Genomic DNA, 144,179 nt, shown 5'->3' with positions numbered 1-144,179 from the left:
GGTCGCACGGTGGAGAAGGTGGTGGGACAGAGAGAGGGAGGGAAAGAGGAACTATGAAAAAGACAGAGATAGAAAAATCAAAAATCCAAATAATAATCGGTATGTACTAAGATGGTGGAGGACTGGTCTGCCATGCTGTTTTGTAGTGTGTGTGTGTGTGTGTGTGTGTGTGTGTGTGTGTGTGTGTGCGCGCGCAAACGGCAGGGTTTAGGGAGGGTGGAGCGCGCCACAATGCAGGATTCTAGATGATTCCAGGGTAAGGGATAGTTTAGACGCAAATATACTCAACCATCTTTTCCTATTTGGACAAGCTATCCTGTGCCTTTTTACCCAGGACAAATCAGAACCCCTCGTGTTTTCTGTGAATTCTCAATCACGTTGTAATCACAGCAGCTGTTTTTCTTCCAGAAAAGCAGTGAGGTCTCACCCAAAATGCTTATCAGGCTTTTGACTCCTTTCAAAAATAGCTGTAAGGGTCGTGCGATGTTTAGCCCCTCGGAGAGGCAGAGCCAGGGCAGGAAGAGGACAGTCTTACTGTACTGTACTGTAACTCTACTAACCCCGCTCTCTACACTGCCACGTGCTACACTACAGTATTATACTCAAGTAGCTCCCATTTTTCCATATCTACTTTTTGTCTTCTCAATGCTGCTTTCACGCTAGCTGCTGTGGCATGCTAAAGAGTTAATACTTTCTGTCTGTAAGCCATGGCTGGCTGTAGAATGTGATCCAGACAGACTGTTGCAGCTTGACGAGAGAGAGAGCTACAGAACTGTACTATACTGTACCAGATAAGGTTAATCATTTAACCTGCTCTCAGAACTGTTGCATATTTCAAATGTCCTTAGGCAGGGCAGTCCACTCTGAGTGTTTGTACGTTCTCTTTTTTTCGTTTCCTTATTTTTGATGCTCTTTTCTGTAGCTGATTGCCGGGGTGCAGAGAGTGCTAGTATGGCGTGAGTGTGTGCACTGCGTCTGCGCACTGCCGGAGGAGTGCATTTCTGTGTCATTCTTCCTCCTCTACCCCCTCCCACCCTCAACTGCTTTCCGCCCTCCCACTCTCCCCCGTCTCTCTCTCTCTCTCTCTCTCTCTCTTTCCCTCTTGGTCTCCGTCTCCCACCCTTCTCTCTCCCTCCTCCCTCTCTCAAGTGCATATACAGTTCCTTGCCGTGTTGGACGTGTGATGAAAAAGTGGCTGGCTCTCGTGCTCCGCCGCACCTCCTATTTCATCATCAGTCGAGCTTTTCTCTCCTTCACTCTGCGCTTGCTGCCTCGTCTCTTCTATCGCTCGCTCCCCTGTTCTCAGCTCCAGCCGCACGCAGGGGGGAGACTCGAGCTCTGTGGGGAGAAAAAAAGAACAAAGGTTTGCTGCTATTTCTACAGTCAGGGCCTCCCCACAGCCCGCCCTTCCATAGAGGAGATTTTTTTTTTTTTTTTTTTTTTTACTACTAGCTGGATTTTAACCCTCTGCCTCCAAATATCTACACAACGGCTCTGCAAAAACCTGGCAACAAGTAGCTTTTTTGGGGCCTTTCCGTAGTTTTGTGCGGCAATTTTTGCATCAGTTTGGATCTTGGTGTTATTTCTTCTCTTTGGGTGTTATTTTTTCATCTGCACTGATACCCAGAGTTTTATATTTTCCTTTGAAAGAGTTTGGCGGTGTGTATTTTCAAGGTCTTATTATTTTCTGTCGTCGTTTGGTCGTGTTTGTATCTCGCCACGTGACGAGCCTTCTTCCTCCTGGAGCTGTGTTCGTACGGGCGTCATTCCTACTGCCCTCTCTCTTTTTCACGCTCTTCCTTCTAGTGACTGTCTGTGGATGACAAGCAGGAGAACGTGTCCAGTCTCTGAGCGTGTGGTACGTCTGCGTGTTAAAGACGTGCCCTTCGTGAGCGCCATCAGTTCTCTCGCCTGGAAATACTGCACCTCCCTCTTCTTCCTCACTCTCGCTGTTTCTCTCCCTCTTGCTCCCTCTCTTTCCCTCCCTCGTTCTCTCGTTCTCTCTCTCTCTCTCTCTCTCTCTCTCTCTCTGTCTCTCTCTCACTGGCTCTTTTTCGTAACAGAGGAGTGAGTGCTGGGCTGGAGCTCTTTCTGGGACAGGAGCCAATTCCAAACAAAAGACAGGAAAAGGCAATGACAGAAAAATGCAGCGATTGAATTTGGAAAAATGTTGCAGCGAAAACATAAGAAGTGATTGTGCATGTCGTTTCGTGCCGCCGATGCATGCTTGTGTTAAGTGTTAAAAGTGATTTCAGGGGCTGGGACAGCTTGGGGAACGGAGGTCTGAATACACTTTCTCGGTAGCGAAGGCATTCGAGTTGGGAAGACGGAGAGAGGGAAGAGAGGAGAGGAGAGGAGGGGGGGGTCCTTTTTTCCAGACTGCTGAATTATTCATGTAGGCAGCCAAGGCTGTGACTGGACTGGTTGTGCTATTTGCATGCATCAGACATGCTGTTTGTCTGTTTGCTAACATTCCTCCTTCAAAGACTTGTTAACTAGCAGAGGGTTTTAGCTGGAGCCTTCCAGACAGCCTCATGGCCTCCTTTTGTTGCAGGGCCCGCCAGGCCTGGGCCCAGCCTACGGCAGCCAGGCGAGGTAGCAGCAGCCCAGGCTGGGGCTCTGGGCTGAGGCTGGGCTGGGCTACGAGGGGGACTGCCTGGGGAGTCACTGGGCCTGCGTGCCTCTCTGCCTGCCTGGCTAGCTTGCTGCTCTGCCAGAGCTGCATGGGACACAGAGGCTGATGGATTTCTGTTCTCCTCAACAGAGATGTGGATCCAGCGGGGAAAAAAGAGAGGAAGAGAGAAGCTGCTGAGAATTTCACCCCCGGATTCGGGAACGTTTTGGAATCGCCTCTACTGCAGAATATTTGTAAGTAATACCTGTTTCTTTATGTGTGTGTTTAAGTGTGTGTGTGTGTGTTTAAGTGTGTGTGTGTGTGTGTGTGTGTGTGTGTGTGTGTGTGTGTGTGTGTGTGTGTGTGTGTGTGTGTGTGTGTGTGTGTGTGTGTGTGTGTGTGTGTGTGTGTGTATTCATTGCGTACATGTGTTGAATTGTGTATAGTATCATCTTTGTTTATAACACTCATTGTACAAAATAATGGACTTCATACACTATAGTACATGTTTTATTTTGATGCAAGTGCTGAACCAAAAACCGCAATCGGAATCCATTGCATATAGTCGTGCATTGCACGAAGGTAGTACTTTATGTTGGTTATGAAAGCGTTTTTTTTCATGGCAAATCACCATGTATTAGTACTCAAACTCAAAACGTATAATACTGTGACCTCTACACAACACAGTTATTTAATAATATTGCAAATGTGTTTTTCTTAAAACCAGAGGTATCCGTTAATGGTCCATTGATTACTGCCAAATGAATGTGATTTCGTTGGTAATCGTGGGGTCACGTTTGTAGAGATATTTCATGTGAGTGATGCGGTTTTCGGTTAGGTGACAATGTGTGTGGAGTGATACATTGTGGTACCCAATTTGTTCAATAATTTTATCTTTCCCAATGACTCATCTGTCAATTAAGGCTGGGTTGGAATTATCATTTATTTACAGGTGTATTTGTTGTCCGTCGAAGTCTTGATTTATATTGATACGATTTTTTATTTTGCATGGGTTATTTTGAACAATAGGAGAAGGCGCATGTGTGTGTGTGTGTGTGTGTGTGTGTGTGTGTGTGTGTAGCTCCTGTTGCTCTATTATACCCCTTATATATACAGCAGCATAGTACAGCATTTTTTGTACATACCTACATTTTCAATATATGATTGCAATTATAATACAATTAGTAAAAAGTCAAGTCCCTGCAATGCACAGATATTTCCCTCTGATAAATTATACTCTGCTCATTTTTCTTAAAAAAAAACTCATATTGAAGCAAATAAGTAAATCAGACTTGTAATTTACACACACACACTTAAACAAATATATTCAGTGTGTTAGGGTCTTCTCATTGTAATATGGCTGCTACAAAATAAATTAGAATCTAGTTATCTAGCTATAATAATAATAATTCAGACTTGATATTATGTGTTGCTGGCACAACATTTTATTTCAGCAGATCACACTCAATCACCATGTTTTCTCCAATACCCTTAAATTGTATCACTATAATGCTATTGAATATTTCACTTAATTGTGAAATGCCTATCTGTGAGGTTTTGAGCAAAATAGTCACGGTTTTCATGAACACGGGGAATTTGGTTACATTGGATGTTGAACTTGCTCTATCATTTTGTGTGCTCGTCGATTGATAAACACATCTCGCAGTGCATTGCCAGTAACAACACATGCCTGCTTAAGACTGCATTCTAAAAAGCATAGGCCTAATTATTACCTACTTTACGCTTTTTCAAATGATGAGCGGGGAGACCTTTACTGAGAAGCTTTGTGTTAGTAGTTTGTATTCAGTCCATTACATACATGGAAATTCATGGTCACAAAGGTAGGCCTAATTTAGCCATGGATATACTGTATGTGCCCACTTGCTTACCTTCATAAGTACATGAATTCGACTGGCAGTTGAGTGCGCCACCTCACCCCTAAGGCCTTTTTGGCGGGGGTGGCTGTCTTCCAGGGGTAGTTAGCTCCGCTGCATGTGGAGGGGCAGATGGCACGGTCATAAGCAATTGCAGTATATTTTTTTTCTCTCTCTCTCTCTCTCTCTCTCTCTCTCTCTCTCTCTCTCTCTCTCTCTCTCTCTCTCTCTCTCTCTCTCTCTCTCTGTAACATTATACCTGCCCAAGCATAGCTCCTGGACAGCCCTTCACATACTGTGAATTGAAGTCCATTATACTGTACAGTAGGTACACACAGATACAGACAATTATTTGGGTGGACTCAGCATACGAATGTGCGCTTGTACACCACACACACACACACACACACACACAAACGCTCATGCACACACATATACACACACAGATCGTTAAAATGTGTAAAGCTGCAATCCTATGAGTGAAAATGTAAAAATGATTATTTTCTGTCCATTTCTAATAATGAATCATTGAATAAATGGTGGTAAACTACTATATCTTTCTTTATTTCATTACTGTGTGTGTGAGCTGTGAACTGTGTGTAAGCAGACCACTTATTGTGTTGCAAATAGGAAACTGCAGGTTTAAAATAGACACCTCTGTGAATTTGAATTTGAGCGTTTGAACTTGAATGTAAATTTGGACTTGAACTTGACCTTGCATTTACTCTGGGTTTCTGTTGCGACTGACATTTCCTGTCCATTGACGTTGGTCCTCTAGATGACATAGCATTTCAACATAATATCTGTATTGGCAGTGAAACCAAGCGTAGATGTAGTTTGTGTTTTTTGGGGGTCGTAACAGTCCGGAAAATCTGGTAATGGGATTCCATATGACAAATTATTTTCAAGGCCCCAACTTCGATAGTTGGTTTTGATTATTATCACACACAAAATAGGTCTACTGTGTTAGATTTTCTTTGCAAACAGTTATTTTGTCAAAATTGTATATAAATGGGATTACTGGTCGATTATTGATTGCAAGGTGCTTTGACGGGTAGCCATTTCCTTCTTTTTTTGAAAGAAGAGTTGCGTCTTATATACTGTCCTGTAAAGTTCAATTTGATGCTGCAACATGTTGTCTACCGTCATTCAAATACAGTGGCAATACAAAGGTAAATAGACACGTCCAATGCAGCATAAACGTATGCCGCTCGAATGCAAAGTGGTGCTCTCTGTACGGCGGTGCTAAATGTAATAACTAATGAACTATACAGACAATGGCGGTAGACGTGATCCTCATTGGAAATACGACATTTGTCAATTCGTGTATGTAATTGTATAATTACAAGGGCTGTCAGAGTTAATCAGTTAACTCAAGTTGACTTTTTGAAATTTTAGTGCACTATTTTCTTTATCACGAATAATTGCATTGTCTGTAAGCGTTCGAAATACACTGAACACAAAATACATGATCTATACAGCTAAAAACAACAATGCGATGTCAAAACAAGTTGACTTTGAGGTTAAAGGTGTGCTTTATCAATTGAACTGATTTTGCTTACTGTTACTTTGGACAAAATCAAAATGTCAATATTCTTGTAAATGATTTCTGAAGAAATTCTGAATTTGCGATTAATTGCACCAAATCCTGCATTAACTCGTTTAAAAAAAAAAAGTGGTTAACGACCTTAATAATGACACAATGCACACACATATTTTTTTATGAATGACTGTACTGAGTGCAATGACCGTCAAAGACTATTTGATCCCGTAAAACGTACAGTATATTCTTATCCTCTTTTGTTAATATATTGTGTGTATAATTTTTATACATTTGGAGGAATTAAATAGGTCAATTCTGTTTCACAGAATTGTGAGATATAAATTAGGTGTGTGTGTGTGCTTGCGTGTGTGTGCTTGCATGCGTGCGTGTGTGTGTGTGTGTATGTTTGTGTCATTCATTTAATTGTATTTATTTAACCAGGATAGTCCACTCAGTAACACGTGCCACTGTTTTCCAGGGAGTCCTAGGTTCCATAGAGTCAGTGTGTGTGTGTGTGTGTGTGTGTGTGTGTGTGTGTGTGTGTGTGTGTGTGTGTGTGTGTGCGTGTGATATTACTTTATTCATGGTTATTACAGTAATACATACCTTTTGATAATTACAGTATGTTAACAGTTTAGAGGCGTAGTTATACTATATTAGATCAACTCATGAGTTTGGACTGGACTGAAACTAATCTGGACAGAGTTTCTCTTCTGAGTAGTTAGAACGAGTGTGATCAGCCCAATTCACTTTGTACGGTAAATTCTAGACAAATATAATGTTCATACTTAATAGTTATCACAAGTCATCTTGTCTATCATCAAATGTGTATATTTCTCTGTTTAAAAAAGATTTCTAGCAGTAACTCAGGGTTTGGAAGGTAGCCTACTGCGTATTGGCTCTCACATTTCAGCTAATAATTGGTCCTTGTTGCCTATAGTCTGTAATTCATACTCAATTTAGTTGTCAGCATAAAACCATTCATTCTCAGTTCATTCAATAGATTTTAGTGGAGGAATGAGATTAGCATCTTGTTTGGCATTGCAAGCGTAGTGCAATGTGTACATTGGTACTTCATGTAATGAGTAGGCATACTGTACAATTGTGATCCATATGTCATACGACGAAGGGAAACCTAATTCATTTCAGCACATCACTTTTTGATTATTGAGAAATATGTATTATCGGAAAAGTAGGTTTGTCCTGAACAAATTGGATTGATGATCCATGGTTGACGAAAAGAAAAGTGAAAATAGATTTGATCATGTTCTTACAGTAGGCCTACATTTACTCCACAGTAACTAGGTTTCAGCATATGATGTGTATTTTTACCCAAATGGTCTTTTGAGGCTCTGTGTGGTTTGACTCATGTGGCACAATGTTCTATGTACTCTTACCACTACTCACACTGAAAATGAATCGCCCACCAGCACAACATAACCATGAACAACCAGTGCTTTGTTTCATTTGTTAAATGGAGAAATTGTCATGTAGAATAATTCGATTTCTATTCATTAGAGATGTAGTATTATTATCCAGTATCTTTCTGCTCTGATATTAAGCACAGATCTGAGGATGGTGGGTATCACAACCAAAATGCCCACCAGAAATTCAACATCTCCAGTTAGGATGCTAGAAATGATTTAACTGGTTCAACCAGCTGTTATTCCTATGACATTTAGTGCACGGTGTGTTTTTTATCATGTCTTCCTGCATCTGGTTGATCAGCGGACCAGTAGGCCTAAATACAGTGCAGGCTTGTGTCATTTTCAATCTTGCCTTGAATTATTTCTATCTTATCTTATGTAATCCGCTGTATCTATTAGATTAGCCCCAAAAGTGACATCACATTCTGAGTTATGTATATAAAACAATGTATTATATTGACCATGACATTTTTTTTTCTTTTAGTCGTTTAGCAGACGCTCTTATCTTATTTATCTTAGGATAGCTGGGGGGGGGCGACAACCACATGTCACAGTCATAGAAAGTACATTCTCCCTCAAAGTACATTCTTCCTATCAGCAAAGTCAGAGTTAGTCACATTTTTTAAAAAGTAAGATGCTGAGCTGGATAGAGCCCTATTTAGGTTTTGGCTAGCTGTTGTAAGCATTTTAAAACGTTGGCAAAGTCCTTTGCATCCATGTGACTAGTTGCTCAACTGAATATGAGATGCAGGTTTACAGTGCTTTACTTTGCAGGTTTTGTGACGATAGTTAGGCCTAGGTATTAAGACTGTATTTATCTTGAGAAGGGATAAAGATAAAGTCCTATACTGTACATACAAGCCTATATGCCCATCTGCATAGGAATATGGTGAGCTTGTAGTTTCAGCTAGCCAGATTCTATATTGCTGACAGATTTCAGAAGTCAACACTGCTCCAACAAGCCCTAACTAGCTAAATGGATTCCAGTTTTCAACTCTTAGTGTTATGACAGTGAGTTGGTAGAAGCAACAACCTTGGTACTTAGACCTGCATGTACTGACCCGTAAGTCACAAGGGAAGGACAGTATTTAGCTATATGTACAGTGCCTTCAGAAGGTATTCAAACCCACTGACTTTCTTTCCACATTGTGTTGTGTTACAGCCTGAATTTAAAATATATTCAATTGAGATTTTTTTTTGTCACTGGCCTAAACACAATACCCCATAATGTCAAAGTCGAAATATGTTCATACATTTTTTTTTTACTAATTAATTACAAATGAAAAGCGGAAATTTCCTGAGTCAATAAGTGTTCAACCCCTTTGTTATGTCAAGCCTAAATAAGTTCAGGAGTAAACATGATCTTAACAAGTCACATAATTAGTTGCATGGACTGTGTGCAATAATAGGGTTTCAAATAATTTTTGAAAGACTACCTCATTCATCGCTGTACTCCACACATACAATTATCTGTAAGGTAGTTGATTCAGTGAATTTCAAACACAGATTCAACCACAAAGACCAGGAATTGTTTTCCAATGGCTCACAAAGAAGGGCACCTATTGGTAGATGGGTAAAAAAAATCCAAAAAAAACAGACATTGAATATCCCTTTGAGCATGGTGAAGTTATTAATTACACTTTGGATGGTGTATCAATACACCCAGTCACTACAAAGATACAGGCGTACTTCCTAACTCAGTTGCCGGAGAGGAAGGAAACCGCTCAGGGATTTCACCATGAGGCCACAGTTGTAGTTACTCCACAATACTAACCTAATTGACAGAGTGAAAAGAAGGAAGCCTGTACAGAATGAAAAGATTCCAAAACATGTATCCTGTTTGCAACAAGGCACTAAAGTAATACTGCTAAAGATGTGGCAAAGAAATTAACTTTATGTCCTGAATACAAAGTGTTACGTTTGGGGCAAATCCAATACAACACATCACTGAGAACTACTCTCCCTATTTTCAAGCATAGTGGTGGCTGCATCATGTTATGTGTATGCTTGTAACCATTAAGGATAAAAAGAAACTGAATGGAGCGAAGCACAGGCAAAATCCCAGAGGTAAACCTGGTTCAGTCTGCTTTCCACCAGACACTGGGAATTCACCTTTCAGCAGGACAATAACCTTAAACACAAGGCCAAATCTTCACTGAAGTTACTTACCAAGAAGACAGTGAATGTTCCTGAGTGGCTGAGTTACAGTTTTGACTTAAATCTACTAGAAAATCTATGGAAAGACCTGAAAATGGTTGTTTAGCAATGATCAACATCCAATTTGACAGAGCTTGAAGAATTTTGAAAATAATAATTGGTAAATATTGCACAATCCAGGTGTGGAAAACTCATAGAGACTTGCCTAGAAAGACTCATAGCTGTAATCGCTGCCAAAGGTGCTTCCACAAAGTATTGACTCAGGTGTGTTTTCATTATTGGGTATTGTGTGTAGATGGGTAAAAAAAAAACGGTAGGTGGGGGGGCAGTACATCCTGTATAAACACAAACTCACTTCCTTGACCACCGCTCAGCACTGCTCAGCAAAGCGCAAGAAGTATGAATGCCCTGACTTCTGCTGAGGCCGTAAATGCTGCAGGAGTCTGATTGACCACGCGCCCACATGCACAATGCACTTCTCTCTCCAGAATGCGCTCTTTCCCAATGTGTGCACATTCATCGTTTCATAACTTAATTGTGTGAATTGTTTGAGTTTGATTGTTATTGTATATCAATTCCCCATTACATATAATCACCAGTAGTACATTTACTGTTAATTCCTATAATTTATTATCTACAATGTTTGTTATTTTGGTTACGGTCATTTCTTTTAATGCATTCAATATTGTTATTCCAGTCGTCCTGTTCTCATTGTCGGTGTGGACACATTGTTTGCAGAGTGCACAAGCTATGCTACACTTGTGAGAAACACGTTTTGGATTATTTAATTTCATTTACGAGTTTTGACAATTCAGTCTTTTGCTTGGAGCGCTCCTGTCAATGTTGAGTAAGGACGCGCACTCATAGAAGTATTCCTATAGGCTACCTGGGCTACGAGAAAATGTAGGGATATAAATGTGCCCATTTGGGGATCTGATAGTATTTCTGATTGGCTTAACGCACCACCGCTAATGAGCTGTGGAGCTTCTCAAAGTCATGTTTTCTTCACCTCAAACAGCAAGCAAACAAAGTCTGTTTTCACAACCATTGAGAATTACAATAGTTCCTCAATGTATTTGACAAATCTTTCCAGCTCTCTCCGTTTCGATAACCACTCAGTGAAAGGGAAAAATGTCATGCTCTGAAACGTCATAAAATAGGCTTCTTATCTGTGCTTGACTTGGACTGAAATAGGTTCCGGTTCTCATTTTGAGCTCTGGTACTGTTTATATTTAGGTGCAGGAGCTCCACAATACTTCTGAGCTAATATTCTATAAGGGGAACAGGAGCTCAAGCAGTAGATAATGTAAGGTGCCGCTACTCGGCTCCGGTGAGCTCCTGCCCAAGTCAAGCACTGCTTGTTATCCCAAGCGCAAGTAGCCTACAACTGTGAATGTCCCGACGCGGGAAACTCTGAGGGCCCAGAATATTTTATACAATGTTGCAAGTTCGCTGGCGCAAGCTTCAGGCCGGACCCATTTAGTTAATAGTTGACACAATGTTTCAAGTTCCTTGCAGACTGGCCATGTGTAGCCAATGTGATTCCTTGGATATTTATTTTGATCAGGATATTTTCTACCTGCAGGCTGCAATGTTTTTAATTGTTGGCTTTATTTAGGCTATTTTTACATAGGTGGCAATGGTAATAAAAGTTACTTTTTAGGTTTCGAATTTTGATTAACCACATGACAAGGATTTTGAGATATTATTGAAAAGGTTTTAAAATGAAAATTTGCATATGAAAACCATAACTGGCACACAGATCGGTAGAAATACTAAGATAAATTGGAATTCCACATGAGAAAGGTTTCTGACTCCTACTGTAGCCTATTACTGGCAACTTCAGGAGAGTAATGGCAGAGTATGGGAAAGCCAGCAGGAATGGGAGGAGAAAAGTTGGGTCAGGTTAAGTTTTTTTTTATTCTTCTGGTTATCTAGATCTCTGGCACCCTCTTCAGGCATCAAACCGTAAGTTTAAAGCATCAGACAAACTGGAAATAGTTGATTTTATTAAAACACATATTAAAACACATGTCTATATATGGAGAAATACACGTTAAAAAACAGACAACTTTCGGTCAACCAATATTATTTTTTTCTTCAGGGACAGCCCTTGAGCTCATAAATGTATGTGTAGATGTAAAAACAACTAATGTTCTTTGTTTGTTTGTTTGTTTATAGAACCCTTTATATTTTATTTGTCATACAATTCTAGAGTTAATTTATTCTCTCCCATGTAAATGAATTAAATCAACTTGAATTTGGCATGTTTAAGGCTGGCCTCAGTTATAGATTGTGTTGTCTAGCTTTCCAGGTTTACAGCACTGAGGCTGAAGAAGACTAGAGTGGGTAACAGTGGCCACTACAGGTCCTCTAGTCTCTGTGTAAAGCAGGATTATATGCAATACACTGGGGCCAGAGAAGGCAGAAGCAGAAATACTGTGTAGGTTTCCCCTCAGACCCCCTAGCCATGCCTTCCTCTCCTCTCCTCTCCTCACACATGGAAGCCATTAGCCCATTACGCCGCTGACCACTGAGGATTGGGGGCCATTTTATTCTCTCTGCGTTTATCGGGATGTCATCAGGCACGTCACATGAGATTTATCCATGAAACCACACGAGCTCCGCCGAGACGCTGAGCGTAGTAATAATGACATAATATTGGACTGGGGGAGAGTTTGGGGGATGATGTCGATTTTCCTCCTCTAACGCTATAAGTCCCCCATGTAGGCCCTTTTGTCTCAACTTTGACCTGCACTCAATCAGTTTACCTCAGCAGACCAAATGAGCGACTCAAATCACCAGCAAAATAAACTTGCATTTGGGCTAGTTCCAGGTACTAGTTAGTCATGTTTTAGATAGTTTGTAATGGGTAATGTACCACGTCCAAAGGGCCCCTTAGTACAGTATGCATCGTTTGGATGGATACTAGTTTTATGTACCTGCCAGGCTGAGTGATATTCCAGATAGCATTCGGGCTGAGAGCCTTCCAGTACTCATATATTCCTTCCCTTTTTTGGCCTCAGTCGTCGCCATGGCAATTTTGTCCTAGAAAAATTGCAGACTGCAGAAGTGTAAAGTTAGAGGTAGGCTACTGGAGCAGAGTGTCAGAAGGTTTTTTCCAGAAATCTCCCACTTGCTATTTTATCCACTCCAATCCCTCCTCTCCTCACCACCATTTTCTCAAACTAAAGACTGCCAGTAGGAGGAGATTGTAAAGCTTTTAGTGGTGTGTTAGATTTAGTACTTTTAGTCAGTGAATGTATCTGAAAATGTTATATCTTGATTACATGGCTGTAACCATTTCTAGGTCTTGTAATTTGTTGGATAGTGATATTGTTACATTTATGTAATTAATTGCAACAACAACAAAAAATGCCAAGTGAAGGTTATTGTGGAAATGCATGTAGTCATAGAACAAGTGAATACCCTCTCACACTGTCAAGGCAAAGAAAATGAATATGGACCTACACTATGCTCTTACTTGGAGTTTGGAGAATACAATTCAAGTAGTTTGTTGCTTGCTGTTAACAGTTGGGCGTCTTTGTAAAGCCTTTACAGCCTAAATGGTTGTGTTTTACTGTAACATCCTACAGTGTGTCTTGGTTCACCCACACATCACAGATGCTGTATGTCCCCTGCCCTCTGCAGTCTGCACCTTCTTCTTCAAGCCTTTTGACTTGTCAACACAGTACAGTTCCACTGCCTCTGCTCCGTCGTCACAGGAGTTGGGTTACTCACAGCAGGGCCATAAACATGCACTGGCATAGGGCCATCTTGCCCAACTGTAATTCAAACATTAGAAACAATATATAAAAGACCCCTGGTTGCCTCTGCAAGGCTACAAACTCCAACTGCAATTAATGTCCTTGTACAGAATTATCACCCTTCAGCAGCACGGCTAAGTGGAGGCTGGTAATTGGTGGTCCTCTCCCCTGGTCCAATAGGAACAGCCCTTTACTTCTCTCCATGCTACCGCTGGGATCTTCCTCTCCTTCTCTCTGTACTTTGTTGAGAGTTGAATAATGATGACTAACTAACTACCCGCGTCCTCCGTCCTTTTCACCTCCACACACTCGCCATCACATGGGAGATCTGTAGGCACACACACACACACACACACACACACACACACACACACACACACACACACACACACACACACACACACACACACACACACACACCGACACACACACAGACACACACACCGACACCGACACACACACACACACACACACACACACACACACACACACACACACACACACACACACACACACACACACAGGGCCCCCCGTCCATTAAGACACGTTAACAGTTTTTCCATAACATTCCATATACTCCCTTTAATATAGGTCAACTTGCGCTACAGAGAGAGATAGCAAATCCTCCTTATTCAAAGTTTAGCTGTTCCACAAGGTCTTAGACCAAGGGCTGGACGATATATTTTCATGCATCCTTGACTTGACAAAATTCACATGGCATGTTTTTGCATTCTTGACAAATTTCAGTATTTTTGCCTATCACGCACATCCGTGTACTTTTACGAGGAAAGATGCAGCACGATAATACAAAATGTACATACATGGTTTTGTCAGGTAATTTACCTTCATGGTAAGAACTGTCTCCATTACGGCGGTAAGCTTGTAAACTTTTGTATACCGTGAGGGTCCGAGTCCCACTTGCGACAAACAAAATAAAAAATCTTTCTACTGCTAGTCTTTGAGTCAAATAACGAATATGTGATGAAGTAGATGATAATAATAAAGTACATAAAACATTGTACATTTAAATGTACACGTCTATGTAATATGGAAGTTTATTAGCAGTGTGTCTAGGTAAAGAAAGAATCTTGAGTCTTTATTTAAACGATGTCGGCTGCCCTTCCCTTCTTAACACACTACCACAATAAATGGAATTTCTACATTTCAAAGAAAAAAATATAGAATCTGTGATTCCAACCCTTGCAGCCACCTTACACTCTGAGCTATTTCACAAGTCCTTATAAGGCATTTGATATAGGTCATTTGATGAGCAAAATGTTGTGTTGTTAGTGTTGGTGTTGTGGTTGCTAGGATTTTTGTTGGTGCTCATGCTGATGAATGTTTTGGTGTGTGTGTTCAGTGTTCAGTGGAGGGAGCAGAGAGATTGTGGTGTGGTACATCCTCCACTAATGAGTTTCCTTGCCCAAGTCAGACCATGGGGAGAATGTGGGGCGAGCTCATTAGTCAGCAGACTACAGAGACTGGAGGCCCTGGAACCAGACTGATCTCGAGCTCTCTCTCTCTTCTTCCTCACTCTCGCTGTTTCTCTCCCTCGTTCTCTCTCTCTCTCTCTCTCTCTCTCTCTCTCTCTCTCTCTCTCTCTGTCTATAGGCTGCATGACTGACTCAGACCTTGGCCGATGGCACGGGACTTTTGGCCAATCAGAGAACCCCATGGTCAGACAGACGGACAGCCCTAGCAGTAAGTAACTTATTGTAAGCTATTTTATAATACAATTTGTAATATATCATATTGTATAGATTTGGATTTGTTTAGTATTTATGACTGCCTCGTCTTCATTTGAAATAGCAATTAGCAAGTGCAGGTGGCTAAAACACACAAACACACACCACACCGTACCTAATCTTCAGAATCCATTGGGGCATAAAAAGTTCTGTGTCTAGCCAACCACCGCTATCTCTCTGCTGTGCCTGAAACCGTTACAAAATGGTGTCCGCTCTCTGCCTTCAGCTCCCTCCAGCCCCCTGCAGCTCTCCCATCCATTTTGTGTGTCTCTGCCAAAGTAGTCAGGTAGCAGGATGAGAGGAGAGAAAGAGAGAGGGAGAGAGAGAGAGAGAGTAAAAGTAAAGGGACGGGGTAGGCTAGATGTGGCATAGAGAAGAGGGCACTAGTCCAGAGGATATTGGGGGGAGAGAGGCATGTTAATGTACAGTGACAGGAAGGAATACAGAATCTGCTCTTCTTATTTGGAGGTTTAATTGTTGCCGACTGACTGACTGACTGACTGACTGCATACAAAAACAGCCTTGAAGACAGCGCCGCTGGACCCTTCCCAGCTCCTCTTCTCAAAGAGCTGACCTTGGGCGGACGCCATAAACTGTTATTTTCCATTGGCCCATAATGTGATGCTGGCAAGGCCTGCAGCTGCACAAAACCCCGCCCCCTACCCCGGCCCCCTCCGTGCCCCACCCTGGCTCGACTCCCCCAGCAAGTCTGTGCCTGGCCTGACCCGTAACACAACCTGCCTGGCCTGCTTACAGTGCAGAAGAGCCGGGGCCGCCCGAGCTCTATCCAATGCCCCTATCGTTTCCCCAGCCCCAGCCCTAGCTCCAACCTCAGCCCCAGTTCCAGCCCCATGCCCCATCCTCAGCCAAGTTCCCAGCCCCAGCCCCAGCCCCAGCTCCAACCCTGACCCCAACCTCAGACCCACGCTAAGCCCCAAGCCTCAAATCCTTACCCAGTACTGCCCGCGGCTCTGGAATTCTGCACATGCCAGGCATTCGATTAGACAGACAATAGTGTATAGATCCCATGCTGCCTAGCCATACTACCACGGCTATATGGATAAGGGACAAGGCTTCAAAGACCCATGGTCTTTAGCTATGCTAAGCTAACTGTGCATCATTCCTTTATTAGCAATGTTAGCAAACTCAGATATTGCCCCCTTTTTAGCAATGTGGGAATCTATAGCCTATAGGCTACCAGTAGACCCACATAGACTCAACAAAAGCCTATGTTAGGCTGTGGAACACTGTTCAGACAGTCAACACCCCCATAGCTCAGTTCTTTAGTCTGTTCTCTCTCTCTCTCTCTCTCTCTCTCTCTCTCTCTCTCTCTCTCTCTCTTTAATATCCTTCCTCTAATCTGCCCATGTGCTCCAGTATGGCACAGAACAGCCTACATATTGTATTTGTGGTAATGAATTATAAATGATATTGCATAACCGTTCCCGTTATAACCTTATCTGTGAATCATCTACCCAGAGACATGCAGCATAGATACATTTCCCCATGCTTGCAGTCTAGACCGGACCTTGTGGAAATGATACTGTGAAGTTGCCTGGCCTCTGGTGGGCCTGCGTTTGTTTATGGTTACACACAAAGCAGATGGCCGCGCAACATGGTCGCATATCTCACACTAACACTCACTGACACTGCCACTGCCACAAGCACACACACTCACCCACGCACACTCTCGCACACTCACACGCCTGAGGAACAATCGAGGTGGACTCGTGAGCTATTTATTTGATCTCTGATCTCTCTTTCTATTCTCCCGTTATCAATGGGTTTTATGGTTGTCCCATATGACTCATGAGGATACTTAACCTGAGTAGCTAGCTAGCATTGACAACAGTGGTTTACATGGCAGACCTGATCCTGCCAAGGGCTCAAACGGTAAAGTACAGCAGCTAACTGTAAGTAAGCTAACTGTATGTCGGCTATAGTTAACATTAGCTATTTGTAGCTAACAGTACAACAGATGACTGTACAGTAGTAGCTAGCTGTATCATAGCTAAATGTACAGTAGCTAACCATCCTAGCTGCTAACCTGTTCATCAAAGTTACTGTATATACTGTAGCCCCCTGTCCTCCCACTCTCTCAGCCAGTTCAGAGAGAGGAGAGGAGAGGTATGTGTCCCACCCTCTATTAATAGACCTACGACAGATGGAGCTCTGTGTAGGCAGGGCGCTCCGCGGCAGGCGCTAGTCTCATCAGATGGCCAGGGGCTGGGGCGCCGTCAGATCGAGGGGTGCAGGGGGGCAGCCAGAGTGGAGGGGTGGACGTGTCAGAACTGTTGACTTGTCTTAATGGACGGGGGGGCCCTCCGGGTCACCAGGAAGATGCGTGGCTCCATCAGTGCTTCTGTTAGCATGGTGGCTAGTGGGTATTAGTGGGACCATGACTGAGACGAAGGACAAAGGGGCGATAAGACTTGAGGAGTGACTAGAACAGGAGCCATAAAGCAGGTGGGCAGAAGAGTATTTTGGGTCATATTGCTGATCACACAGTCCCTGTATAGTAGTTAGCCTGGAGGCTACAGTTATGGCTGGCCTTTCTGGCTTATTTTTGAGAGAGGACACAATGCCATGTTTCTCTGTGCTGTAGAATTGGGAAAATCACATTTCTATCACGTTTGTGTTTGTGTATGTTTGTGTGTATGTATGTATGTATGTATGTATGTGTGTGTGTGTGTGTGTGTGTGTGTGTGTGTGTGTGTACATGTTTTACTATAAAATTCAGAGAAGTGGGGACATTTTGCCTGTCCTCACTTGTAAAAAAGCTATTTTAGGGTTTAGGTTTAGGGTTAGTGATTAGGTTTAGGGTTGGGATTAGGGTTCTGTCTGTCTGTCTGTCTGTCTGTCTGTCTGTCTGTCTGTCTGTCTGTCTGTCTGTCTGTCTGTCTGTCTGTCTGTCTGTCTGTCTGTCTGTCTGTCTGTCTGTCTGTCTGTCTGTCTGTCTGTCTGTGTGATGAGAAACAGCTGGTGGGTAAAGCTCCCTGCTCCGGGTGATCCCTGCTGCATGCCTTGTCACTGCGATGACTGAGGCCATTTCTCTTCTCTAAAGAGGAGGTTGGTGCTAGGTCAGCTAACTTTGGTTAATGCTGCTTCCATACAGCCCATGTTAACGAGGATTTGCTATGTGCTAGATTATCACTAGATATTTTCTAATCATACAGTCAACATGCACAGCTGAATATCACTCCATAGACAGACACACATGCACAGCATACACACCAGGATACCTCTCAAGGCCCATATCAGCACCAGAGGTTATAGGGAGGTCAGCTTGTCTGACTTTGACCAGAACCCCCCCCCCCCCCCCCCCCCCCCCCCCCAGCCCATGTGTAACTGGACCTGGTCTGCCAACCTGCTCCCTGCGCTATGCGTCTCCCTCTCTAAACCTGGTATGAATAGATGTCCATGCCAGCTCCCTCCGTTAACCCAGGGGCCTAAGTAGCCATGCTTCCCTTTTTAAACGCTCTGACGTGTCTGTCTGGATACCTCCTGTCTGCACCTGGCTACCTCTCTGGGCTACACACACACACACACACACACACACACACACACACACTGATAGACTCTCACACACGCACACCAGTCAACAGAAGCTCTGACAGGGGGAATGCAGAGAGGGGTGTACGTTTGAGGAGAGGGTGTGTGCGTGTGTGTCCATGTGTGCAGGAGTGTAGGGAGGTACTGTGTACAGTATGAAGAGCAGGAAGGTCTGTGAGCCTCTGTCTGTAGACAGCCACTGCTTAGGTTAAGTATAGCTATAAGAAATCTAAGATGTGTCAAATAAATGATATCCATCTCAGGCCTCCATCTATGCATTTGGTTTGCTAACTTACTAAGTGGTTAGATGTCGAGATCAAGCTTCTTGGTTACAGCAGAGACATTCAACCCCCTCCTGGATCAAGATCCCTGTTGCCTTAATAGTTTTGTGCAGGTTTTTTTTTTACGAAATAGCGCCCCTTGTTTGCACATTAGGTAGTACCTTATACCGCAGTATGGAACAGAAACGGTATGATGGTATGAACATCTGAACCCTAGTGCGGGCGTGCGTGTGTATGTGTGTGCTTGCGTCTCACTGGATGTTGTCAGCTGGTCCATGTTCAAAGGAATTCCTTTACCAGCATAGTGTCAACTATGGATCATAACTCTACAGCCATCTGCCATATTAGAAGATAATGTCCAATCAGCAAGCTAAGGTCAAGTGTTTTCACCTTGTGAACCCAGACCGCTCCTTTCCAGTAAACATGTATTAAAGTGTGTGTGTCCGTGTGTCTGCGTCCATGTTGTGTTTGTACCTAGAAGCCAAGCCTCCAGTGATCCACTTACCAGAACAGTAAGCAAAGCTATGTTTAATAATGCAGGCAACAAAATCCTCCTTACTACTGAGCAGACACAATGGGCCTCCCAAGACTCTCTGTACTGTCCTCTCCTGCTCCTAGGGGATATAGCAGCAGAGGAGCACTATCCAATGTGATTGAATGACTTGACAGCAGGCACTGTGAAGTGAATGAGAGACTGTATGTGCGTACTTGGATGCATATTTCTGCATCAACACACCAATTGCATTTTATGTTCATTTCACCAGGCAGTTGATTGAGGGATAAACTCATTTATAACAATTACCTTGTTCTTACATTTGGTTGCAAGAAGCCAAATATCAAGTTTAAGTTTTCCCCTTTCTACAGGTAATAGATTTTTCCTCTTGGGTCCTTTCAGATGCTGCTACCTGACAAGCTGCTTAGAGTCTGATGGAGAGAGGAGGAGGATGAGGGAGGAGGAGGGGAGGAGGGGGAGGAGGAGGAGGAGGAGAAGGGAGGGAGGAGGAGGAGGAGGATGAGGGAGGAGGGGGGGAGGAGGGGGAGGAGGAGGAGGAGGAGAAGGGAGGGAGGAGGAGGAGGATGAGGGAGGAGGGGGGAGGAGGGGGAGGAGGAGGAGGAGGAGGGAGGGAGGAGGAGGAGGATGAGGGAGGAGGGGGGAGGAGGGGGAGGAGGAGGAGGAGGAGGAGGGAGGGAGGAGGCGATAGGCCAGTGTTTTTCTCTCTCTCTCCCTCCCTCCCTCTCTCTCTCTCTCTCTCTCTCTCTCTCCCTCCCTTCCTCTCTCTCCCTCCCTCCCCCCTCCCTCCCTCCCTCCCTCCCTCCCTCTACTCCCTCTCTCTCTCTCTGCGTGTTAAGGAGCAGGTGAGAAGCATTAACAGCAGCAGCAGCTGCTCTGCACACATGTGGTTCAGGATATTCACCACACTGCCTATCTGTCTGTCCACCAGTGTGGACAGACAGTCCACCTGTACTCAATAGCTCTTTCAATGGAGGTTCTCTAGAAGGATGTTTTTTAGTCCTGGATTAGGCTTATTCTTTGTCTGGAAAGCTGTCCAATTGAGTAGCAGAGTTACACTTCAGACAATCCCAGGATCTCTGTGTCAGACTGCTTGGAGGTGAATGATTCTGTGATTGTGTGTTCATGCTTCAATCCTAACCGTTGTTCTGTGTCTTCTTCTGGTACAGGACCACACATGCCCCCTTGGTGACCGACTGTCTTTGCCCTGAACTACTTTCAGTAACCATCTCTGTCTGTCTGTCCATTTGTAATTACATCTGTCCTGTCAACAACAAAAAAAAAAAATAGAAATTACATAAGTGGATCCAAACTCTGATCTCCTTTTAAAAAATGTAAAACAAGTTGTCTTCCTGACCTGGTTGACTGGGAACAAGGTACTGGAGTACCAGTGTAGACCGTCGGGTCTATGATGGTCCTTTGGGGTGAGGTAGTAGGTTGTATAGTTTTAGGGTCATACCCTTCCTGTCAGATAACTATACAACTTACTGTCTTTCCTGAAGTGGCTGTAATATCATCCATCATCTCTGCAGCCCACTTGTCACCTGGACCTCGATGGGAATATGTACTATGAACCAACTCAAGTTGATAACATGTTTGTAATGTCATTTATATGGTATCTGTGCATCATTTGGTTCTGTTTTGGTATGGCTCTTTATTCATTTCAATACTTTTTGTTTGTATGATGTATTTACTATTTTGCCATGAACGTGATCTGCCTCTCTGATGTTCGCACGGGGTGAGGTAGTAGGTTGTGTGGTTTCAGGGTAGTGATTTTGCCCCATCAGGAGATAACTATACAACTTACTGCCTTCCCTGAAGGGCAGCAATACTACACCAGACAACTGCAGAGGGCGCTGTGGGCACCACATATAATCTAGCATTGGAACGAGGTCATCTAGCTTTTGATCAGCTACAGAGGTGACTGCAGCGTTTCAGGTAAAGTCTACTGACAATCTAGTATTACAATGTAGCTACCGTGTTATTTGATTACTTTGAAATTGTATTTATTCAAAAAGGTAATAAAAATGATTATTTTATAAATGTCAACTGTCTCTACTTGGTCTTTCTTTTTGCTGTGTTTGGATTTAAGAATCATATGAAACTCTTCAGCAGATGATAGACAGTACTCTAGCTCCCTAGTCCTAGGCAACAACGCAGAGAGATAGAGAGGAGATGGAGTGTGTTTGCCAGTCAGTATCGGGCCATTATGGGTTTCAGACGTGCCTTACTGTCTTAGGACTGCAGTCTGTCTGCTGTATCTCATAGCAAGGACAGATAGATGTATTTCCCTGGCTGGTCCAGACCTGGTTCACACTGGCACCTTAGTGCCTGGCCGGACCATGAGCAGCTCACAGGCAGATAGATGTATTGCCCTGGCTGGTCCAGACCTGGTTCACACTGGCACCTTAGTGCCTGGCCGGACCATGAGCAGCTCACAGGCAGATAGATGTATTGCCCTGGCTGTTCCAGACCTGGTTCACACTGGCACCTTAGTGCCTGGCCGGACCATGAGCAGCTCACAGGCAGATAGATGTAGCTCTTTCCTTGGTCTCATTGGTGGAATGTTATTCATCTATTTAATAATTAATAAAGATTATACATTTTTTAAACAACTCAAATCTGGTGTTTCTACGTCAAACAGTTTTGTTCCGTTTCAGTCTTGTGTGATATATGTAGGGATGCGTACTCAAAATGGAATATATTTCAACTCTATATCGGACATGGTTCAGGTGTCTTCTTTTATTAAGCTCATCACCATGTGTGTCTGGTGTTTCAAAGTAGATTTGTTTAAGACTACTAAGAGTCACTGTGACTCTGATTTAGCCCAGTGCAGTAAAAAGTTTGGAACTGGGTGCCCGCTTCAGCAAAGCTTATCACAGCTCCTTGATGCAGTATCTGATAAAAAAACATAAGAGTTAAGTATATAATTTACCTCAACAAACCGGACAATGGAACGGCACTCGATACAGATTTTAAAAAATCTTGTCACGCCAAGAATATCTGGCCCTAGGTACATGTACATCAGCCACATTTTCCATTTACATTGATATAAATACCAGTGTATACAGTACACCGTCTTCAACTGGTATGCGTGTGTACTTTCTCACTCCCTCAGCGCAGCTTATATTAGTATGGATCCTGCGCCTCTTGCCAGTCCTCTGACCGGCCACCATATTGAATTGATGTGAGTCTTGGCCCTGGTGACAAAGGAGAGTGAGCTGAATACTAAGACACATGACACAATGGCTCTGTTCACTCTGTCTCAGGGAGACACTCACCAGCCTGTTTCACCTAGCATCTAGACTACATTTTTCATTTCAAGTGGTGTCTGCCTGTGGGGTGAGGTCATATCAATCCTACAGTGACTGTGTCTTCATTAGCGACCTTTTTCAAGGCATTCACTTAAATGAGTGTCCTCTAGACACCTCCATCTGAAATGTTACCATCCCCTATTATGAACACACTCTTAGGTAGTCACATAATGTGCAGGATTTGGATGAGTTGTATTCCACCTTAATACTTGAAAGACAATTTACTGGTATGAAGAAGATCTACTTCACTTTAGTGAGATGACTGCTTCGAATTCATAAAGGGGATTAGATCGCCATCTAGTGCCTGCTTGTGCACAAGACCTGAGCCACTTAACAATCAAACAATAACATATCTACACTGCTGCTGTCCCTAGCTGCTAAGCGATGTTCTCAGAACTATCTATTTTGCAGTTAAATACGACAGGTTTGACACATTTCAGTCGATTGAATTTTGATGCACTGTGTGCATTGCAGCAGCAGGTGGGGGTAGAGGGCCATTTCACTCAGTGCAGCGCCTTTAAAAAAAACAACACTGGTGCAATTTTCACAGGTATGTGGTACATTTTGTTGTACAACTGTCAGTACAAAACTCTAAACAGATCAAAAAGGCAGTTGTTTTAAAACTCTAAGCACCTTTTCAATTGACTAAGTAGGACACAAAATCAGTCACTTTTTCTCCAAGCGTAATCAATGTTTCATTTAGAAATACATGTTTCACATTGCAATACATGTTCATATCAAGTCATTTCCTTTCACAATGCAATGCTCGCATTACTTTTTGTCATTTTATTTTCATTTGTTAAAATGCATTTTACTTAATCCTACAGCTCTTAATTTTTAATCACTTTACCGTTTGATAAACCTATAGATTTTTTACTGGTTTTTCTAGTACAGATTGAGAACTACATAATACAAATGTATGTTTGTAAAGTATAAACATATAAAGTATGGTATATACTGTACTATTAGGACTATTACGATTTTACTTCACAGTAGGTAAAAACAATATCTGATATTGACGTCAGAGACGTACGGTCCCTGCTAAAACAAAAACAGCATAGACCAGCATACATTTCAAGCTGGCCTATTCAGGTCAGTGCTGGTCAGATGCTGGTCAGATGGTGGTAAAACTGTCCTGACCAGCGTGGTCTAGCTCAGGGATGGGCAACTCCAGTCCTCAGGGGACGGAGTGGCGTCACAAGGCAGTACTTATTCAAATTAGTCAAGAGAATATCATGTTACCATTGGTGTATTAAAATTAGAGTTAGGGTGATGTCACCCTATCCCCTTAATAATCCCATCTCTTAAGCAAGTGTTTGACATGGGGAGGGGACCAGTAACTTTATGATAAAGCAGACGCAACAGCCATTTTTCACACTTTGGTCATCGTACTGTGATCTGGTTTCATCCAAATATCATCCAATTTCATGAGAAACAAGATTTTGACTGACAGTGCAGGTTCTAAATGTCACGTACTCATACAAAGACTGCAGAACTGACAGTGTTAAAAGAGGTATTTATCATTTGACAACATAACCATCAACCACTTAAACTAGGACAACACTTCCACTGATGGTTGGCACAAATACACATATATTAGACGATGTACCCAAATATGCTAATGAGCTCCACCAGTATATTGCCCCACCTACATTTCAAAGCCCAGTAATGATTGTACATCAACAAATTTACCATTATACTAGATTATCTGCACATGTGCCCAAAAAATAACTGACCAGTACCATGTGGGTCCTATGTGTACCTCTAAAGGTGCCTTATGTGTACCTTTGACCTTTTAATACCCCAAAAAATACAACACTGTACCTTAACGGTACCCTAATATTGAAAGTATGTGGATATATGCTCTTAGTAATAAAGATGTACCTGGTGGCACGTCTGAAACATTAATGCACTTCTGCCCAAAAGATTCAAATCCTCAAAGCATTTATGCACACTTTACATCAAGTGTGTCTGAGCACTGCTATTATTACATTGGTGTTGTCAGATAATCACACAATTATTGGCTTGATTCTGGGCAACATTTAGCAAAGTGCAGAACTGTATTCTTGCCATTAAATCTGTGGTCAATCTCTGCCATGCACCCAGACCTGGCAGCAGTGCAGGAAATTCAGGTCATTAGCAACCAAGAGGTTGTGAGTTCAAATCCCAGTTGAGGTATAGTCTCAAGTAATCAGCAGTATACTGTCCTTCTATAGCAATTACACCTTAACCCACCTGTGTTTACCTTACTTTCACTGCAACTAATACCCTGTAGTGTACTGTAAAATTATAGCAATCTTTTAAAGGGCTACTACAGAATTTTGTCAATGAACCCCCTTACTTCCTCCGGGTCAGATTAACTCGTGGATACCATTTTTAATAGTGTAGCATTTCATGGTATAAAATGAAAACATGGTGGCGAGAGAAAGAACCCATTGATCATGTGCTTCTAGTAAAAAGATAAAGGCATTGGCACACTGCTTCGAAGTAAACTGCTTAGCGATTTCGACGCATGCTTTGGAGCTCCGGCATCAAATGTAACATCACTAGCGAAAACACAACGAAGGCTGATCTATGCTGTTTTTTTCAGCAGGGGAATGTAATACATCCTCTATACAGTAAGCATGTATCCAACATGAAATTGCTGGGGTATTTTTGATGGGGGGTTTCACACTGCTTTCATACAATTGCATTGGTCAATACAGTATTGTAATATATGCCATTTATGTAGCAGGCGTTTTTATCCAAAGTTACCCCTTTGGCAATCGAGCCCACCACTCTAGTGTTATTAGTGCCATGTGTTTAGTAACTGAGCCACACAGGACAACTAAAGTACATAAATACAATACAATACTGTAAAATACAATACATGATTACAATACAGGTGGAAGGTGTATGATTGTCATCCCCTTGAGCATGCCAACCTCCTTCAGGCATTGATTTGCCATGCCAAAAGGTTTTTTCCCAGGTGCATGAACAATGAAGACATTTACTGTGTCGATGAGAACCTATGGCCAAATGCTCAAGACAGGCTTGATGCAAACTAGTGCCTCCTAAACGTTATTTCTTTCATTAATTTCTTTCATTTGATTACAATACACCTGGAATGCTTTTCCAACACTCTTCAAGGAGTTCCCACATATGCTGAGCACTTGTTGGCTGCTTTCCCTTCACTCTGCAGTCCAAGCCATCCCAAACCATCTTAACTGGGTTGAGGTCAGGTGATTGTGGAGGCCAGGTCATCTGATGCAGCACTCCATCACGCTCCTTCTTGATTAAATAGCCCTTACACAACCTGGAGGTGTGTTGGGTCATTATCCTGTTGAAAATCAAATGATAGTCCCACTAAGCACAAACCAGATGGGATGGCGTATTGCTGCAGAATGCTGTGGTAGCCATGCTGGTTAAGTGTGCCTTCAATTGTAAATGAATCACTAACAGTGTCACCAGCAAAGCCCCCCCACACCTCCTCAATGCTTCATGGTGGGAACAATACATGCAGAGCTCATCCGTTCCCCTACTCTGCATCTCACAAAGACACGACGGTTGGAACCAAAAATCTCAAATTTGGACTCATCAGACCAAAGGACAGATTTCCACCGGCCTAATTTCCATGGAAACCACTACTAAAGGACACCAATAAGAAGAGACTACAAGCAAGTCTCTTCTTATTATTGGTGTCCTTTATTAGTGGTTTCTTTGCATCAATTCAACCATGAAGGCCTGATTCAACCAGTCTCCTCTGAACAGTTGATGTTGAGATGTGTCTGTTACTTGAACTCTGTGAAGCATTTATGTGGGCTGCAAACTCAAATGAACTTATCCTCTGCAGCAGAGGTAACTCTAGGACTTCCTTTCCTGTGGCGGTACTCATGAGAGCCAGTTTCATCATAGCGCTTGATGGTTTTTGCAACTGCACTTGAAGAAACTTCAAAAGAAAGTTCTTGACATTTTCCAGATTGACTGACCTTCATGTAATGATGTACTGTCATTTCTCTTTGCTTATTTGAGCTGTTCTTGTCATATTATGGACTTGGTCTTTTACCAAATATGGCTATCTTCTGTATACCATCCCTATCTTGTCACAACACAACTGATTGGCTCAAATGCATTAAGAAGGAAAGAAATTCCACAAATGAACTTTTAACAAGGCACACCTGTTAATTGAAATGCATGCCAAGTGACTACCTCATGAAGCTGGTTGAGAGAATACCAAGAGTGTGCAAAGCTGTCATTAAGACAAAAGGTGGCTACTTTGAAGAATCTCAAATATAAAATATATTTTCATTTGTAAAACAATTTTCTGGTTACTACATGATTCCATGTGTGTTATTTCATAGTTTTGATGTTTTCACTATTATTCTGCAATGTAGAAAATAGTACAAATAAAGAAAAATCCTTGAATGAGTAGGTGTGTCCAAACTTTTGACTTGTGCTGTACATTGTAATTATATTTGAACAATATATTTTTCATCAATGATTGTGAAAGATGTTTTCAATCACACCTTTGATCACACATGGGATAGAAATAAAGTTTTTTTTTATGGGTACATTTTGATGGATAATGCAAGTATATATTGCCTAATGTCAAAATAGTGTAATGTACTGTAATTCGCAGTACTGTAGCATATTACATTCAAAGGGCAATTTTGAAACGTATTGTATCTTGCAATTTTTGCTATTTGGTTGTTAAAATTGAGAAGATATCATTATGTTGTGTTTTGATGATTAAATCAATTCAAATCATCATATCAAATTGTATTGGTCGTATAAACATATTTAGCAGATGTTATTACGGGTGTAGCGAAATGCTTGTACATTGCAAAGTTTCTTAGGAGCCATGAACCTGTGCGACCATGTCTACAGCGCATTCGGAAAGTATTCAGACCCCTTGACTTTTTCCACATTTTCTTACGTTACAGCCTTCTTCTAAAATGGATTAAATAAAAAATGTTCCTCATCAATCTAGATACAATACCCCATAATGACAAAGCAAAAACTGTTTTTTAGAAATGTTTGCAAATTTACAAAAACAGAAATACCTTATTTACATAAGTATTCAGACCCTTTGCTATGAGACGTGAAAATTAGCTCAGGTCCATCCTGCTTCCATTGATCATCCTTGAGACCGTTAACAACTTGATTGGAGTCCACCTGTGGTAAATTCAATTGATCAGACATGATTTAAAAAGGCACACCTGTCTATTTAAGGTCCCACAGTTGACAGTGCATGTCAGAGCAAAAACCTAGACATGAGGTTGAAGGAATTGTCCATAGAGAGCCGAGACAGGATTGTGTCGAGGCACAGATTTGGGGAAGGGTACCATAAAATGTCTGCGGCATTGAAGGTCCCCAAGAAAACAGTGGCCTCCGTCATTCTTAAATGGAAGAAGTTTGAAACCACCAAGACTCTTACTAGAGTCCTGGACTTCCTGACGGGCCACCCCCAGGTGATAAGGGTAGGCAACAACACGTCTGCCACGCTGATCCTCAATACTGGGGCCCCTCAGGGGTGTGTACTTAGTCCCCTCCTGTACTCCCTGTTCACCCACGACTGTGTGTCCAAACACGACTCCAACACCATCATTAAGTTTGCTGACAACACAACAGTGGTAGGCCTGATCACTGACAACGATGAGACACCCTATAGGGAGGAGGTCAGAGAACTGGCAGTGTGGTGCCATGACAACAACCTCTCCCTCAATGTGAGGAGGGAGACAAAGGAGCTGATTGTGGACTACAGGAAAAGGTGGACTGAACAGGCCCCCATTAACATCAACGGGGCTGTAGTGGAGCGGGTCGAGAGTTTCAAGTTCCTTGGTGTCCACATCACCAACGAACTATCATGGTCCAAACACACCAAGACAGTCGTGAATAGGGCATAACAAAACTTTTCCCCCTCAGGAAACAATTTAGCATGGGTCCCCAGATCCTCAAAAAGTTCTACAGCTGCACCATCGAGAGCATCCTGACCAGTTGCATCACCGCCTGGTATGGCAACTGCTGGGCATCTGACCGCAAGGCGCTACAGAGAGTAGTGCGTACGGCCCAGTACGTCACTGAGGCCAAGCTTCCTGCCATCCAGGACCTATATAAAAGGTGGTGTCAGAGGAAAGCCCATAAAATTGTCAGAGACTCCAGTCACCCAAGTCATAGACTGTTTTCTCTGCTACCGCACGGCAAGCAGTACAGGAGCACCAAGTCTAGGACCAAAAGGCTCCTTAACAGCTTCTACCCCAAAGCCATAAGACTGCTGAACAATTCATCAAATGGCCACCGGACTACTACATTGACCCCCTCCCCAATTTCTTTGTACACTGCTGCTACTCACTGTTTATTATCTATGCATTTTCACTTTACCCCTACCTACATGTACAAATTACCTCAACTAACCTGTACCTCCGCACACTGACTCGGTACCGATGCCCCCTGTACATAGACTCGTTACTGTTATGTAACGTTGTGTTACTTTTTTATTTTCTTATTTTTAATTTTTTTCTTTAGTTAATTTGGTGAATATTTTCTTAACTCTTCTTGAACTGCACTGTTGGTTAAGGACTTGTAAGTAGGCATTTCACGGTAAGGTCTACAAATAAAGTTCACGGTAAGGCGCATGTGACAAATAAAGTTTGATTTGATTTGATTTTCGAGCTGGCTGCCCGGCCAAACTGAGGAATCGGGTGAGAAGGTCCTTGGTCAGGGAGGTTACCAAGAACCCGATGGTCACTCTGACAGACCTCCAGAGTTCCTCTGTGGAGATTGGAGAGTGGCCAGACGGAAGCCACTCCTCAGTAAAAGGCACATGACAGCCCGCTTGTAGTTTGCCAAAAGGAACCTAAAGGACTCTCAGACCATAAGAAACAAGATTCTCTGGTTTTATGAAAGCAAGATTGAACTCTTTGGTCTGAATGCTAAGCTTCACGTCTGGAGGAAACCTGACACCATCTCTACTGGGAAGCAGGGTGGTGGCAGCATCATGCTGTGGGGATGTTTTTCAGCGGCAGGGACTGGGAAATAATTCAGGATCAAGGGAAAGATGAACGGAGCAAAGTACAGAGAGGTCCTTCATGAAAACCTGCTCCAGAGCGCTCAGGACCTCAGATTGCGTCAAAGGTTCGCCTTCCAACAGGACATCGACCCTAAGCACAGAGCCAAGACAATGCCGGAGTGGCTTCAGGACAAGTCTCTGAATGTCCTTGAGTGGCCCAGCCAGAGCCCGGACTTGAACCCGATCAAACATATCTGGAGAGACCTGAAAATAGCTGTGCAGCGACACTCCCCATCCAACCTGAGAGAGCTTGAGAGGATCTGCAGAGAAGAATGGGAGAAACTCCCCAAATACAGGTGTGCCAAGCTTGTAGTGTCATACCCAAGAAGACTTGAGGCTGTAATCGCTGCCAAAGGTGCTTCGACAAAGTACTGAGTAAAGGGTCTGAATGTTAATGTAAATGTGATATTTGAGTATTTTATTTCTATTAAAAATATTTTTTCTCAACGTTTTTTGTCGTTATGGGGCATTGTGTGTAGATTGATAAGGATTTCTAGGGGTCTGAATACTTTTCGAATTCACTGTAAAGGTGTCATTTGCTGCTCATGGCATTTCATAATATTTTGGATCAATGGTTGTGTGATGAAAGATGTTTCCAAACATGATATGCCACACCTTTCAGGTGGATTAATTATCTTGGCAAATGAGAAATGTTCACTAACAGGGATGTAAACTAATTTGTGCACAACATTTTAGTGAAATAAATTTTTTGTGCGTATGGAACATTTAAAAATATATATATTTCAGCTAATGAAACATGGGACCAACACTTTACATGTTGCGTTTATATTTTTGTTCAGTGTAGGTCAGTAGTTCAGACAATTATATTTTTCAGACAGTGAAAGTTTAAACCCTTTACAATGAAGATCTGTGAAGTTATATGAATTTTTACAAATTTTCTTTGAAAGATAGGGTCCTGAAAAGGGGACATTTCTTTTTTTACTGAGTTTATATTGTATATCTGTATGGTTATGCCATTTTGTCTCAAATGGGAGTCAATGGGTTGATCCTCAATGAAGGAGCTGTGGGGAAACATTCTGTGTCCATTCCCAGATTCAGATTGTGAAACCAAACAAAGAGGTGCAGACGGAGAGACTGTAAATCTGATGGCTGGACACTCTTTTTTTGACAACCCCTCTGAGACATGTTCAAAAAGTGTTGAAATGAGTCCTATCTTCTTAATGATCCTTTCTTCACAGGGAAAAACCTCCAGTGCCATGGCTGGGGCCTTGGAGCCGCTCCAGGGAATGCGGAGAGCTGCCGATTACCGCTTGCCACAGGGCTGTGTATGTGTGTGTATGTGCATGCGGGTGTGTGGAGCACAGTATTTGGAGCACAAGGGTCTGGAGGGTACAAACTGGCCCCAGGGTACGGGAAGAGGAGGAAGGTATCTGGGCCAGCAGCCAGGGTCTGATGGAGCAACACACAGCACTCTGCCAATGGCACAGTGTGATGGAGTCCAGACCGGGGACAGAACATGAAGAAACAGGCTGCAGGAGAAATGTAATCAGTGGATGGGTTGTTGCACACTCAGCACCTGGCCAGGCCTGTACAAACCAAAATGGTCCATTAATGTTGAACTTAATGCAACAATTATTGCAATATCCATATGTTATCACATTCTCCTCAAGATTTTAATGCATGTTCTGCTAAATCATATAAACTAACGTAATACTCCACTCTATGATGCGTTTGACATTCCTCACAATGATGTGGACTGGTTTTCGTATTTTTCACATTAGCGTGGCCGAAGAATTTAAGCTACATGAAAACAATTATTTAGAATGAAGTGTTTTTGACATTTTATACAAGCTTCTCTTTGACAAGGTCCTCCTGCCCTGGTATACCTGTTTTGTTTGGACAGTATTATATGATCTTTTCATCAGGCTATGGGCAAAAACTACCAAATTACAATACACAATAAAGATCTACGTATCAAAATAAACTAGAAAATAATTGTACTTTGAAATTGATTTAATTTAAATACGTATTTAGTATTTTTTAAATACAGAAGTACATTTTCAAGTAGACGACACGAACAGCAAAAACATTCTCAGTAACGGTTACAGAACCGTTTTATTTGCTATGGCTGTGATATGTGTTGTTTATCTACTTTAGTTGAATGCACTGACTGTAAGTCACTCTGGATGAGCATGTTTGCTAAATGACCAATATGTAAATGTTTATGTGAAAATGGACATACCAAAATGAACTGCAAAGCACACAGGGTATTACACTGGACAAAAATATAAATGCAACTTGTGGTGTTGGTCCCATGTTTCATGAGCTGAAATATAATATCGCAGAAATGTTCCATATGCACAAAAAGTTTATTTCTCTAAAAAGTTGTGCACAAATTTGTTTACATTCCTGTTAGTGAGCAGTTTTCATTTGCCAAGATACTCCATCCACCTGACAGGTGTGGCACATCAAGAAGCTGATTAAACCGCATGATCATTACACAGGTGCACCTTGTGCTGGGGACAATAAAAGGCCACTTTAAAATGTGCAGTTTTGTCACACAACACAATGCCACAGATGTCTCAAGTTTTGAGGGAACGTGCAATTGGCATGCTGACTGCAGGAATGTCCAACAGAGCTGTTGCCAGAGAATTTAATGTTCATTTATCATAAACCGTCTCCAAAGTAATTTTAGAAAATGTGTCAGTACGTCCAACCGACCTCACAAACGCAGACCACGTGTGTCTTGTGGGCAAGTGGTTTGCTGATGTCAACATTGTGAACATAGTGCCCCACTGTGGCGGTGGGGTTATGGTATGGGCAGGCATAAGCTACGGACAAGGAACACGATTGCATTTTATCAATGGCAATTTGACTGTACAGAGATACCATGACGAGATCCTGAGGCCCGTTGTCGTGAAATTCATCTTCCGCCATCACCACATGCTTCAGCCTGATAATGCACGGCCCCATGTCGCAAGGTTCTGTACACAATTCCTGGAAGCTGAAAATGTCCCAGTTCTTCCATGTCCTGCGTAATCACCAGATATGTCACCCATTGAGCAAGTTTGGAATGCTCTGGATCAACGTCTACAACAGCATGCTCCAGTTTCCGCCAATATCCAGCAACTTCGCACAACCATTGAAGAGGAGTTGGACAACATTCCACAGGCCACAATCAACAGCCTGGTAAACTTTATGTAAAGGAGTGTGTTGCTCTGTATGAGACAAATGGTGGTCACATCAGATACTGACTGGTTTTCTGATCAATGCCCTTACCTTTTTTAGGGTATCTGTGACCAACAGATGCATATCTGTATTCCTAGCCACGTGGAATCCATAGATAAGGGACTGATGAGTTGAATGATTTCCTTATATGAAATGTATCTCAGTAAAATGTTTGAAATTGTTGCGTGTTGCATTTACGTTTTTATTCAGCATGTTATTGGCCTTGTTTCGGGGTCATGGCTAGATGGGATACAACTTAACCTAATTGTCCTAACCTGCTACGTTAATTCTCCTGAACCTGCTATGAAACGTCAATTTTGACAAAATATGTATCCCTTCTAGACTAAACCTTGTTTTGGGCGGAGCTTATTGGAATAATACTCAGCATGCTTTGCAATTGTCCATTTTTACATGCACATTTATGTTTAGTTAATTTAGCAGATGCTCTTATCACACCATAGTGCCATCAGACTTCTGACACCAACGCAAGGTGAAAGGGGACCATAGTGAACGGCTATAAAAAAAAATGAATAGAAGTATTTTGTATTTTGAAAATACAAATTACAGCTCTCGGAAGTATCTTGTTACAAAATACATTGGACTGTAGTTCAGCCCAGTGTAATACAAATTACAAAATACTCAGAAGTATTGAAATACATACTTCGATGAGCCACTAGAACACAGTGAGGCTGACACTAATCTCCAATGAGGAACCTGCCAAGGATGGAGCCGTCAATCACCAGGGAACAGCAGGACCAGCAACAACAACCACCAGACCAGAAACCATGACCCGCCTGGAATTCAGCAGGGCAGTTCTCCAGAGAGGAATGGGCTTTGTACCGTCTGACGTGAACTGCCTCGTGAAACCCCCAGCGCCACAGGAATCATTTTAAGGCAGTTTTAGGACCCCCCAGTTACTAGAATACTTTTGGTCAAAATTCAGAAAGTGCTAAGATCCAGCCCCATTTAACTCCGAGCATTCCCCCTTTCCGACACAGAATCCAAGGTAGTTACAGTACAGTTCCACAATGAATGCATCCAGGACTACGACATACAAGTTTGGTTAAGCAGTTTCGCCACCCTCAAGTCAGCGGCTAGGAGGGTCCTGGACGAAAACAATGTCTGGACTTGGGCACGAAAAAGGCTAGTAACCAGACCCAACCAGAGTGGGCGGAGTCCAACACCTCCCCAGCACAATCATGCTGAGAAACAACAGAGGCTCTGTCTTATACAAGATGGCGTAGCAGTTCAGACGTCCTGTCGTGTCCCGTGTATATATATATATATATTTACATATTTTTTTCTTCACTTATCTTTTTACATTTTTTTATTCTAAATACTCAACCTCAAAGCACTCTCCTGCAACCCGCCTCATCAATTTAAAAAAAAAGAAAGTATTATTTACCTCATCTGAATTCCACGACAGAAGCTAGCCAGAGGTTAGCCATTTTCACTGGCTAACGTTGAAGTTCAGCTAGCTACGGTTAGCTGTCCTCAGCTATCCATTAGCTCGAAAAGCTATCGCCAGTTTTTGTACAGCGCGACTCAGACCAGAGCATATCGGACCTATTCTCTCTCCTTTCCTCGATTTCTACCGCAGGCTCTGGACATTTACACCTGGATCTTGCAGCTAACTAGCTGCTACCTGAGTGACTATTGGCAACGTCGGTCACGGAATTAACACACACTATTACGGAGCTAGCTAGCTAGCCAGCTGAAGAGTTCCGTCAGCCACTCGTGGGCTATTCCTGAGCTAGCCAGCTGAAGTGTCTCCTGGGCTACAACTCACCTATCCTGACCCGTTTTACTGCCGATGCGGAGCCCAATTGGGTCTTCACGACTGGATCACCGACGTTATCTGCCCGAGGGAGTTGTCCAACGGGCCCCTCCATCGCGACGTAACCTGATCGCCCATCTGCGGCCAGCTAATCGTTAGCTGTCTTTTCGGCTGCGATCTGAATAGGTCTCTCGGACACTTTTCTTGGGCCACTATAACTAACTATTTTGCCAACTTGGACAGGTCCCCCCTTCCACACGGAACGGAAACGCACGAGGCGGCTAAAAACAGACCTCCCTCCCATCTTCCACCAGCTTGCTACCTACGGCCCGGCTAGCTGTCTGAATCTCACTGGACCCTCTGATCACTCGGCTAAGCATGCCTCTCCTTAATGTCAATATGCCTTGTCCATTGCTGTTCTGGTTAGTGTTTATTGGCTTATTTCACTGTAGAGCCTCTAGCCCTGCTCATTATACCTTATCCAACCTCTCAGTTCCTCCACCCACACATGCTATGACATCTTCTGGTTTCAATGATGTTTCTAGAGACAATATCTCTCTCATCATCACTAAATGCCTAGGTTTACCTCCTCTGTACTCACATCCCACCATACCTTTGTCTGTACATTATACCTTGAAGCTATTTTATCGCCCCCAGATACTTGCTCCTTTTTCTCTCTATTCTGGACGTCACAGACGACCAATTCTTATAGCTTTTAGCCGTACCCTCATACTTATTCTTCTCTGCTCCGCTGGGGATGTAGAGGTGAATCCAGGCCCTGCAGTGCCTGGCTCCACACCTACTCCCCAGGCGCTCTCTTTTGATGACTTCTGTAACCGTAATAGCCTTGGTTTCATGCATGTTAACATTAGAAGCTTCCTCCCTAAGTTTGTTTTATTCACTGCTTTAGCACACTCTGCCAACCCGGATGTCCTAGCTGTGTCTGAATCTTGGCTTAGGAAGTCCACCAAAAACTGTGAAATCTTCATCCCTAACTACAACGTTTTCAGACAAGATAGAACGACCAAAGGGGGCGGTGTTGCAATCTACTGCAGAGATAGCTTGCAGAGTTCTGTCCTGCTATCCAGGTCTGTACCCAAACAATTTGAACTTCTACTTTTAAAAATCCACCTCTCCAAAAACAAGTCTCTCACCGTTGCCGCCTGCTATAGACCCCCCTCGGCCCCTAGCTGTGCTCTGGACACCATATGTGAACTGATTGCCCCCCATCTATCTTCAGAGCTCGTGCTACTAGGCGACCTAAACTGGGACATGCTTAACACCCCAGCCATTCTACAATCCAAGCTTGATGCCCTCAATCTCACACAAATGATTAATGAACCCACCAGGTACAACCCCAAAGCCGCAAACACTGGCACCCTCATAGATATCATCCTAACCAATGTGCCCTCTAATTACACCTCTGCTGTTTTCAACCAAGATCTCAGCGATCACTGCCTCATTGCCTGCACCCGTAATGGGTCAGTGGTCAAATGACCTCCACTCATCACTGTCAAACGCTCCCTGAAACATTTCAACGAGCAAGACTTTCTAATCGACCTGGCCCTGGTATCCTGGAAGGATATTGACCTCATCCCGTCAGTAGAGGATGCCTGGTTATTTTTTTTAAATGCCTTCCTCTCCATCTTAAATAAGCATGCCCCTTTCAAGAAATTTAGAACCAGGAACAGATATAGCCCTTGGTTCTCCCCAGACCTGACTGCCCTTAACCAACACAAAAATATCCTGTGGCGTTCTGCATTAGCATCGAACTGCCCCCGCGATATGCAACTTTTTAGGGAAGTTAGAAACCAATACACACAGGAAGTTAGAAACGCCAAGGCTAGCTTTTTCAAACAGAAATTTGCTTCGTGCAACTCCAACTCTAAAAAGTTCTGGGACATTGTCCATGGAGAATAAGAACACCTCCTCCCAACTGCCCACTGCACTGAGGATAGGAAACTCTGTCACCACCGATAAGCCCACTATAATTGAGAATTTCAATAAGCATTTTTCTACGGCTGGCCATGCTTTCCACCTAACTACCCCTACTGCATTCAACAGCACTGCACCCCCCACAGCTACTCGCCCAAGCCTCCCCCATTTCTCCTTCTCCCAAATCCATTCAGCTGATGTTCTGAAAGAGCTGCAAAATCTGGACCCCTACAAATCAGCTGGGCTTGACAATCTGGACCCTTTCTTTCTAAAATTATCTGCCGAAATTATTGCAACCCCTATTACTAGCCTGTTCAACCTCTCTTTCGTGTCGTCTGAGATTCCCATAGATTGGAAAGCAGCTGCTGTCATCCCCCTCTTCAAAGGAGGTGACACTCTTGACCCAAATTGCTACAGACCTATATCCATCCTACCCTGCCTTTCTAAGGTCTTCAAAAGCCAAGTCAACAAACAGATTACCGACTATTTCGAATCCCACCGCACCCTCTCCGCTATGCAATCTGGTTTCAGAGCTGGTCATGGGTGCACCTCAGCCACGCTCAAGGTCCTAAACGACATCGTAACCGCCATCGATAAGAAACAATACTGTGCTGCCGTATTCATTGACCTGGCCAAAGCTTTTGACTCTGTTAATCACCACATCCTCATCGGCAGACTTAGTAGCCTTGGTTTCTCAAACGATTGCGTCGCCTGGTTCACCAACTACTTCTCTGACAGAGTTCAGTGTGTCAAATCGGAGGGCCTACTGTCTGGACCTCTGGCAGTCTCTATGGGGGTACCACAGGGTTCAATTCTTGGGCCAACTCTTTTCTCTGTATACATAAATGATGTCGCTCTTGCTGCTGGTGAATCTCTGATCCACCTCTACGCAGACGGCACCATTCTGTATACTTCTGGCCCTTCTTTGGACACTGTGTTAACAACCCTCCAGACGAGCTTCAATGCCATTCAACTCTCCTTCCGTGGTCTCCAACTGCTCCTAAACACAAGTAAAACTAAATGCATGCTCTTCAACCGATCGCTGCCTGCACCTGCCCGCCCGTCCAGCATAACTTCTCTGGACGGTTCTAACTTAGAATTTGTGGACAACTACAAATACCTAGGTGTCTGGTTAGACTGTAAACTCTCCTTCCAGACTCACATCAATCATCTCCAATCCAAAGTGAAATCTAGAATTGGCTTCCTATTTCGCAACAAAGCATCCTTCACTCATGCTGCCAAACATACCCTCGTAAAACTGACCATCCTACCAATCCTCGACTTCGGCGATGTCATTTACAAAATAGCCTCCAATACCCTACTCAACAAGCTGGATGCAGTCTATCACAGTGCCATCCGTTTTGTCACCAAAGCCCCATATACAACCCACCACTGCGACCTGTATGCTCTCGTTGGCTGGCCTTCACTTCATAATCGTCGCCAAACACATTGGCTCCAGGTCATCTACAAGACCCTGCTAGGTAAAGTCCCCCCTTATCTCCGCTCACTGGTCACCATAGCAGCACCCACCTGTAGCACGCGCTCCAGCAGGTATATCTCTCTGGTCACCCCCAAAGCCAATTCCTCCTTTGGCCGCCTCTCCTTCCAGTTCTCTGCTGCCAATGACTGGAACGAATTACAAAAATCTCTGAAACTGGAAACACTTATCTCCCTCACTAGCTTTAAGCACCAGCTGTCAGAGCAGCTCACAGATCACTGCACCTGTACATAGCCCATCTATAATTTAACCCAAACTACTACCTCTTCCCCTACTGTATTTATTTATTTTATTTATTTTGCTCCTTTGCACCATATTATTTATATTTTAACTTTTAACTTTCTTCAAACTACAAATCTACCATTCCAGTGTTTTTCTTGCCATACTTTATTTACTTTGCCACCATGGCATTTTTTTGCCTTTACCTCCCTTATCTCACATCATTTGCTCACATTGTATATAGTCTTATTTTTTTCTACTGCATCATTGATTGTATGTTGTTTTACTCCATGTGTAACTCTGTGTTTTTGTATGTTGTCGAACTGCTTTGCTTTATCTTGGCCAGGCCGCAATTGTAAATGAGAACTTGTTCTCAACTTGCCTACCAGGTTAAATAAAGGTGAAATAAAATAAATAAAACTACTACGGCATGCCCAAACTGTGCAGGACCTGCGGCCGACTGGGCTATCTGGCTGAAGCCTGCGGAGCCATCATCTGCAAGATCTGTAAAGACAGCCATTCCACCTCAGACTGTACCTTCACACGCCCCTGCAACCTGTGTTGGAAAGGGGGCCACTTCTTCAGAACCTGCCCCAGTTCCTACACAGGCAGGGCAAGGGCCAACGCCACCAATCCAAATCCCACCACCAGACAAAAACAAAGACCCAGACCTTTCCACAGGCACCACACAACCAACCGACTAAGATGTGTCCAACAGCCCCCATCCCTGTCATCACCCAACAGTACCCACCCCTGCCGGCCCCTCCACCTTTGCACCCCCAATAAATCCCTTCCTTGCCACCTACACCCCCTCCAAACCCCTGGTCAAAGGAGAGACGGTTTCGAGAGAGGTCATACAACCGGGAAGACCCCCTCACCACACAATTCCAGTTTGTAGATGACAACGACCCAAACTGGACAAAAATGACCAAATGGAAAAGACCAGATAAACAACAGACCAACAAGAGACCAGACCAGAAGACCACACCAGAACCCAAACGCCAGCAAACACGACCACCAAACCAGAACCCAAAGTCCCGACGCCAGCGAACACTCCCGCCAAAACCCTTATTCCCTTTGATGAACTGTCTCCCCCTCCCAGACCCCTCATCATACCGCCAAGGTTCCCAGAACCCCTACCATGACCCCTATTGCCCCTGACTCCTCCACCCCGCTCCTTAATGACCCAGAGCCACATCCTTAAGCCCTCCGTGCCCCTGATCCCACACAGCAGCAAACCAGCCAGCCTCAGTCCAGACCCTGACAACAGACTCCAAACAGAAGAACTTTCCCCAGATGGTTGTTCATGGTTGCCTCCCCACAAGGGAATCCATCTATAAACAAAGATGAATCAGACCAGGACTAGGAACCATTCATCACCACACTAGAAGAGGCGTGGAGGAAGGACCAAAGCTCTAGACCTCTGCCCGGAGCGAGCAGGCCATAGGGAGTACCATTACTGACCTATGGGTCTTGTGCTTTCAGGTGTGTCTGCTCGCTGCTCAGGTTGTCCTTCCTTTCCTCTACAGACCCAGAGCCTGACCCAGCACCTGTACTGGTTCCTGTTTTTTTTCTTCCCGGGCCCCAACACCCAAGAGAAGTACCAACCCAGGTTTTTCCCAGTCCAAGCCACAAAACCAGCACCAACCCTGGAAACAGCACCAACCAACCACACCTGACAATTCCTTTCAGCAACTGCCAGCCCAGACGACACCCCTTCCCCTACCACAACACATAAAGACACAGACACATTGTGGACGGAGTGACTGATTGACTGACTTTAAAAAATGTATATGTATTCTTTTTGTTTTGTTTTTGTTTGATTGGATGACCCTTTGTTTATTTATCTAATTTAAATTGATTACATATTGTTTGAATGATTTATTATTTGGAATTGTAAATTAATTATGGATTTAATTTTAACTTTAAACTGTAATTCATTTCGGAATAAATGTATCGTAAGTGCCTATGTACAGTACCTTCTGAAAAGTATTCAGACCCCTTGACTTTTTCCACATTTTGTTACGTTACAGGCTTATTCTAATATATATATATTTTTTATCTCTAAGCAATCTACACACAATACCCCATAATGACAAAGCGAAAACAGGTTTTTATACATTTTTACACATTTACTAAAGATAAAAAACAGGAATACCTTATTTACATAACTATTCAGACCCTTTGCTATGAGACTCGAAATTGAGCTCAAGTGCATCCTTTCTCCATTGATCATCCTTGACTTGTTTCTATAACTTAATTGGAGTCAACCTGTGGTAAATTATTTTGATTTGGAAAGGCACACTATATAAGGTCACTCACTAGAAAGTACATGTCAGAGCAAAATCCAAGTCATGAGGTCGAAGGAATTGTCCGTAGAGCGCCAAGACAGGATTGTGTTGAGGCACAAATCTGGGGAAGGGTACCAAAACATTTCTGCAGCATAGAAGGTCCCCAAGAACACAGTGGCCTCCATCATTCTTAAATGGAAGAAGTTTGTAAGCACCAAGACTCTTCCTAGAGCTGGCCACCCGGCCAAACTGAGCAATCGGGGGAGAAGGGCCTTGGTCAGGGAGGATACCAAGAACCCGATGGTCACTCTGACAGAGTTCCTCTGTGGAGATGCGTGAACCTTCCAGAAGGACAACCATCTCTGCAACACTCCACCAATCAGGCCTTTAGGGTAGATTGTCCAGACTGAAGCCACTCCTCAGTACAAGGCACTTGACAGCCCACTTGGAGTTTGCCAAAAGGTACCTCAAGACTCTCAGACCATGAGAAACAATATTCTCTGGTTTGATGAAACTGAGATTGAACTCTTTGACCTGAATGCCAAGCGTCACGTCTAGAGGAAAACTGGGCCCGGGACAGGTGTTGGGTCTGCAGAGGAGAGGAAGGACAACCTGAGCAGCGAACAGACACACCTGGAAGCACAAGACCCGGAGGTCAGTGATAGTACTCCCACGTGTCTGCTGTACATCATATACCAAGAGCCCACAAACTCAACTTTGGACCTTGAACCAAGTTCCGCTAAATATTTTCATTCCCCCCTCTAATTAGGGACTGATTTAGATCTGGGACACCAGGTCTGTGCAATGAATTATCAGGTAGAACAGAAAACAGAGACCACCAGGCTGCTTGGGGTCACCTTCCAGAGGGATGGAGATAGCTCCATTAGCAGAGAAGAGACCATCCATCATATCATGTTATTTTTGCATTTTAGATCATAAGGTGTGATGTGCAAAAAATGTAATAAAAATACAAACTTACCGTGCACAAACTTAAAATTATGGACATGAATGACATTTATCCTCATGGGTTGCCAAAGCCCCCAATAGGCCACACCTTTGTATTAATCAAACATGGGTTAATTTAGCCATCAGTTTTTATTCACTTTCACGCTGGATGTCTTTTTTAATGTAATCCATAGATTATTTTCAGGAGGTGTGGCCTATTGGGGGTGTTTCTTTCAAATAGGTATTTTTGGCCACCCGTGAGCGAACATGTCATTCCTGTTCATTATGTGATATTTTACACAATAAATGTAAATTTTTCTTCAATATTTTGCGCATTTAATATTTTAAAGGTCATTAACAGTCAAAACAATATGTTTCTTGAGTTTTGATGGTACTTGGATTAAACCAGATCAAAGAATGAAAAGTGAAGTTTGATCATAAAGTTACTGGTCAAACAATTTGGATTCAGGAAGCGGGATTGTTAAGGGCACATGGTGACATCACCCTAGCTTTCTTATTTTAATACATCAATGGTAACGTGATATTCTTCTACCCAATTTAAATAAATTATGCCTTGTAACCAACATCGGAGAAGGCGTGTTTGCAGAAGGGTGTGATTTATATAGCAAGATAGCTACTCTACTGGTGCCAACATTTGACTGTAAACTGTCAGCAAATATAATAAAAACGTTTACCATTTTCATCAGTGCCAAAGATACTTATATGTTTCACTATTAATCTGTGTCTGGTGTTTTACATGGGAATCAGAATGACTGTTCAGTACCTTTTTAATATACAATGAATAACATTGTTTAAATATCATAAAGTTGTAACTATTCCAACGTTGGGATACGCATAGGCATTTGAGGAACTCAACTTGTGTAAGCCTCATTAAGCTACCAGTGTCAGTGCTCACCCTTAACATGTGTTGACAATACAACAGAATAGATTAAACAGAACTACATGTACTCTCACAGGTGGCCAAAAATAACCATTTGATAGCCACGCCCTATTAAGCCACGCCTCCAGTCTTCTGATCTGATGCTGTGGATCATAGCTCAATAACCCAACTAAAGCCTTGTTCACACTGCAGGCCTTAATGCTCAGATCAGTTTTGTTTTTCAAATCCATTTTGGACTACTGATTGTCCAAACAGCAAGTTACAAGTGACCAAATCAAATTTGTGTCTGTTCAGACAGCAGTAATTTGCTGACAGGGCTACGTTAGTGGTCATAGTAACAACAGGTGTGTGTGCGCTGTGGTGTAGGCTGATTGGTGTGTGTATGTAGCAAGCTAAGGTGGCAACAACGCCGGCCACGGATGTTTCCCAGTTGCTTTGAATGTTCAAAAGTATAGTGTAAGAACACTTTTAAAGCCTCAAGGAATAAATGATCCAACTTTCAAAACAAGTCCTTTTTGGTTAGCCACAGCAGTCAACTAGCTAGGTAGCCACAGCAGTCAACTAGCTAGCTAGCCACAAAAGTCAACTAGCTAGCTAGCCACAGCAGTCAACAGGCTAGGTAGCCACAGCAGTCAACTGGCTAGCTAGCCACAGCAGTCAACAGGCTAGGTAGCCACAGCATTCAACTAGCTAGCTAGCCACAGCAGTCAACTAGCTAGCTAGCCACAAAAGTCAACTAGCTAGCTAGCCACAGCAGTCAACTAGCTAGCTAGCCACAGCAGTCAACTAGCTAGCTAGCCACAGCAGTCAACTAGCTAGCTAGCCACAGAAGTCAACTAGCTAGCTAGGTAGCTGTTTAGCTTTCTAGCACATTCACTGATTTGTTTGTAACAATTAACAAGCTAGTTAGCTACCACATATTCTTGTCAAAACTTTAAACAGAGTAGCTAGCAAGCAACAAGATATGTCAAATAACAGTCTAAAAGCCACTTGAGGGTAAATAAATCAGATTTGACCATTCAGACACAAGTCACATGGCCAGGAATCAGATTTGTATCTGACTTCAAACCACCTACAAAGGTGACATGGCTACACTAGTGGTCATAATACAGGTGTTTTTTTGGCTGTTCAGACTGCAGGAGAAAGAACAGATTCTAATCGGATATGCAAATAAATAGGATTTGAGTCACTTCAAACTGCCAATGTGAACAAGGCTTTCAAGTGACCCAACTGGCTGAGTCAAAAATAACCCAGCATATTTTAAGAGTGTACTCTCTTGGGCCAGTGGTGAGCTGTGGAGGTAGAGGGGGCATGACATGGGATTCAGGGAACTAGTAGGGGGCACTTGAAGTGGAATGTGTGTGTTTATTTTGCCACTATTTAACAGGTAAGTCATTGAGAACACATTCTATTTTACAATAACGACCTGTGTGTTTGTGTGTCTTTATGTTTATAACATGGTAATACAGGTATATAAACATTGAGTAAATGTAGATATGAGGGCATAAAAGTAGAGCATGAAAGTTCTTATAATGCCCATATTTAGTGTTATTGATGCTTCTGTGACATTCTTTCCTACTACATTGGCAAACAGCGACTAGTGGACAGAGTTGGATTATGCGGACTGTTCTTGCCTTGCTCCCTCATGTCATTTCATTGTTAGGAGGGGTCCTGAACAGGGAAAAGACATGGGGAGAATCTCAATATCATTCTTCTCGAGTCCTCTCTCCCCTCCTCCTTCTCAAAATCTATTGGAGGAGAAGGACAGAGAGGCGGGACCTCTGGCTTTCTCATCCAATGGGTGTTGAGAAGGAGACGAGGAGCGAGGACGCGAGGCGTGACAATTGAGATATTTTTCTATTCGTTGAAATGATAGGTGTGTCAGGGGTGTGTGCTTCTTTTGCCTCAGCTGTCAGTTATGACGTCAGTTCCGGCGGGTGGGTCGAGCTCTGTGGTCAGTGTGGTGGGGAATTTTGACAGCGACAGCGTTGTTTAGGAGACAAACAAGGACGTGTAGAAGGGGACTATTTTTCTCTCCTCGTTCCTCCCGATCTCGCACTGACAGTTTCTCAACGCACCTAGATTTCTGACGATATGGCGGCTTCAGATCGGGCTGTCTACTGTAAGGTAGATCAATTTGATCGCGTTATTACTGCACATATTGATGTGAATTGCATTACTTTATGTCTATATGGTGTTGACATAGAATTGAAATGTTACGATTCGAATTTGCCTGTGTTCATCGACTGATGTTTTTTAGGGAATTTATTCCATTCATATTTATAGTTTCAGCAAAATAACAGAAAATCTATGAATGGATAGTGTTGCAACAAGATATCTGGGGCCATTGTTATTGTATATTCTGATTTCACATCGAGCACGCCGGCGCATCCGACATGGATATCGATACATGCTTTTTTGTGATGTAAGGCTGTTCATAACTCCTGTAGTCTGTTACTACTATGAATAAACAACTGCCCATGAGAGTTTTGTGACAGTCTTATACTCCAAGTTGCACTTGCAAGACATTGTTAAGTTATTTTTTCCCACGCATAGACTAGGCTACATGTTGCACTGCACACTCCTTGAATCAAAGTAACAAATGTTTGCCCTAGTGGAGCCTTACCCTAATATTTGGAGCTTGAGAGAGATGTTCTATTTTAGGATATGCATTTAACTTATAGAAAATGTTCAATATTTTTCTCATTGCAGAAGTGATAAGTTAAGACAAACCATATGTTTTATTGTCCCATGCACCAGTTTTATTGTCCCATACACTTTGAAGTTTGTCTTGATATGTCAAATAGTGGTGAGAGGTGGTGTTGAGGACATATTCAGGGATGGAGCTAAAATCTTTGTCTAGGACAGTTGTTGGAGCAGCATGTAGCCTAGAGGTTAGAGCATTGGGTTCGAATCCCCATGTCGACAAGGTGAAAAATCTTGAACAGGGTACAGTACTTAACCCCAATTGCTCCAGGGTCACTGTTGATAATGGCAGGCCCTGGCTGTGACCCCACTCTCTGAGGGTGGCATTCAGTGCCAAATTGCACACTTCCTCTGTGAGTCTGAAACTTGATCCAAATCCTGCTGTACCTGTCCCAGTCTACCAAGCTACAGGAATGCTGCCTGGGTTTTTCTACATCCAGGCTTGTTGAGATTTTAACCCATTCTTTTAGTCATCCACTATTTTTCTGAATTTGTTACACATGGGTCACAGTATTCTATGTGAGGCTTGGTAAGGATATACTGTTAGACGTTTTGTAATTGTATCAGTAACTTGTATTAATCAACAGTATGATATTGTATAAACTGAATGTAATAGATTACCGTAGAATGCACAAGACCTTTCTGTAGAATGCACAGTAAAATACCATGAATGTGTTTTACAGTATTAATTATGGTGCATTGTGGGAGGAGAGTCTCTGACAATGCACCATAATTAATACTGTGTAACACATTTACTGTATTTTACTGTGCATTCTACAGTGTTTACAGAAAGGTATTGTGCATTCTACGGTAACCTACTGTATTCAGTTTAGGGAGTCTCTGACATATTTCAAGGTGTACCTTAAATAAGCTATATTTGGGAAAAAGGGATACCTAGACAGTTGCACAACTGAATGCATTCAACCAAATGTGTCCTCCACATTTAACCCAACCTTTAAATCAGAGAAGTGCTGGGGGTTGTCTTAATAGACGCCCAGGAAGCAGTTGTTGAGATTTTTCCACCTTGCCGGCTCGGGGATTCAAACATGCGACCTTTCAGGTCCAACGCTCTTAACAGCAAGGCTACCTGCCGCCCATATTTGTTGCAACCATGAGTGAGAATGCTGTATCCCCACAGAATACGATAATATATTGTATTTTAGGAATTCTACCAACCTTGTCCTGAAACACTACTGTAACTTACTGGCTAATTGCTGCCAGTAACTTACTGTGATTTAGAATACAATATCAATACCTCATTTTTGGAGTGCCAAAAACCTTTTGCACACTAGTGGGTGTGTGGTATTGTTGTTTCTTACTCATTAACATATTTTGAGGTGTGTCTTATAAGCAGCTATATTTGTTTCACCCGTTAGTGAGAATGCTGTACCAATTTAACTGGTATGTGGTTCCCTAACAATTATGGTTATATAGGAGACAGATCAAAGTAGTAGCAAAAAAAAGTTTTATTTATTGAGTTTGGAGAGCTAAAACTACTAAATATCAAGGCATTAAACCTCTCTCTGTCAAAGGTACTCGGCAGCGTAGCCTAGTGGTTAGAGTGTTGGACTAGTAACCGAAAGGTTGCAAGATCGAATCCCCGAGCTGACAAGGTACAAATCTGTCGTTCTGCCCCTGAACACTGTTCCTTGAAAATCATTGAAAATAAGAATTTGTTCTTAACTGACTTGCCTAGTTAAATAAAGGTTAAAAAAAAATTAAATACTGAATCTAAATCCCAACTGGTTTTCCAGTAGGCTACCAAGAGAGGCACATCTGATGTTCAAAAGGGGTCACTTTGCTGTTATACAGATTTAAAAAATATCAATTTCTGGTGGATTGACAATGGAACCCTGTTTAAAGTAACCTTATTTTAAGTGAAGCGATACAGAGTTGCCTACAATTCCAATTTTATCCCCTAGAAGACACAATACAAAATTATAACCATCTCATCACAGCTCTGCCACAAAAATGGAAAAGGCAATTACTTAAAAGAGAAAGGAATGAATTTGTTTGTCTGCCACCAATTAAAGATCATAAATGGTTTAAAATAAGTAATATAAATCGTAAAAAATCTGTTTCACTTATTGACCACTATGCTACATACAAGATAGTTGGGAACAGATTTTCGATGTCCCAATACCATGGCATCGAGTTTATGAACTGATATACAAGACAACAACTGATGCATCAATTTAGATTTTTTCAATATAAGCTATTATATAAAATTCAACAGTCAGACAGTTGCAGACTCTGCCATGAGGTAGAATCTGTAGAGCATATATTTTGGTACTGTCCATCGGTAGCTTCTTTTTGGGTCCAGGAATGGTTGTTATGCCATAATATCAGGGTGCGGTTGGACCTTGAAACTCTATTGTTAGGAGATTTGAAGGACCATAGTCAGTCAATAGGAAATATCATTGCTGCCTTGGGTAAAATGTTTATTTTTAAGGCAATTTTGGCAGAAATGTTGCAGATGGGGAGGTTCAAGTCCCGAGTGAGACACCGTGGGAGAATGGAGGGATGTATTGCTTGGGGAAATGTTACAATGATGATTTATTGGGAAATTTGGGTTAATCTGTGGCTATCTGAAGGGTAGAATTGATGACTGTTGAAATAGTTATATACACAAATGTACAGTGTAAATGTTTGAGGTCCTCCAATCAGGGGTGAGGGTGGGCGTAGGATTATTGTATGTTTTGCTTTTCGTTATTTATGTTTTGTGGTTTGGCTTCACGCTGTGTGCTGGTCCGGGTAGTTATGGGTACGCTCGCTTCCACGCTCAGCTGGGTGTCAGGCGGGGCTTGGTTTTTCCCGCCCTTGGAAAATCACTTTGGGCCGGAGGCGGGGCCTTGCTGTGCTGGCATCTCGGGGCGGGTGGTGGCGAGCACACCCTCTGACTAGAGAACCTTTAATATTTGAGTTGCAGCCATGTCCCTTTGATCTGTTTTGCCCAGTAGTCACTGTCAGTTTAGATGCTTTTGTTAAGGTCTAAATTGCAGGTGATATAAAACACAAAATATCAGTTGGTATGCTGAAATATACAGTATATATAGTTAAATATGCACTATTAGAAATTGCTGATTTTATTTTCAATACAATTCAACAGCAATGTACTGTTTTGCTGTTTTGCTATATATTTACTGCAGCAAACTGTAAATGATTGTTTATTGTGGAGAAATATTGTGGGAAGAGAAATAATTGCTGATCATTAACATATTTTAAGGCTTTGTTAGTGGTTATATTTGTTGCATCCTTTAGTGAGAGTGCTGTACCAATCGAAGTGATATGTGGTAGTAGTTCCTTAATAATATTTATACTGAATAAACATATACTGAAAAATAAATGCAACAATTTCAAAGATTTTACTGTGTTACAGTTCATATAAGGAAATCAGTCAATTTTATAACATTTGTTAGGCCTTATCTACGGATATATCATATGACTGGGAATACAGATATTGCATCTGTTGTTCACCAATACCTTTTAAAGAAAGTAGGGGCGTGGATCAGAAAACCAGTCAGTATCTGGTGTGACCACCATTTGCCTCACGCAGTACGACACATCTCCTTTGCATAATGTTGATCAGGCTGTTGATTGTGGCCTGTGGAATGTTGTCCCACTCTTCTTCAATGGCTGTGCAAAGTTACTGGATACTGGCGTGAACTGGAACACGCTGTCGTACACTTCGATCCTTATATGCTCAATGGGGGACATGTATGGTGAATAAAGCAGGCCATGGAAGAACTGGGACATTTTCATCTTCCAGGAATTGTGTACAGATCCTTGCGACATGGGGCTGTGCATTATCATGCTGAAACAGGAGGTGATGGTGGCGGATGAATGGCACGACAAGGGGCCTCAGGATCACGTCACTGTATCTCTGTGCATTCAAATTGCCATCGATAAAATGCAATTTTGTTCATTGTCCGTAGCTTAACCCCACCATGGGGCAATCTATTGCTTACCTCAGGCAAGCAATACCTTGAGACTTCCTTGAGCGTCTGCTAAATGACTTAAATGTAAATGTAAATGTAAATATTAGACATTGCGCAACAGCTGTTATTGACAAATACACACACACCCCCACCGTTAGAGGTTCTGTCCTGCCGATGCACAGAAAACCCAGCCAAATGTATATTATCCGTGTCGTCGTTCAGCCACAACTCAGTGGAACGTAAGATATTACAGTTTTTAATGTCCCATTAGTAGGATAGTCTCGAACGGAGATCATCCACTTTATTCTCCAGTAATTGCACGTTGGCCAATAGAACGGATGGTAGAGGCTGGTTACCCACTCGCCGACAAATTCTCACAAGGCACCCCGATCTCCGCCCCTTGAATTTCCGTATTTTCTTTACACGAATAATGGGGATTTAGGCCTGGTCTTGGTGAAGCAGTATATCCTTCGCATCGGACTCATTAAAGAAAAAATCTTTGTCCAGTTCGGGGTGAGTAACCGCTGTTCTGATATACAGAAACTATTTTTGGTCATAAGAGACAGTAGCAGCAACATTATGTGCAAAATAAGTTACAAACAATGCGAGAAAAAAAAACACACAAAATAGCACAGCTGGTTAGGAGCCCGTAAAACGGCAGCCATCTCCTCCGGCGCCATCGTGGGCGGGTGGTTTGCTGATGTCAACGTTGGGAACAGATTGTCCCATAGTGGCCGTGGGGTTATGGTTTGGGCAGGCAGAAACTACAGACAACGAACACAATTGCATTTTTATCAATGGCAATTTGAATGCACATAAACACCATGACGACATCCCGAGGCCCATTTATTTTAAGGTATCTGTGATTAATAGATGCATATCTGTATTCCCAGTCATCCGTAGATTAAAGCCTAATGAATTTACCAATTTCCTCATATGAACTGTAACTCAGTAAACTTTTTGAAATTGTTGCATGTTGCATTCATACCTTTGTTCGGTATGCAATTATTTTCAAAACCAATGGATCCTTAACTATAACAACATTTTCAGTAACGGTTATAGACACGTTTTAATTGCTATGACTGTGATAAGTGTTATTTTTATCAACCTTTATTGAAAGCAGTGACTGTAAGTTGCTAAGGGCAAGAGTGCCCGCTAAATTACCTAAATGTAAAAATTAAAACTTGCAAAGAACACTGGGTAATATGTCACAGCATGAGTAATTCCAGTAATATACTGTAAATTAGAATACAGTAAACATGTTGGTACTGTAAAATGGATTACCATAAAATGAAATACAATAGCTGTAGTGTAAAATAAATTACAATAACTTATTGACAAATTGCTGCCAGTAATGCACTGTTCATTTTACTGGAATTGTTTTACATTCTAGCCTGGACACAAACTGACTGCAGTGGTAGTTGAGGGTTACTTAATAATTATCTTTGGTTGCTGCCTTGGGGCCCTTGTCCATACTGCCAGGGGTGTGTGGACGTGAAGTTTGCCTTTAGTTCAAAGGTCACCCTCCCATCAGTGAAAACTTTCCACAGTGGCCCTTATCATGCTGCAAAGTTTCCTCTTGGTTTAATATCCATTAATGATCTGCCATGGTTGCATATCCCAAAGTGTTCATGTTCATGTTCATGCACAAGGAGGTCTACTCACTTTCCTTCTTTTGTGCATGTAGGCTAAACTGTGTTGAGTGCAAGCTGAAGTTCCTGAGAACCGCATTTTCAGTTGCAAAGATTTTATAGAAATTGATCTGATATTGATGTATGAAGTATTCCTCAAGAGCCCTTCAATGTGCACCTGCAAAACTGTTCTCTCCACTGCACCAATGATACAGGGGGATTTGAGCTGCAGGACACTTGTTCCACCAGCAGCAAGTTGGTAGTTGCCTGTTGAGTTGGTTACTGCATGCACTGACAGAACCCAATGGATCTTCTTTAGCTTTCAAAAAGGTACAATTTCTCATCAGAGCTTTCCATGCAACTTCAGATCATGGGGCACAGAGCTATAGTGTAGAACCACTGCAGATGAATAGTACCTGCATAATGTCTATGACCCACAATCTCAGGACATAGTCCCTTCCTAACCATGTGTTGTACATGTTTAGTCTATTCAGATGGGAGCTATGGGATACTTCTCCTGTTCTGTTCTTAGGCAGTACGTTTCTAAAGGGTTTGGCTGCACTGTGAGAGATTTGTCTGTAGGAACTTGACATTGGTGGGAAAAGTACCCAATTGTCATACTTGAGTAACTGTAAAGATACCTTTAATAGAAAATGACTCAAGTGAAAGTCACCCAGTAAAAATGTACTTGAGTTAAAGTCCAAAAGTATTTGGTTTTAAATATACTTAAGTATCAAAAGTAAATGTAACTGCTAAAATGTACTTAAGTTTCAAAAGTACAAGTATAAATCATTTCAAATTCCTTATATTAAGCAAAGCAGACGGCCACATTTTCTAGTTTTTATTTATTTACGAATAACCAGGGGCACGCTCCAACTCTCAGACATCATTTAGAAATGCAGCATGTGTTTAGAGAGTACGCCAGATTAGAGGCAGTAGGGATGACCAGGGATGTTGTCTTTATACGTGTGTGAATTAGACCATTTTCCTTTCCTGCTAAGCATTCAAATGTATGGAGTAAAAAGTACATACTTCACTACATTCCTGAAGAAAAGCAAAAGTAAATATTATTAGTCAAGTCATGTACAGATACCCCCCAAAACGACTTAAGTACTACTTTAAAGTATTTTTACTAAACTACTTTACACCACTGGAACTTGAGACCTGTAATTGGCTTGGCTGCTTTAGACAGCTGCATAGAGACACAGAGCGAAAGAAAGAATGAGAGACAGAGGGGAGGGCTTTATTTTTTCCCCCTCCTCAAACAGGACTTTCCGGTTTCGTCTTTACTGCTTTCAATCTTGCATTTATCATCTTTCTTTCTCTGTGATTCCGAGAACAACATGTCAGTAGGTTACTACACACGTCCTCTTTCAGAAGCCTGGTATGCATGTTCATTAGGGAGGTGAGAGTCCTTCTGAAGGGAAATGTCACCATAGAAGCCGTATCAAGAGGCTGCTGTAGTACAGAGAATGTGTTCATGGAGGTATCGGCGAGCATGTGGGTATGTTGGTAACTCTGTGTGAGTGCATGCGTGCGTTCGTGCACACACGTGTGTACTGGTTTGGCGACGTGTTTATGTGTGTGTACTTCTCTGCCTGCGCGACTGACTATGTGAGGATATGTGCAAGTCTCTTAAAGCCGATTTATGCTTGATGTGGCTCGGAGGCTCCGTACGGAGGGTGTGGCACAATTGCGGCATCTCCGGATGCCAAATCAAGCTCCGTATGGCGATGCCGTGCGTCTCCCAAATGTTATAGCTCCACATTGACATGATTGGTTGACGGTAGGTGGGGGCGGTACGTCCTGTATAAACACAAACTCCCTTCCCTGACAACTTCCTTCACAACAGCTCTGCTCTGCTCCTGAAAGTGCAAGAAGTATGAATCCCCTGACTTCTGCAGAGGCCGCATCGCAGTAAATGCTATACAGCCAATGCAAATGCCGGATTGACAATGCTTTTTGCTTTACTCTGCTATCCACTCCTCTTTAGAAAAAAGGGTTCAATAAACCCACAGCCCTCCCATTGATGTTGGAGACTACAGGGCCCTTCTGGTATTCCTCAAGCCTGTGTACACTCTTAGAAAAAAGGGATCCAATAGGGTTCTTTGCAGAGGGATAGGGGTTATTATCAGAAAACTTTTTGAAACAAAGTTTTTTTTAATGATTCTTTGGAAGGCAAGAAGGATTCTTCAGATGGCAAGAAGGGTTCTATATAGAACCATATATCATATTTCCCAGCATGCTCTATTGCGGGTGATTTTCAGAATTGTTTGTTTTAATATCTGTTTTTGCATTATACATTGATTGGTTGATTAATTTCATTATTATTTTTGTATTTTTTATTTAACCTTTATTTAACTAGGCATGTACAATGACGGCCTACCAAAAGGTACGGGCGCTGGGATTAAAAATAAAAAATAAAATAAAAATATAGGACAAAACACACATCACGACATGAGAAACACCACAACCCTACATAAAGAGAGACCTAAGACAACAACATAGCATGGCGGCAATACATGACAACAAAGCATGGTAGCAACAGAACATGACAACAACATGGTAGCAGCACAATATGGCAGCAGCATAACATGGTAGCAGCACAAAACATTGTACAAACATTATTGGGCACAGACAAGAGTACAAAGGGCAATAAGGTAGAGACAACAATACATCACGTGAAGCAGCCACAACTGTCAGTAAGAGTGTCCATGAATGAGTCTTTAAATTAAGAGATGGAGATAAAACTGTCCAGTTTGAGTGTTTTTTTGCTGGGCATCTTAGTTAGTTTTGCAGCTGGGGTGTAAGAGGAGCGATTACGATAGAGGAAGCCAAGTCTAGATTTAACCTTAGCCTGCAGCTTTGATATGTGCTGAGAGAAGGACAATGTACCGTCTAGCTGTACTCCCAAGTACTTGTATGAGGTGACTACCTCAAGCTCTAAACCCCCAGAGGTAGTACCGTAATTTCCGGACTATTAAGCACACCTGAATATAAGCCGCACCCACTGAATTTAAAAAATATATATATTATTTTGAACATAAATAAGCTGCACATGTCTATAAGCCGCAGCTGCCTACCGGTACATTGAAACAAATTAACTTTACACAGGCTTTAACGAAACACGGCTTGTAACAAAAATAAATAGGCTTTAACGAAACACGGCTTGTAACAAAAATAAATAGGCTTTAACGAAACACGGCTTGTAACAATTTTTTTTTAATTATCAGTAAGCTTTAGTTGTCTTTTTGCACTGAGTCAATTCCTCATGCTGCTGTTTCCAACGTCTTATCATCGACTCATTAAGACCAAGCTCCCGTGCAGCAGCTCTATTTCCTTTTCCAACAGCCAGATCAATCGCCTTCAACTTGAAAGCTGCATCATATGCATTTCTCCGTGTCTTTGCCATGATGAGGGTGACAAAATGACTACCGTAATCAGAATGATGGGAAGTTTGAGAGCGCTCGATTTAATCTAAACAGTAAACAAAAAAGTTGTTTGACCTTAACCCGTTCGGCAATTTCATTGGTCTAATGAAAGCTTCATGCCGCCAAAAAACTGAGCACGTCACAGAATGTATTTTTTTGGAAAAAAAAAATTGAAAGCGGGAAAAATCCATATATTAGCCGCGTCATTGTTTAAGCCGCGAAGTTCAAAGCTGGGAAAAAGTTGCGGCTTATAGTCCGGAATTTACGGTAATCACACTAGTGGGGAGAGGGGCATTCTTCTTACCGAACCACATTACATTTGTTTTGGAGGTGTTCAGAAGAAGGTTAAGAGCAGAGAAAGCTTGTTGGACACTAAGAAAGCTTTGTTGTGGAGTGTTTAACACAAAATCCAGGGAGTACTCCAGCTGATTATGACTGTATCATCTGCATATAAATGGGTGAGAGAGCTTCCTACTGCCTGAACTATGTTGTTGATGTAAATTGAGAAGAGCGTGGGGCCTAGCATCGAGCCTTGGTGTACTCACTCGGTGACAGGCAGTGGCTGAGACAGCAGATGTTCTGACATTATACACTGCGCTCTTTGAGAGAAGTAGTTAGCAAATCAGGCCAAAGACCCCTCAGAGACACCAATACTCCTAAGCCGGCCCACGAGAATGGAATGATCTACCGTATCACAAGCTTTGGCCTAGTCAATAAAAATAGCAGCACAACATTGTTTAGAATCAAGGGCAATGGTGACATCATTTAGGACCTTTAAGGCTGCAGTGAATACTATAGACATCAAGAAAGCCAGTCAGTTGATTATTGACAAGTTTTTCCAACACTTTTTGATACACAGGGCAAATTAAAAATAGGCCAATAACAATTAGGATCAGCTTGATCTCCCCCTTGAAATAAAGGACGCACCGTGGCTGCCTTCCAAGCAATGGGAACCTCCCCAGAGAGGAGAGACAGGTTAAAATTGTCAGAGATAGGCTTGGCGATGATAATAGGGGCTGCAACCCTAAAGAAGAAAGGGTCTAAACCATCTGACCCAGATGTTTTTTTGGGATCAAGTTTAAGGAGCTTCTTTAGCACCTCAGACTCACTGACCGCCTGAAGGGACAAACTTTGTATCGGGGCAGGGGGAAAAGAGGGAGGAGCATCGAGGCTAGTGTCATTAGAAGGCTGTGGGAGATGAGGAAATGTTGGATGGGCAAGGAGGCATGGCTGATTCAAATAGGACTCCTCACTTAATGAAGTGGTGATTATAGAGCTCAGCCATGTGCTCCTTGTCAGTAACAACCACATCATGAACATTAAGGGACATGGGAAGCTGTGAGGAGGAGGGTTTGTTCTCTAGGTCTTTAACCGTTTTCCAGAACGTCTTGGGGTTAGACCCACAGAGAGAGAACTGCTCCGTAAAGTAACTAACTTTGGCCTTCCAGATAGCCTGAGTGCACTCATTTCTCAATTGCCGGAACGAGAGCCAGTCAGCCTGAGTGTGCGTGTTTCGAGCCTTTCGCCAAAGGGAATACTTGAGGTGGAGTAACTCTGCCAGATCACGGTCGACCAAGGGGCTGAACCTGTTTTTAATGCTCATTTTCTTTATGGGGGTGTGTTTGTTAACAATACCACTGAAAATATAAAAAATGAAGGTCCAAGCGACTTTGACAGAATGGCTCAAGCTGATTCTATACCAATTTACAGAGGCCAGGTCATGAAGGAAGGCTTGCTCATGAAAGTTTTTTAGCAAGCATCTATGACAAATCAGGACAGGTCATTTCACTGAGCAGCCATTACGAATACAGGCTGTAAAACAGTGATCACTAAGGTCATTACAGGAAACACCAGACTGATACCTATCAGGATTAGTTGTGAGGATAACATCAAGGAGAGTAGCATTTTATGGGTGTTTGGAGTCATACCATAGGATTGGTAATAATCTGAGAAAGATTTAGGGAGTTCCATTGCTTTAGGACTTGATCAGGTGGTTTAAGCATGTCCCAGTTTAGGTCACCTAGCAGGACAAATTCAGACTTAGTTTAATTAGCCAGGAGAGAGCTAAGGGCATTTAAGGTACATGCCGGTGCTGATGGAGGACAATAACACCCAGCAACAGTCAACAAAGAGCTATTTGAAAGTTTAATGCTTAAAACCAGCAAATCAAATTATTTGGGGACACAACTTGGTGGAGACAACTGAGCACTGAAGGTGTTCCTTGGTGAAGATTGCTACTCCCCCACCATTTGGAAGATCTGTCTTGACAAAAAAGGTTATAACCAGAAAGGTTAACAACAGTGTTTAAAACACTCTTTCTTAACCACGTCTCAGTGATGACCAACACATCTGGATTAGAGCTGTGAACCCACACTTTCAATTGATCCATAAGCTTCTAGTGTTGACGTGCAGAAAACCCAGGCTTTTACAAAAGCAGAAATCAGTGAAGCAGATATCAGAGCACAAGTCAGAATTGAGGCTAGCAACAGTAGATGGGCCAGGGTGTACATGTACATTTCCAGATATCATCAGCAGTAATACAATCAGGGCACGGCAGAGGACAGGGAGAGCTCTGCTGTGTTGATTTGTTATGACATTTGAATGTGCATTAGATGGCAACAAGAACATATTGTACAGCAATATCATCAGGTAACATGAATACAAAGCCGGCGAGAAGTGGTTAGAATAGGATGGGAGGCCATATAACCAATAGAGAGTCAGAGTCCCGAGTGTGGGAACAAACATAGTCTGTCCCACTGTTGGGTAAACAAGCAAGTTCATAGTCAACAAAGCATGCAAGAGTCACGAGGCAAATAAAGCACAAGAAAAAATATGACGACTTGGGGCTAGCCATTGTAAGTTCAGAGTCACTCACCCCAACAGTGCGTGTGTGCTGGAGGCGGGCGAAAACTCGGGAGAGGTGGGATTGTGGCTGGGGTACCTGTACCAGACAGGGGAGACAGGTCAGGGCAGACGGTGAACAAATCACCAGGTGCAATCCAAACAGCAGTGCACCAGGCAATGGGAGTAGGTGTCACACCCACTTGGGAGAAGCTTTTTCGGGAGACAGATTCCTTGTAAAAAATCCCAGTTAGCTAGCTGATGTAGCAAGTCTCTGTCCACCATTTATTTTCCATGTGAAAAAGGAAGTCATTAGCTAGCTATATCTCTTCAGTTTCGGCTTTTGGAGGTTCCGAGAAGGATATCTTCTGATATGATCAAAGCAACAATATTGTTTCTTATTGAAGTAATTTACAATTGAAGTGTCCTGGCTGCATATCAGTTCAAAATAGAAATGAATCCAGGGGTACTGTATTGTAATTACCTCTGCACAGATGGAGGGGGCTTCAAAGGCCTCTGCATTTGGGTGGGGGAGGCTGTGAAACTCTCCTGCAATTGTTGGGTTCAATGGCTTTGAGACACCTCTCACTTCACACCTCAGTGCTAATTGATCTGATCTGTTCAGTCCTAGCAAGCTTGGTAGCCTTAACTTAGCATTCAGTCCTTACAAAATAAAATATATCATTGTAATTTATTTTTCTTCTTGCCTTTAAAAGTAGCTTCAGACTAAACATTACTCACTCAGTTCCAGGTTGGATGGTGTTTTCAGGTTTCTTGTTCTTCTTTTGCTGTATAGACCTTGGAAATAAGAATCTTTGGTAGTAGGAATCCTTCCAGGTAATTTTGTCCAAATCAGGTTTTAGTTTTGGAATTTTGATTTGAAGTGAAGGTTATGTTGTGGAGGGTAGTATCCTGTATATGTCCTTGCGGAAAAATCCAAGTTTACTGTATCTATCTTTTTGTAAAAACATGCGGGAGTCCATCTGCTCATGATCTCTCTCTCTCTCTCTCTCTCTCTCTCTCTCTCTCTCTCTCTCTCTCTCTCTCTCTCTCTCTCTCTCTCTCTCTCTCTCTCTCTCTCTCTCTCTCTCTCTCTCACTCTTTGTGATGCTACACAAAGATAAATAACATACAATCTGTTAGTAGGAGGACTCATTGCACCCGTTACTGGGATGGTTGTTCCAGTTTAGATGATTGAGGTAGTCTCAGTATTTAATCTTAATTCTGAATGAATGTTGTGGCTGATAAAAAAATTCCACACATCCTTCTGATAAAGTTATACAAGTATTAGCGCACTGTTTTGAAGCAAACTGCTTAGCAATTTCGTTGCATGCCTCGGAGCTCCGGTATCAAAAGTACTTGTGGCCTGTAAACCAGGGGCTTCCTAACACCACTGTGTTAGGATATAATTAGGCCCTCAACGATAGGCCTTCTGATATATATAATGTATTGTCAGAAATAATTTCATCGTAAAGGCTAATAACACTGGTAGAACTGTTCATAGAGGGTTCTAAGAAGAACCTTTAGACGATACAATGGTTTTTGTTAGAACCCTTCATAGAGGGTTCTAGGCAGAACCTTTCATAGAGTGTTCTAGTTAGAAACATATATAGTGGATTCTATGAAGAACCCTAAATAGAGGGCACAAAAAAGGGTTCCACTATGGGCACAAACCTTTTTTATAAGAGTTTTGACAAACTAAGGTCCTTGGAGGACACCTTACAATAGTAAATAACAGAGAAGTCTCTTTTGCTTTCTCTTTGTCACTCTCTATCTGTCTTTGTTTTTCCCTTTATGTTTGTCCCGCTCTCTCTCTAGTAACGATTGGATTAGCTCCAGGGACGTATGAGAGAGATACAATTTGAACCTCCTCTGAAAACACAGCCTGACTGATGTCATTTGGGAAGTAGTGCACTACGTAGGGAATAGGGTGCCATTTGGGAAGTACTGCACTACGTACGGAATAGGGTGCCATTTGGAATGCAGAACCAGATCTTCCATGGTAAAGTTCCTCAGTCCCATCTATAGGAGTGGGTCATAGCCAAACTTAATGTAAGCTGCTCTGGACAGGTGCTAGCCTGAACTACTACTCGGGCAGCGCCATCCTCATGGCCCACTGATGTCAGCTGACTGACTGTCAGGGTAACTTGAACCCCAAGGGGCTTACATCTATAATGATAGTAATGGGCTCCCTTGAGTGGATCTCTCTATCTCCGTAGCTGCTCCATAGTGTTTTAGTCAAGGTCTACTGTATCTGTCTGGTTGGAGCAGAGGGGTATTTGGCCAAAGGTGTGGGAGGTGGGGATAGGGGTCAATGTGCCGGTGGGGTTGGGCACGTCTGGCCACATGAGGCCTGTCTAGAGAAATTGTCATCAATCACGTAGCTTCAGCCTCTTCTGCTCTAGTAATGTCTAATTCCATTACTGGGTTAAGCCCTGACCAGTCTCCGTAGATGTTCGACCATGGATGTACTGTAGAGCCTGACTCAGAGTGTAACTGCAACGTTGTATTAACGTTTTCCCTCAAACAGCATGATCGGTTGATTGGATGAGCCTGGGTATAAGTGGTCACTCATTATCAACAATGTACTATGGAGAAGGGCTGTTCCTGCTATATTCCTTGGAGCTTAATTAAGACTGTTTATAAGGGTGATACCTAAGAGTCTTGGTTGGTCAGGAGTGCTGGTGTTTTCCAGGGGTTCTGTATGCTGCAAGTCTATATGCTCATTTACACTGGACTGTGTGAGAATCTTTGTCAAACTGACCCGTGTTGTGAAGAGAGACACACATATGTATGTATGTATATGTGTATATATATATACTGCTCAAAAAAATAAAGGGAACACTTAAACAACACATCCTAGATCTGATTGAAAGAAATAATCTTATTAAATACTTTTTTCTTTACATAGTTGAATGTGCTGACAACAAAATCACACAAAAATAATCAATGGAAATCCAATTTATCAACCCATGGAGGTCTGGATTTGGAGTCACACTCAAAATTAAAGTGGAAAACCAAACTACAGGCTGATCCAACTTTGATGTAATGTCCTTAAAACAAGTCAAAATGAGGCTCAGTAGTGTGTGTGGCCTCCACGTGCCTGTATGACCTCCCTACAATGCCTGGGCATGCTCCTGATGAGGTGGCGGATGGTCTCCTGTAGGATCTCCTCCCAGACCAGGACTAAAGCATCCGCCAACTCCTGGACAGTCTGTGGTGCAACGTGGCGTTGGTGGATGGAGCGAGACATGATGTCCCAGATGTGCTCAATTGGATTCAGGTCTGGGGAACGGGCGGGCCAGTCCATAGCATCAATGCCTTCCTCTTGCAGGAACTGCTGACACACTCCAGCCACATGAGGTCTAACATTGTCTTGCATTAGGAGGAACCCAGGGCCAACCGCACCAGCATATGGTCTCACAAGGGGTCTGAGGATCTCATCTCGGTACCTAATGGCAGCCAGGCTACCTCTGGCGAGCACATGGAGGGCTGTGCGGCACCCAAAGAAATGCCACCCCACACCATGACTGACCCACCGCCAAACCGGTTATGCTGGAGGATGTTGCAGGCAGCAGAACGTTCTCCACGGCGTCTCCAGACTCTGTCACGTCTGTCACGTGCTCAGTGTGAACCTGCTTTCATCTGTGAAGAGCACAGAGCGCCAGTGGCGAATTTGCCAATCTTGGTGTTCTCTGGTAAATGCCAAACGTCCTGCACGGTGTTGGGCTGTAAGCACAACCCCCACCTGTGGACGTCGGGCCCTCATACCACCCTCATGGAGTCTGTTTCTGACCGTTTGAGCAGACACATGCACATTTGTGGCCTGCTGGAGGTCATTTTGCAGGGCTCTGGCAGTGCTCCTCCTGCTCCTCCTTGCACAAAGGCGGAGGTAGCGGTCCTGGTCTGGGAGGAGATCCCTCAGGAGACCATCCGCCACCTCATCAGGAGCATGCCCAGGCGTTGTAGGGAGGTCATACAGGCACGTGGAGGCCACACACACTACTGAGCCTCATTTTGACTTGTTTTAAGGACATTACATCAAAGTTGGATCAGCCTGTAGTGTGGTTTTCCACTTTAATTTTGAGTGTGACTCCAAATGCAGACCTCCATGGGTTGATAAATTGGATTTCCATTGATTATTTTTGTGTGATTTTGTTGTCAGCACATTCAACTATGTAAAGATAGATTATTTCATTCATTCAGATCTAGGATGTGTTGTTTAAGTGTTCCCTTTATATTTTTGAGCAGTATATATATATTCAACTGTATATATATATATATATAGAGAGAGAACTGTCACAGTTCAAATAATCATAGAACCTATTTAGCATATGAATGTTGTTTAGAATGAATATAATGAATTAAGCTGACAAAATAGTAGTGTGTGTGTGTTTAAGAGGCACACAGACTGTTAGTGTTAGTGTGAAATTAGGGCCGTCCAAGCGCTGGCCCAGGAACAGTTTTGTTTGTCAACTCCAACCGTTAGTTTAGGTTGCACTGTTGCACTAACCCTATCACAACTCCCTCGGGCTGAAACAGCAGCAATAGTAGTGTGTAGTAAACTACATGGACTGGGTCATTCCACGAATAGAGGGCCTTTTGGGTCGAATCATTTGGTCCAAAATAACTATTTTTTTTCAACTAATTTTAACATTCTGTGAATTAGAACACAATTTCAACTTCATAACAAACATACAGTTGAAGTTGAAGTTTACATACATCTTAGCCAAATACATTTTAACTCAGTTTTTCACAATTCCTGACATTTAATCCTAGTAACCATGTCTTAAGTCAGTTAGGACCACCACTTTATTTTAAGAATGTGAAATATCAGAATAATAGTGCAGAGAATGATTTATTTCAGCTTTTATTTCTTTCATCACATTCCCCGTGGGTCAGAAGTTTACATACACTCAATTAGTATTTGGTAGCATTGCCTTTAAATTGTTTAGCTTGGGTCAAACGTTTCAAGTAGCCTTCCACAAGCTTCCCACAATAAGTTGGGTGAATTTTGGCCCATTCCTCCTGACAGAGTTGGTGTAACTGAGTCAGGTTTGTAGGCCTCCTTGCTTACACACGCTTTTTCAGTTCTGCCCACACATTTTCTATAGGATTGAGGTCAGGGCTTTGTGATGGCCACTCCAATACCTTGACTTTGTTGTCCTTAAGCCATTTTGCCACAACTTTGGAAGTATTCTTGCGGTCATTGTCCATTCGGAAGACCCATTTGCAACCAAAATTAAACTTCCTGACTGTTGTCTTGAGATATTGCTTCAATAAATCCAAATAATTTTCCATCCTCATGAGCCATCTATTTTGTGAAGTGCACCAGTCCCTCCTGCAGCAAAGCACCCCCACAACATGATGCTGCCACCCCTGTGCTTCATGGTTGGGATGGTGTTCTTTGGCCTGCAAGCCTCCCCCTTTTTCCTCCAAACATAACATGGTCATTATGACCAAACAGTTCTATTTTTGTTTCATCAGACCAGAGGACATTTCCCATCTCAAGAGGTTAAATTTGCAAAATGACTATAAAAGTGGCAATTACGGGCCTCCCGAGTGGCGCAGCGGTCTAAGGCACTGCAGTGCTTGAATCGTCACTACAGATCCGGGTTCGATCCCGGTCTATGTTGCAGCCAGCCGTGACCGAGAGACCCATGAAGTGACGCACAATTGGCCCAGCATCATCCGGGTTAGGGGAGGGTTTGGCCAGCCGGGATGTCCTTGTCCCATCACGCTCTAGCGACTCCTGTGGCGGGCCGGGGCGCATGTACGCTGACATGGTCGCCAGTTGCACTGTGTTTCCTCTGACACATTTTTACATTACATTTTAGTCATTTAGCAGACACTCTTATCCAGAGCAACTTACAGTAGTGAATGCATACATTTCATTTCATAAATTTTTTTCTGTGCTGGCCCCCCGTGGGAATCGAACCCACAACCCTGGCATTGCAAACACCATGCTCTACCAACTGAGCACGTTGGTGCAGTGCAGCTTGGCAGGGTTGTGTTTTGGAGGACCACAGCTCTCGACCTTCGCCTCTCCCGACTCCGTATGGGAGTTGCAGCAATGGGAAAAGACTGTAACTACCAATTTGGGGAGAAAAAGGGGTGTAAAGAAATAATAAAGTGACAGGGTTGACAATGTCATCTTAACTTATTTTTTTCTTATTTTAATGAAAACACACTAATTTTGGAATTGTTAACATGGTGTAGCTTAGGTACAGCAAAGAGGTATGTGATTCATCTGTTAAATTGAGAGTTTTATGAAAATGTACACACCTAACATGCTGACCAGACCAGCTCTGCGCATGTGTCTGCGCGTAGCATTGTGCACATTTAGATATTGTCTATCCCTACCAGACATGTTCATGACACGAAAGTTAAAATACCATAACCAACTGTGGACAGGTTGAAACACACATGAAACATTCATGGACATTTGGTTAGCTTGCTGTTGCTAGCTAATTTGTCCTGGAAAATAAACATTGGGTTGTTATTTTATCTGAAATGGTCATTTTTTAGCTGTTGAATTTCTGTCAAATTTGTATCCATTTTTTAATCCATTTTGAGTCATAGAACATTGAGTTTTCCCTACTCTGACAATAAATCCACAGATGAAAAGGGGAAACCTAGTTAGTTTTTCATTTTCTTTGATAAATCTCTCCCCGTTCATCTTGTTATTTTTCTGTGGATTTTATAAGGCGGCAGGCAACCAACTTTAAGGTGCATTTCCACCACCAACTGGACTAGAGTGTGGACCTCAGTCACCCACGTGGGTATATGCTATTAAAAACCAATGAGTAGATGGGAGAGGTGCAGCGCGTCAAGCGTGTAAAATAGAACCAAGTTCATAAGCCTAGTTTCCTGAAACGGGTCACATATGCTGAGCACATGTTGGCTGCTGTTCCTTCACTCTGCGGGCGGTCCAACTCATCCCAAACCATTTCAATTGGGTTGAGGTCGGGTGATTGTGGAAGCCAGGTCATCTGATGCAGCACTCCATCACTCTCCTTCTTGGTCAAATAGCCCTTACACAGCCTGGAGGTGTGTCAGGTCATTGTCCTGTTGAAAAAACAAATGATAGTCCCACTAAGCGCAAACCAGATGGGATGGCGTATCGCTGCAGAATGCTGTGGTAGCCATGCTTGTTAAGTGTGCCTTGAATTCTAAATAAATCACTGACAGTGTCACCAGCCAAGCACCCCCACACCATCACACCATCACACCTCCATCATCCTTTCATTGACACTGCGTCTCAGAAAGACACGGCGGTTGTAACCAAAAATCTCAAATTTGCACTCATCAGACCAAAGGACAGATTCCCACCGGTCAAATGTCCATTGCTCATGTTTCTTGGCCTAAGCAAGTTTCTTATTTTAATTGGTGACCTTTAGTAGTGGTTTCTTTGCAGCAATTCGACCATGATGTTCATCCAAGATGGCGTAGCAGTCCAGACGTCCTGTCGTGTCCCGTGTATATATATATTTACATATTTTTTTCTTCACTTATCTTTTAAATTTTTTTTATTCTAAATATTCAACCTCAAAGCACTCTCCTGCAACCCGCCTCACCAATTTAAAAAAAGAAAGTATTATTTACCTCATCTGAATTCCACAACAGAAGCTAGCCAGAGATTAGCCATTTTCACTGGCTAACGTTGAAGTTCAGCTAGCCACGGTTAGCTGTCCTCAGCTATCCATTAGCTCGAAAAGCTATCGCCAGTTTTTTGTACAGCGCGACTCAGACCAGAGCATATCGGACCTATTCTCTCTCCTTTCCCCGATTTCTACCGCAGGCTCTGGACATTTACACCTGGATCTTGCAGCTAACTAGCTGCTACCTGAGTGACTATTGGCAACGTCGGTCACGGAATTAACACACATTATTACGGAGCCAGCCAGCTAGCCAGCTGAAGAGTCCCGTCAACCACTCCTGGGCTATTCCTGAGCTAGCCAGCTGAAGTGTCTCCTGGGCTACAACTCACCTATCCTGACCCGTTTTACTGCCGATGCGGAGCCCCATCGGGTCTTCACGACTGGACCACCGACGTTATCTGCCCGAGGGAGTTATCCAACTGGCCCCTCCGTCGCGACGTAACCTGATCGCCCATCTGCGGCCGGCTAATCGTTAGCTGTCTTTTCGGCTGCGATCTGAAGAGGTCTATCGGACACTTTTCTCGGGCCACTATAACTAACTATTTTGCCAACTTGGACAGGTCCCCCCTTCCACACGGAACCCCACTAACCCACAGACGGAAACGCACGAGGTGGCTAAAAACAGACCTCCCTCCATCTTCCACCAGCTTGCTACCTATGGCTCAGCTAGCTGTCTGAATCTCACTGGACCCTTTGATCACTCGGCTAAGCATGCCTCTCCTTAATGTCAATATGCCATGTCCATTGCTGTTCTGGTTAGTGTTTATTGGCTTATTTCACTGTAGAGCCTCTAGCCCTGCTCATTATACCTTATCCAACCTCTCAGTTCCTCCACCCACACATGCTATGACATCTTCTGGTTTCAATGATGTTTCTAGAGACAATATCTCTCTCATAATCACTAAATGCCTAGGTTTACCTCCTCTGTACTCACATCCCACCATACCTTTGTCTGTACATTATACCTTGAAGCTATTTTATCGCCCCCAGAAACCTGCTCCTTTTTCTCTCTATTCTGGACGTCACAGACGACCAATTCTTATAGCTTTTAGCCGTACCCTCATACTTATTCTTCTCTGCTCCTCTGGGGATGTAGAGGTGAATCCAGGCCCTGCAGTGCCTGGCTCCACTCCTACTCCCCAGGCGCTCTCTTTTGATGACTTCTGTAACCGTAATAGCCTTGGTTTCATGCATGTTAACATTAGAAGCCTCCTCCCTAAGTTTGTTTTATTCACTGCTTTAGCACACTCTGCCAACCCGGATGTCCTAGCTGTGTCTGAATCTTGGCTTAGGAAGTCCACCAAAAACTGTGAAATCTTCATCCCTAACTACAACGTTTTCAGACAAGATAGAACGACCAAAGGGGGCGGTGTTGCAATCTACTGCAGAGATAGCCTGCAGAGTTCTGTCCTGCTATCCAGGTCTGTACCCAAACAATTTGAACTTCTACTTTTAAAAATTCACCTCTCCAAAAACAAGTCTCTCACCGTTGCCGCCTGCTATAGACCCCCCTCGGCCTCTAGCTGTGCTCTGGACACCATATGTGAACTGATTGCCCCCCATCTATCTTCAGAGCTCGTGCTACTAGGTGACCTAAACTGGGACATGCTTAACACCCCAGCCATTCTACAATCCAAGCTTGATGCCCTCAATCTCACACAAATTATTAATGAACCCACCAGGTACAACCCCAAAGCTGCAAACACTGGCACCCTCATAGATATCATCATAACCAACATGCCCTCTAAATACACCTCTGCTGTTTTCAACCAAGATCTCAGCGATCACTGCCTCATTGCCTGCACCCGTAATGCGTCAGCGGTCAAACAACCTCCACTCATCACTGTCAAACGCTCCCTGAAACATTTCAACGAGCAAGCCTTTCTAATCGACCTGGCCCTGGTGTCCTGGAAGGATATTGACCTCATCCCGTCAGTAGAGGATGCCTGGTTATTTTTAAAAAATGCCTTTCTCTCCTTCTTAAATAAGCATGCCCCTTTCAAGAAATTTAGAACCAGAAACAGATATAGCCCTTGGTTCTCCCCAGACCTGACTGCCCTTAACCAACACAAAAATATCCTGTGGCGTTCTGCATTAGCATCGAACTGCCCCCGCGATATGCAACTTTTTAGGGAAGTTAGAAACCAATACACACAGGCAGTTAGAAACGCCAAGGCTAGCTTTTTCAAACAGAAATTTGCTTCGTGCAACTCCAACTCTAAAAAGTTCTGGGACATTGTAAAGTCCATGGAGAATAAGAACACCTCCTCCCAACTGCCCACTGCACTGAGGATAGGAAACTCTGTCACCACCGATAAGCCCACTATAATTGAGAATTTCAATAAGCATTTTTCTACGGCTGGCCATGCTTTCCACCTAACTACCCCTACTGCATTCGACAGCACTGCACCCCCCACAGCTACTCGCCCAAGCCTCCCCCATTTCTCCTTCTCCCAAATCCATTCAGCTGATGTTCTGAAAGAGCTGCAAAATCTGGACCCCTACAAATCAGCTGGGCTTGACAATCTGGACCCTTTCTTTCTAAAATTATCTGCCGAAATTATTGCAACCCCTATTACTAGCCTGTTCAACCTCTCTTTCGTGTCGTCTGAGATTCCCATAGATTGGAAAGCAGCTGCTGTCATCCCCCTCTTCAAAGGAGGTGACACTCTTGACCCAAATTGCTACAGACCTATATCCATCCTACCCTGCCTTTCTAAGGTCTTCGAAAGCCAAGTCAACAAACAGATTACCGACTATTTCGAATCCCACCGCACCCTCTCCGCTATGCAATCTGGTTTCAGAGCTGGTCATGGGTGCACCTCAGCCACGCTCAAGGTCCTAAACGACATCGTAACCGCCATCGATAAGAAACAATACTGTGCTGCCGTATTCATTGACCTGGCCAAAGCTTTTGACACTGTTAATCACCACATCCTCATCGGCAGACTCAGTAGCCTTGGTTTCTCAAACGATTGCGTCGCCTGGTTCACCAACTACTTCTCTGACAGAGTTCAGTGTGTCAAATCGGAGGGCCTACTGTCTGGACCTCTGGCAGTCTCTATGGGGGTACCACAGGGTTCAATTCTTGGGCCAACTCTTTTCTCTGTATACATAAATGATGTCGCTCTTGCTGCTGGTGAATCTCTGATCCACCTCTACGCAGACGACACCATTCTGTATACTTCTGGCCCTTCTTTGGACACTGTGTTAACAACCCTCCAGACGAGCTTCAATGCCATTCAACTCTCCTTCCGTGGTCTCCAACTGCTCCTAAACACAAGTAAAACTAAATGCATGCTCTTCAACCGATCGCTGCCTGCACCTGCCCGCCCGTCCAGCATAACTTCTCTGGACGGTTCTAACTTAGAATTTGTGGACAACTACAAATACCTAGGTGTCTGGTTAGACTGTAAACTCTCCTTCCAGACTCACATCAATCATCTCCAATCCAAAGTGAAATCTAGAATTGGCTTCCAATTTCGCAACAAAGCATCCTTCACTCATGCTGCCAAACATACCCTCGTAAAACTGACCATCCCACCAATCCTCGACTTCGGCGATGTCATTTACAAAATAGCCTCCAATACCCTACTCAACAAGCTGGATGCAGTCTATCACAGTGCCATCCGTTTTGTCACCAAAGCCCCATATACTACCCACCACTGCGACCTGTACGCTCTCGTTGGCTGGCCTTCGCTTCATAATCGTCGCCAAACACATTGGCTCCAGGTCATCTACAAGACCCTGCTAGGTAAAGTCCCCCCTTATCTCCGCTCACTGGTCACCATAGCAGCACCCACCTGTAGCATGCGCTCCAGCAGGTATATCTCTCTGGTCACCCCTAAAGCCAACTCCTCCTTTGGTCGTCTCTCCTTCCAGTTCTCTGCTGCCAATGACTGGAACGAACTACAAAAATCTCTGAAACTGGAAACACTTATCTCCCTCACTAGCTTTAAGCACCAGCTGTCAGAGCAGCTCACAGATCACTGCACCTGTACATAGCCCATCTATAATTTAGCCCAAACTACTACCTCTTCCCCTACTGTATTTATTTATTTTATTTATTTTGCTCCTTTGCACCATATTATTTATATTTTAACTTTGAACTTTCTTCAAACTACAAATCTACCATTCCAGTGTTTTTCTTGCTATACTTTATTTACTTTGCCACCATGGCATTTTTTTTGCCTTTACCTCCCTTATCTCACATCATTTGCTCACATTGTATATAGTCTTATTTTTATTTTTTTCTACTGCATCATTGATTGTATGTTGTTTTACTCCATGTGTAACTTTGTTGTTGTATGTTGTCGAACTGCTTTGCTTTATCTTGGCCAGGTCGCAATTGTAAATGAGAACTTGTTCTCAACTTGCCTACCTGGTTAAATAAAGGTGAAATAAATAAATAAATTTAAAAAATGAAGGCCTGATTCAGGCAGTCTCCTCTGAACAGTTGATGTTGAGATGTGTCTTACTTGAACTCCGTGAAGCATTTATTTGGGCTGCAATCTAACTCTAATGAACTTATCCTCTGGATCAGAGGTAGCTCTGGGTGTTCCTTTCCTGTGGCGGTCCTCATGAGAGCCAGTTTCATCATAGCGCTTGATGGTTTTTGAAAATCTTGACATTTTCCGTATTGACTGACCTTCATGTCTTAAAGTATTGATGGACTAACGTTTATCTTTGCTTATTTGAGCTGTTAATATGCCATAATATCGACTTGGTCTTGACTATCTTCTGTATACCACCTCTAACTTGTCACAACACAACTGATTGGCTCAAACACATTAACAGGCTGACTACACCGTTGCAAAATAAATGTAGAAATCTATGTTATTAAATGATTGCACCCACACTGCTCGCGCGCGCCAACGAGCGTCTGCGTTGCCAAGGGCAAAAATTCTAGTTCTATTTCTGACGCAGTTCTATTTCTGACGCAGATCGTGCTGCAAGTCCTGCCTCTCCCATCTCCTCATTGGTTTATAGAAGCAGGTACCCACGTGCCATTTCCTCATTGGTTATACCCATGTGGGTGACTGAAAGACAAATGAGGTCAGTGGCGATAATGCACCTAATTTATGGAAGTTGCCAATCGCAATATAAAGTCCAGAGAAGAAAGAGCCTGGAAGGAGGAGAGATGACTAGAAACGATTCGGTTGACCGTTTTATGTATGGATTAATTGTCGGAGTAGAGGATCTTGTGCATTTCAGGTAAAATAACAACTCAATGTTTTATATCCCAGGACAAATTAGCTAGCAACAGCAAGCTATGTGAATAGGATAAATAAGCTAGCAAGTGCAAGCTAGCTAGCTAACTTGCCATACATGTTTAATGCTTTTCAACCTGTCCCCAAATTCATGTAATTGCTTCAGAGTTTGTCTTGATATTTTAACCTGCGTGTCGTGATCGCGTTTGGTGTGGGGGGACAAAATACATTTATGCATGATGGCGCACGATTTTAACAAGGCACACCTGTTAATTGAAATGTGTTCCAAGTGACAACCTCATGAAGCTGGTTGAGAGAATGCCAAGAGTGTGCAAAGCTGTCATCAAGGCAAAGGAGGGCTACTTTGAAGAATCTCAAATATAAAATAGATTTTGATTTGTTTAACACTTTTCTGGTTACTAGATGATTCCATATGTGCTATTTCATAGTTTTGATGTCTTCACTATTCTACAATGTAGAAAATAGTCAAAATAAAGACCCTTGAATGAGTAGGTGTGTCCAAACTTTTGACTGGTACTGTATGTGTACATTTATTTTGCAACGCTCGCGCACGTAACGTGGAATGTCTGATCAGCATGTAACGTCTGAGGGACATAAAAGGCACTCTATTCGTGGAATGACCCAACTGTCCGTTGCCAGGCCTGTACGCACGTCACCGCATGCCTAGCTTCCAACCTAACAAACATGTAGGCTGACTTGGCAGCCAGACTGGAGTAGTACAGGACTCCAATGTCATACTGGAAAATGTAACAGGACCCACACAGCTGTCTAGTGGGGAGAAGTGCTCCCAATGTCCATCTCCCAATATTTGTCCTTGTAGTAGTAGTATTCACCTCAGAAACAGACAGAATTCACACGTCAGGAGGTCAGACCCTGTTCTGTTCTCAGCCTCCTCAGGCTTTCTGTATCTGTCTGTCTGTCAGTTTGTTTTCAAGCACATGCTGTTCCTGCTGTAATACGAAGAGGAGAAAAACTCATTGTTGTGCATCTGCTATTGTTTTAGCCCATTGGGTGTGCTACAAACAAGTAAGAAAATAATTCGGTGAGCTTACTTCACATCCGTGACAAATTACCACCATTTACACGCTCCACAGAATAAAGAGGGACCTTGACCAAATGCTTCCCTTCATGCACTGACAGCAAACTACAGTGCCTTCAGAAAGTATTCATACCTTTTGACTTATTCCACAATACCCCGTAATGTTAGCAAATGTATTGAAAATGAAATACAGAAATACACATTTACGTAAGTATTCACACCATTGAGTCAATACATGTTAGAACCACCTTTGGCAGCGATTACAGCTGTGAGTCTTTCTGGGTAAGTCTTTCAGAGCTTTGCAAACCAGGATTGTACAATATTTGCACATTATTATTTTTTAAATTCTTCAAGCTCTGTCAAGTTAGTTGTTGATCATTGCTAGACAGCCATAGATTTTCAAGCCGATTTAAGTGAAAACTGTAACTAGGCCATTCAGGAACATTCAATGTCGTCTTCGTAGCCTTGTGTTTTAGGTTACTGTCCTGTTGAAAGGTGAATTTGTCTCCCGGTGTCTGTTGGAAAGCAGACTGAACCAGGTTTTCCTCTAGGAATTTCTCTGTGCTATTCTGTTTCTTTTTATCCAAAAAAACTCCCTAGTTCTTGCCGATGACAAGCATACCCATAAAATGATGCAGCCACAACCAGGCTTGAAAATATGGAGAGTGGTACTCAGTGACGTGTTGTATCGGATTTGCCCCAAACATAACACTTAGTATTCAGGACATAAAGTACATTTCTTAGTCAAATTCTTTGCCAAATTTTTAGCAGTATTACTTTAGTGCCTTGTTGCAAACAGGATTCATATTTTGGATTATGTTTATGTTGTACAGGCTTCCTTGTTTTCAGACTGTCAATTAAGTTAGTATTATGGAGTAACTCCAATGTTATTGATCCATCCTCAGTTTTCTCCTATTACAGCCATTAAACTCTGTAACTGTTTTAAAGTCACCATTGGCCTCATGGTGAAATCCCTGAGCGGTTTCCTTCCTCTCTGGCAACTGAGTTAGGAAGGACGATTGTATCTTTGTAGTGACTGGGTGTATTGCTACACCATTTAAAGTGTAACCAATAACTTCGCCATGCTCAAAGTGATATTCAATGTCTGCTTTTTTTTACCCATATACCAATAGGTGCCCTTCTTTGTGAGGCCTTGGAAAACCTCCATGGTCTTTGTGGTTGAATCTGTGTTTGAAATTCACTGCTTGACTGAGGGACCACACAGATAATTGTTGGGGTAGAGATGAGATAGTAATTAAAAAATCATTTTAGAACACTATTATTTGAACACAGAATGAGTCCATGCAACTTATTATGTGACTTGTTAAGCACATATTTACTCCTGAACTTATTTAGGTTTGCCATAACAAAGGGGTTGAATACTTGTTGACTCAAGACATTTCAGCTTTTATCTTTAATTAATTTGTAAAAATTTCAAAAGCATATTCCACTTTGACATTATGGGGTATTGTGTGTAGGCTGTAACAATCCAGGCTGTTACACAACAAAATGTGGAAAAAGTTAAGGGGTATGACTACTTTCTGAAGAAACACAACTCACCCTGTCAATATCAGCCAAATCCTAAGCTTTACCGTCAAGCATTCTTATTGATGTCACATATGCTACTCCATCCTCGTCAGTCAGTCAGAGAGCACGTGTAGACAACGGCTGATGAAATTTGGCTGTCAGCTGCTAGCCAGGGCTCCTGCCAACCCAATCCACACATTAATAGTCCTGGTAGATAGACCCTCCTGTGCAACTCAATTTCCAGGCCTGAGCAGCTTGGCACAGTGGCTGGCTAGGGACACACTCCTGTATGTCTCAGTTAGGCAAGGTAGGAGGTATGTGCACTTGTCTTGTCCACTTTTCCATGACAGTTGTATCTCTGTGTATCTGGGATTTTGTGTTCACACACAATACATCAGCAAAGACAGAGGGAGTAGTAAACAGTGAATGTTAAAAACGTACTTTCTTCTTTGCCTTAGGTGACTAACGATGTGGCCAATATTTAGTGTATTATGGTTTTGATATTTGGCTTTCTAGGGCTATTGTGTTGCTCTTACTGGAGAATATAGTGTGTAGTGACTGACTGTGCTGTACAGATAGAATTCCTTCCTCTTCTGCCAGTCCTCCAGCTGTCCAGTGGATAAAATAGCTGGGACAGATTGCTGCCGTTTGTCTTTCCCCACTCTGAAATGTACAGTACAGTTGCAAGGAGTACAGAGTTGTTTTGTAACGCTGCTCTGCATCGGATCCTGCTGGCTGATTTGGAAATAAGCTCAACATGGCCGCCAAGAGTTTGGCACAGAGCTGAGGTGTAGCTTAAGGACATTGTTTTTACCAAGTGCTGCTTGGAGCAACAGGGAGAGGGAGAGAGAGAGTGAAAGAGAGGGGTAAAAAAAAAAGTCGGAGGGGGAAAGAAAGGCTTCCACTGGTTCAACTCTAAACATTTCTGGCATTACGGGACAGTGTGACCTGACGTTTCCATGTACTCTCAGCGTCACTAACTATGCCATATCTACACACTGGCCTATTCAGGGCAGCAGAATACCAACTGAATAGAATGTCCACCTGTATCGGCACCGGCGTGGACACAGTAAGCCCAGGAAAGACTCCAGACCATTATTCTATATTTAGGTTATTACTCGGGTCCCAAGTTTATAAAGATGTTTTTTTTGTATTTTTTTTGCCTGTGTTGGAGTTATGGGGTGAAGTTACAGAGTTACAGTTCATGTGTTTGCTTTGTTCATGACCTCTCTCTGACCTATTATAATGTTACAGTGATTATCAGTATGACACTGGACCTGGACCTGCTGTCAAGTCATGAGACAAAGTCCAGTGGAGGAGTTTATGTAATGTTTGGGTTTAATGTTTTATTTCTCAATCCTTCTATGCACCAGCGGCGGACTGTACATGACAATTGGCCTGAAGGAGAGACCTGTACACATTGGACTCCCAACGCTGAAGGCTACATCCCATATCCCCGAAAACGTACCCGCCGTCTGTTCCCCCCCCGAAAACTTACCAACCCTCTGGTTTACCTATTTCCAAGAAACTTGTCCCGTCACTGAAGGCACATCTATAACCCAGAATGCCTTAGCAGTCGTCACGAGTTATAAAATGTGTGAAGTACGGTAAAATAAATGTTTAAATCCCAATTTTCCGGTGCTCATTCCCTAGTCCCCATACTCCATAGTAGCTGCCATGCGTGATTACCATGTGATCCCAGCGCACCTTTAGGGAGATATGGAGTCAATTTGGTAAACTCTGGAAAAGTTGTTTATAAAGGTTTCTTTTCACACATTTTTCTATTCCGGATTATAGATTTGGGCAATTGCGCCTAAACTAAAATGTTTTCTTAAAATGTATGCCAAAGGAAAAAAAACATTGATTTCAAAGTTTAACAAACCGTACAATACATGCACAATGACTACTTTTAACAATTTACACTGAACATTTTACAAAAACACATTTACTGGAAGAACTATGCAGATGCAAAGTTTGGTAACAGCATTTAGTAACAGTGAAATCAGTAACAGTAAAATCTCCCTCAGTGTCCTCGTTTTCCAAAAACTCTTAAATGTCTGCAACGAATTAAGATTCAATGATGTCTGCTAAAAGAATGGGTTGTCGCCTATGACATGACACATTGATTTCTGAATAAATATTTTTGGGTTATTCAACTACAGTAAGTGAAGTGGATTTCCACCATGTAACGGAATTGTGCTAACGTGCCCCTGATCTGTACTACATATAAATGCATAATTATGGATATGAATGTCATTCTCTTCATGGTGATGTATCCAAAAATAGGTACACGAAGGTAGAAATATGCAATATCCTTCTTTGGGCATTAATCTACACACTGGCTGTTATTTTAATGAGTTCTGCCCCCAGACAAGACCAAATTTGGTTGGTCTGGACTGGACCAAATCTGAACAAATCATAGCTATGTTTTACAAGTTTGGACATCAAAGTACAGCCCAGTAGAGTACAGCACAGAACAGTAGAGTAAAGTACAGTAGAGTAAAGTACAGAACAGTAGAGTACAGCACAGAACAGTAGAGTACAGCACAGCCCAGTAGAGTACAGCACAGCCCAGTAGAGTACAGCACAGAACAGTAGAGTACAGCACAGAACAGTAGAGTACAGCACAGCCCAGTAGAGTACAGCACAGCCCAGTAGAGTACAGCACAGCCCAGTAGAGTACAGCACAGAACAGTAGAGTACAGCACAGAACAGTAGAGTACAGCACAGAACAGTAGAGTACAGCACAGAACAGTAGAGTACAGCACAGCCCAGTAGAGTACAGCACAGCCCAGTAGAGTAGAGTACAGCCCAGCACAGAACAGTACAGCCCAGAACAGTAAAGTACAGCCCAGTAGAGTACAGTAGAGTAAAGTACAGCCCAGGAGAGTACAGCCCAGGAGAGTACAGCCCAGTAGAGTACAGCCGAGTAGAGTAGAGTACAGCCCAGTAGAGTAGAGTACAGCCCAGTAGAGTAGAGTACAGCCCAGTAGAGTACAGCCCAGTAGAGTACAGCCCAGTAGAGTAGAGTACAGCCCAGTAGAGTAGAGTACAGCCCAGTGGAGTACAGCCCAGTAGAGTAGAGTACAGCCCAGTAGAGTAGAGTACAGCCCAGTAGAGTACAGCCCAGCCCAGTAGAGTAGAGTACAGCCCAGCCCAGTAGAGTAGAGTACAGCCCAGTAGAGTAGAGCCCAGAACAGTAGAGTAGAGCCCGGAACAGTAGAGTAGAGCCCGGAACAGTAGAGTAGAGCCCGGAACAGTAGAGTACAGCACAGAACAGTAGAGTAGAGCCCGGAACAGTAGAGTAGAGCTCGGAACAGTAGAGTAGAGCCCAGAACAGTAGAGTACAGCACAGAACAGTAGAGTAGAGTACAGCCCAGTAGAGTAGAGCCCAGAACAGTAGAGTAGAGCCCGGAACAGTAGAGTAGAGCTCGGAACAGTAGAGTAGAGCCCAGAACAGTAGAGTACAGCACAGAACAGTAGAGTAGAGTACAGCCCAGTAGAGTAGAGCCCAGAACAGTAGAGTAGAGCCCAGAACAGTAGAGTAGAGCCCGGAACAGTAGAGTAGAGCTCGGAACAGTAGAGTACCGAACAGTAGAGTACTGAACAGAACGGTAGAGTACAGTACACTCTTAGAAAAAGGGCTCTTTGGGTTTTATATCAAACCTTTTGGTTCTTTGGAAGAGATGATACAACCCTTTATTAAAAAAGCTTCTATATACACTGAGTGTAGAAAACATAAGGAACACCCTCCTAATATTGAGTTGCACCTCCTTTTGCCCTCAGAACAGCCTCAATTTGGGGCGGCAGGTAGCCTAGTGGTTAGAGCGTTGGACTAGTAACTGAAAAGTTGCATAGATCGAATCCCTGAGCTGACAAGGTAAAAATCTGTCATTCTGCCCCTGAACAAGGCAGTTAACCCACTGTTCCTAGGCTGTCACTGAAAATAAGAATTTGTTCTTTACTGACTTGCATAGTTAAATAACCATAAAATAAATAAAAATGTTGGAGGTATGGACTCTACAAGGTGTTGAAAGCATTGCACAGGGATGCTGGCCCATGCTGACTCCAATGCTTCCCACAGTTGTCAAGTTGGCTGTATGTCCTTTAGGTGGTGGACCCTTCTTGATACACACGGGAAACTGTTGAGCGTGAAAACCCATCAGCATTGCAGTTCTTGACACAAACCGGTTGCGCCTGGCACCTACTACCACACCCCGTTGAAAGGCACTTCAGTCTTTTGTCTTGCCCGTTCACCCTCTGAATGGCACACATACACAATCCATGTCTCAATTGTCTCAAGGCTTAAAAATCCCTCTTTTAACCTGTGACATCAATAAGGGATCATAGCTTTCACCTGGATTCACCTGGTCAGTCTGTCATGGAAAGAGCAGGTGTTTCTTATGTGTTGTACACTCAGTGTATATACCCGGTGAGGGTTCTATCCCAACTCCAGAGTGTAATTGGGTTTTAGAAAACAGCTTACTGCTAACCCAGTCACATCAAACTCTGAAATGACAGCTAACTTTCCCGTATCATTTGTTCCACCTCGTTTTTTTCCTTGCTGTATGTAAAATATTGTGTGCTACAATATTGTGTTCTATCGTTTGGAAAAAAAATAAATGTGACGATGGATGACAACATAATGATGTTTGTTTCCAACATTATGGCGGTTTTGCTGAAGAAGTTAAATCTGGTTTGTGTTTGGTTTCCTTGCCACGCTACTAACGAGTATCACGGTACTGGTATTGTCCCGGCCCGAATAATAACGCTGATTTAAGCAATTGGTTAAGTTGGCTTTTTTTTTTAACAGTGTATGTAGACTTAGTCCAGCAGATTGATTTACTCTGTAAATGGAGTAAAGTGACTGAGATGGTGACAGACAGTGGAGCCCTAGTGACCTAGCTGCAGTGCAGTAGAACTGGGACATATGTCTACTGCCTCCATTCATCTCAACCCATAGAGTAGGCCTAAAGGGAGCACTGAGTTCATGTTGACATTAAATGAAGTGGCCTTGACATGAGTTAGGTAAACGACTCATTAGTATTGTAGTTTTGAACCTTCAGATATCACATCACATGGGTGACCCAATCACAAACCTACTAAACTCCTGCTGAAAAATCCCCCCAGCCAGTACAGTGTCTATCATCTCACCCAGTACACTGCACTTTGACCGGTCTCCTTAGAGATGATTGGGCGCTTGGTGGCTGGCGTATCAGTGTGTTCAGATAAGGGCCACTCTTCTGTTTGTTCATTGGGCACGGTCAAGACGCCGAGCCGCTGGCACTCTCTGTTGTCATCTATGCATAGTCACTTTAGTAACTCTACCTACATGTACATACTACCTCAAATAACCGGTGCCCCTGCACATTGACTCTGTACCGGCACCCCCCTGTATATATTGTTATTTTTTACTGCTGCTCTTTAATTACTTGTTACTTTTCTCTTATTCTCATCCGTATTTTTTTAACCTGCGTTGTTGGTAAGGGGCTCGTAAGTAAGTATTTCACTGTTGTATTCAGCGCATGTGACTAATACAATTTGATTTGATTTGAAAAAGGAAACACTGCAAACACATAGGCTGCGTTCGAAATCCCCCCCCTCCCTATTCCCTACATAGTGCACTACTTTTGACCAGAGCCCTATGCAGGCCCTGGTCAAAAGTACTACACTATATAGCATTTTTTGTCGCATTTTGCGACCCTTTGACTTGGCTCTACGAGTTACATTTTTTTTACTGGTCGCATCGTTGCGAGCTGCACGTCCTACATGGTCACCTCATTCAAAACGTCCTATTTTTTTGGAGGCTAAAACCACGATTTGGTCAAACAGTAAAGTGCAGTATCCTCATGATTCCTGTAATGAAAGTGTCTGCCTTCCCCTGTGCCTGTTTCAGTTGGGCCTACTGCTGTATCAAACGAGCCACTCTGTCTCTTTTCCCGGGGAAAAAAAGTGTTTTGATAGTATAACATTTAAAAATCCAGTTGAGGGGGGGACACAGCTATCCTGTTGTCACAGTTAGAGAGAAGGTACTCGGCTTTCTGAATGTATACTTTTTATTTATCAACTCAAATGTTTACAACCAAGATATTTGTTATGGCTTTGAAATACGAAGCGTGCAAAATGCACATTGGCCATTGCAATTGCATAGGTCTCATTGGGCGGTAGGCTAAAACTGCAACTTTTGGGGGCATTAAATGTACTGTCAGATCAGCAGTTCCCAATCTAGCGGTCGATTAATATGAAAATGGGGTTGCGGGAGAATTTCCAAAATCCTGGTAAAATAAATCAATTATAATATCTTCTTTGTCTCTCAATCATTGTAATGTGGTTAACCTTAGTCTAAATGAAAATGATTAAAATCTAAAAGTTAAAGTTCAACCAGTTCGTGGGAAAAGGCCGCACTTGACCGTTACACTTGACCGTTACACTTGACCGTTACACTTGAACCATTCCCACGGTGAATGGCTAAGCCCGCTACGCTATGAAACCGCACACTATTACAGAGACTTTGATAATACCGGCCACAACTGATATGGTGAAAACAATGTGTGGGGAGGCAGAGGCACAGAAACTCACATCAAAGCCTTAGTCAGATAACACTGTGAAACTAAGAATTAATGCTATTGCTAGCTATCAAGAGCAAACTGACTCAAAAACTCCCCACCTTATGCTCTCCAAATGGACGTTAGCTGTGAGGGCCAAGATGCATTGACTTTTGTTCACTATTCACAATGACATATTGTTCTGTCTCACAATTCCAGAGCATGAAACGGCACGGGGGATGTTCAGTGTTCTGCGTGGCAATACAGTTGAAGTCGGAAGTTTACATACACTTAGGTTGGAGTCATTAAAACTCGTTTTTCAACCACTCCACAAATTTCTTGTTAACAAACTATAGTTTTGACAAGTCGGTTAGGACATCTGCTTTGTGCATGACACAAGTAATTTTCCCAACAATTGTTTACAGACAGATTATTTCACTTATAACTCACTGTATCACAATTCCAGTGGGTCAGAGGTTTACATACACTAAGTTGACTGTACTTTTAAACAGCTTGGAAAATTCCAGAAAATGATGTCATGGCTTTAGAAGCTTCTGATAGACTAATTGACATCATTTGAGTCAATTGGAGGTGTACCTGTGGATGTATTTCAAGGCCTACCTTCAAACTCAGTGCCTCTTTGCTTGACATCATGGGAAAATCTAAAGAAAGACCTCAGAAAAAAAATTGTAGACCTCCACAAGTCTGGTTCATCCTTGGGAGCAATTTCCAAATGCCTGAAGGTACCACATTCATCTGTAAAAACAATAGTACGCAAGTATAAACACCATGGGACCACGCAGCCATCATTCCGCTCAGGAAGGAGACGCGTTCTGTCTCCTAGAGATGAACGTACTTTGGTGAAAAAAGTGCAAATCAATCCCAGAACAACAGCAAAGGACCTTGTGAAGATGCTGGAGGAAACAGGTACAAAGTATCTATATCCACAGTAAAACGAGTCCTATATCGACATAACCTGAAAGGCCGCTCAGCAAGGAAGAAGCCACTGCTCCAAAACTGCCATAAAAAAGCCAGACTACGGTTTGCAACTGCACATGGGGACAAAGATTGTACTTTTTAGAGAAATGTCCTCTGGTCTGATGAAACAAAAATAGAACTGTTTGGCCAAAATGACCATCGTTATGTTTGGAGGGAAAAGGGGGTGGCTTGCAAGCCGAAGAACATCATCCCAACCGTGAAGCACGGGGATTGCAGCATCGTGTTGTGGGGGTGCTTTGCTGCAGGAGGGACTGGTGTACTTCACAAAATAGATGGCATCATGAGGATGGAAAATTAGGTGTATATATTGAAGCAACATCTCAAGACATCAGTCAGGAAGTTCAAGCTTGGTCGCAAATGGGTCATCCAAATGGACAATGACCCCAAGCATACTTCCAAAGTTGTGGGAAAATGGCTTAAAGACAACAAAGTCAAGGTATTGGAGTGGCCATCACAAAGCCCTGACCTCAATCCTATAGAAAATTTGTGGCCAGAACTGAAAAAGTGTGTGCGTGCAAGGAGGCCTACAAACCTGACTCAGTTACCCCAGCTCTGTCAGGAGGAATGGGCCAAAATTCACCCAACTTATTGTGGGAAGATTGTGGAAGGCTACCCAAAACGTTTGACCCAAGTGAAACAATTTAAAGGCAATGCTACCAAACACTGATTGAGTGTATGTAAACTTTTGACCCACGGGGAATGTGATGAAAGAAATAAAAGCTGAAATAAATCAATCTATCTACTATTATTCTGACATTTCACATTCTTAAAATAAAGTTGTGACCCAAACTGACCTAAGACAGGGAATTTTTACTTATGTCAGGAATTGTGAAAAACTGAGTTAAAATGTATTTGCCTAAGGTGTACGTAAACTTCCGACTTCAACTGTAAGTATTCAGACCCTTTGCAATGAGGCTCGAAATGGAGCTCCGGTGCATCTTGTCTCCATTGATCATCCTTGAGATGTTTCTACAACTTCATTGGAGTCCACCTGTGGTAAATTCAATTGATTGGAAATGATTACTTCGCCTCCATGGCCTATTTATTGCCTTAACTCCCTTATCTTACCTCATTTGCACTCACTGTATATATACTTTTTGTTTTCTTTTTTTCTGCTGTATTATTGACTGTATGTTTTGTTTATTCCTTGTGTAACTCTGCGTTGTTGTATGTGTCGAATTGCTATGCTTTATCTTGGCCAGGTCGCAGTTGCAAATGAGAACTTGTTCTCAACTAGCCTACCTGGTTAAATAAAGGTGAAATAAAAAAACAAAAAATTGGAAAGGCACACACCTGTCTATATAAGGTCCCACAGTTGACAGTTCATGTCAGAGCAAAAACCTAGCCATGAGGTCAAAGGAATTGTCCGTAGAGCTCCGAGACAGGATTTTGTCGAGGCACAGATCTGGGGAAGGGTACCAAAAAATGTCTGCAGCATTGAAGGTCCACAAGAACACAGTGGCCTCCATCATTCTTAAATGGTAGACGTTTGTAACCACCAAGACTCTTCCTGGAGCTGGCCGCCCAGCCAAATTGGGCAATCGGGGGAGAAGGGCCTTGGTCAGGGAGGTGACCAAGAACCCAGTAGTCACTCTGACAGTGCTCTAGAGTTCCTCTGTGGAGATGGGAGAACCTTCCAGAAGGACAACCATTTCAGAAGAACCCCACCAATCAGGCCTTTATGGTAGAGTGGTCAGAAGGAAGCCACTCCTCAGTAAAAGGCACATGACAGCCCGCTTGGAGTTTGTCAAAATGCACCTAAAGGACTCTCAGACCATGAGAAACAAGTTTCTCTCGTCTGATAATTCAACTCTTCGGCCTTAATGCCAAGTGTCACGTCTGGAGGAAACCTGGCACCATCCCTATGGTGAAGCATGGTGGTGGCAGCATCATGCTGTGGGGGTATTTTTCAGCGGCAGGGACTGGGAGACTAGTCAGGATTGAGGCAAAGATGGACAGAGAAAAGTACAGAGAGATCCTTGATGATAACCTGCTCGAGAGCGCTCAGGACCTCGGACTGCGGCGAAGGTTCACCTTCCAACAGGACAACGACCCTAAGCACGCAGCCAAGACAACGCAGGAGTGGCTTCGGGACAAGTCTCTGAATGTCCTAGAGTAGACCAGCCAGAGCCCGGACTTGAACCCGATCAAACGTCTCTGGAGAGACCTGAAAATAGCTGTGCAGCAACACTCCCCATCCAACCTGAGAGAGCTTGAGAGGATCTGCAGAGAAGAATGGGAGAAACTCACAAAATACAGGTGTGCCAAGCTTGTAGCGTCATACCCAAGAAGACTCGAGGCTGTAATTGATGCCAAAGGTGCTTCAACAAAGTACTGAGTAAAGGGTCTGAATACTTATGTAAATGTGATGTTTCTGTTTTTGCTTTGTCATTATGGGGTATTGTGTGTAGATTGATGAGGAAAAAAATATATTTAATCAATTTTAGAATAAGGCTGTAACCTAACAAAATGTTGAAAAGTCAAGGGGTCTGAGTACTTTCCGAAGTCACTGTATTTTTTGACTGTGCAGTGATATTTCACAAAAGCTCTGAACCTTTCTATTCTCATAAATTCTACATATTGTAAATTAAAGATAAACATTTTGCTACAAGTATTATTGATCGATTGACTATGTGAAGGGAAATCTTTACACTATTTGTGTACAGTTTGGCGCCAGCCCTTTCCATTTTCAGTATGACAATGCCCCCAGTGCACAAAGTTAGGTCCATTTCAGAAATGATTTGTTGAGATTGGTGTGGAAGAACTTGACTGGCCTTCACAGAGCCCTAATCTCTACCCCATCAAACACCTTTGGGATGAATTGGAACTGGAACGCTGACTGCGAGCCAGGCCTAATCACCCAACATCAGTGCCCGACTTCACTAAAGCTCTTGTGGCTGAATGGAAGGAAGTCCCCACAGCAATGTTCCAACATCTAGTGGAAAGCCTTCCCAGAAGAGTGGAGGCTGTTATAGCAGCAAAGAGGGGACCAACTCCATATTAAGGCACATGATTTTGGAATGAGATGTTCGACGAGCAGGTGTCCACATACTTTTGGTCATGTAGTGTACACATCGTCACACATGCACACTCATCAACAGGGCATTTAGTCAAAAGAGGGCCACGAAGGGAGACTTAGTGTTGGGATCAGGAAAGATACGAATTGTGTACTTATCTGTTTGTACTGTTTGTTGTGTTCATTTCCATATGAAATGACCCATTAAGTGATTAAAACTCAAAATTCGGTTACCAAATTGGTAACAGAATTTCCAAAATATCGTTAACGGAATTTCTGCAATTGAATTGGCTACAATGGAAAATCATAATAGTCACAAACCACAGTTTGGTCACCTGTACTGTCCTCCCTTCCACTGACATACTATTATATTCAGTTCATAACAGTTCTCTCACTCACTCACTCACTCACTCACTCACTCACTCACTCAGTGAGCGCCGACCAACACTGGATGTCCATGGACATTGAAAAGTAGTTGATATTTGGTCAGTCACCACTGGCCTTGAGAATAAGACCAGCATGATTTGATAAGCAATTGTCTACCACGGAATTCTGCTGAATCTTATTGTTTAGTTTTATAATTCAGCAATATTACTGTGTGTTCAGTTATGTTCTACCTGCAGGAAACAAGCCTGTACACACCTCTGTGTTAGTCTGCTGCCAGGTTTGTAAAACAGTTGGTCTACTGTTTCATTTCCTCCTTTTGGGGAAGCTAAACCATGGGCTGTCTTAGTCCTAGATCAGTATTGGCTCAGACTGGTTAACTATTTCAGCACATGGATGCATCCTGGTCACCTTTATTGGAACGTAGCAACACACTCTTAGAAAACAAGGGACCTAAAAGGGTTATTTGGCTGTCCCCATAGGAGAACAGGTAGAACCATTTTGGGGTTCTACCGGAAACCAAAAAGGGTTCTACCTGGAATCAAAGAGTGTTCTCCTATGGTGACAGCCGAAGGCTTCGTCCAGAAGCTGTGTGCCAAAATGTAGCTACCCTCTGTGTGTTCTATTTATAGCATGTACAGTGCCTTGCAAAAGTATTCATCCCCCTTGGTGTTTTTCCTATTTTGTTGCATTACAACCTGTAATTTAAATAGATTTTTATTTGGATTTCATGTAATGGACATACACAAAATAGTCCAAATTGGTGAAGTAAACGGAAAAAAATTACTTGTTTAAAAATAATTCAGAAAAATGTAAAACGGAAAAGTGGTGCGTTTATATGTATTCACCCCCTTTGCTATGAAGCCCTTAAATAAGATCTGGTGCAACCAATTACCTTCAGAAGTCACATAATTAGTTATATTGCACACAGGTGGAATTTGTTTAAGTGTCACATGATCTGAGTATATATACACCTGTTCTGAAAGGCCCCAGAGTCTGCAACACCACCAAGCAAGTGGTACCATGAGGACCAAGAAGCTCTCCAAACAGGGCAGGGACAAAGTTTTGGAGAAGTACAGATCAGGGTTGGGTTATAAAAAAAGATCAGAAACTGTCAACATCCCACGTAGCACCATTAAATCCATTATTAAAAAATGGAAAGAATATGGCACCACAACAAACCTGCCAAGAGAGGGCATTAATGCCCTCCTTGCCTGGTCCAACACTCATGGACCAGGCAAGGAGGGCATTAATCAGAAAGGCAACAAAGAGACCAAAGATAACCCTGAAGGAGCTGCAAAGCTCCACAGTGGAAATTGGAGTATCTGTCCATAGAACCACTTTAAGCCGTACACTCCACAGAGCTGGGCTTTACGGAAGAGTGGCCAAAAAAAGCCATTGCTTAAAGAAAAAAAATAAGCAAGCACGTTTGGTGTTCGCCAAATGGCATGTGGGAGACTCCCCAAACGTATGGAAGAAGGTACTCTGGTCAGATGAGACAAAAATATAGCTTTTTGGCCATCAAGGAAAATGCTATGTCTGGCGCAAACCCAACACCTCTTATCACCCTGAGAACACCATCCCCACAGTGAAGCATGGTGGTGACAGCATCATGCTGTGGGGATGTTTTTCATCGGCAGGGACTGGGAAACTGGTCAGAATTGAAGGAAGACAAAAAATTACGCTAAATACAGGAAAATTCTTGAGGGAAACGTGTTTCAGTCTTCCAGAGATTTCAGACTGGGACAGAGGTTTACCTTCCAGCAGGACAATGACACTAAGCATACTGCTAAAGCAACACTTGAGTGGTTTAAGGGGAAACATTTAAATGTCTTGGAATGGCCTAGTCAAAGCCCAGACCGCAATCCAATTGAGAATCTGTGGTATGACTTAAAGTTTGCTGTACACCAGCAGAATCCATCCAACTTGATGGAACTGGAGCAGTTTTGCCTTTAAGAATGGGCAAAAATCCCAGTGGCTAGATGTGCCAAGCTAATAAAGACATACCCCAAGAGACTTGCAGCTGTAATTGCTGTAAAAGGTGGCTCTACAAAGTATTGACTTTGAGGGGGTGAATAGTTATGCACGCTCAAGTTTTGAATTTTTTTGTCTTATTTCTTGTTTGTTTCACAATAAAAAATATTTTGCATCTTCAAAGTAGTAGGCATGTTGTGTAAATCAAATGATACAAATCCCCCCAAAATACATTTTAATGTAAGGCAACAAAATAGGAAAAGTGCCAAGGGGGTTGAATACATTTGCAAGCCACTGTATACCATCCTGTATATTCCACCAGCACTCTGCACTATGAGACAACAGTCAATAATTGAGCTGAACCATAAAAGCTCAGCTTGCCAACAATTATTTTACACAGCTCTGACTAGAAGCCCTCTACCTGTCTGCAGTCTGCATGCCTGTGTCATGTTTAGAACTTGCCCCTATAACAGCTCTCCCACAACATGGGTACTGCTTTACAGGCTGTCTCAGGGCTCTGCAGTGGAGACAGCGCATAATGCCTGCACAGTGATACTAAAGCAGGGGTATTAGACCAACTAGACTGCATGTGGGCTCCCGACGTTGATCTCTGTTTTCTGTTCCTAGTACACCTTTCTCTGTTTTCTGTTCCTAGTACACCTTTCTCTGTTTTTTGCTCCTAGTACACCTTTCTCTGTTTTCTGTTCCTAGTACACCTTTCTCTGTTTTCTGTTCCTAGTACACCTTTCTCTGTTTTTTGCTCCTAGTACACCTTTCTCTGTTTTCTGTTCCTAGTACACCTTTCTCTGTTTTCTGTTCCTAGTACACCTTTCTCTGTTTTTTGCTCCTAGTACACCTTTCTCTGTTTTCTGTTCCTAGTACACCTTTCTCTGTTTTTTGCTCCTAGTACACCTTTCTCTGTTTTCTGTTCCTAGTACACCTTTCTCTGTTTTCTGTTCCTAGTACACCTTTCTCTGTTTTCTGTTCCTAGTACACGTTTCTCTGTTTTCTGTTCCTAGTACACGTTTCTCTGTTTTTTGTTCCTAGTACACCTTTCTGAGACTCTTGCAGTGGTAATAGATTGTAGTGGTAGTAGATTGTTGTTTTGGAATGTTTTCCCCTCACGATTTTGGCTATCCCAGTGGCTGATGGGAGAGGTATTTTGTCAGTCCCCCGGGGTTAGACCAGAGCCCTTCCCTCCCCCTCACAACCCTAACACACACACACTTGCACACACGCACGCAGATGACCTTGCTTGTCCTCGGTGCAGTATGTGCAGTGCACTCCTCAGCAGGCTTGGTTGACCTCTGGGACAAAGCACTGCTGTTACCGTAGGAACTGCCTGGCGTCCTTTCTCCCTCTTCACCCTCTCTCTCTCTCTTTCTCTCTCTCTCTCTCTCTCTGTCTCCCTATGTTGATCTGTTTTTCTGTTACTCTCTCTGTCTCTCTTTGCCTCTCACTGCCTCGCTGTCTCTCTTTGTCTCAATCTCTCCTTCCCTCTCTCTCAATGTCTCTATCTGACTCTCTCTCTCTCTCTCATTCTGTTTATCTGACCAGCCCACCCTACCCCCTCACATCTGTCAGCCTAGGTTAAAGTGACACCCTGCCAGTGTTTTGGTAAGAAGCTGAGGGATGGGTCTGTAGAAATGTAACCACTCTCAAATTCATAGACTATGGCTATGGATGGAAGGACTGACCATCCAGGATATCAAAATGAAATATTTTTTACCATGTTTTGAGGCTATACAGTGTTTGTTGACAATGCCATTGTTTATAAACAATGGCGTAAAACGGGCTCATGTGTTGGGTTCTGATGGGGTGTGACAGTGGAACTAAGCTCATGAGGCATTTAGAAGTTATATTCTTGGACTAGGGCATAGTGGAGTAGGGCAGTACTGGAGTGCATAGCTGCTGCTGCTGCTGGTGGGGGTCATGCGGTCATTGAGTGTGTCAGTCATGTCTGTGGAGACTAACCACAAAGGGTGAGCTGTGACCAGAGACCCTGTGTGACAGGTGTCTGTTTACACAATGTCTCTAGTCAGTCAGTCAACCATAGTCAGTCAACCATAGTCAGTCAACCATAGTCAGTCAGCCATAGTCAGTCAGCCATAGTCAGTCAGCCATAGTCAGTCAGCCATAGTCAGTCAGTCAGTCAGTCAGTCAGTCAGTCAGTCAGTCAGTCAGTCAGTCAGTCAGTCAGTCAGTCAGTCAGTCAGTCAGTGGGCAAGTCAACCATTTAATCAGTCAGCCAGCCATCCAGCCAGTCTGTCTGTCAGTCAAACAGTTAGCCAGTCTGTCTGTCAGTCAAACAGTTAGCCAGTCTGTCTGTCAGTCAAACAGTTAGCCAGTCAGTCAGTCAGTCAGTCAGTCAGTCAGTCAGTGGGCAAGTCAACCATTTAATCAGTCAGCCAGCCATCCAGCCAGTCTGTCTGTCAGTCAAACAGTTAGCCAGTCTGTCTGTCAGTCAAACAGTTAGCCAGTCTGTCTGTCAGTCAAACAGTTAGCCAGTCTGTCTGTCAGTCAAACAGTTAGCCAGTCAGTCAGTCAGCCAATCAGTTAGTCAGCCGACCAGTCAGTCAGAACCAGCATTGGTAGTGTCAACTGCTAGGTACCGTTACACCAACTCTGTTCATTGTTTATGATCTACATTGGCACATCAGTCTAACCTAGGTACCGTATTTCTTCACTACCTGGCACTGTGGATGTCATGGGAAGGCCTGTGCTGTGATGACATATTAATGAGAGAATTGAATGTCCTGAAACAAGGTGTCCTCTAAATGAAGACCTCTGGGAGCAGCAGGACTATGTTAGTTAATGAGGCCAGCTCTATTTCTCCTGGGTTAACAAACACTGTTCGTAATGCCCGCTGCAGTGCCTACTTTGACCTGCAGCTATTATATACCCACAGTATGCTTCAATGAAATGCAATGCATTTCAGTGTTGACTTGGATCTACAGCTGTACACTATGATTCAACGAAGTGCTATGTATTTCTCTTATTGGTATATCTGTGACATGGGAATACATTGAGAGGTGTGGGGCTGGAATTCTCTTTGAAGGTGCATGTAACTGTTAGACGCCATTTTGACCAGAGTCCAAAATAGACGTGAGTACTGCATGGAGTCTGTTAAGATTAGACTTAGCCTCAATAGGGTCAAGCCCTGGCAGGCTGCTTACTGCAAGCTGGTTTCAGATGGAGTAGCTCCTCCTCCCCCGTGACTGAGGGTAAATTCTACCAAAAACCATTAGGTCTTTATCACCCCTCCAGCCCCTCCCCTCATCCAGCCCAGCCCAGAGTCATACGTTCTGCCCCCCCTCCCTCTCCCTCTCCCCCATAACAGTGGGTATGAGGGATCCGGTTGCTGTCTCTAAAATTAGGAGTCCATTGAGGGACCAGACCTAACCAGGCTGTGTTGTGTTGTGTCACTAGATATGTGTTGCAGAGCTGAAGGCTCCTCCTACTTGTATGGGCCACGTATGCCCCATACACCATTGTGCCAAATTCATTGTACATCGATTGTGCAAACTGAGTGTGTATAGAGCCTGTAATAGCATGTAGAACAGAGTGTGTTCCATCCTTGTCGTCAGGGATACACTTCATTAGGAACGCTTGTTAGTGTTCAGACCCTCCATTAACTAACCCGCTTTCTCACTCTCCCCTCTTTGTCTCTCCAGTCTGATGAGTAATCCCCCCCCTGGTCCTGTCCTCCATTGTGGACGACATGGCGAGCCACTACCGGCCGCCGTCCCCCCTGGAGGATTCGGTGCTGGGCAGCCCGGTGTGTGGGGACTTCCTTGGGGGCATGGAGGAGCTGCAGGACATCTCCCAGTCCATCGACGGTGACGCCCTCAGCTCCTTGGATGTCCCTGAGTACCAGTCCCAGTCGAGTAACGGCTCCGAAGGATCCACCGTTCTAGGTAAGATATATATATATATATATATATATATATATATACACACTCACCGGACAGTTTATTAGGTACACCCATCCAGTACCGGGTCGGAACCCCCTTTGCCGCCAGAACATCTTGAATTATTCGGGGCATTCTACAAGTTGTCAGAGACGTTCCACAGGGATGTTGGTCCATGCTTCAATACGCGGTTGCTGCAGATTGGACGGCGGTACATTCATGTTGCAAACAGCCCGTTCTAGCTCATCCCAAATATGCTCTATTTTTCCACGCCTCAATTGTCCAGTGTTGGTGATCGTGTGCCCACTGGAGTTGCTTCTTATTGTTTTTAGCTGATAGGAGTGGAACCTGGTGTGGTCGTCTGCTGCAATAGCCCATCTGTGACAAGTATCGATGAGTTGTGCGCTCCGTGATGCCGTTCTGTACTGTACTGCTCTGTACACCACTGTACTGCGCTGTTATTTGTCTGTTTGTGGCCCACCTGTTAGCTGGCACAATTCTTGCCATTCTCCTTCGACCTCTCTCGTCAACGAGCTGTTTTTGCCCACAGGACTCCCGCTGACTGGATGTTTTTTTTGTTGGTAAACCGTAGACATTGTCGTGTATGAAAAGCTCAGGAGGGCGTCCGTTTCCTGAGATACTGGATCCGGCACCAACAATCATACAACGCTCAAAGTCGCTCATTATTCCTCGATGCCTGTCTGCCTGCTTGCTTTATATAGCAAGCCACGGCCACATGACTCACTGTCTGTAGGAGCAATACATTTTTGTGAAGGGGGTGACCTAATAAACTGGCCGATGAGTGTATACTTTATTAGTCCACACAAGATGGACATTTGTTTTCATCCAACCCCCCCCCCCCCCCAAATATACACACAACACACATTAGGTTGGAGCGCCCAATGAGCAGTTTAGGGGGTTCATTTCCTTGCTCAAGGGAACATCGGTGGTTGCCAGCTCACTCCCCGACAGACCCACCCCCCATCAGCACTGGGATTTGATTGGAACTGGCAACCCTCTGGTTGCTGGCCCGTTTCGCTAACCTTGAGGCTACTGCTGGATGCGTATCTACAGCAATAAGAAGTAGTGGTAGTGTGATGTGTTTGGTTTATTGGTTACTACTGTCTCACACATGTTCTGACGTATTCCCCTTTGACTTAGCTTCTCTTATTGAAAAATAGATCATTCAAGTGCCTTATAGTTTCCCTAGTGGGCCTGTCCAATATTTTCTAGTAGTTTCTCACCCAATTGTGTTTCTTGTTAGTTTTCCTTAAAGTAAGAATGAGTAGCCTACGGTGTAGTGATCCTTTCATAAGCCAGCTCTACGTTGTTATCTTTTGACCATATATTCCCTGATCATTCAGGACCCTCTCTTCACATAGCTAATCTGTAATTCACCCTGACTCAGAGGGTTAAGAGAGGACACTCGGCTTGTTTAACCTCTGACCTTACCTCAAGGCAACAGAGCTGCTTTTGGCAGAGGGGTTATCTGTTCTGTGAATGTCTGTCTGACCTACATATTCACACCCTGAGGCCACTCTCCTCTTCCCCACACTTCCACAGAGGAATTCCTAAATCCACACACATTCCTCAACTCACAAGCTGAGTCTTACATGGTACCCTATTCCCTATATAGTGTACTACTTTTGACCTGGGCCCGAGGCTATAGGGAATAGGATGCCATTTTGGACTCAGACACACACTCCCCCACAGCAAATTAGTCAGTGTTAAATTAACACTGACAGTGTCAAATCTAACTATGGGCCCGTGTCTATACGAATCCACATTTTTGAGTGTTAAATTAACACTGTGCTTAGTGCTGACACTGTTACACTTTGTCAGTGTTAGGGAATTAAAACTTTCAGTGTTATGCAATAACACCTCATGTAGTATTTTTTATCATTAAACCAATAGGTCAGTATCTCTTGACAAAGTCGTTGTTGGGTTAAAGACATTACAATAATATTTACAAGTCAATCAATCAAATGTATTTATAAAGTCCATTTTACATCAGCAGTTCTCACAGTGTCTTTATATAAACCAAGCCTAAAACGCGAGAGAGCAAGCAATGTAGAAGCACGGTGGCTAGGAAAAACTCCCTAGAAAGGCTGGTACCTAGGAAGAAACCTAGAGGGGAACCAGGCTTTGAGTGGTGGCTAGTCCTCTTCTGGCTGTGTCGGGTGGAGATTCTAAGAGTACATGGCCATTGAGGCTAGATGGTTCTTCAAGATGTTCATACTGTAGATGACCTGCAGAGTCCAATAATAATCACAGTGATTATAGAGGGTGCAACAGGTCAGCACCTCAGGAGTTGGCTTTTCATAACCAAGCATTCAGAGGTCGAGACAGCAGGTGCGGTAGAGAGAGAGAGACAGAGAGAGGGACAAGGTACCACGACTAGTGAATTCATTCATTTCCAATCCTGTGGACTTCGCCGAGTGAGTTCCCACTGTAAATTTATGACAATACATTACACATATCATAAGGCCTTACGTTGACGGCCAGGTTTTACCCTAATCAGTGGTGTTAGGAACCTCCTGGTTTACAAGTCACCTTATGCTGGCTTGCAAAGTGATGTGCAATTCCTACTGGAATCCAGCCAGAGTTAGGACAGCCAACAGTTCGAATTTTTATTCACCCACATCTTGCATTCAGAATAACAATCAGGGTTCGAAACATTGATAATGGATACTACCTAAACCATTTAAACTAGAACAACCATTTCAGTAACGATTGCAATACATCTAACTAACTGATTGGATTAGTTTAGAAAAAAAATGTTATTTATCTTTGTGTAGCATAAAATCAATCAATGTACATACAAAAACACAGATAGTAAAAACAATCCACCAAAAATCAAGCTGCAGCAGAGCATGCTGGGAAATATGATAATGGTAGATGGGGTTTTGATTTTATTCTCCAGAGTACACAATCAGACTCTCACACTCCGCACTGGTTATTAACACCAACACTGGGGGTTCTTTTACCCCAATGAGTGTTAATTTCACTCTTAGAAAGTTAATTGAACTCCTGAATCAACACTAGAAATGTTATACTGAAAAATCAACACTTGGGAACACTGGTCAATTTGCTGTTCCCTAAATAATATTTTTGTAAACATTGTGTTGTTTTGTGTCTAATAGAAACCACTGGGATGTGTTAACAAATATGTTACTACGTATTAGTTATTATGCAAATAGACTTGAAACAGTGACTGGAACGTAAACACAGAGGCAAAGAGGGGGCTGGCGTATTGGGAAGAGGAGGGAGGAGGGGCTTCATGGAAAATAACAATGATGATATCATGGAAAAGTAATGGAGTGTTGGCGAAGCACTGGTTGTTTATGGTGGTTTAAGGAGTGAAGAAGGAGGGAGAGAGAGAGAGGGGAAGAAGAAGCAGACACTGAGTATCTGGGACTTGATATTCTCTTCCTGGTTACAGTGCAGACTGTAGAGTATTGTGGGTGTGTGTCACGTGCAGTTAGTCCAATATTTATCCCTGATTTGGCTTCTCTCACCCACCTCATGTGGGATGACTTAGTGCTGCTCTATTTTGCACCGTCCCTGGGATGCTGTGTGTTTGGTGTGTTTGTATTCGGGTAACAAGAAAGATACAGTGTGTGTATCATGGGTCAATATTTGACTCATCCCCTGAATTTAGAAGTGTTGCTCATCCACTTTTAGTGGTGTGTATGACTGTCTCTACGTATTTATAGAGATGCAATGGAACACATATTACATGTGCTCTTCCTCTGTGTTTGGCCAAAGCCATGAGACACCAGTGACTTTCCACTGGTACACATATTCTGCCAGCTAGGGCATAGAGGCTTCACAGTCAAAACACTAATAGGAATATCAATGTCTCAAGGTTTATTGGTTCATTGGTTATAAGTGTGTGTGTGTGTGTGTGTGTGTGTGTGTGTGTGTGTGTGTGTGTGTGTGTGTGTGTGTGTGTGTGTGTGTTCGTTCTCCAGATGCTCTGACCCCAGCCTCCAGCCCGTCGTCAGGGGGGTATGGGGCGTCTGCAGGGCTGGAGGAGTTCTCCTCCACCTCTCTCAACCTGGAGTGTCGGGTGTGTGCCGACCGCGCCTCCGGATACCACTACGGAGTTCACGCCTGTGAGGGCTGCAAGGTGAGTGACCAGCCATCACACACACACACACACGTACGCAGAACATGCACATACACACACACACACACACATAAATATATGCCTACATAATCACACACCTGTTCAGAGTGCACTCCAACACATGTTTTACAACAAGGATACTGGTGTGGATGCTCTCTTGGTTAATTATTTCTGGGCCTGTTGAAGAGCAGCCCAAGGCTTATGTGTTTTGTCACTGTCACTGGAGGACAGAGGAGATCTCAATCTGCCACCGGAAGGCCACAAGATCACACTGTAAGATAATGTCGTTTTGGTGTTGTTATGACACACATACCACTAACCACTAAGTAAGCATATCCCAGTCTTTAATTGTGACCCAAAAGGAGGTGGTCTATGTGCTGACCCCATGACCTTTAACATTGTTACTGTATTACTTCTGAGCCTTTGAATGGTAATGGGGGGGGGGAAAAGAATGAATCAACATTTTAAAATGAATATATTTGGTCAATATTTTTTTTCATTATTTTGACCTCCCTATATTATCAAATCCAAATGTCTTTGTCGCGTACACAGATTGAGCAGATGTTAATCTCTGGGACATGTGGGACGCGCACTATTCAACAGCCAGTGAAATAGCAGGGCGGCAAATTCAAAACAACAAAAATCTCATAATTCAAATTTCTCAAACATACAACTATTTTATCCCATTTTAAAGATACACTTCTCGTTAATCCAACCACATTGTCCGATTTCAAAAAGGCTTTATGGTGAAAGCATAACATTAGATTATGTTAGGACAGCACCGAGACAAGAAAAACCACACAGCCATTTTCCAAGCAAGGAGAGGCGTCACAAAAAACAGAAATACAGCTAAAATGAATCACTAACCTTTGATGATCTTCATCAGATGACACTCCCAGGACTCAATGTTACACAATACATGTAGGTTTTGTTCGGTAAAGTTCATATTTATATCCAAAAACCCCATTTTACATTGGCGCGTGATGTTCAGAAAATGTTTTGCCTCCCAAAACTTCCGGTGAATGAGCACATCAATTTACAAAAATACTCATCATAAACGTTGATAAAATTTACAACAGTTATTGAAAGAATTATAGATACACTTCTCCTTAATGCAACCGCTGTGTCAGATTTCAAAATAGCATTACGGCGAAAGCACATTATTCAATATTCTGAGTACAGAGCTCAGCCATCAAAGCAAGCTATACAGTTACCCGCCAAGTTCTGGAGTCAACAAAACTCAGAAATAGTATTATAAATCTCCACTTACCTTTGTTGATCTTCGTCGGAATGCACTTCCAGGACTCCCACAAGAAATGTTCATTTTGTTCGATAAACTCTTTGTTCACGCGTTCAGATCACTATTCCAAAGGCATAATGCGCGAGCGCAAAACCCGAGACAAAGTCCAAAAGTTCCATTACCATTCGTAGAAACATGTCAAACGATGTTTACAATCAATCATTAGGGTCTTTTTATCATAAATATTCGATAATATTCCAACCGGACAATAGCATATTCATTAAAGAGGAAAAAGAAGGAACAGCGCGCCTGCGTGACGGCGCAGTAAACAACTTATTGGCATCAGGCAGTCCACTTGTTGAGTGAGCTCTTATTCTCTCCCCAGTAACAGTAGAAGCATGAAACAAGGTTCTAAAGATTGTTGACATCTAGTGGAAGCCTTAGGAAGTGCAAAATGACCCCACAGACACTGTAGTTTGGATAGGCAATCACTTGAAAAACTACAAACCACTTCCTGGTTGGATTTCTTTCTCAGGTTTTTGCCTGCCATATGAGTTCTGTTATACTCACAGACATCATTCAAACCATTTTGGAAACTTTAGAGTGTTTCCTATCCAAATCTACTAATAATATGCATATCCTACCTTCTAGGCCCGAGTAGCAGGCAGTTTAATTTGGGCACGTTATTCATCTGAATTTCCGAATACTGCCCCCTGTCACCAAGAAGTTAAAGCAGGTGCAGCAAAATGCATGCATTTCTAGCTCCAGCAGTGCAGTAAATGTGCAGTTATGCAGATGAAGGATCTTCATTTGATCACCCTGTTGCTGGAGGACTTTCCTGCAATGACGGAAATGTCTAATTTGTAGTCATGTAGGAGGTTTAAAAAGGCTTCTAAAGTTTGTATTTCCCACTTTAAAAATTCACTTAATTTTCCCTTACGGAAAATGTATCAACCCCAACAAAAATCTCCATGAATTATAATCCACATAATAATTCACATTTCCTTTTGGTGCAGGATTATTTCCCTACTGTAGCAAACTGGCTCAAATTAAGATCCTACGTCTGTAATTGGAAGATGAAGTGTAAACTCTAACATAGCCAACTCCGAACACATGGTTAAACAAAGGTTAGCCATGTGTTGGCAAAAAGTCAAGAAAGCTTACAAGCAGCCAGAGGCAGTTGCCGCGACTGGTACTCACTAGTGCTTTTTCAAAGCCAATGTCAGCTACTGAGTGTAATGAACTCCAATTAGTGTAATTTGGTCAATATTAGGAGTTGAGAAATAAAGATTGCATTATTCCAAATATTTTCGCGGAACCCCCTGCAGTACCTCCGAGACCCCAGGTTGAATACCCATGCCCTAAGGAGAAGAGTCGATTTTCACCCTGCTATGAAAGTCAGGCAAAGATAATGGGTTTTCATCCGCTACATTTTCTACATAGTCTTTCACCCTGAATATATGGGTGATGCCTTCTTAGATCCCTGGCCAGCCCATCTATCCCTGTGCCAGGGCTGTCTGAGTATGGATCTCACATGGCGAAGTTGGCAGTGCTCTCAGTCACTCCATCCCCTCATGTCAACACACTGTTGCACTGAGTTCCACAGTGTATCCTACCCTGCCCTGGCTGGACCTGGCTCAGGGCTGCTGGAGGCTAGAGTGGACATTGCCTGAACTGGTCAAGCATAGCTGTCCCAGATTGGAACTCCAGCTATGTGTGCTACGTGGTCCATGGAGCAGGCCCGGCCAAGGTACGGGGCCATAAACCAGAGGTCGCAGTTGCTCTTACAGTGAACTCTGTGAACCTTTCTCTTGGCCAATCAGATGGGCAGCACGGAGTAGGCCGGTGTATCTCCCAGAGACATGGAGACACACTGAAGGGCATAGCTAGATACACAGACACACAGTACATAGCACACATACAATACACACACACACAGGTATTTGGAACCTATGAGTAAATTCGGATTGATAAAATTGTAAGTTCGGATCCTAGATGATGATAGGTTAAAACAGCATTCCAGCTTTCCCCTCTTTGATGTCACATACCCACGTGTGCCCTGCTCCTCAGCTGTCTGGTCATCTGAGAGGGACAGGAGGGGAGAGGAGGGGACTGACCCCTGGATAGGACGACGTACAAAGACACGAGACAGGCCTGTCATGAGGCCGTTGTGTCTGACAGGCATTCTGCCCTGGCCTCATGTGATCCTCCAGGGGGGGGTGGGTGTGTGTGTGTGCATGCACGTGGCATGTCCTTGCAAGCGTTAGTGCCTGCCATGTGCAGGGACACATTAAGGAGATCTTTCACAAGAATTGGGAAATGAATGTCTTGGAATGGAGGTGGCTAAATATGTTCTTCTTAAGCAATTCCCTGTCCATTTCAATACCCCCCCCCCCCCCCCGCCCCAACCCCAGTCCAAGCCCTTAACCACTCAGCACAGGACATCTACTGCTGGGTTGTGTAATATAAGTGAAATCCCATTTAGATGTGATAAGCATATATGTCCAGACTGATAGTGTCACGCTCCAGTCATTGGGTCCATTCTCTGTATTTCACTTTTTTAACAGTGAAAGTGGCCGTTGGGTGATTTGGAGTTTCCCTAGTGTCATGTTCTAGGCCAGGACACTGCCTTCACTTCGCTGATAGATAGCTGAGCTTGAGAAAGTCTTAGATGACGGAACACGTTTAATAAAGTTAGCAGTTGAGAGATATCAAGATATCTGGTATGAACTGACAATAGTCTTCTTTTGTCAAGTCACTATAGTGTGTGGTTGAGTTCGCCTACTGAGTCGAGGCTGAGTTTCTTTCATGAGTGCAGTCTATTGGGTCTCGACCTGAACATTTATCTCTCTCCTCTTTCTGTGCCTGCAGGGTTTCTTTCGGCGGACCATCCGCCTGAAGCTGGAATATGACAAGTGTGAGCGCCGCTGTAAAATACAAAAGAAGAACCGTAACAAGTGCCAATACTGCCGCTTCCAGAAGTGCCTGTCTGTGGGCATGTCCCACAACGGTGAGGATTTCTTTTCTCTTTGAAAAATGTTTTCTTTAACCTTTATTTAACTAGGCAAGTCAGTTAAGAACAAATTCTTATTTACAACGACGGACTACACCAGCCAAACCCGGACGACGCTGGGCCAATTGTGCGCCGCCCTATGGGACTCCCAATCCCGGCCGGTTGTGATACAGCCCGGAACACAGACATAGCCAGATCCCTGAGTACTACTTTCTGCATACAGCACAACTGCCAGCAGCAACCAGAGAGGAACACACACACACACACACATACGCATTTGCACGTAGACATATGCACACATACATGTACGCATTCAAAACCACACTCTTGAGGAACCAGGAGTTGCAATTTAACACCACATTAACACAGAAGGTTGCTTTTCAAGACTAATGGGAGTAGGTAATCACTTGATAGACTGCCGTGAATCCTACAATTTTCATTAAAAAAACGAAACAATTGTTCAACATTTGCACCGTTTCATATTTCGCTTTATCCAGACAAAAACGATGCAATTGATGCATGAGTCTCTCTGCCTCTGTGTGGTGGTCTCTATGCAGACGGTCTGTGGTGTTTCCTTGTGAAGGTCAGTAAAACTATAAGGTGGGGTTGTATTGCGTTGGCTGGACCCTCCTCACCCTTTAGCTGTGGATGTGTGAACAGAGAAACATACAGTGGGAGTCTCAGCCTGGGCCTGCCGGTCATGTGACCAGGGCTGATAGAGAGCTTTACAGGGTAGTGCAGTGTGTCTTTCAATAGGATACGTTACTAGTGCAACATTACTGCCTACACACACAGTGTAAAACAATCGTACAACAGATTTCACTGTAAAGAAAAAATCACAGACATGCACCCTCATACATACAGACAGACTAACTACAAGCACTATAAACATAAGGATCTTTACTTTATAGAGTTAATCTACAATCAAAAACCTTGATCCAGGACAATTAGTGCAAATTCTTTGACCCTATTGGATGGATGTTGTTTACCTGTGTGTTTTATGTCAACATAAAACATGGCATTCTGAAACTTAGCTAAGATCGATGTCCTGCCGTTTACAATGGACTGCAATAGACTTTCCTATTGGATGGATGTTTACCTGTGTGTTTTATGTCAGCAGAAAACATGGCATTCTGAACCTTAGCTAAGATCGATGTCCTGCCGTTTACAGTGAGGGAAAAAAGTATTTGATCCCCTGCTGATTTTGTACGTTTGCCCACTGACAAAGAAATGATCAGTCTATCATTGTAATGGTAGGTTTATTTGAACAGTGAGAGACAGAATAACGAAAAAATCCAGAAAAACACGTCAAAAATGTTAGAAATTGATTTGCATTTTAATGAGGGAAATAAGTATTTGACCCCTCTGCAAAACATGACTTAGTACTTGGTGGCAAAACCCTTGTTGGCAATCACAGAGGTCAGACGTTTCTTGTAGTTGGCCACCAGGTTTGCACACATCTCAGGAGGGATTTTGTCCCACTCCTCTCTGCAGATCTTCTCCAAGTCATTAAGATTTCGAGGCTGACGTTTGGCAACTCGAACCTTCAGCTCCCTCCACAGATTTTCTATGGGATTAAGGTCTGGATACTGGCTAGGCCACTCCAGGACCTTAATGTGCTTCTTCTTGAGCCACTCCTTTGTTGCCTTGGCCGTGTGTTTTGGGTCATTGTCATGCTGGAATACCCATCCACGACCCATTTTCAATGCCCTGGCTGAGGGAAGGAGGTTCTCACCCAAGATTTGACGGTACATGGCCCCGTCCATCGTCCCTTTGATGCGGTGAAATTGTCCTGTCCCCTTAGCAGAAAAACACCTCCAATGCATAATGTTTCCACCTCCATGTTTGACGGTGGGGATGGTGTTCTTGGGGTCATAGGCAGCATTCCTCCTCCTCCAAACACGGCGAGTTGAGTTGATGCCAAAGAGCTTCATTTTGGTCTCATCTGACCACAACACTTTCACCCAGTTGTCCTCTGAATCATTCAGATGTTCATTGGCAAACTTCAGACGGGCTGCTGCGCCTTCTTCACCACGCTGTCTGTGTGGGTGGACCATTTCAGTTTGTCTGTGATGTGTACGCCGAGGAACTTAAAACTCTCCACCCTCTCCACTACTGTCCCGTCAATGTAGATAGGGGGCTGCTCCCTCTGCTGTTTCCTGAAGTCCACGATCATCTCCTTTGTTTTGTTGACATTGAGTGTGAGGTTATTTTCCTGACACCACACTCCGAGGGCCCTCACCTCCTCCCTGTAGGCCATCTCGTTGTTGTTGGTAATCAAGCCTACCACTGTAGTGTTGTCTGCAAACTTGATGATTGAGTTGGAGGCGTGCATGGCCACGCAGTCATGGGTGAACAGGGAGTACAGTAGAGGGCTGAGAACGCACCCTTGTGGGGACCCAGTTTTGAGGATCAGCGGGGTGGAGATGTTGTTACCTACCCTCACCACCTGGGGGCGGCCCGTCAGGAAGTCCAGGACCCAGTTGCACAGGGCGGGGTCGAGACCCAGGGTCTCGAGCTTAATGACGAGTTTGGAGGGTACTATGGTGTTAAATGCTGAGCTGTAATCGATGAACAGCATTCTTACATAGGTATTCCTCTTGTCCAGATGGGTTAGGTCAGTGTGCAGTGTGATGGCGATTGCGTCGTCTGTGGACCTATTGTGGCGGTAAGCAAATTGGAGTGGGTCTAGGGTGTCAGGTAGGGTGGAGGTGATATGGTCCTTGACTAGTCTCTCAAAGCACTTCATGATGACGGAAGTGAGTGCTACAGGGCGGTAGTCATTTAGCTCAGTTACCTTAGCTTTCTTGGGAACAGGAACAATGGTGGCCCTCTTGAAGCATGTGGGGACAGCAGACTGGGATAAGGATTGATTGAATATGTCTGTAAACACACCAGCCAGCTGGTCTGCTCATGCTCCGAGGACGCGGCCGGGGATGCCATCTGGGCCTGCAGCCTTGCGAGGGTTAACACGTTTAAATGTTTTACTCACGTTGGCTACAGTGAAGGAGAGCCCGCAGGTTTTGGTAGCGGGCCGTGTCGGTGGCACTGTATTGTCCTCAAAGCGAGTAAAGAAGTTGTTCAGTCTGTCTGGGAGCAAGACATCGTGGTCCGCGACGGGGCTGGGCTTCTACAGTCCGTGATTGACTGTAGATTCTGCCACATACCTCTCGTGTCTGAGCCGTTGAATTGCGAACTCCACTTTGTCTCTATACTGATGCTTAGCTTGTTTGATTGCCTTGCGGAGGGAATAGACCTGGGGACTAGTGTCAGTGCACTCATGGACACACTTCAGTTTGTGAAACCACTGAATTGAACACTATCATGCTGGAGAGCAATCTAATATGTGGACTGATGCTCAACATTAGTATTTATTTCACATCTGGGGTGTGTCCACGACGAGTTTCTCCTTGTGGAAACACGTGTGTTGTGTTTCCTAAATGTAACAGTATACAGGGGAAAGGACATGGGAGAGGGTGATGGAACCTGATACACTGAGGAGGACTCGAGCAGGACCACAGCCCTCCCTGCTCTTTATGCCTTGCAACAGCATAGGTTGAGTTGTTTGTTGTTTGATAGACGTTCTGACAGATTGCTGTCCCACGCCATCCCTGTGCTCTGCTGTAGAGGGTCAGAGACTCATCCTCTCACCCTCAGCTTAGTCTGATGTTCTAATCCTGGGTATCCTGATCCCTACTCAGAGCATCTCTCACTTCCTCTTTCGCTAATGAATCTTTCAAATACATTCAGCGTTTGCTTTAGCCTTCCTGGAGAGCCAGGTGGTTGGCTCTACACCTGTGAAACTGTGATTTGTCCTAATAAACAGTGATGAAAAATCCAAGCTCCGGAATTACTGGTGATTGTTAGCTATCGGTGCCCATAGTATAATTAAGCAATAAGGCCCGAGGGGGTGTGGTACATGACCATTTTACCACGGTTAAGGGCTGGTCTTTTGTATGACGCAACGCGGAGTGCCTGCATACAGCTATTAGCCGTGGTATATTGGCCATATACCACAAACACCCGAGGTCCCTTATTGCTATTATAAACTGGTTACCAACGTAATTAGACCAGTAAATAGTACTTTTTTGTCATATACCACGGCTTTCAGCCAATCAGCATTCAGGGCTTGAACCACCCGGTTTATAAAGACCGTTATAAACTGGGTGGTTGAGCCCTGAATGCTGATTGTCTGAAAGCCGTGGTATATCAGACCGTATACAATGGGTATGACAAAAAAGTACTATTTACTGGTCTATTTACTTTGGTAAACAGTTTCTAATAGCAATAACGGACCTCGGGTGTTTGTGATATATGGCCAATATACCACGGCTAAGGGCTGTTTCCTAGCACTCCGCGTTGCGTCGTGCATAAGAACAGCCCTAAGCCGTGGTATATTGGCCATATACCACACCCTCTCGGGCCTTATTGCTTAATTATAAACTGGGTGGTTTGAGCCCTGAATACTGATTGGCAGAAAGCCATGGTATACCACGGGTATGACAAAACATTTTTTTTACTGCTCTAATTACGTTGGTAACCAGTTTATGATAGCAATAAGGAACCTAGGGTATTTGTGGAATATTACCCATATACAACGGCTAAGGGCTGTATCCAGGCACTCCGCGTTGCGTCGTGCTTAAGAACAGCCCTTAGCCGTGGTATATTGGACATTTACCACACCCCCTCAGGCCTTATTGCTTAAAGATCTACAGTACTGTACCAATATATGTTTACATAGTCTGTCCACGAGCGATGAAGATACAGTGTGTAGTTGAAGGTATTCAGTTGTACAACTGACTAGGTATCTCCCTTTCCCTAATAGGGGCACCTGCTGTTGTGCACCCTATGAGGGAGGTGTGTGTGTGTGTGTGTGTGTGTGTGTGTGTGTGTGTGTGTGTGTGTGTGTGTGTGTGTGTGTGTGTGTGTGTGTGTGTGTGTGTGTGTGTGTGTGTGTGTGTGTGTGTGTGTGTGTGTGTGTGTGTGTGTGTGTGTGTGTGTGTGTGTGTGTGTGTGTGTGTGTTTGCATATGTGTGTTAGCCCACTGAGTTATTGGTAGTAATCTGATTAGTTAGACACTTAGGATCAGACTGTCTGAGAGAGTCAGAGTCGCTCTGTACAAAAATAACACACGCGCACACATACTGGCACTAGCTATCTGATTGGTCCTATTTCCTTTAGCGGTCTAACACATTGTTCCTCAACTGCCTCTCATCCTGCCCCCACTTCTCTCAACTGTCTCCAGGGATCCATAGCCTGGCTACATTTTACTTATTTAAAAAAACAAACGTTAGTCATTCAGCAGACGCTCTTCTCCAGAGCGACTTACAGTAAGTACATTTATCTTTAGATAGCTAGGTGAGACAACTACATATCTCAGTCGTGGTACATTTTTACTCAAAGAATAGAAAACATAACAAATAACATGCTCCTGGAAACAACCAAACCTCTTGGACGGCAATCCCTTCTGTGGGCAGCTTCCAAGTTACACCCAAAACCTTTGAACAACAGTGTTCATGATTTGGCAAAGAAATAAAAAAATACACATTGACTTGAGCCTCCATATCTTTCTAATGTTGATATGACAAACAATATACAATAGTCTTGAGTCTCCATATATCTCTCAGCAAAACAGATGCATCTTTGTCCGTTGTATTGTAAATACTGTATGTAATTTTCTTCACGTACGTTCTCATCTGTGCAATCGCCTCTTTTCTCTCTAATTAGCGATCCGTTTTGGTCGGATGCCCCAGTCTGAGAAGCTGAAGCTGAAGGCAGAGATCCTGACGGGTGACAGGGAGGTGGAGGACCCCCAGCAGGCCGACCAGAAGACTTTGGCCAGGCACATCTACGAGGCCTACCTCAAGAACTTCAACATGAACAAGGCCAAAGCCCGCACCATCCTCACCGGCAAGACAAGCACTCCAGTAAGAGCAGTGTGTAAAATTGTGTGTGTGTGTGGGGGGGTGCATGTTGGATCAAAAATTAAACTAACTCTCCAAAGGGAATCATTCAAATTTTGGAAATGAAATACTATTTTTTGCAAACCTGATGGTACTGCATGTCTTCTGTGCAATCAGACGGGTCCAATATTATATTTTGGATTATTCCCTTTGGAGTGCGTTGGCTGCATTTTGATCCGGTTTGAATGGGATGCAATGTGCAAACCAAACAGTCCTTGTGTGTCAACATAACATGTTGGCAACCACTACCCACTAGGAGCCAAAGAACCATGCAACGACAGAAATAACTTGATCAATGGCATTTAGAAGCCAACGTGTCTGGACAAGGACACATCTGTCTGAATACATGAAGAACAACTCTGTATGACCCTGACTTATAATGGACCATTATCAACAGTGTTTGAAGACCACTGCACCCCTCCCTCCCTCCCTCTCTTTCTTTCTTTCTTTCTTTCTTTAAAGATGGTCCCCTTAGATCTGTGGACTCCATTCATTCTTTCATCACATAGGAGAATAAATGGGTGGGGTAAGGGTGAGGTTTTCTGGTGAAATCCATCTTCGGTGGGTGTAGGTGTTGCAGACGTCAGAGAGGAGGATCACGGGATTGTAAACCGGGAGTAGAAGTGGTGGATCAACTACACAGTAACACTGTATGGATAGACATTCCACTCAGCTTTAGCGTAGCCTTTAGCAATGCATTGTCGTGTCTTCTGCACATTGTAGTGTCTTCTGACCTTGTTTTCTGTTGTTGATCAAGCTGCTCTTACCCAGCTGCCACCTTCAGCAATAGTATTCTGGCCTGCATTGCCAGTCAGATGTTGGGAGCGTATCATATTGTGAGTTGAGTAAGCTGTGTGTAGTACGCAGCTCTTCATTAGGAGCAAGTGCTGGACTGGCTCCTGTGGGAACTTTCACCACTGCAACTCTGGTCATGTACTTACAGCCCGACCAACACGATGACCCAGATACGTGTTGTTTAGCAGCCTCACACTCTAAAAAACAATGTGATGAGAACACCTCATGAGAGTCAGTGATAACAGTAGAGTTTAAGTTCACAGTCCTTGTGTATTTTCTATTGGAGCTGGTGTCCTTGCAGTGCTTGCTCGAAGAAGCGCAGGCAGCAGTGTTTTTGTAAGACGTCTATCTAAGGGTACACACCTGATAAGATTAGATTGTCCTGTTGTTTGTTTTGCTACAGTGTAGGACATCACAGCTAATCTAGACCCGGTTTGCCCTGTCCCCCAACAGACATATTCCAGGAGAAATAAGCTACTGTAACCTTCACAGTTACATAACGACAACCAAATAAAATGTAGGTTTTGAGACTGTGACACATGAACGGAGGTGTTCTATAACGTACTCTAGGATCAAGGACAGGACTTGGGTTATGTTACAATGAGGATTTACAACTGCTTGCAGTAAACGCTCTCTTTTCTTTCTCTCAATAAATGTTTTATATTGACTCACTATCCCTACATGTAGGCAGGACTGTTTGTGAAACATATGGTTCCTTCATTCTAGTAGTAGTAGTAATATTACAAATACCTACTGTTGAAGTCAGAAGTTTACATACACTTAGGTTGGAGTCATTAAAACTCGTTTTTCAACCACTCCACAAATTTCTTGTTAATAAACTATAGTTTTGGCAAGTCGTTTAGGACATCTACTTTGTGCATGACACAAGTAATTTTTCCAACAATTGTTTACAGACAGATTATTTAACTTATAATTCACTGTATCACAATTCCAGTAGGTCAGAAGTGTACATACACTAAGTTGACTGTGCCTTTAAACAGCTTGGAAAATTCCAGAAAATGATGTCATGGCTTTAGACACTTCTGATAGGCTAATTGACATCATTTGAGTCAATTGGAGGTGTACCTGTAAATATATTTCAAGGCCTACCTTCAAACTCAGTGCCTTTTTGGTTGACATCATGGGAAAATCAAAAGAAATCAGCCAAGACCTAAAAAAGTAATTGTAGACCTTCACAAGTCTGGTTCATCCTTGGGAGCAATTTCCAAATGCCTGAAGGTACCACGTTCATCTGTACAAACAATAATATGCAAGTATAAACACCATGGGATCACGCAGCCATCATACCGCTCAGGAAGGAGACGCGTTCTGTCTCCTAGAGATGAACGTACTTTGATGCGAAAAGTGCAAATCAATCCCAGAACAACAGCAAAGGACCTTGTGAAGATGCTGGAGGAAACAGGTACAGAAGTATCTATATCCACAGTAAAACAAGTCCTATATCGACATAACCTGAAGGGCCGCTCAGCAAGGAAGAAACCACTGCTCCAAAACCGCCATAAAAATGCCAGACTACGGTTTGCAACTGCACATGGGGACAAAGATCGTACTTTTTGGAGAAATGTCCTCTGGTCTGATGAAACAAAAACAGAAGTGTTTGGCCATAATGACCATCGTTATGTGGGGGGAGGCTTGCAAGCCGAAGATTACCATCCCAACCGTGAAGCGCGGGGGTGGCAGCATCATGTTGTGGGGGTGCTTTGCTGCTGGAGGGACTGGTGCACTTCACAAAATAGATGACATCATGAGGGAGGAAAATGATGTGGATATATTGAAGCAACATCTCAAGACGTCAGTCAGGATGTTAAAGCTTGGTCGCAAATGGGTCTTCCAAATGGACAATGACCCCAAGCATACTTCCAAAGTTGTGGCAAAATGGCTTAAGGACAACACAGTCAAGGTGGGCAGAACTGAAAAAGTGTGTGTGAGCAAGGAGGCCTACAAACCTGACTCCGTTACACCAGCTCTGTCAGGAAGAATGGGCCATAATTCATCCAATCTATTGTGGGAAGCTTGTGGAAGGCTACCTGAAACATTTGACCCAAGTTAAACAATTAAAGGCAATGCTACCAAATACTAATTGAGTGTATGTAAACTTCTGACCCACTGGGAATGTGATGAAAGAAATTAAAGCTGAAATAAATCATTCTCTCTACTATTATTCTGACATTTCACATTCTTAAAATAAAGTGGTGATTCTAACTGACCTAAGACAGGGCATTTTTACTAGGATTAAATGTCAGGAATTTTGAAAAACTGAGTTTAAATGTATTTGGCTAAGGTGTATGTAAACTTCCAACTTCAACTGTATCTCATCCACAGGGTCTAGGTAGGGGCTAGGGTTCAGTTTGAAATAGTTTCCTATCTACCGGCCTTCCTTCATACAGGGCTGTCATTACACATGGCTACAGACTATGTTTCCTCACCGCCCTGTCTCCCTCCATGCCCCTGCAGCCCTTCGTCATCCACGACATGGAGACCCTCCAGCTGGCAGAGCAGACCCTGGTGGCTAAGATGGTGGGCACGGCCGGGAGCCATCTGCTTGAGAAGGAGGCTGAGGTCCGCATCTTCCACTGCTGCCAGTGCACCTCCGTAGAGACGGTCACAGAGCTAACCGAGTTCGCCAAATCTGTCCCCGGCTTCTCCAGCCTGGACCTGAACGACCAGGTGACTCTGCTGAAGTACGGCGTCTACGAGGCACTGTTCGCCCTGCTGGCATCGTGTATGAACAAGGACGGCCTCCTGGTGGCCTACGGATCGGGCTTCATCACCAGGGAGTTCCTCAAGAGCCTGAGGAGGCCCTTCAGCGACATGATGGAGCCCAAGTTTCAGTTCGCCATGAAGTTCAACGGGCTGGAGCTGGATGACAGTGACCTGGCTCTGTTTGTGGCTGCCATCATCTGCTGTGGAGGTGAGAGTGAGAGAACGGGAGAGGCTTGGATCTGGGGTTAATGACCACTAATTGGTACACTAATTGGTTTTAGTGTTATTTACTATGCGTCTTCTTGGTGGATTTGCTAGTCCCCTCAATGCCAATCACAATGTCTCTTCTTGGGTTGGCATAATCCTTTCTCTAACTCTCCTCTCCTCTTTTCTCTCCCTCAGACCGCCCTGGCCTGGTGAACGTGACCCACATTGAGTGCATGCAGGAGAACATTGTTCAGGTTCTGCAGCTCCACCTGCTGGCCAACCACCCAGACGACACCTTCCTCTTCCCCAATCTGCTGCAGAAACTGGCCGACCTCCGTCAGCTGGTCACCGAGCATGCGCAGTTGGTCCAGGAGATCAAGAAGACAGAGGACACGTCACTCCACCCCCTGCTGCAGGAGATCTATAGGGACATGTACTGAGATATTGAGCCCAGGGAGAAGGGCTGGGGGCTGAGAACACACACCTCACCCTCCATTTTTGGGGACATGTACTGAGCCTAGAAAGGAGGTGGTCCGCCATTTTGGGGACGCAGGCGTGAACAGTCTATCTGAACAGTCCCACGGTGATAGGGTTGAACCACTGAACCCCCAGATACAGGGTTGCTTGTATTTCTCAGCAGCGAGAGTAATGGTGTTTATGAGGCCCAGACATCACAGGACAAGACAGAACTACAGGACAATACTCCTGGCGACTGCAGTTGGGTCCACTACTCCTACATGGACCTATAGGGCCGTATTACGTGTGTGGAGGGGCAGTGTGGAGCTGAGTTGAGTCTCCTGTCCTATCCTAGTGTTTATCCTAATGCAGTTCCCAGCTAGAGAACATGTATCGGGCTGGAGTACACAGATCATGTAATAAATTGCTGATTTGGGTAAGTAAGATTCAGTCAAACTATAGCGTAGGTACATGCTTAAAGGGGCCTGCACTGAGCCATACTCAGGCACTAGAGTGAAGAACAGCAGAACTTAACTCTTCAGAACACCACTCCAGCGGTATGTTTATAACTATGCCATTTTGTACCGAACGTGAGAGCGAGAGGAAAGAATGATAGTGATGCCCACCTACTTTGCAGTAAAGACACCCAAGTGACTTCAATGCCTACTACAGATTTTAGATGTGAGTGACTGTGTCTCACAGCAAGGCAGCTTTTTCAGTGATTGGCTGTGCTCCCCCAGTGAAGTACAGATGTAGGTTCTTTATTTGAGATAGTTTGCCACAGCAGGATAATACTTCTGCAGAAACAGGAAATGTGAATTATAATTCATGGACATTTTCTGTAGGGGATGACACCTTTTTCGTTAGTGCCAATCAAGTCTGAAATGTAAAAGGAGAAATTGCAAATGTTAGAAACCTTTTACGCTACAAGTTTGCATTTCCTGCTGTGCAGGAAAATTCTCAGCAACTAAAAGAGTGATTGATTAAGATCCTACATCTGTAATGGGATTGCATGGTCAGTTTCCTAATACATCATACTGTACCAGACTATTGTCCCTCAGATGCAGCTGCAGCGGCTCAAAATCCAACTCACAGGACAAGTAAATGTAATAGATCGCTTCATTCATTTTGGGAAAGCTCTCCTGTGCCTTATCAAATTCTTTCACCTGCTTAGGCGATAACAAATCATGTATTATAAATGGGATTCCTATGAAAAAACTATAACTATAATTTAGCCATTGATTTAACATGAGCACGTTCACTAATGTTATCATGGATGAGGCTGCAGAGTTTCAGTAATTGCTCCTTCTATATCTCTCTGAATATTTTGTCCTTTGCTATTTTCGACACAAGACCCACAGCCTCAGTTGCACAGACACACTCTTGGCCTCGACAGGCCTCCGTTGTTCAAACATCAGTTACTCTTCAGTCATTCTACAGAGAATTATTCCCCATGTGCTGTATAGGGATGGTTTTCACATACCTTACCATCCGTCTCATTTTCCTCTCCTATCTACACCAAACTCTAACAGGGAGGCTTTGGTGTGCATTATATTCATTTCATAAAACCAATGTGAAACTCAATGAACTTTAATAACCGATTTTTTTCAGTATTTTCACAAACAAAGGCAAACAAACTACCATGTCAATAGTGTTTCCCCCACCCTTCAGAACATGGCTCTATCAGGACATTTTGTTTCGAAGCAGTTTGATTTTCTTCATAACAGACATTCAGAAATGACCACTGTTAGAGATTCACTATGTAAATGGTCCCACAATGCAACACTAAAGCACAAGTGTGCTTCCGAGATGTGATATGAGACTATTTTGTATACTATACCTGCGTAATTATGCCTTTTTGGAAAAAAACACACACAAATATTTGGCACTCCATCTTGTTCTGCATTCTGGTATTAAAGGTCTAATACGACGTTAAACTACATTAAAACCTTAACACATGCAGATTGAGAGCAGATTTACCACATTTTAAGCACTTTACCAGAAAGCCTGTTCTTTTACTCTCTCACTCATATTATCCCAGCCCCCGTTACACATATCTGACTTACTCTCTTACTCAATCATCTCTCTCTCTCGTTCTCGTTCTCGTTTTCTCTCTCTCTTCTCTCCCTTTCTTGCTCCCTCTCTGTCACGGTGCCTCGTTTGGCTTGGTCCTCTTTCTTGCTCCATAGATTAAGGGCCCGATTCAATCTGTAGCGTGGAAGATCTGCATTGTAGCTCAGATGACATTTAAAGTTCATTTCCGATAGAGCCGACAAATGCAGCGTTTAGTGTGAATGCGATCTCTGCAAACGCGGTAACATTGCCTTTAAATGTTAGATCTTGTTAGATCTTCTAAATGTTAGATCTATGGTTCAGGGAATTATGCTACACAACGATAATATTTTCTTTTGGATTGATGACAGATGACCATTGTTGCGCTCTCTTTTTCTTACAAGATAGAATAGCCAACATTTCAACTCTGACTGGTATAGTATGGAATGTCAACTAACCCAGCTCTCTCCGTGATTTGAAATATTAATGGAAAACAACTTACATCTGGATGTTAGAGTCTAGTAGAGATGACATACTAAAACTGCTTAATCAAACCAGCCATCAATCCCTCACAGAACTATTGGGAATGTTGCAAAAGCATAATGAAATAATCATTCATGTGTGCATGTTTGTCTGATGGAAATATGTTCTTAAGTGCATTTTCTGTGAGGGAGTGTTTTTTGTTCTTTGCTTACTGTACCAAATTCTCATCTGAATCCATAAATCAATGATTTGGTTTCATGTAATGGACCTAGATTCACTCGCTGCACCACATTGTGTAAATGCTTTGTACATAGATTCAGTGATTGTGTGATTGCTTGCCCCAACTATAACCGGAGCTATACAAGATACTAACTGATATTGGATATGTTTTGTATTCCTCTTTGTCTGGTAAATACTTTTCAATGTTTTCAATTGTACAGAAATGCAGGTATGTTTTTGCTTAAAAGCCAAATCCACTCCAAAAAATATTTTGGTATTTATTTCATTAATCCACTGTTAATACAGTCCCAAAATGTATTGCATGTCAGCAGTCAAGTTTTTAAAATATAGGATTTTCAGGAAGCAAAGTGTTTCGCATCATATAATGCATTTTGTATCATTATGATGATGTGGCAAGCGACACTTTGCTTCTTGGAAGTCCAATATCTTGGAAATTTGACTGCCGACATGGACTAATGGGGAAAAAAATACCAAAATATCGATTTGAGGGGATTTTTCTTTTAAGCGCTACCTAATTTGACCATGTTATAATTGAGTTGGATCTTATTTTTATACTAAAGCTAAAGCTAAAGCATATCTATGAGTATATCTGAAACTGTTTCGTTGAAGAGTGCAATGTAAATAGAGTAACTAAGAGTAACTAAGTAACTGCTGATATAACCATAGATTTGATTCCCAATGGGGACATTCCTTTTGTTAATTCCCACACTATAGAGGGAGAGTTAACATGTTATGTACAGTGTGTGCTGTGCTTAGCTTTAGGGATACTAAAAGCTCTCATAGCTAATATCAAGACTTGACCGCGAAACCTGCAATGGGTTATTGGCACTACTTTTTCCACTAGACAACGTGATCTGGATATATTCTTTGTCTTGAACAGACATAAGTAAATAATTAGTGTTAAGACTGGTAATGATACAGTACTGCAAGTCTCCTTCTATGTTGTCATCTCAGGTTGAAGATTAAATAATAGAGGAGATGTTTAGGGTGTTATTTCACTATTCCCAACATAAATGCTCCATAATTGCCTCTTTGTGTACTTCAAGCCAAGCGGTTTTGTCGTTTTTGTGGCCCTATTATATCCCTTCTCTGTATAGATAAATATATACGACATTATGCACTCATAACTTGTCCACTTAGACACAATGCACAGCGATTTCATAACCGTTAAATGCAGTTGAAGAAAAATGCAGTATATTGTTTATTAACACGCTCCCATTGTATCAAGATTTTTGTACACTTTCCTTTCTCCTCCTCCCTCACTGCTATGTTCTAACTTAACCATAATCATGCCATATGTTAGATGACTGAATTTCAAGCTGCCTGTAATGGTAGTTCTATAGTATGTATTCCTTGGGAATGTCAGGCCTCCATAGAATGCAACGATCCTTTAATCCACTGCCACCTGGATCTAGATTCTAGAATCACCAGGTGAACTGAACACATTAGGGATTAAACACAACCCGTGCCTTAACACCATGCCATGCAACATTAGACACAATACAGTATAGTCCTACAGACGCACACAGTCTGTGTCACCAAGGTGCTGGTATGGATATGACACTACACAGTACAGAGATACACAAAGAGAGGATATGACATAATGACAGAATTAGGGAAGGTATCAGAATTGTGATAGACAGACGGATTATTGTTGAATCTGTGGAACATAATGATTGTTTGGAATCGCATTCTTCCAAATTAGAGAGATCTCTGTCTTGCAATAGTGAAAATACAAACAAGGTAATATAATGGTTCAAACACTAGAGATTTCTGCTACCCTTAGTGATGTATAATGTTTTGTGTTGAATTGTCAAGCAACTTTTGACAAGTATCAGGGAAAATTTTGTCTTCCTTAGTTTATCGTAGTTTAGGCCATAGCGGGGTACTCTTCTTCTTGTTGAGTTTATAGGGCACTGCCATACAGCACACAAATAATAATAGCAATAATAATAACAAATAAATAAAACTACATAGAAATGACGAGGGCATCAGATATAGGAAATATGATTTTTATTCTGTATTAATTTACTAAATGTCATGGAGTTGATGCAGTGTTTTTATGGCTAGTGTCATGCACAGATACCAGAGATGGTATTTGGAGGTTGATGTATACTGTGGCTTTGTAGCAATACTGTAAATGTTTGACAATTGTACTGTATATCTTAGTCATTTAAACAATAAACAAGTTGACTTTGAATGGACTTTAAAATAAAATGATTTTAAAATCCAACATTATTGTCCATCTATTTTTATGTGAATAATAGCGTTGTATTGATGGGGAGAGCTGAATAAATGAAAGAAACAGGCGATTCTAGGATTTTTGTTGATGGGGTGGCCAATTGGGCACCAAGAACCAGTCATGTATTTTTATTTTTTTAATCCCAGCCCCCGTTCCCGCAGGAGGCCGTTTGCCTTTTGGTAGGCCGTCATTGTAAATAAGAATTTGTTCGTAACACCTTCCTAATATGGAGTTGCAGCCCCTTTTGCCCTCAGAACAGCCTCAATTCCTCGGGGCAAGGCATCTACAAGGTATCAAAAGCTTTCCACAGGGATGCTGGCCAATGTTGACTCCAACGCTTCCCACAGTTGTCAAATTGGCTGGATGTCCTTTGGGTGATGTACTATTCTTGATGCACAAATGTTGAGCGTGAAAAACCCAGCATCGTTGCAGTTCTTGACACAAACCAGTGTGCCTGGCACCTACTACCATAGCCTGTTCAAAGGCAATTAAATATTTTGTCTTGCCCATTCACCCTCTGAATGGCACACATACACATCTGTGTCTCAATTGTCTCAAGCCTTAAAAATCCTTTAACCTGTCTGCTCCCCTTCATCTACAATGATTAAAGTGGATGTAACAGGTGTCATCAATAAGGGATCATAGCTTTCACCTGGATTCACCTGGCCAGTGTATGCCGGATGCCTGGTCAGGACCCGGAGAAGGCGAGTGGGAAAGCTGCCATTACCGTCAATACTACTCGCCAACATGCAATCATTGGACAATAAATTAGACGAGGTATGATTACGAATATCCTACCAACGGGACATCAAGAACTGTAATATCCTATGTTTCACGGAATCATGGCTGAATGACGACATGGATATTCAGCTAGTGGGATACACGCTGCACCGGCAAGATAGAACAGCATACTCCGGTAAGATGAGGGGGGACGGTCTGTGCATATTTGTAAATAACAGCTGGTGCACGAAGTCTAAGGAAGTCTCCGGATTTTGCTCGCCTGAAGTTGAGTATATTGTGATAAATTGCAGGTCACTACTTGCCTAGAGAGTTTTCAGCTATACTTTTCGTGGCTGTTTATTTACCACCACAGACAGATGCTGGCCCCAAGACCGCACTCAGTCAGCTGTATAAGGAAATAAGCAAACAGGAAACCGCTCACCCAGAGGCGGCGCTCCTAGTGGCCTTTAATGCAGGGAATGCAGACTTTAATGCAGGGAAACTTAAATCAGTTCTACCAAATTTCTTTCAACATGTTAAATGTGCAACCACAGGGAGAGCTTTATACGCGTCTCTGTGTGTGGAGTAAAGGTGGTCTAGAGTTTTTTTCCCTCTGTTTGCACATTTAACATTCTGGTAGAAATGAGGTAAAACAGATTTAAGTCTCCCTGCATTAAAGTCCGCGGCCACTAGGAGCGCAGCCTCTGGATGGGCGTTTTCCTGTTTGCTTATGGCCGTATACAGCTCATTGAGTGTGGTCTTAGTGCCAGCATCGGTTTGTGGTGGTAAATAGACAGCTACAAAGAATATAGATATAAACTATCTTGGTAAATAGTATGGTCTACAGCTTATCATGAGATACTCTACATCAGGTGAGCAAAACCTTGAGACTTCCTTACTATTAGATTTCATGCACCAGCTGTTGTTTACAAATATACACAGACCGCCACCCCTTGTCTTACCGGAAGTGGCTGTTCTAACTTGCCGAAGCGGCGTAAAACCCACCAGCTGATATTACAGTGTTTATTGTCCCAATGGTAGTATATTCCTGATCATAGTTAGTCTATTTTGTCATCCAATCATGGTACGTTGGCTAATAGTAGTGATGGTAGAGGCAGATTACCCACTTACAAGGCACCCCGACCTACGTCCCCGATATCTCCGTCTCTTTCTCATGCGAATCACGGGGATTTGGGCCTTGTCGGGTGTCTGAAGTAAATTCTTTGAATCCGACTTGTTAAAGAAAAAATCTTCTTCCAGTGCGAAGTGAGTAGAGGCTCTTTTCGGTTATAAGAGAAGGTGACAGAAACATTATGTACAAAATAAGTTACAATAACATGAAAAATAGCACCAAAAAAATAGCACAAAAATGGTTAGGAGAACGTAAAACGGCAGCCATCTCCCCCGGCACCATTATCTCCCTTAACTTTTAATTCTGTCATTGTAATTCCATCTTCTATGGATTAGATATCGCCTAACTTTTGCCACACGGAGCAAGGTTCTATGACTGTAGCCTATTGCCTTTTTGATGACTTATGATTGGCCAACAACAAGCTACATGCGCCACTATCGTGATAAGCAAGAGCAGCAGCATAAATTATACAATTTCTCTCTCTCCCCTGCAGCAGTCATGTTTCGATCTGTACGGGCCCTTCCGGACAAGTCAGTTATAATTACCCATACCCGAGACCCGTGACAATAATATCAGACCCCACCCAGACCCGTGACATTATTTAGAATTCTGGATCCGGACCTGCTTAGGTCCCGGAATGGGTCTCGGGTATTCAAGTACATGTGGATCCGGGAAGACCTCTTATTGGCATCCAATATGTTGCATTACCGCCCCCAACTGGACTATAGTATAAATCCATTATACTTATTGATCCAAAATGAAAAAATAAAATGACAAATAAAACACCCTTCCAACCAGCCCTAGACTCATTAAAACCCACTACCCCATTCTACTACTTTGATCCTATCTGCTCCTGCACCATGCCATCGGACTGGGAGGACGGGACACCACCACTCAACACACCCTGTAACTCTTATGAAGTCAAATCTCGTACCCCCAAATACTTCTCTGCAGCTGCCACCACAACATCTATTTTCTGTCATTTACGTTCAATTTCTGCTGTACAGATGATAACCATATGATTGGAGGATATGATTGGGGTTCAGATAGAAAAACATTGCTGTATATGTACTAGGCATTGATCCGGTCATCTTTGGATTATGGGTGCTATGTACAGTATATGGATCGGCAGTCAAAACGGTACTACAGCGCCAGGAAAAGATACGGTCAAGGGCCCTGAGATTGTGTGTGGGTGCCTTCAGGACAACACCTGTTGAGGCATTGCAGCTTGCAGGTGGATAGTGGGGAACTGCCACTGAGGATAAGGCGGGGCAAACTTGCATTAGCGTACTGGGTGAGGTTGAAAGGGAGTTCAGAAGGACATCCTGCGGTCATGGCAACTGGGGAATGCTGGGAACGAGAAGGGGGTAATCAGAGGGCGTACGGTTGGACAATCGGGCAGAAGGTGGTAGAATATGGACTGGGGTAGAGAGAGACAGGGCCGGCAATTGCATTGGGGAACGCTCTTCCGTGGCTGTTTCCGAAACCAAGTGTAGACGTTGACATGATTGAGGGCAGGAGAGAATGGGGTGAGGACGTGAGAAGGTGTGTGGAGAGATGTATAGATAATCGATTGTATTCATTTTTAAGGATATATACAGATGGTTCAAAGGATCCAGTCAGTGGTAGGGTGGGGGTTGGGGTGTAAATTCCAGATTTCAATATTAGAGTATGTAAGCAGTTAACTGATTATGTGTCAGTGTATGCAGCCGAGTTGATGGCCATGATCTTAGGTTTGAGATGGGTGGAGGAGGTGAAACCACTCAGAGTGGTGATCTGCTCTGATTCGGCTGCAGTGTTGAGTAGTGCAGGGGACACTTGTTTGTGGAGATGATGGTGCTGTCAATGGGATTGGAGAGGATGGGAGTGGTGGTAAGCTTTTGCTGTCTTTCCATCCATGTGGGTGTGGAGGGTAATGAGAAGGCTGATGTGGTGGCTAAGAGTGCTGTGAGGAGAGAGGGGGTAGATATTCAGATCCCGCTGGGCTGCAGGGAAGTCAAGTCCTTGATCAAAAGGGCTCGATCTTTGGAAAAAGGAGTGGGATGCCAGTAGTAAGGGGAGGCAATTGTATTGCGCGCATCGGTCAGTAAAGGAAGAAGTGGGGGAGTATGGGATGTAGGAGAGAGGAAGTTGTGGATGTTTGAATGCCACGTTGTGGATGATAGGGAGGCATGAAACCGGTCTGTGTGATGAGTGTTTAGTGGAGGAAACGGTGGAACCGTGTTGATATTTTGTGAACTGTATTACGTAGATAGGGAGAGATTGTGTGAAAGGGTTAGAGAGGTTGGACGGGGTTGGGGTTTGGCTGGGGAGGAAAGAGGAGGGAAGTGGTGTCTAGGGCTCTATTTCACTTTCTTAGAAGAACGGGACTAATGAAGAGAATTTAATGTAGTTAGGCAGTGACTGGCCTCACACTCCAATACAGTAGGTGGCGGTGTATGCACCTTAAATGTTGGATGCCATCTGCCAACCCAATCTCAAAGAAGAAAGCCATATGAGTCTATGAGGCCATGGGATGTTGAGATTGAGGACTCCATCTGCTGGTCTTCAGACATAACTGCAAATTATGTCTTGAACAGGCAGCTTTTGGCATCAGCTTTTTGTTCACCCGCACCCAAAATAATTCAATACAAATATTTTCTGTGCAAAATGTCCAATTGACAGCAGTTTTTCCGGTTGTAAGGACATAGAAAGCTGTGAAAACGACGCAACTAATTTCTGATAACATTTCAGTTCGGCTTGGATGCATATTTAATTTGGTTGAAATACTATCAGCTTTTATGATGCTGATAAAGATAGCACCTCTACCGATGGTCCCCAATGGCACATTCAGGCATTCTCTCAAGATGCTGAAAGAAATAAATGATATTTCTCCACTCCTTTACATTTGGTGTGTCAATTTACTGCAAGAAAGGCTTAATTCTGCAGTAGTCAATATTAAGGTGATGTGAGAGGTTATAGACCTACAGTCAGTGTCCAGATTTCAGTTTCCATTTAACCCATCTGAACAGTAGGCTACAGTTGTATAGCTTATCACAATCATCACACACAACATTCACTGCTATCATGCTCTTTTACCACTTCACTAAATCTTTCCCGAACATTTGTTTTCTGGCCCTCCCTTCTCACTATTTTCAACTCTCCATTTAGCGGCTTTCCTCTTAGGGACAGACTTTAAAAAAAAACATTGTCACATGACCCTCCCTTTGTACTGTCAAATAAATGGAACACCCTCCCCCTTCATAGAATTACTTCAACATAATAGTTATGACCACAAATAACCAGTAGGGATGCGTTGGTAAAATCACTGAACTTCCATCCTCTCAGGCCAGGGGCACAACAATGAATGAAGTAATGGTTTGATTGGAATTGCCGTTATAATCATTGACCAGTACGGATAATTAAGTAAAACCACAAGTACAAATCCCTGTCTCCATCCATGGCTTATTTAGGAAAGGGACAACTTTAGCTAGTTTTTCTGTGAATGACATACGCTCTCAAAGGGATTTAATAGGAGTAATGCCAAATCCAAGCTGGCTTCCCTTGACACTTCTTTTGGTGAGCTTTCACAGTTGAGCATGCTCAGTTTAGCTCAATGCTGATTGGCTAATTTGTATACTTTTTTTGTCAAGGGAGGCCATATGCTGGCTTCCCTTGCCTTCAATGCTACGGGTGGCAACAATGTCATATCCGTTTGGACCAGACAGCATCAGATAGATGGCCTATGCGTAGAGAGACAGAGGGGCGCTGTTTCGCTCACTCGGATGCTTTCTCCTGTGAGATACATTCAGCCTCTTGCGAATTGAAGGAAAATTGAAACACAGAGAGACGAAAGATACATAACTTTATCGTAAAAAAAAAAATATTGGTACATTTTTGTGGGAAGCATTGCTTCCCTTGCCATCCATGAATAAATGCCACTACAAATAACAATAACTGTAGTGACCCTATGTTAATAAACGTGGATATCGACTTTGCTTTTGTGGCACAACTGATGCCACGCAGTGCTATGGGCCAGAAGCTTGAGGTTAGCCAACCACCACAGATGAGCTCACTCTTCCTGCCTGTTTCATTACTTCACGATCAGAGCCGGTTGCAGACAATGATCAGCCAGGGGAAAATCAGAGATTTAACATTTTTGATACAATATTTATAATTATATATAATATATGCAACAAATTTGTTTGGTTTGACAATGTCATTAACCTTTTTGGTGTTTTTTAACCGATGTCTCTTTCCATTCATCAAATTGCCTCTGCACAGTTGGGATTGATTGATTGATTTTATTTGTCAGTTAAAAAAAGACATACTGTATATACACAAATCATTTTAAAAGTGACCGGGATTACACAATAAAGTCGGCGACTTATTTTCATTGTGGTCCCTACATTTGGGGCAGCAAACGCTACAGTACTATAAGGACTGAATGCACGTCTATTTTACAGACCTCTATCCGGCTTTCGGGGGTCACCGTATTTATGAGCATAGCTATATCTATGGGCTTTTATGTTTTTCTGTCATGCGTAATGGGTAGTAGCCTCTATCATAGGTTATGTATTGGATAACAGCAAAATCATTTGGGCTTTTTTGGGCTTGGGCTCATCAAATGTATTCATTCAATGTATGGCTCAAGTAGTTTCAGATTTGAATTGTCATGTCGATCCAAGTGTAACCGATGTGAAATGGCTAGTTAGTTAGCGGTGGTGCGCGCTAATAGCGTTTCAGTCGGTGACGTCACTCGCTCTGAGACTTGAAGTAGGGTTTCCCCAAGGGCCGTGGCTCTTGTGGCGCGATGGGTAACGATGCTTCGTGGGGTGTCAGTTGTTGATGTGTGCAAGGGTCCCTGGTTCGAGCCCGGGTTGGGGCGAAGAGAGGGACGGAACCTACACTGTTACACAAGCTCTAATCAAATCCAGACATATTAATATGCTTTATATGCTTTAGAATGACACTTCCGGTTTGGGCGGGAAATATTTGGTTAGCCCTGAGAAAAGTTATTATTCTCGGGATGGAACATTTGTAAAATACCGGGGAAATATTAAACCCTAGTCTGTAGCTATTCTTCAGATGTTTCGGGCTGCTGGTGAACCATGATTTGCGGGCATAATCAAAGTGACACTGGACTGGCACACATGCCAGTCTTTAGGGTGTCTATAGGTTTCCATCCAATTGGTGACAGACTTCCATGCGAATTTTCTAAAATCTGCATAAAAACATTGTAAACGTGTATTTCTGTCTGTAATTAAGCTCAAGGTAAAGATGAACGACGCAAAGTACAGAGAGATCATTGATGAAAACCTGCTCCAGAGCGCTCAGGACCTCAGACCGGGTTGAAGGTTCACCTTCCAACAGGACAACAACCCTAAGCACACAGCCAAGACAATGCAGGAGTGGCCTCGGTGTCACGCCCTGATCTGTCTTTGTGATTGTCTCCACCCACCTCCAGGTGTCTCCTATTTTCCTCATTAGTCCCCGGTGTATTTATCCCAGTGTTTCCTGTCTCTCTGTGCCAGTTCGTCTTGTTTTGCCAAGTCAACCAGCGTTTCTCCAATGCCCTATTTTTTCCCAGTCTCTGTTTTTTCCTAGCCCTCCTGGTTTTGACCCTTGCCTGCCCTGATGCCGAATCTGCCTGCCTGACCACTCTGCCTGTTCTGACCTCGAGCCTGCCTATCCCCTGGTACTGTTTGGACTAGGACCTGGTTTATGAACTCTCGCCTGTCCCCGACCTGCCTTTTGCCTACCCCTTTTGGTGTAAGAAATATCGGAGCTCAACCATCTGCCTCCTGTGTCTGCATTTGGGTCTTGCCTTGTGCCCTTATACTCAGGACAAGTCTTTGAATGTCCTTGAGTGGCCCAGCCAGAACCCGGACTTGAACCCAATCTAACATCTCTGAAGAGACCTGAAAATAGCTGTGCAGCGCCTCCAACCTGACAGAGCTTGAGAGGATCTGCAGAGAAGAATGGGAGAATGTCACAACTTTCCGCCGGAGTTGGTACCTCTCCTTGTTCGGGCGGCGTTCAGCGCTTGACGTCACCGGCTTTCTAGCCGCCGCCGATCCATTTTCCATTTGTTCTGTCTTTGTCTTACACACCTGGCTTCACTCAACCAATTACTTGTTTATTATTTAACCCTCTGTTCCCCATGTTGTGTTTGTGAGTGATTCTTTGTTGTAATTCGGCCCGTCTTTGTGGGCTCATGATTTAATTAGGATATTTGTCTTTTTGAGTAAAGAACTTTGATTAACGCATATCTGCTGTCCTGCGCCTGACTCTCTACACCAGCTACACATAGGACCGTTACAGAGAAACTCCCCAATATAGGTGTGCCAAGCTTGTAGGGTAATACTCAAGAAGACTCAATGCTGTAATCACTGCCAAAGGTGCTTAAATAAAGTACTGAGTAAAGGGTATAAATACTTATGTAAATGTGATATTACAGTTAGAATTTTTTATGAAAACAAATGCACTGTAGGCCTACCATAAAAAAACCTTTCAGAAAAATGCATCCCGTAACATTTCAACATAGAACAGCTATTTATATTATTCAGCCTGCAGTAGCAGACAATGTGTGGTGTTCAATGTGTGGTGTTCAATGTGTGGTGTTCAATGGAGGCCGACATTGACCTGTTCATTCACTTCAGACAAGGTGACTGAAAATGTTGACTTGTTTGATGCAAGAAACCACATTACAAAATACAATTCATTATTATCCCCATAGCATTATTACAGAGAATCAGACAAATTATGATACCCTCTGCCTATTGGCTACTTAGCTTATTCAAGACCTTCTCAAAATACAACACTGCCCCTTTAAGACATAATAAAAAGCTTTTCACCTGCCTCGCCTTTCAAAGATGGCTAAAATGTTTGTTGACCTAAAATGATCTATGACTGGGTTAATGACTCACTAACTAGCAAAGAATATGAACAAAATGTGCACACGTGGCTATGTGCAGCTCTTGCTTTGATCTCAAAACAAGCACATCTACTGTAGCCTAAACACAGTCCAGACAGGCCTGAGTCATGCTCGTCATTGCAACAGAATCCTACTCCAGTGGTCTCTACCTACAAGAACATCTCTTGCCCAGTTAGTTTACCATACTAAGGGTCTTACATAGTTCGTTTTGTTTCGGTATGTTACACTGAAAGTGGCTAATATTGTGTTGATTCAATCACAATTCCCACAGTAGATGGAAATGTCAATAGTGTTAACTAAAGGAGAAAACTCTATAGAAAGTTGAGTGAAGTTCAGTCTTATGCTTCTCTGCGCGAGCTGATATTTCTTCCACACTCAGTTTAGAGGGAACATTAACCACAACCCTAGCATTGCAAGTGGCATGCTCTACCAACTGAGCCACATCTTCACAAACCACTTGATGACTCAATGTACTCAATTACTGTATTGAACGTTTATTTTTCTTCATGGTGATGGAAAGTCTACAGATGCAACCCTAGTAATGTACAGATACAAACCTAAATGTACAGTAATGTACAGATACAAACCTAAATGTACAGTAATGTACAGATACAAACCTAAATGTACAGTAATGTACAGATACAAACCTAAATGTACAGTAATGTACAGATACAAACCTAAATGTACAGTAATGTACATTTACATTAAGTGGTTTGTAAGGATGGTAAATTAATACTGCACAAACACTTTTTTTTGCTTCTTCTTAACCATTTTCACTGTAGTGTCCAAAATGTCTTTCAAGCTGTCAAGCATTCCTTTGGCAGGAAGAGCCCCTCCGTGGATGCTGCAGTGTTCCCAAGTGACGTGGGGAGCAACTGCTTGCATGCGCGTTTCCACTCCACTATCTCTCCCCGTCATGGCTTTGTGCCATCAGTACAGATACCAACACATCTTGACCACCAAAGTCCATTTGATGTCACAAAGCTGTCCAGTACTTTAAAAATATAATTTCCTGGTTTCCACTGGTTTGCAGAAGAGGATGTCATCCTTAATTGACCCCCCCATAAACGTAACAGACATGTATCAGGAGCTGTGCCAGGGCCGCCACGTTTGTTGACTCATCCAGCTGTAACACATAGAATTCACTGGCTTGTATGCTAAGCAGTGATTGTTTCAAAACATCTCCTGCAATGTCACTGATGCGTCGTGAAACAGTGTTGTTTGATGAAGGCATAGGCTTTTTTGGCCTTTTTCCCCCAGTATTGTCCCAGCCATATTCGCGGCAGCATGAAGATTTAAGTCCTCCACAATAGTATGGGGCTTGCCTGTCCTAGCCACTCGGTAGCTCACCATACACGACGCTTCTAGGCCATTCTTATTAATGGTATCTGTTGCTTTTATTCATGTCTTACTACTCGAAAGTCTTCTTAATTCTCACCCAAAAAAAATCCTGTGGCTTATTTTTCTAATTGGCATGTTTTGTTTCTAAATGTCTGCGCAAGAGTGAAGGTTTCATTGAGTTGTGAGATAGTACTTTTGCACATATAACACACTGTGGCTGAGGAAAGGCACTACTCCCAATATAAGTGAACCCCAAATCAATGTAGTTCTCATCATATTCGTGCCTCTTCGATGGTCCATCGTCCCTGTCTGTTGTTCGGTGCTTTCCCGGGTAAGGGGGCAGTAGCTCTTTGGCTGCATCAGATTCACAACTGTCAGTGTCCATGCTAGCTGGGCTAACAACAAATTGAGAATTACTGATGCTAGCATTGGATGTGCTCGTGGAAGCAGAACAACTTGTGTCGTCAACAGGTGCAGGTGTAGTACTGCTGGTAGTAGCAGTACTATCAGTAGAGCTGGTATGTGTCTCTATGGACGCGGGCCTTACTTTTTTTTTTACCATTTATCAATTTTCGAGCAAACGTAATGAGCAGCAGCTACGTTTGGTAACACACGGACCATTAGTGGAATTCCCGTAAGAGAGTAACGGTTAATGTGATTGGATGTTAATTATTTGACTAGGCTACCTGTATTTGACATTGTGTTGTGTAGTAACTTGACAAGGAATGCCCACACGCATTTCGATATTACTTTCCTTTACTTTCAACCCAAACCTAAAGGTGTATTGCCAGGTACAAACGGTACAAATATAACATAACTATATAGCCCACTCAGCCGGTGGTAGAAACACATTGCACAGAACTCACTCTTGGTGATGACATCATCAAAGGGGAAAGGTCAAGGTTAATGCCAATAATAACCATGTAATTATTTATATAGTGTCCACACTATAACATGTTGTTATTTCGCTGAACACCCACTCAGGTGAGAAAAAGCCTCACCCAAATGTACAGCCCCGTTGGAAAATATAATTGGACTGTTTGAAAATGTGGTGAAATGTTTTTTTTTTTTTTTATATAATAATACATTATTATATATTTTTTAAATATGAATCATTTGGCGAACCCCTGACGGCATTGCCCAGGGGTACACGTACCCCAGTTTGGGAATACCTGTAACTACATGATGAGATTGTTATGGACAAAAGTGTGAGATTATTTTAATTTGTTAAATGGCAGCCAAACACCGATCATCATGTCGCCAGAATAAGAACCTCAATGTTTATATATATGTTATGTTTAATGTTACGTAATGTGTCATATTGTCCTCTCAGATTGATAATGGAAAAAAGTATTTGTTTGGGTAGTGTGTTTGCCTGTTGTTAATAATGTGTTTGCCTGTTGTGTGGATATCCCATTCAAATCTCTCGAATTTAAATCTGGATCATTTGGAAAATGGGAATAATGTGTAATTGACCATGTTTTCTTATTCCTCTATGTCAATGACAAAAGCCAAATAGAGTAAAAATAAAAGCAAACTCCCCCACCTGCTTAGTAGTGCATTTATTTTGGGGGGAATAACAGCAAAATTTGACCTGTTTTTGACATTTCTTTGTATATATCCAGAAACACAGAACTAAAATCTTGCGCAATTGCATCAGATGCTCGATTTTCTGGGGGCAGATCTGTTAGAAAAGATACTAGAACAAGTGGTATCAGGGCAGTTGCTCCCCCCCCCCCGCTATTTATGGCAAATCTATGGGCCAAATGTCCCCTCTACTCCCCTTCAAAATCGCTGAATAAAGAGAACACAATTAAAAATCCATACATTTATAAAGTTTGTGCAATTGATATCCATAGAGTACATTGAGATTTTTCTTTCCGAATTTTGGGGATATCTGGCATTAGAGTGTAAGTCTACACTTTAGGGTCTAACTGTACGCACGCCAAATAGCCTACACGTCAATTGCCAAATGCTTTTTGGAACGGGCAGAAAAAAAATCAGGAAAATAATCAGATTTCCTTCCAACTTCTTTATGCTACTACAGTAACCTACATGTCGGATAAAACATGTCATGACAGGCCTGATGGAAACAGGTAGGCTAAACTTTCCAAATGTTGACAAATCAAAATATGCTAGACAGGGTGGAATATTTTTGTGTTGGTAAAATGAATTATGTGAGAAATGTTGGTGGAATCGCTTTTAATGATGCACTGTATTAACCATCATGCCGAAGTAAACTTGGAGTCATGTTGACATGTTGATGACATGTTGTGCGGTCCTCCCACTACCACTCGTCGGAAAAAGCAGGCAGTTTACTACAGATGAAATAAACGATGAGGAACTTCACAGGGTGGTGAAAGTGCACAGTGATGAGAGGGTGATGCTCCTTTCAATAAAAAAGGCCACAGGTCAGGAGGAACAAGCAGGATGTGGTATAGTTACACAATACACTAGATGGCGCTATATTTTTTCTCTCATACATTAGTCCCTTTCATCTTCCTGTCCAGTGTGTCACAGTTTCCAATATGGCGGCATCCATAGCCAGGCTTTTTTCTCGTGTATCGTGGCATGGTCCTTGTATTATTTTGAAAAACACACTCCCGTGTATAACGTTAAGATACACGTTTCATCGCTCTGCAACAACCCAAAGTGGACTTCTTTTTTCGCTAAATAAGCGGGGCATTTTGAAGGATGCTTTCCCCGAAAACGCAGCCCAAGATCAACTTCCTCAACTGCTACAGTCTGGGTGCCAGACCGTGTACTGCGGATTCGACCCCACGGCGGACAGTCTTCACGTGGGTAATTTACTCGCCATCGTCGGGCTATTGCATTTTCGAAGCGCAGGACACAATGTCATCGCTCTAATCGGTGGTGCAACAGCACAGATAGGGGACCCAAGCGGGAAAACGAGCGAGAGAGAGCATCTACCGTCTGATGTAGTGGAGGACAATACAAGGGCTATCAGGGAGAGCTTGCAGCGAATCTTCACCAACCACGAACTGAATTTCCACAACGACTCTAAAAAGCTCGGCACTGTAACCCTGTTGAACAATTTAGCTTGGTACAAAGACTGGAATGTGGTTGCTTTTCTGTCAGAAGTTGGCAGACGTTTCCGAATGGGGACCCTGCTCAGTAGGCACAGTGTCCAGTCCAGGCTGAAGAGTGCAGAGGGCATGAGCCTAACTGAGTTCTCTTACCAGCTGTTTCAAGCTTATGACTTCTACCACCTGAACCAGAATCACAGCTGTAAGATTCAGCTGGGAGGGACAGACCAGCTGGGCAACCTGATGTCTGGGCACGAGTTTATACACAAGTGATGTTGCATCAGATTCATTGGACACACACACAGAGACATTTGCAAATGTACTGACCAATTATCATATTGATTCCAGATATTGTAGCCTAGCATCTGCATGTGGCATCAGACACCAGAGTGATGATTCAAGGCCATAAATAGCCTACAGTAGTAAACATGCAAAAACACACACTTGCCTCAACATTATTAACTGACCAGTGATGGCCTCTTTAATATCCATTGAATCAATTTCTCTGTGACAGGGTGACTGGACAGGATGTGTATGGGCTGACCATCCCACTGGTGACCAGCTCTGCGGGGGACAAGCTGGGGAAGACAGCAGGCAATGCAGTGTGGCTGAACAGGGACAAGACATCTCCGTTTGACCTCTATCAGTTCTTCCTCAGGCAGCCTGACAGCAGTGTGGAATGGTAGGTGGCTGGAGACTGAGACCACAATAGAACTGGCCCACTTATCAGAGCCTTCAATTTAGGTTTATATTCATTCTGGTATAATTTGTTTGTATAGACTAGGACCACTAGGCTTAACCCGAGTCTGTGAAACCAGCCTCGGGCCCCGTATTGAAGCGTCTCAGATGAGGAGTGCTGATCTAGGATAAGGTCCCCCCTCTATGATTTAAAAGGCGCAACTAGATCAGCACCCCTACTCCGAGACGCTTTGTGAACATGGGACCTGATGGTATTAGCACCTGAGTGTAGCCTATGTCTGGTGATGTTGGAGACTGAATCGGTGTTGGTTGGTTGTGCTACCTGCAGGTATCTGAAGCTGTTCACCTTCCTAACCCTGGCCGAGGTGGAGAGGGTGATGGAGCAGCAGAGACAGGAGCCAGGAAAACGGCCCGCACACAAACGTCTCGCCGCCGAAATCACCAAACTGGTCCACGGCAAGGAGGGTCTGGAGAGTGCCAAAAGGTGAGGAGTGTGTCCGTGTGTGTTGTGTGAGTGCACATGTGCATAGGTCATTTGTGTGTCATTAATGAGGTCTCGCTAGGGACTATTAGTAATGCTGTGTGTGTGTGTGTGTGTGTGTGTGTGTGTGTGTGTGTGTGTGTGTGTGTGTGTGTGTGTGTGTGTGTGTTTGTTTCTCTCCAGGTGCACCAATGCCCTGTACCACAGTAACCTACAGGCCCTGGAGCAGATGAGCGATGCTGAGCTGCAGGAGCTCTTCAGAGAGGCCCCTTTCCATGAGCTGCTGCTGGAGCCAGGGACCACAGTACTGGATGCCTGCCGCAGGGCAGAGGCCATCCCCCAGGGGGCCAAAGGGTAGGGCTCCACCTTTACTTTCCTCTTTTCCTTATACCTGACCCGACTACCTCACACGGAGGGTTGCTCACTCTCTGTTTCACTGCTCGCACCTTTAGCATACGCATCACATGCATATCAACCCTCAAGGTGCGCAAACATAAGCACCAACACGTACGCACCATAAATAGTGCATAAACTATTGTAAATTATGAATTGCATGAAGACATATTTCTGGAATTATATTCATGTAAAAATGTAACAATAGATATTTGTTTAGATAGAGTCAAGGATATGTTAATGTATAGTTCTACAAAGTCTGAGTGAAGAACGTACGCCTAAAGCCATATTTCCACACTTCCAGACAATGAGGCATCAACATTCTAACAGTCTAATAAATACATTTCATATATGCTGTTGGAAGAATAATCATTTGGTTTTGTTTATGAAGGTAATGTTAGAATACTAAAAAAACTATTATTTCAAAGAACACAGTAGCGTTTTTATTAGTTTATGTTACTATGGGCTATAAGTTAAAATGAAAAACAACTAGTTCAAGTCCATCACAAAGAATTCCAGTATAATTTAGTTTTGGCAGGTCTAAAGAAACATTGTGGAAATAAGAAAATGTATTTGAACAAATACAGAATAGCATATTTTAAGATTGTATTACTAGTCTTCGCTTAGTAGCCAGATCAGTTCTGCCGTGCGAGTGGTCATGTGCTGAAGGCATGGACAGCGGAGTGGTCATGTGCTGAAGGCATGGACAGCGGAGTGGTCATGTGCTGAAGGCATGGACAGCGGAGTGGTCATGTGCTGAAGGCATGGACAGCGGAGTGGTCATGTGCTGAAGGCATGGACAGCGGAGTGGTCATGTGCTGAAGGCATGGACAGCGGAGTGGTCATGTGCTGAAGGCATGGACAGCGGAGTGGTCATGTGCTGAAGGCATGGACAGCGCAGCTATTCTCGGAAATAGAGATGCACTTCTTGAATTTTAAGTTATTTTACCAAGGTGTCATAGAAACTGCAGAATATGCTCTTTCTGATACTATATATACTGAACAAAAATATAAATGCAACAATTTCAACTATTTTACTGAGTTACAGTTCATATTTGGATTTCACATGACTGGGCAGGGGAGCCGCCAAAGGTGGGCCTGGGAGGGCCAGCTAATCAGAATGAGTATTTCCCCACAAAAGGGCTTTATTACAGACAGAAATACTTATCAGTTTCATCAGCTGTCCGAGTGGCTGGTCTCAGATGTTCCCGCAGGTGAAGAAGCCGGATGTGGAGGTCCTAAGCTGGCGTGGTTACACTTGGTCTGCGGTTGAGGCCGTTTGGACTTACTGCCAAATTCTCTAAAACAATGTTGGAGGTGGCTTATGGTAAAGAAATGAACATTCAAATATCTGGCAACAGCTCTGGTTGACATTCCTGCAGTCAGCATGCCAATTGCACGTTCCCTCAAAACTTGAGACATCTGTGGCATTGTGTTGTGTGACAAAACTGCACATTTTAGAGTGGCCTTTTATTGTCCCCAGCACAAGGTGCACATGTGTAATGATCATAATGTTTAATCAGTTTCTTGATATGCCACACCTGTCAGGTGGATGGATTATCTTGGCAAAGGAGAAATGCTCACTAACAGGGATGTAAACAAATTTGTGCACAAAATTGGAGAGAAATACGTTTTTTTGTGCGTATGGGAAATTTCTGGAATCTTTTGTTTCAGCTCATGAAACATGGGAACAACACTTTACATGTTGCGTTTGAATTTTTGTTCAGTATTGAAATCAAAACATTTAACCTGCATGTGACTCTGAAGGAGGATTTGATGAAGTTATGCTCCTTTCCCTGCATCTGTCAATTCCAAGCTGTGCCCCCATCTCTTCATGTACATTTTGACAACTGGTCATATTGTCACTCATCAGACTATTCTCAATTTAATATTGTCTTTAGGATAACTTTTATTATGTGTGAAAGTAGTTTCGGTTTAGTTTAGGTGTAGTTTCGTGGGCCAGCTCCGAAGGCTGCCTGGCATTGTTTGTTTCCCCGCACTCATCAACTTGGAAAGAGTCAAAAATATGTTTAGCATTTTATTAGTAATAGAGTTATTGTAAATACAACTTTCTTGTAATAGCTTCTTGTTAAATGTAAAAGAGAATGATATGGACTCGCAAGGTCCGCGGTCAAATGATTAACATGAGCCCCAACCCTGATAAATAGGCATAACACAAGCTCATTACACTAATGTTGTTCTAAATGAAATCAACCTCTTCACCCTCCTTATCATTCAGTTAGGCCGTATTGAAATGCGATTGTGAGGTAACGTGCATAGGGCTGTGGCAGTTTCAAAATTCTGTCATTGACCATTAATGAACATAAACACGTTTAGCATCTCCAGGCCTCTGCATACACGATGCTGATGCGTGCCTTTGGAACATCTGCGTTTAAAAAGTTGAATAAATCCATTTGATATACACCATCAAAATAAATATATTATTTATTTTATGCGGGTCTAAAGAAACTACATGACCAGAAGTATGTGGACACCTGCTCGTCGAACACCTCATTCCAAAATCATGGGCATTAATATGGAGTTGGTCCCCCGTTTGCTGCTATAACAGCCTCCACTCTTCTGGGAAGGCTTTCCACTAGATGTTGGAACATTGCTGCAGGGACTTGCTTCCATTCAGCCACAAGATCATTAGTGAGATCGGGCACAGATGTTGGGCGATTAGGCCTGGCTCGCAGTCGGCGTTCCAATTCATCTCAAAGGTGTTCGATATGGTTGAAGTCTGGGCTGCAGTCAAGTTCTTCCACACTGTTCTTGACAAACCATTTATGTATGGATCTCGCTTTGTGCACGGGGGAATTGTCATGCTGAAACAGGAAAGGGCCTTCCCCAAACTGTTGCCACAAAGTTGGAAGCCCAGAATTGTCTAGGATGTCATTATATGCTGTAGCGTTAAGATTTCCCTTCACTGGAACTAAGGGGCCTACGTGCTTCAGCGGTCGGCGGTCCCGTTCAGTGAGCTTGTGTGGCCTACCACTTCACGGCTGAGCCGTTGTTGCTCCTAGACATTTCCACTTCATAATAACCGCACTTACAGTTGACCGGGGCAGCTCTAGCAGGGTAGAAATTTGACTTATTGGAAAGGTGGCATCCAAGGATGGTGCCACATTGAAAGTTACTGAGATCTTCAGTAAGGCCATTATACTGACAATGTTTGTCAATGGAGATTGCATGGCTATACACCTACCAACAACGGGTGTGGCTGAAAGAGCTGAATCCACTCATTTGAAGGGGTGTCCACATACTTTTGTGTATATATAGTGTATGTTTTGTATTATTCTAAAGGTCTACTGCAACACATAGCATGTCTTCATTTCCCTTACAATAAATGTGATTAGTTTACAAAATAAAACGTAAAAGAGAATAATAGCCCGCAAGTCGCACAGTCAAATTATTTTTCTATAAACATGAGTGCCAACGCTGATAAATAGGCATAACACAAACTCATTACACTATTGTTTTAAATGAAATCAACCTCAACCTCCTTATCATTCAGTTAGTCCTAATTAAAATGTTAAAGTAACGTGTACAATTATTGCCCATTTATCCATTTGTCATTCGTTCAATGAGGAGAGAGAGACGCATTAGCGCCTGGCTGGGTACCAATGTCTTACAATGCGTTGTCTTGGTGGGTTAGGTTGGGAATAGGTGTGGGGGGATTTTTTTTTTTTTAAAGCTCTAAATACTTTTCTGTTTGATTTAAAAATTCAGACAAATGAGCAGAAAAGTCAGGGAAAGAGCAGGACATTGCTATTTTTTGGCCCGGTTTTAATTTCTTTACTTGTTTCTCTCTCACTCCCTCTATTTCTCTCTCAAATTCTTCCTTTTTTTCTCTGTCTGACTTTGTGTTAACTGATTATTTCTGTGCTGTAATGTGTTTGTGATGTGCTGCAGGTATCGCATGGTATCGGAAGGAGCTGTGTGGATCAACCACAGTAAGACCGACAGCCCAGAGCAGGTACTGATCCCTGGCCAGCACCTCTTGGCCAACGGACTTTCTCTTCTCAAAGTGGGCAAGAAGAACGTCCACATCATCAAGTGGCTCAATCTGTGAGTGGCACTGGGACCTTAAAACTCCTATGGACTGTTTGTGGACTGGAGGTAGGACCGCAAGCTGGGAGGCTTAGGTGAAGGGAGATGGATATTGGAAATAGACCTGAATTGTTTCAGTACATCCCTGTTGGTGTCTGAGTGGATGTAGTGCACTATATATGTGTGGATTGAATGATGCTGTAAGATGTGGTATTAAATATATTTGTTAGAAGTCTTTTGTCTTGTTAGTTGTATGTTACGTACTGTGTCCTTAAACTGTTATATTTTTGTGATCATTAGAACGCAGATTTGCCTACTATTGAATTTCACCACTAGGGGTCAGTATCGTCTTCTCTTTCAATGAGTACCGGGAAAAGCCTCCTTTAGCAAGCCTGAAGCAAAGCTCGGTGATAAGACCCTAGTTACATCCAGGAATTAAAATTCAATGGCAAAAATATCTTACAGCTAAAATAAATGATCATTCAAAATAAAAAAAAATGACAATAGGAATAGGAAACTAGAGAAGTATATTTCCTGAAGAAAATGTGTGCTTGCTAGCTTGTTTTAAAGTGTTTCTGGTTTTGAAATAAGTAATAGTGGTGGTACTGACTAATGGTGGTCAGCTGTTTGTTCACCAGCACCTGCCCGCAATTGCTAATAACCCATCTGCAACCGCCCAACTATATGTGATGAAATAAAGATGTAGAAAATGCGCTGTAGGCAGCAGAACGATTTTTTGACAATGGGTGCAGAATTTTTGAGGGGCTGATTTAGATATGTTTCTGCTTAGAATTTCCGACATATTGGTAGGTTATTTGTTAGTCATGTTTCTGCTTATAATTTCCAACATATTTGTAGGCTATTTGTTAGTCAACTTGCCAATAATTAGATACATGCAGCTTCTCTCTTGTCATTATGTTTCCCTAGAAGACTACATAAACCCTTGCTCACCAGAATAATGTAATAGATCCCTAGAGTGAATGCTTCAATCTAGTTGACATCAGTAAAGTTTTCTCTTGTCTTCTTTCGCAGAGCAAATACGTTTAGGGACTGGGAGAAAATACAATAACCCTTAAAAAAAAAAAGAATTTCTGTGCAAAATGTCCAAATGACATCAGTTTGACCGGTTGTCAGGAAAAAGAAAGCTGTGAAAATGACCCAAAGTGTTTCTGATAATATTTCAGTTTTGCTTCGATGCATATTTTATGTGTTTGAAATACTATCAGCTTTCATGCTGCTCTTATGATGAAGACAGCACCTCTGCAGATCTATCTAACTGAGCAATGCATTCTATCAAAATGCAGAAAGAAAGAAATCCTATTTCTCCACTCCTGTTCCTAAGTCCAAATTTTGCCTACATTTGGTGTATAATTTTACTGCAAGAAATGCTTAATTCTGCCGGCATTATTATTAAGGCTATGTGAGAGGTTAAAGACTTAGTCAGTGTCCAGATTTCAGTTTCCATTTAACCCATCTAAACAGTAGACTACAGTTCCCTTGACATGCCATAGGACTATTTGAAGTCCCGTCTTGTGACTGTCGGATTTGTACAGCGCCTCACAATCATCACACATAACATCCTCTTTTACCACTTCACCTTTTCCAAACATGACTTTTCTTTCCCTTCTCTTTATGTTCAACTCTCCTTTCACAGCTTTGGTCTTATTGAATTCAACTTCAACAATGTCATTTTTGCCTCCGTGGATTGACGTGAACTTTTTCTGCGCGTTCCCAAAAGCATTATTTGGCGATTGGCTGTGTAGGCTATTTGGCGCTTACAGTTAAGTCCTAAAGCTTAGGTTTATGCACTAATACCAGATAGCCTAAAATAATGACAGAAAAACCTCAATGTAGCCTATATAAATTGCACAAGAATTATACATTTTATGGATTTTTTTTAAGGTATTGTTTCTCTTTGTTCAACCCGCCCGCCACGCACCCGCCCTTCAGCCACACAATATTTAGTGACCCTAAACCCGTCCGCCATGCGGATAAGGAGTCAACCCGCGCATCACTAGTAGTGACTCTAGTAGTAATGGTGGTGACTGGTTATAGTTGGAAAAGTATGTATATGGAAGATTGATTGGCTGATTTGATTGAATGGATAGCCTGAACATGGTGTCTAGCTTGAACGGTTCAATATTTACTCAGCGTTTCACCTAGGATGTCTTTCAGTAGCAGTGGCAAGGTTAGCGGGGCGAGGGCGGTGCCGCTGTTAGATGCATATAGGCGAAACGCAGTCTTGGCAGTTGGGGTATTTTTATTTGGTTGTTATTAAAATAAGCTGTTAATGTGTTTCAACACATGCTTTCTGTTTTTCATAGTTGTAACAAAGGCACTCCACGAATAAAATTGAGTGAACACTTGAATAGTTTTTTTGTGGGTTTTTAGTTTTACAGTAACATAAACTAATGAAAATTCTATTGTTATACATTTAAAAAGAAAAATCTTATTCTAATGTTACCTAAGCTCTTCATAAACACAACCAAATTGTTATTTTTGCAATAGCATATATGACATGTATTAATTACACTGTTCGAATGTTGCAGTCAGAATGACTGCTTATTAGCTTGAAGGGGGGTCCCTCGAGACCCAGCAGTTCTAGTGTTAAATGGTTCAAGAGGAGTTGCGTTGCCAAATTTGCCCCATGTAAGTCTATAGCCCTTTTATTGCCATTGAAGTGCATTGGGAGCTCATTTAAATATTGTTGTAGTACAAAAAAGTATAGATGCTGTAAAAAAAAATATTTTAGAATTTTCTCAAGGAAAGTTGGGGTGGTTTGCACATTTGAAAGGTGGTTTTGTGTTTATAGCTTATACGGTTACAGAATTTACGCACATTTAAACTGATTAAAGGATAGAATAATTAAATAATGAATGAATCTATGAAATGTTTCCATCATCCTGAAGTTGGTTTGGAGTTCCTAGCTTGAATGGTTAGATAGCAGTATCACTGTGAATACTGTATCTACCTCTCATGGTCACCATTGACTCTCATGTTAGTATTGCACATTTAAAATCAGAATAGTTCAAAAAGCCTTTGACCAGCAATCTAAGTAAGGTCAGTCTGAACATCTCAATGTTGTTTTTGGTGTTTAATAGATTAAACGGTTCAAGAAGAGATGCGTGGCCAAATTGTATCATTTTTAACATTGAAGTCTATGGCCCTTTGATTTCCATGAAAGATTTTTGCAAGCAATGTAAGTTGGGGCCGTCTGCACATTTGAAAGTTGGTTTCTTGTTAATATCTTAAATTGTTTCAGCTCTATAGAGGGCAGAATACATGTAATACGTAGAAGAAGTATGTAAGAAATCCAGTGTCCTGCCTTCAGCATGCACACTAATTAAAAACAAGTGTATGTTTGTCACATTTTACTGCCAAGTCTGTCTCTATTGCAGATGGCGAAGAAGTTATTGGAATGTGTATATAGGTAGTGTTTCATTGATGGTTTTGATAATTTTTTCAAAATTGTCTCGTTTCGATATATTGCAGAAAAGATTGTTTTCCCAATGAGAGATGCTTGTCACTACTCTGATACCCAGCCCTTTTGCTGGGGTGACCACTAGTGACTTTGTCTTAGCCCAGATAAGTCAATATTCTCATCTAAATCATTGAGAGAAATAAGTCACCGCCGTGTAAAATAATTAAAATGTTCAGATTTGTAGAATGCTTGACAGATATGACAATGGAAGTTTACCTACCACATGCAACAAGTTGCCTCACACTGACTTGTGTATTTTCAAACGTTTCAAATCATTAAGGTGGTATTACAACCTCCACATGTATTGAAAAACTATTAGAATTCTATAATTCACAAATAAAATTAGATGTCCCATGTATATTTATTAGAAAATTTTTGGTGCTGAAGAAAAAAAAATTCTCGACACAAAGATAGACCACATTGCCATTCAAATATTCTCTCAACATAAAGTAGCCATTATTAGTTTGTTTACGTTTCCTTATAATGCCCTTTATTGCGTGACATCCACTGCTACAGTGTTACAGCTGCCTATTGTGATTACAGCAGGTTTCATGAAGTTTAAGTAACGTAATTGGAGAAAGCCTTTGTAGCGTGGAGATAACCTTAAGGGAAATGGGCGGGCGTATACGCTTTAACCAATCAATGCCCTTCTTCGTTTTAAATCGCTCTCTGTGTCAATCATTTCTACCCCAGTCAGCCTCCCTCAATCGCCATATTGGGTACTGAAAAGGTTTGTCTGTTGTTTCTTCTCCCTTACTACGAGACGAAATTGACAGGAGTGGCTTCAGTTACGGCACTTTGTTTTGATGGTCTGTCGAGACTACTTTAGCTCACGTTGCCATATTGGAAGTTAGCGTTTCTTTTACAGACCTATGCATGCGTTTGTGTTGATCAGTCGATTTACTCTTGGTTTTGGATCGCGGTGAGCAAGGAGGAAATACGCATTTTCAAGTGTTCTATTTGGACGTTCTTTGATTCTCGGGAAAATGTCAAATGTTCGTGTTTCAAATGGGAGCCCTACATTTGAAAGGACCGATGCTCGGTTTTCGGATCACCCCAAACCGTCAGCCTGCAGAAACCTTTTCGGCCCGGTGGATCACGAAGAGTTAAGGAGGGATTTAAAGGGACATTTGCAAGAGATTGAAGAGACGTCCTCAGCGAAATGGAACTTCGATTTTTCAAGTCAAACACCCCTATTAAACGGGAGATTCGAATGGGAATTAGTGGATAGTAAAGACATTCCGTGTTTCTACAGCAGAACTCAACGATCGGCAAAGGGCCTTTGCCCCTCTGGGAATAATAATGTGGATCTTAATGGGAATAGTTGTGTGACTCCACCGCAGCCCTCTGAAAACACAGAAAGGTCGGAGAGCAAAGAGCAGTGCACCGGGCAGAGAAAAAGACCAGCCTGCCACGGTACGCGCTTATGAATAATGATGATAAATTCTAATCATGATGTCAGTCTGGCTGCTTTGTCTTACTGCCTTCTGGCTACTTTTCCGGTGCAGGCCCATTCACTGATGTAATTTTGTATCAGCCAGGCTCGACGTTGTAACCTTGTAGCAGACTGTCTGTTTGCTACATGGTCGAAAGTTACCAGTTAGATGGCCCACTGTTAGTTATTCTAAATAAAAGCGTTACTGCAATGTATTATCATCGTTTTCACTAGGCTTTACCGGTAGCATATGACTGCCAACGTGTCAAATTGTGAAGGCATAGAATCTGACAAGCAAATCACTAAAGATAATAAAAATGTAACGCTATTCGCGATACTAAATTTTTGAGAATATCATTTTGACCTCTTAACTTTGTTTATTTCTCTTCCAGACCCCTCGTCCCAAAATAAAAGGTCACACAGCAGTTCGGATGAAGTTACTCGTTGCCCAGCCTTGGCGCATTCTGTAGAACATACACCCAGGAAAACCAGTCCCAGGACTCAAACGTGAAGATGACAAAGGTGAGTAACTTATCGGATACAACTGGATAGAAGGACTATGGTCTCTTGGAGCTCGGAATATGCTGGAGTTTCTCTATTTCTAGATCGGGCAACTAGTTTCATAGGTCGTTGGATGTTGTCTGGCTTTAGTGAGACGGCGTATACTGTTCTGGAACTCACCCAATATATTGGCAAATTCTTTTGCAGGGTGTGTAAAGCTGTTCGAGTTGGGTTTTGTGAGGAGAGACATCACTTGACGTGTATTCCTGTCAGCATTTAAGACATGCTGTCTAAATAATGTTAAGCAGTTATGAATTTCCCACGTTATGCCCAATTGCCAAGTGACTATTCGCTTTAATGAAGCTCGAAATGCGCAATGAACTATATCGTGACGTTCAGTGCGGTCTAGTGAAGGGTTAAAGTCCAAGAGGCTACACATAGGCGACGTTTACTATAACCATTGCCACGGTGAGGTTGAGTTTCCGACGAAACTGTAAACAAGTCTCAGAACAACACTATAGTAAAACGTCAGCAACCACTGCCCTCACGAGAGGGGGAAGAGGCTGGTCTCCTCATAGTGCCTTATGCACGCTAGGCCCCTCTCAAAACATCTGTCCATTCTAGTGAATGAAAGCACTGTAGCCTATCAATTGTTTTTTTTAAATAGGCCTAAAGTTTTAAAGAAACTTTCTATAAAGTGTGTGTTGGAGAGAACAAATTATAATTTGGAAAGTGAAAGTATTCTGGTGAGTCTTTCTGCTTTGAATGAGTCCGCAGGGTCTTTTTGACTTCAATATTTGACTGTCTTCAGCCTTCTTAGAAATGTTTTGTCATGTCAAAACTACAACAGTTTTTTTTTAATGGATTTGTATGTAATCATATTCACGGTTGTAAATTAGAGCTGATCTCACAACTTTTTTAAAAAATTTCTCTCTGCAGAGCTGAAGACGTATTTCCCCTTTTGTCATCAAAGGCCTCCGTGTTGGTTGATTTTTTTGAAGAGGAACTACAAAGAAAATGAAACATATCAATTCTCCTGAAGGATGGGGACGCTGTGCAAGCACTGAATATAAACACTAAAGTTCTGGCACTCATACTGCCTCTAAAAGCAGTCAATGTAGCAGTGTGCAATTAGGTTTTCCTTTTTTGCTCATTTTTTTTTACTACCTGTGTATATATTTCTCTTCATATGTAGCACATAAAACTTATTGTTTTTTTTTTAATCCTTTATGTAAAAGGCGTGAATTTGATTTGACTTGAAGAATTGCAGTGTAGTTTTGTTTTCAAAATGCTGTGTATCTTAAGGCAGTGAGTGTAACCTGTTGAAGTATAATACATCTGCTCCATTGAGAAAATTATTATGGATTAAATAATTGTTCCTCATCAATATAGATCTTCATAGGTATGTATGTAAGGAGAGAAGGACGGTACTTAATGTGTGACCTTGTTTTTTTTAAGGTCATTTAAGTGTCACTCAACCTGGGTTCTCATCCACCCCACAAACTATTTCTGTTTTGACAACAAAAAAAAGTGATCTGAAGTCAGCCAATATTTTTTTTTGTATTTTGAGAGATACCAGAATATCCATTTTTTTCCTACTCACCATTTTTGAAAGTGTAGCCAATTGTATTTGAAGTTGTGGGAGGTTATCATTTGCTGAAGGATAGTCTGTTAACTGTACTGGTTGTATGAATCGACTGTATCCTCTCCCTGACGTGCTCAAATATGTCTTTGTTAGTTTAACGGTTATTTTTCTTTTAATGAGGCGTTTCCATATGGGTGGAATAATGCCCTACAATACCGAATACCTGGTTGCTTCAATATGGCTGTCGATGCTTTCACTTACCATCAGGTTGCCTTGACATTGTACTCCTGCGTGATTAAGAAAGATAATAGAATTTGTTGACCCCCCCCCCCTTCTCCATGACATTGTTAGACTGCTGATCATGCAAATGTGGCTTTGAAATAACTTTTATTTCACCCAGTTACAATCAGCCTTTGTTCAGAGGTTAAGAATTGTCACACAAAAAAGCAGTCACTCTGCCTGTGTATTTCGTGTAAATCTTTGAAGTGTACATAACTGTGTAAAAACACTGAGAAATTATACTAACTTATTTATGTCAGGCTTTTTTTTAATGTAGAATAAAATGGGGTTTTGATTACGGTTATCCAAAGTGGCATTTACATTATTTTTTTTTGTAAAAGCATATTTTTGCTAGTTTTTATTTTATCAAATAAGGTTGCAACCTGAGCCTGATAAAAAATATTTGATGTGCATTTTGTATTGTGTGGTTATAAGATATGTTGCAATCAATTAAAACTGAGAAATTACATATCTGATTTGTTGGTCATGTTTGCACTGTTGATAGGAATGCTCTCCAGCCTACACAGTCTCTCTCTCTCTCTCTCTCTCTCTCTCTCAGCCAGTAGTATAACAATGTTATTCTATTTAGATTACACTCATATCTATATTCCTTTGCTTCATAACTTGTTTCATATAGCCTATTTGTGAATCACAAGTGAGAATGCCTCAGGGCCTGGCTTTTAGGCATAAAATTGTGTGATTGTGTTATGCCTCAGTTCTCTCCATATCCACTTTAGTATGATTTTAGACCATTTACAATTTTGGAATGAAGTCAAAGGCATGCAAAGATTTAACTCGATAAAAACGTATTTTTGTGGTTCTAGTGATTTTCATAGGGTTATGATTAGATACAGTATTTCAATAAATTAAGTTAACGTTTTTTATCAATTGGTGTATTCTCTTCGGCTCGAGGACAAACTGGAACCAAACCGTGCGTGTTGAGTACCATTTGGCACATTACGTTTGCATGTTTGAAGCTTGAAGTAGCACGTAATAGGATCCGGTAAATACAAACGATGTTCTTGCTACTACTACGGTTAAAAAAATCAGTCAATTTCAATATATTTTATCTTGTGTTCAAAATCAACTGTGCCACGGCTGCCGCCGTCTGCGCAGTGACACTCCCAATATGATGAAATCGTGGAGTATTTAAAAAAAAAAAAAAAAAAAAAAAAAGCCTGGTGATTGACGTTTGGGTCCTCCAATCCCGTTATGTCTAAGGAAAGCACACCACTGTTGCATCCAGTTACATTTGTCTAATGGCATGTTTGAAACGATTCACTTTTATGCTGTCCACACGGGTCCACATTTGCAATACGCAAGTTAGTCTTAAGTGCATGCGTTTTTTGTTCTATTTCATCTGAGTGCATACGTATAGCCGATAACCAATTAGTACTACAAATGCATTCACACAGATGTTCTAACTGTAGTATGACTTTGAATTAATTTGAGAAAAATGCATGTAGAAAAATGTATGTAGAAATATCCGTTGAATAAAATGTGGAATAAAGCAACAACCCTATATGATGTCTATCTATCTATATATATATATATATATATATATATATATATAATATAATGTTATTGATGTCTTTATATATTAAAGCTATACAAACAATATTTTGATGTAGATTGTTCATTTGACTTATTTTGAAGCCTATTAGGTAATTAGTTTAAATTAAAAATGAGTTTCCTCTGTTTTGTCATGAAGGCACAATGGCATATTTATTTTCACTTTTGACACCAGAATTATGTTTTGTCCTAGATGTTTTACTGGGCTACTTGAAATACAATTTCAGCCCTATTTGGAGAGTTGTTTGCAACAATCTCTTGGCCTACTATATTTTACAACTATAAAATGTAGCCTACATTTTCAAACAATATATTTGCCTACACAAATAGCATAAAAACATTTTATAGCATCAATTTTGAAAATAAGCCTGGTTCCCAAATCCTTTTAATATTTTCTATTTTTTAAAGAATCTATTTTGGAAACCATCAATGACATTGTAAAGATTAGATTAGTAGCAAAGCAAAAAAAACATGTTCACAGTGATATTTGAAAATCTAATGCATAATTTGTCATGCATTTGTCAAGATGCACACCTGTGCCATTTCTCACCAAATTCCATCTGATCAGTTACATGGCAATTTAAGACCTTGACCTTGTGGAGTGGTCAATTCAATCCATTAGTCTGATTCACGCACACGCATGTATCAACCATCCACTACAATTCTAAATAGCTTTATTTTTAATGAGGATATTGAGTGTTGAGTTGGTAAAGGGCTCCTTCCTCTCCTTACCCTACCACAGCCTGAGAGCACCAGAAAGCAGGATGCATCAGGAAGACACCTGCAGCAGCAGCAGCTCTTAGTGGGTTCCTGATTCATTCTGAAGTGTGCAGGTGGGTAACCTTAGCTCTGCTGTTCACCCCCACTCAGAGCTGGGTCCATTGTCCATGTGTGTGTGGCTTTGTGCGGAAGGCCATTGTGAGGGGTGGGCGCTTGGCACTGTTGTGTCTGGGGCTCCCAGTCAGACAAAAGGGCCCGTCTAGGAGCCTCCGCAGTGCTCCGCCCTGCCGGCCGAAATACTGGAGAGGAGGAGGAGGAGGAGGAAGTGCTATCTGCAGTCTGAGAATACCACACTAAGAGTCCCACACGGGGACAGGGTGATTTGTGTCATTAAGTCATGTTGGCATGGACAGAGGTCAAGGTCAATGTTAGGTTATTAGTGCCAAACATTGAGTACACTAATTTGTTGGTTCTTTCAAAACAGGAGCCCCTCTGTTTTTATTATGCTCACCAGGAATTCTGTCACGCAATGCTGTTTTTTTTCTGTATAATTAATTTCTCTATAACTAAATGGCGAGTTTGACCACACAGGCAATCCTGGTTATTCTCCAGAGGCCCAACCAACAGCTGGACTGGAAATGTTCAACATGCAAGTAGCCTACACTGTTATTACATTGTTATTATCCACGGGTGCAACTTTCGATGGGGATGGGACATTTTTGTCCCCCCCCCCCCCAGTTTTATCATTGGAATGTGATACAAAACGAGGCAACTGTGTGCTTTAGGACCATGCGGACACCTCCGAGCGGTCGGGTAGGCTGTATGGAGTGTTTATCCGACTGGATAAAAAAAATTTTAATGTCCCCCCCACTTCTCAAACCAAAGTTGCTCCCCTCTTATTATCTGTTCTTTGACCAGCAACATCTCAGTTTTGACAAAGACAGTCATCCAATGAGCCATAGACAAGACCATGGCGGCCAAAGAATATAGTCCATCATTTTTAAGTCCCAACATTCAGCAAAGGCCCTTTGCTATCTCCTTGAAGTGTTTCAAATTCAAACACAAAACAACGCATGTTTCTCTACTTAATTCTTATTCACTCTGACCACCATAAAGAAAACCGCTATGAAGTTGATAATATTCCAGAACATTTCTTTGTCTCAGTTTTATATGTGCCAAGCCAGACAGAGACTGAATTCACACTTCCTAGTTATATCAACAGCAACAGGTTATCTTTTCCTGTTAACCGCATCAGTACTTAATATAAAGCCACTAGTTCCTCGCCATGTTTCCTGAATTGGCCACAACCAACGTCATAACCCAATCCCCTGGCACCATCTACGGGGGAAGAGCGCCCACAAACAAACTCCTGCCTGTGTTCCCTCTTCTCTGACACATACAGCACAATGATGGCCAATGAATAGTTGGAGATGAATGATTGGAGAGAGAGAGAGGGGTGAATTCTGTGTAGAGATGAGAGATGTGATGCTGCGTAGCATCAAATGATAGATGTACAGATGTGTCTATGGCATGTTTGGTTTTTGTGGGGGAGCTAATGGTTAGGCCCTAATGCTCATTAAACGAGCGCACCTGCAGCCTATCAAAGAGCCTTTATCTGTTATCGGCGCAAATCTGCTCAAGTACGCAGATAGAACCGCGAAATCAAGAGAGGCAAGGCACACTCTGTCCCTCTCCTAAATACCTCCTACCTCATGATCAGTATGTCTGTGGTAGGAGAGAGTAGGGTAAGTTGAGCCATTTTATACATTCAGCATCACTCCATCAAGGGAAACATAGTATTCTTTCCAACAAAGATATCTACATACAGTATACACTCACCGACCAATTTATTAGGTACACCACCCCGCTCCTACGTACAGATGAGTTACGTGGCCGTGGCTTGCTATATAAAACAGGCAGACAGTCATCGAGGCATTCAGTTACTGTTGGATTGAACGTTAGAATGAGTAAAATTTGTGACCTAATCGACTTTGAGTGTGGTATGATCGTTGGTGCCAGGCGAGTCAGATCCAGTATCTCAGAAACTTCCGACCTCCACTTTTTACACACAACTTATCTCAGAACACCCAACTTGTCGATCCTTGTCATAGATGGGCTATTGCAGCAGACGACCACAACGGGTTCCACTCCTATCAGCTAATAACAAGAAGAAGCAGCTCTAATGAGCACATGATCACCAACACTGGACAATTGAGGTGCGGAAAAATATTGCCTCGAACATGACAACGAGTTCAGTTTACTTGAGAGGCCTGGTCAGTCCCCAGACCTCAACCCAATTGAACATCTTAGGAAATAGATGGAACAGGGCTGTTCGCAGCATGAATGTACCGCCGTCCAGTCTTCAGCAACTGCGTGATGCTATTGCGTCAGCACGGACCAACATCCCTGTGGAACATTTCCGACACCTTGTAGAATGCCCCGAAGAATCCAGGATGTTCTGAAGGCAAAGGGGGTCCGACCAAAAAAAGTGGCCTCTTGGCACAACTTACCCCCCGGTAAGGGTGTGAGTTGAGCCGCGGGACAGGGTAAGTTAAGTCGCCTACTGTCACGACTTCCGCCGAAGTCGGTTCCTCTCCTTGTTCGGGCGGCATTCGGCCGTCGACGTCACCGGTCTTTTAGCCATTGCCGATCCACCTTTCATTTTCCATTTGTTTTGTCTTGTTTTCCAGCACACCTGGTTTACATTCCCCCATCACTTGACATGTGTATAACCCTCTGTTCCCCCCATGTCTGTGTGTGGAATTGTTTGTTGTATGTGTTTTGTGTATTTAGACTGGTTTGCGACGGGTGATTTCAACCCGTATTTTGCTGTTCTGGGTGCAGTTTGTTTTTTTGCA

The 144,179-nt window shown here is 42.8% G+C and overlaps 3 protein-coding genes and 1 long non-coding RNA gene across 5 annotated transcripts; all 4 read left to right on the top strand.

Moving 5' to 3' along the window:
* The first annotated feature begins 2,197 nt into the window (after positions 1–2,197).
* LOC115196971 (uncharacterized) lies at positions 2,198–17,143 on the top strand. Its single transcript, XR_003878938.1, has 2 exons — positions 2,198–2,868; positions 14,994–17,143. It is a non-coding gene; the product is annotated as an uncharacterized LOC115196971 (long non-coding RNA).
* A 27,396-nt stretch (positions 17,144–44,539) lies between these two features.
* On the top strand, positions 44,540–112,960 carry pparab (peroxisome proliferator-activated receptor alpha b). Of its 2 annotated transcripts, none has more exons than XM_029758051.1 (7): positions 44,540–44,710; positions 89,186–89,428; positions 93,397–93,554; positions 97,666–97,804; positions 103,535–103,734; positions 107,041–107,497; positions 107,692–112,960. In XM_029758051.1, exons 2-7 carry the CDS (start codon positions 89,233–89,235, stop codon positions 107,934–107,936), a joined length of 1,395 nt encoding a protein of 464 aa, XP_029613911.1. In that variant the 5' UTR covers positions 44,540–44,710; positions 89,186–89,232; the 3' UTR covers positions 107,937–112,960. The 2 variants fall into 2 exon arrangements, with proteins under 2 accessions (XP_029613911.1, XP_029613910.1); XM_029758050.1 differs by having other exon boundaries at positions 44,540–44,715.
* Positions 112,961–125,597: 12,637 nt separating this feature from the next.
* yars2 (tyrosyl-tRNA synthetase 2, mitochondrial) lies at positions 125,598–134,113 on the top strand. Its single transcript, XM_029758048.1, has 5 exons — positions 125,598–126,394; positions 126,640–126,807; positions 127,153–127,308; positions 127,489–127,659; positions 131,611–134,113. Exons 1-5 carry the CDS (start codon positions 125,607–125,609, stop codon positions 131,768–131,770), a joined length of 1,443 nt encoding a protein of 480 aa, XP_029613908.1. The 5' UTR covers positions 125,598–125,606; the 3' UTR covers positions 131,771–134,113.
* A 1,807-nt stretch (positions 134,114–135,920) lies between these two features.
* On the top strand, positions 135,921–139,503 carry cdkn1bb (cyclin dependent kinase inhibitor 1Bb). Its single transcript, XM_029758049.1, has 3 exons — positions 135,921–136,645; positions 137,057–137,186; positions 138,105–139,503. The coding sequence occupies exons 1-2, from the start codon at positions 136,216–136,218 to the stop codon at positions 137,173–137,175; spliced, it is 549 nt and encodes a 182-aa protein (XP_029613909.1). The 5' UTR covers positions 135,921–136,215; the 3' UTR covers positions 137,176–137,186; positions 138,105–139,503.
* Positions 139,504–144,179: the final 4,676 nt, after the last annotated feature.

Source organism: Salmo trutta, chromosome 7 (assembly GCF_901001165.1).
Source record: "Salmo trutta chromosome 7, fSalTru1.1, whole genome shotgun sequence".
In the NCBI taxonomy this organism is placed as follows: Eukaryota; Metazoa; Chordata; class Actinopteri; order Salmoniformes; family Salmonidae; genus Salmo; species Salmo trutta.
Note: the sequence above shows the minus strand (reverse complement) of the source record. Positions and strands in the feature narration are given on the sequence as shown.

Excerpts from the sequence above, each read along its gene's own strand:
- yars2 (XM_029758048.1), top strand. The coding sequence starts at position 125,607 with ATGGCGGCATCCATAGCCAGGCTTTTTTCTCGTGTATCGTGGCATGGT. Across the intron at positions 126,808-127,152 it reads CCTGACAGCAGTGTGGAATG|GTATCTGAAGCTGTTCACCT; the intron begins GTAGGTGGCTGG and ends TGCTACCTGCAG. Across the intron at positions 127,660-131,610 it reads ATCCCCCAGGGGGCCAAAGG|GTATCGCATGGTATCGGAAG; the intron begins GTAGGGCTCCAC and ends GATGTGCTGCAG.
- pparab (XM_029758051.1), top strand. The coding sequence starts at position 89,233 with ATGGCGAGCCACTACCGGCCGCCGTCCCCCCTGGAGGATTCGGTGCTG. Across the intron at positions 89,429-93,396 it reads CGAAGGATCCACCGTTCTAG|ATGCTCTGACCCCAGCCTCC; the intron begins GTAAGATATATA and ends TTCGTTCTCCAG. Across the intron at positions 107,498-107,691 it reads TGCCATCATCTGCTGTGGAG|ACCGCCCTGGCCTGGTGAAC; the intron begins GTGAGAGTGAGA and ends TCTCTCCCTCAG.
- cdkn1bb (XM_029758049.1), top strand. The coding sequence starts at position 136,216 with ATGTCAAATGTTCGTGTTTCAAATGGGAGCCCTACATTTGAAAGGACC. Across the intron at positions 136,646-137,056 it reads AAAAAGACCAGCCTGCCACG|ACCCCTCGTCCCAAAATAAA; the intron begins GTACGCGCTTAT and ends TTTCTCTTCCAG.